The sequence below is a fragment of the Elephas maximus genome, chromosome 3 (genome assembly GCF_024166365.1).
Source record: "Elephas maximus indicus isolate mEleMax1 chromosome 3, mEleMax1 primary haplotype, whole genome shotgun sequence".
Taxonomy (NCBI): Eukaryota; Metazoa; Chordata; class Mammalia; order Proboscidea; family Elephantidae; genus Elephas; species Elephas maximus.
This window is the reverse complement of record NC_064821.1, coordinates 63,472,810-63,598,211: the sequence shown is the minus strand read 5'-3', so window position 1 is coordinate 63,598,211 and position 125,402 is coordinate 63,472,810. Positions and strand designations below refer to the sequence as shown.

At 41.8% G+C, this 125,402-nt stretch overlaps 1 protein-coding gene across 2 annotated transcripts; it reads left to right on the top strand.

The window, feature by feature from the left end:
* The first annotated feature begins 16,984 nt into the window (after positions 1 to 16,984).
* Positions 16,985 to 124,777, top strand: LUZP1 (leucine zipper protein 1). 2 transcript variants are annotated; one of them, XM_049878227.1, is made up of 4 exons: positions 16,985 to 17,067; positions 85,800 to 85,906; positions 113,597 to 116,763; positions 118,360 to 124,777. In XM_049878227.1, the coding sequence occupies exons 3-4, from the start codon at positions 113,716 to 113,718 to the stop codon at positions 118,513 to 118,515; spliced, it is 3,204 nt and encodes a 1,067-aa protein (XP_049734184.1). In that variant the 5' UTR covers positions 16,985 to 17,067; positions 85,800 to 85,906; positions 113,597 to 113,715; the 3' UTR covers positions 118,516 to 124,777. The 2 variants fall into 2 exon arrangements, with proteins under 2 accessions (XP_049734184.1, XP_049734185.1); XM_049878228.1 differs by lacking the exon at positions 85,800 to 85,906 and having other exon boundaries at positions 16,990 to 17,067.
* The last annotated feature ends 625 nt before the right edge of the window (positions 124,778 to 125,402 follow it).

Genomic DNA, 125,402 nt, shown 5'->3' with positions numbered 1-125,402 from the left:
TTGCTTCTCTGAGCCTCAGGTTCATCTGTAAAATGAGAATATGAATAGGACTCACTACTTGAGGCTGTTGGGAGAACTAGACAAGGTTATGCGGGCAGAGTTCAGCACAGTGCTGGGCACAGAGGAAGCCCCTAACACACAGAAACCTAAAGGGGACATTCTCAATCTCCCTCAAAGATAGAGCCCATTGCCTAGCAGAGTGGTCATTCTGGCTCCATGTCACCTCTCTAGGCCAAGGTGGCTTCATAAACAGGCCAGCCTGGGCTGCACACCACATTGAATTAGGCCAAGGGAATTCTAGCCAGAAGCAAATAAGTGATGTTTTGGTCAGCCTGGAGCCTAGGGAAAATGTGCCATTTCTGTTCCACTCTTTGAAACATTAAAAATTATTCTCTTTAACCCTCAGAAGTCCAAGGTGAGACTCCCATTTTATTTTGTTGGCTTCCTCCACAGTTTGTGGGGTGCTTGTATACTAAAGTCTTCCTATAATACTAAAATTAGCTATTGTAAAATGCTAAAATGAGAAGAAACAGCTATAAACATCCATTAATATTTGGAACATGGAATGTACAAAGTATGAATCAAGGAAAATTGGCAGTTGTCAAAAATGAAATGGAATGCTTGGAGATCAATATTCTAGGCATTAGTGAGCTGAAATGGACTGGTATTAGACATTTTAAATTAGACAGTCATGTGGTCTACTATACTGGGAATGACAAATAGAAGAACAGCGTCACATTCATTGTCAAAAAGAACATTTCAAGATCTATCCCAAAATATAATGCTGTCAGTGATAGGATAATATCCAAACACCTATGAGGAAGACCAGTTAACATGAGTATTATTCAAAATTACTGTCCAAAAATCTTCAAGAAATTGAAGACTTTCACCAACTTCTGCAGTCTGAAATTGATCAACACGCAATCAAGATGGATAATTACTGGTGATTGGAATTCAAAAGTTAGAAACAAAGGAGAAGAATCAGTGTTGGAAAACATGCCCTCGGTGATAGAAACAATGCTGGAAACGCATGATAGAATTTTGCAAGACCAGCAACTTCTTCATGCAAATACCTTTTTTCAACAACATAAATGGAGACTATACACATGGACATTGTTGGATGGAATACACAGGAATCAAAATGACTATATTTGTGGAAAGAGACAATGGAGAAGCTCAATATCATCAGTCAAAACAAGGCCAGGGCCGGCTCTGGAACAGACCATCAATTGCTCACATGCCTGTTCAAGTTGAAGCTGAAGGGAAAATTAGAACCAGTCCATGAGAGCCAAAGTACAACCTTGAGTATATCCCGCCTGAATTTAGAGATCATCTCAAGAATAGATTTGATGCATTAAACACTAATGACTGAAGACCATTCGAGGTGTGGGATGATATCAAGGACATCATACATGAAGAAAGCAAAAGGTCATTATAAAGACAGAAAAGAAAAAAAAAGTACCAAAATGATGTCAGAAGAAATTTGCTCTTGAACGTAGAGTAGCTAAAGTGAAATGAAGAACTGATGAAGTAAAAGAGCTGAATAGAAGATTTCAAAGTGTGGCTCAAGAAGACAAAAGTTAAGTATTATAATGAAACGTGCAAAGACCTGGAGCTAGGAAACCAAAAGGGGAGAACACACTCAGCATTTCTCAACTGAAAGAACTGAAGGAAAAGTTCAAGCCTGAAGTTGCAATATTGAAGAATTCTATAGGCAAAAAGTTGATCTATGCAGGAAGCATGAAAAGGAGATGGAAGGAATACACAGAGTCACTGTACCAAAAAGAATTGACGTTCAACCATTTCAGGAGGTAGCATATGATCAAGAACCGATGGTACTGAAGGAAGAAGTCCAAGCTGCACTGAAGGCATTGGCGAAAACAAGGCTCTAGGAATTGATGGAATATCAATAGAGACGTTTCGACAAACGAATGTGACACTAGAAATGTTCACTTGTCTGTGCCGAGAAATTTGGAAGACAGCTACCTGGCAAATCAGCTGGAAGAGATTCATATACGTGCCTATTCCAAAGAACTCAAAAACCCAGTGCCGTCGAGTTGATTCCAACTCATAGTGACCCCATACGATAGAGTAGAACTGCCCCATAGAGTTTCCAAGGAGCGCCTGGTGGATTTCAAACTGCTGGTGATCCAAAAGAATGCAGAAGATATCCAACAATATCATTAATATCACATGCAAGTAAAATTATGCTGAATATAATTAAAAAATGGTTGCAGCAGTAAATCAACAGGACTGCCAGAAATTAAGCCAGATTCAGAAGAGGACATGGAACAAGGGATATCATTGCTGTTGTCAGATAGATCTTGGCTGAAAGCAGAGAATACCAGAAAGATGGTTACCTGTGTTTTATCGACTATACAAAGTCATTAGACTGTGTGGATCATAACCAATTATGGATAACACTGTGAAGAATAGAAATTCCAGAACACTTAATTGTGCTCATGAGGAACCTGTACATAGACCAAGAGGCAGTATTTCTAACAGAAAAAAGGTGAGACTGGTTGGTTTAATATCAGGATAAGTGTGTATCAAGATTGTATCCTTTCACCATACCTATTCAATCTGTATGCTGAGCAAATAATCTGAGAAGCTGGACTATATGAAGAAAAACACAGCATCAGACTTGGAAGAAGACTCATTAACAACCTGAGATATGCAGATGGCACAACCTTCCTTGCTGAAAGCGAAGAAGACTTGAAGTACTTATTGATGATCAAAGACCACAGCCTTCAGTATGGATTACACCTAAACATAAAGAAAACAAAAATCCTCACAACTGGACCAATGAGCAACATCATGATAAATGGAGAAAAGATTGAGGTTGTCAAGGATTTCATTTTACTTGGATCCCCAATCAACATCTAAGGAAGCAGCAGTAAAGAAATCAAACAATATATTGCCTTGGGCAAATCTGCTGCTAAAGACCTTTTTCAAGCATTAAAAAGCAAAGATGTCATTTGAAGGATTAAGGTGTGCCTGACCCAACCCATAGTATTTTCAATGATAATGAATAAGGAAGACTGAAGAAGAATTGATGCCTTTGAATTACAGTATTGTTGAAGAATATTGACTATTCCATGGACTGCCAAAAGAACAAACAAATCTGTCTTGGAGGAAGCACAGCCAGAGCGCTCCTTAGGAGCAAGGATGGCAAGACTTTGTCTCATATACTCTGGATATGTGATCGGGAGGGACCAGCCCCTGGAGAAAGACATCATGCTTGGTAAAGTAGAGGGTCAGCAAAGAAGAGGAAGACTTTCAGCGAGATGGATTGACACAGTGGCTGCAATAATGGGCTCAAACATATAAATGATTATGAGGAGGGCACAGGACCAGGTAATGTTTCATTCTGTTGTACATAGGATCACTACGAGTTAGAACCAGTTCTATGGCCCTTAACAACAACAGTTGTGATATTGTGATAACTTAATCCTCCTCATGATTCTACGAGAGGGATTTTATTATAATATCACCTTCAGTTTTCAGAGAAGTTAAATAACTGCCTAAGCCTACATAACTAGTAAATGACTAGTAAGTGAACAACCACAGAGTCTAGCTTTGGAATCAGTGTATTTATCACACGTTTACTGCTTCCCGTATCATTTCCTATTTCCCACTTTGCTTTGACTCCAGGAAACTCAGAGCTATAGTGTGTTTTGTTGTTGTTCTAACACAGTTGTTTCCTTAGAAAACTTAGTCTATCATTTTTGCTATAATTAATTAATTTTTCATCTTTCATCCCTTCTTCCCCACTGACCTTTGGCCCAGTCTTTCATTAATTACTCTTTGATTCTTGCCCTTTACTCATCGATATCGAATGGACTTGTGGCTGCAAGGGAAACCATCTCAAAACCCTTTTTGGAATAGGTGGGACATCATACATCAATGAGATGAACAGAGTTTGTTTCTGACCTGCTGAGCCAGCTGGACACATTGGGTGGTAGATGGATGTCTTTTGAGCATCTTCTGTGTGACCAGCTCTGTGCTTCATCATGTGGAGGATATAACGATGACCCCAACTTGATCCTAGTCTTAGTTGGGGTAATACTAACTGCTGTGATAGCTAAATCCTGAAATCTCAACGGCTAAATACAATAGAAGTTTGTTCAATATGTGCCCCACTGAGCCAGATGACTGAGTGAGACCCAGACTGACTGAAGCTCTTCCATGTTCAACATGTGGCTTCCATAGTCACCCTGGTATTGGCATCCTTTTGGCAGTTGGCAGAGAAAACAGAGAGCTTTGAGAAAGCATGCATCTCTGCCCATGTACCATTGGTGAACCCCTACCTAATCACTAGGGGTGCTGGAAAATGTAGTCTGGGCTGCTTTTCTCTGAAATTACATATGGATGGCGAACATCTTTGTTGAACAGCTGATGTTGTTGCACTTCACAAGGAACTTAAAAATTATTGAAACACCTACCCCTATAAAATGACTAAGAATACCATGCAATAAGGAATATGGCCATGAGGGGAAGAAAATGGTCTTGCCTTATTTACAAGTAACCATTAGCAAAGGGGGTATTTACTTTTTGGATCAAACATATTTGTCCAACAGGGGAATGGGCTATTATGGGAGAGAGTTGACCATGATAGGGAGTATTGAAGCAGAGGCTGGATTTCACTTGGCTGAAGTTTCTAGAAGTCAGGCTAGATGGCTCCTACCAGTCCTGCTAACACTGAGCTCCTGTGCTAGGTTCCATAGTCATCACTGAGCACCTACTTTGTGCCAAGATCTGATTGGGGCTTTGGGGACCGATAAACAGATCCCGGCTCTCAGGTTCTTTAAGTGCAGTGGGGAAGCAGACATCAACTCGCTGAGAGGAAAGGTCTAGGCTCTGGAAATAGGAGACAGAGTTTAACTGCTAGCTCTGTTGCTTGTAGCTGTGTAATATTGGGGAAGTCACTTGGCTTCTCTGGTTCTGCTTCCTCATTTATACAATGGAGACAATAATTATCTTCATAGGTTAGGAGGACTCAGTGACGTATTTGGCATTTAACACAGTGCCTGGTATGTAGTAAACATTATTTTATTTTATTTTATTGTTGTTGTTGTTTAGTTGCCGTGGAGCTGATTCCGACTTGTGGCGACCCCATGTGTGCGCGGTAGAACTGCACTGCGTAGAATTTTCAAGGCGGTGACTTTTTGGAAACAGATGGCCAGGACTGTCTTCCCAGGTGCCTCTGGGTGGGTGCCAACAGCCAACCTTTGGGCCAGTAGCAGAGTGCTTAGCCATTTGTGCCTCCCAAGGACTCCTGTTATTTCATTAGTAGGAATACTTTCGTGATGACCTTGGGTCAGTCACTTCATTTCTGTGAGACTCAGTTTTCTCATCAGTAAGATGGACTTAAAATTTACCTCATGGGTTGGAATCCTGAACCTACCATTTCATTTCCCAACCCCCACATCAGATAAGGCAGTCGCATCATACCCGGTTGTAAAGACTAAAAAATTATGGACAGCAGTCAGTAACCTTCCCGGCACAGAAGAGGAACCTGAGTGAACAAGGACAGGACTGATTTCCTGGCTGTGCTCCCACGGAAGGAGGTTTGTGCTGGGTCCCATCCCCCGGCCGGTCCTGCTCAGGAAACGCGGAGAGAAAGCCAGGAACCAGGCCTGCCAGGCCCAGAGGCCCCTCAGCGCCTTCCCTCCCTCCCTGGCCCTCGACTGCAGGAAGCCGGCTGGCGGGAACGCCCTGCCTGGTGGGTGGGAAAGGCCGAGAGCACTGCTGGCTTCCCAGGCCCGCGGCTTCGCGGAGCTGTCACTGCGGCGAGCGCGCCGCCCTCCCCCTGCAGCCGCGCTCTTGGCGCAGTCGGGTCATTAGTGTTTCAGGAAAGTGCTGCAGCCGTGTTCGCAGAGGCCGGAGGGAGTCCTGCAGGCGTCAGCGCCCCAGCCGGCTCGGAGCCCACGCCGCTTGGGCGGGCTGCGGAGCGAGTGTCCAATGCTCCCTTTGGGGAGGTGAGACCGGCGCTAAGGCCTGGGGTGTGTGGGTGAGTGGTCCAAGGTCACAGAGCTAGTAAACAGAGGGCTGGGAATTTAACCCGCGGTCTGACTCTTAAGATTTGTGCCTTGAATCTCTCTGTGGTCCAGGCTCTTGAGTGGTCGGGTCTGTGAACCCCTTGAAATTGTAACATGTCGTATGTGTTACATTTTTCTTTCCTGTCTCAAAGGTGTCAGTGACCCAAAACTCAGTGAACCAAAACCATAACTGTCCAAAGCCTACGAGTTTTCTATGGGAACTCGGGCTTTATGAGGGCTTGCGGTTCCTCCACAGTCCATAGCATCTTGAGATGATCTCTATAGGGCCCCACTGTTACTCTGTAGGGACTTGGGATCTCTGCAGGATCCCAGGACCTTTCTACTGGATCTTGAGAATTGTTCTATAAGGCCCTGGGGTCTTTCTGGGGATTTGAGGTCTCCATGGGACCTTGGGGACCCAGGTGGTACAGTGGCTAAGAGCTCAGGCTGCTAACCAAAAGGTCAGCAGTTTGAATCCACCAGTCGCTCCTTGGAAACCCTACAAGGCAAGTTATACTCTGTCCTGTAGGGTCGCTATGAGTCAGAATTGACTAGACAGCAAAGGGTACTACGGGACTTTGATATCTCTTTCTGAGAATCCAACTATAAGGTCCTATGGTTCTCTATGGCATACATTCTAACTCAGGCCTCAGGATATCTATATACCCATAAACCCACTGCTGTCCAGTCGATTCCTACTTTTAATGACCCTGTAGGACAGAGGAAAACTGCCCCCACAGGGTTTCCAAGGCTGTCAATCTTTACTGAAACAGGCTGTATTATCTTTCTCCAGAGGAGTGGCTGGTGGGTTCGAAATGCCAGTCTCTGAGTTAGTGGCCAAGCCAGGACTCCTTCAGGGTGCCTATGAACCCCTGAAATTGTAGGCAAGATTTTGTGGATCCATTTGTATATGTGTCACTCTGGGAAGAGATTTCACGGATTTTGTCGGATTCTCAAAGGGGTCCATGATCCCCCCAAAGCTGGGAAAAACATTACTTTAGAACATCCACTGATGGACTAACCTTGTTCCCTTCTCCCCAATAAGGAAGAATAGGTGAAGAAGATAAAAATGCAGTGTGCTGTAGTAGGCAGAGCATGGACTTGGGAGTTAGGCATAACTGGGTTAAAATCCCAGCTTTTCAAAGGATATGAACAGGCATCTCACTAAAGAAGACACCGAGGCGGCTAACAGGTACATGAGGAAATGCTCACAATTATTAGCCGTGAGAGAAATGCAAATCAAAACTACAGTGAGATTCCACCTCGCTCCAGCAAGGCTGGCATTAATCCGAAAAACACAGAATAATAAATGTTGAAGAGGTTGTGGAGAGACTGGAACACTTATACACTGCTGGTGGGAATGTAAAATGGTACAACTACTTTGGAAATCGATTTGGCGCTTCTTTAAAAAGCTAGAAATAGAACTACCATACGATCCAGCAATCCCATTCCTTGGAATATATCCTAGAGAAATAAGAGCCTTTACATGAACAGATATATGCACATCCATGTTCAATGCAGCACTGTTTACAACAGCAAGAAGATGGAAGCAACCAACGTGCCCATCAAGGAATGAATGGATAAATAAATTATGGTATAGTCACACAATGAAATACTACACATCAATAAAGAACAATGGTGAATCCATGAAACATTTCATAACACAGAAGAATCTGGAAGTCATTATGCTGAGTGAAATTAGTCAGTTGCAAAAGGACAAACACTGTATGAGACCACTATTATAAGAAATCAAGAAATAGTTTAAACAAAGAAGAAAATATTCTTTGATGGCTACGAGAGTGGAGGGGAGGGAGGGAGAGGGGTTTTCACTAATTAGATAGAAGATAAAAACTATTTTAGGTGAAGGGAAAGACAACACACAATATAGGAGAGGTCAGCGCAACTGTACTAAACCAAAAGCAAAGAAGTTTCCTGAATAAACTGAACGCTTTGAAGGCTAGCGTAGCGGTAGCAGGGGTTTGGGGACCATGGTTTCCGGAGACATCTAAGTCAATTGGCATAATAAAATCTATTAAGAAAACATTCTGCATCCCACTTTGGAGAGTGGCATCTGGGGTCTTAAGCGCTAGCAAGCGGCCATCTAAGATACATCAAATGGTCTCAACCCACCTAGAGCAAAGGAGGATGAAGAACACTAAAAACACAAGGTAATTATGAGTGCAAGAGACAGAAAGGACCACATAAACCAGAGACTACATCAGCCTGAGAGCAGAAGAACTAGATGGTGCTTGACTACAACCGATGGCTGCCCTGACAGGGAACACAACAGAGAACCCCTGAGGGAGCAGGAGGGCACTGGGATGCAGACCTCAAATTCTTGTAAGAAAAGACCAGACTTAATGGGCTGACTGAGACTAGAAGGACCCTGGAGGTCATGGTCTCCAGACCTTCTGTTAGCCCAAGACTGGTGCCATTCCCAAAGCCAACTCTTCAGACAGGGATTGGACTGGACTATGGGATAGAAAATGATATTGGTGAGGTGAGTTTCTTGGATCAAGTAGACATATGAGACTATATGGGCAGCTCCTGTCTGGAAAAGAGATGAGAGGGCAGAGGGGATCAGAAGCTGGCCAAATGGACACGAAAATACAGAGTGGAGGGAAGGAGTGTGCTGTCTCATTAGAGGGAGAGCAACGAGGAGGAGTATATAGCAAGGTGTATATAAATTTTTATATGAGAGACTGACTTGATTTGTAAACTTTCTCTTAAAGCACAATAAAAATAAAAATAAAAAAAACCCCAGCTTTTCCACTTACCAGCTGTGTGACCTTGAGCAGGTTCCTTAACCTCTCCAAGCCTCAAGGCCACCTCCTCTAGGAAGCCTGCTCTGTATCCTGGATTCATTTAGGTTCTCCCCACCATCCCTAAGTCCTGTTAGCATCTGGACTGCTCGTTTGTAGCCCTTGCTGCAATTGTTATTAAGTAATTAATTGTGTTTAATATTTTCTCTTCTCTCCATTCCCCAGTCCCAAACTCTAAGAAGGTAGGACCTTGGCTGTCTTATAGCCCACACACCTAGTACAGTGCCTGGCACATATTAGACACTCAGCCATTTGTTGTGAAAACAAAAGAGTGAAGGAATAGAGGAATCTATGTCAGGCACTGCACTAGAGGCAGAAGGGATACAAGATGAATAAGCATTGTTTCATCCTGAGGACATCCCAGGCTAGTGGGGGAAATAAGATGTTTGTGCAAGGAAGGCTGCCCTAAGTGAGTTAAAAGAGGGTAAACATTAATGGGGAAGGTACCAAGAGATCTGAAGATGAGTGAGACTCAGTACTCAAAGAGATGATAGAACCACTTGCTTTTGTATTGTGTGCTATGTTGTTGTTGTTATTGGGTGCCGTTGAGTCAGTTCTGACTCATAGTGATCCCATGTGACAGAGTAGAACTGCCCCATAGGGTTTTCTAGGCTGTAATCTTTACGAAGCAGATTGCCAGGACTTTCTTCCATGGAGCCGCTGGATGAGTTCAAACTGCCAACCTCACCTAACCGAGCAGCTAACTGTTGTGCCACCTTATTATGTGGTACAGTCCTCTCGTATTTTATATGTCAGAGAGTACAATTTCTGAGTCTGTTAAAAGTAAAAGCAAAGAGTTTTATTGAGGAGAACGAAATTTGTGAATTGGGCAGCACCCTATTCAGATAGCAATGTGCACCATGGTACAGACAGTTGGGGGGCTTTTACAGAGCAAAACTACAAAATATCATATGACAGGGATTATGAACATATCTTTCTTAACATCAGAACATTTCTGAGAACACTCTGACCAAAATATTTTCCTGAGAATTAGACAACCACAGGGCTCATCAAATGCTTTTTAGAACTTTTGAAATAATCCTTTCTGAGAACAATAAATTGCAAAAGTTGCTTATGAGAATAGGCTAGGAGAACAAAATGGAATCTGGCCTACATCTTTGCCCAAGGCCCTACTCATGTCAGGCACCTTATGCTTTGGAAAAATGCTCTTCCACATCCCCCCCTTTTGGTCAAGAACCATTAGGAATTCTTTGATCACACTTTAGTGAACATTTTCTTCTGCATGGACTGAATTTTGTAGATGGCTGATTGTTATATGGAAGCTTTTTAAGATCCCAGACACTATTCATGGTAGTTGGGCACCATTCATTCTCCACCATGCCACAAACAAAATGCTCTGGTTCAGTGATCTTTCATATTAGGGAAATGTATTTAGAGTGAAAGCCACATTGAGAAGAACAACCAGACAGGCAGAGAGTCCTCGTGCTAAGGTGCAAGGTCACAATTCTCTGGGTAAATGTTTTTTTTTTTTCAAAGTACATAATTCATTGCAGAGTAAAGGGAGTAGTTGGTTGATTACAAATATTAGACATACATTTCATAAGACATCTGACAAGGCCTAGGATAAATATAACAGCAATTAACCTGATTAATCCAGTTTGCAGTATAGAACTTAGCACAAAAACCAATGCCATTGGGGAACCAAATGAAAAAAATGAAGATACCTAAAAGTGAAGAGTCAGGCTTAGGGGGAATAAGGAGCCATGTGGCCTTCTGGTGAATTTTCTTTAAATCTCATTCCACTTCTCCTAAAGTCTTTATCCAAGAACAAGAGGAGGTATTGGTAATGGCACAGATGCCTCCCTGTTGAGCCGTGATAAAGTCAAGAGCTATTCTATCGTCTAGCATTACCTAGCAAGAGACTCTTAAGATTTTTATTGAGCTGTAAGACTGTCTACAGCGTCATTTGCAATTTGTTCCATAGTAGTGGACAGGTTATGGATAGCCTTCTCTAATTGGTGAATACCATGGACTGATATAAAGGCCCAAAGAAAAGACCATTCCTTTCCAGATCTTTCAACTAGGGGGTTCAATTCAACTTCTCTCTTATATCTACCCAAAAAACAAAAATTTTTTGTTTGTTTGTTTGTGTTTTTTTGGGGGGGTATATCTCTGGTTAATATCTTTAGGTCATCTGTCCAACGCATACTTTCTCATTGTAAGAATGAATGTCCAAATGAACTCCTAAAAGACTCAAGTTGCATTGCCTTCTCATTCTCCAACCATTTAGGCAGGGCAATGCCCAAGGTTAAGTTTCATTATTTGGGTTTGGTCCTTCGATGGCAGGGTAATTTGATTCTCTACATAAAAACACATATCTATAAGGGGCAAATGTCATACCAGTTCCAGGATCACTCTCTGGAAGAGGAATGGTTTGATTTATTTGTTCAAGCCACTTGCTTGTGAGGGAGCTGTTGCAGATAGGTAACTGTCCCAACCTACGTTGGGCATAAAAGCGGTTTGATTGATTTTTCTTCAGGAAATCTATTGCTGTTGAGCTTGGTAGTTTTCCAAAATATCTAGGGAATCCAGTGCTTGAGACTGAGAAATTAGAATTAAGTCTACATTGTTGAATCAACCCCCTGAGGAATTTTTCTAAACCTTTCTGAGAAAGATTTAGCATTTTTGTGCAATCTATTTCATATTCCTGGACAAGACTTAAATTAAAACGTGGTACTTGAGGTTGAGTGGGCTGCCCAGGGGGATGCCATAATCTTACTTGCAGGGCTTGTTTAAAGGCAATATTAGAATTTACAGTAGCATTAGGTTGTCGTGTTGTTGTTAGGTGCCATTGAGTCAGTTCTGACTCATAGCGACCCTATGTACGAGAGAATGAAACACTGCCTGATCCTGCGCCATCATTACAATCATCGTTTCGCCTGAGCCCATTGTTGCAGCCACTGTGTCAGTCCGTCTCATTGAGGGTCTTCCTCTGTTTCGCTGAACTTCTACTTTACCAAGCGTGATGCCCTTCTCCAGAGACTGATCCCTCCTGATAACATGTCCAAAGTATGTGAGACGTAGTTTCGCCATTCTTGCTTCCAAGGAGCATTCTGGTTATACTTCTTCCAAGACAGACTTGTTCATTCTTTTGGCAGTCCATGGTATATTCAATATTTTTAACCAACACCCCAATTCAAAAGTGGCAGTTCTTTGGTCTTTCTTATTCATCATCCAGCTTCTGTGTGCATATGAAATGATTGAAAACACCATGGCTTGGGTCAGGGGCACCTTAGTCTTCAAGGTGACATCTTTGCTTCTTAACACTTTAAAGAGGTCTTTTGCAGCAGATTTGCCCAATGCAATGCATCATTTGATTTCTTGACTGCTGTAACCATGGGTGTTGATTGTGGATGTAAGTAAAATGAAATCCTTTTCTCCTTTTATCATGATGTTGCTTATTGGTCCAGTTGTGAGGATTTTTGTTTTCTTTATGTTGAGATATAATCCACACTGAAGGCTGTAGTCTTTGATCTTAATCAGTAAGTGCTTCGAGTCCTCTTCACTTTCGGCAAGCAAGGTTGTGTGATCTGCACAACACAGGTTGTTAATGAGTCTTCCTCCAATCCTGATGCCACGTTCTTTTTCATATAGTCCAGCTTCTTGGATTATTTGTCAGCATAAAGATTGAATAAAAATGGTGAAAGGATACAACCCTGATGTACACCTTTCATGACTTCAAACCATGCAGTATCTACTTGTTATGCCTGAACAACTCCCTCTTGATCTATATACTGTGTCTTCATGAGCTCAATTAGGTAGGAAACTGCAATTTAACAGGACGGGTTAATGGGTCTGAATTCTCATGCCCAGATTGAGGATGGAAATGACAGATCCAGCAATTAGTTAGGGTTCCAGCTCTGGCCACTGCCTGGGCTAAAGTGACAAACGCATTCTTTTTGCAAGTGTTGATGGGAATTAGGGAAAGCAACAAAAGAAAACTTAAGAAGAGCTCCATCATGGAGGAAAACCATCCAAAAAATAATATGACAAAGTAAACAGTAGAAAAACAACTACTATAAAACAAAATCCAGCAACGTCAATGTCTTGCGTACGTAATTACCAAGCAATATAACCAAGTTGGTATAATAAAGCAATTTCAAAGGTGATAAATATTAAGCAAAGTCCAACAGTTTCAGCAACTGGCATTACCAAGTAATGATACCAACTTGGTATAGTAAGGCAATCAATGTCAAAAGTCTGGTAAGCAGGAATGAGAGTCCAAAGATTTCGTTCCACACATACTTGCACTTGAAAAAATATGAAATATAAACAAAGCACTTAACTTGCATAAGATATCCTGGGGTACCCTTACTCCGCAGAGGTGGAGAAACTGTTGTTAAGAGTTCAGTGACTTGCCCAAGGCCACCCGGCTAATAATGGCTGCCTGAGTATATAGCTCATTCACTTCCAAATTCAGCCCATTTCCTCCAGGACTTCTTGTACAGGTCTTGATTTGGATTCCACTAGACTTGTCCTCTCTGAACCTTGGGTCCTCAGCTGCAAAATACCAATAATGACCCCTTATAGCCTATATGGAGCCTTGGTGGCACAGTGGTTAAGCATTTGGCTGCTAACCAAAAGGTTAACAGTTCAAATCCACCAGCCACTCCTTGGAAACCCTACAGAGCAGTTCTACTCTGTTCTGTAGTGTCACTGTGAGTCAAAATTGACTCAACAGCAACTTGACAGTGACATCCCTTGGTGGTACAAATGGTTTGCACTCAATTACTAACCTAAAGGTTGGTGGTTCGACCCAAACAACAGTGTCATGGAAGAAAGACCTGGTGATCTGCTTCCGTAAAGACTACAGCCAAGAAAATCTTATGGAGCAGTTCTACTCTGTAACACACGGCATTGCCTTCAGTCCAAATTGACTCTATGGCAAAGGTTTATAACTTATGTATTGTCTTCAAACTGATCAAGGTGAACCAACATCGGCTTGGTTGGCTTTCTTTTTATGTTTATCTTTACTGCTTTTTTTTTCTGATGACAAAGAAATACATGCTCCTTGTAAAAAATTTAAATTGCAGGAAGATATAATGAGTAAAAATGAAAGTGCAAGTCTAGGCGCAGTAGGCACAAGGTGCTGATATACTGTTATACTTTGGGAGGTGGGGGCAGGGCATGAGACAGGGAGCAAAAAATTCTTCCTGCTTAAAAATCTCTCCTATTGGTCTCAACACAGTTCCTGGACGTTCTGCTAGGTGTTTAGCCATGAAAGTTCAAGTGCAACCAAATAATGGGGTAGGGGGAGAAGGTGAGAATTGTTTGGGTGGGGGCTGTGCTTAGAATCCCAGGAGGAATGGGAGGAACCTGTGAACTTCCTATGGCAGTATGCATATTTAGCTCAGATGCCCACTATTGATATGCCTTGTAGCTATGTTTTCATCCCCTTTCCTCCCTCTTAGCATTTAGTAGTCCGTTTTGAAAGTTTCTACTACACACACACACACACACACACACACACACACACAGACAAAAGCAAAGCACAAAGAAAAAGGGCGAAAGTCCCTCTATTTAGATTTCTATATTCTCCACTTTTTTATGAATCTCCTTTTTTTTTTTTTTTTTTACTAAGCGTATGTAAGTCATAAACATGGGCTCCTACTACCCATTACATTCTGAAACTTACTCTTTTCACTTAACAATACCCAGTAGACAACTTTTCTTGCCTATTTATACCAATCTATCCCATTCCTTTTATTGACTGAGCTGCTTGAGGGCAGGACATTTAGCCCTACTTGCAGCCCATAGGCCAGCACATGGGAGGCCCTTACTGGGAGTACGTGTTGAAATGTCACAGCAGCTACCGTATCTTGGTATGAACTAGATGCCAGGCTCTGTGCTAAGCTCTTTCACACATTATTTTATTTAATCCTTACAGTCACTCTGTGAGGTAGGTTCTATGAGTACTCCCATTTTGCAGAGGATAAACTGAGGTTCAGAGACTTGAAAGCCCAAGGCCACACAGTTGGTTAGTGGTGGAGCTGGGATTTTAATCCTGATGGGTTGTGTGCCAAAGCATGTGTGGTGAATGAATGACTAAGTAGTTGATGGGGCCATGGGTCCTGGGGAGAAAGTTCTGTCTTTAGATGCTTCCCTGTATATACGTTTTTTGTATATACTGAGTTCTCATCAGCACATAGCAGGAACTCCCTAAAGGCCCTTTCCTTGCCTGCAGCAATCCTGTGGCCATGCCTACTTTTCATGGCAAGTGGCATTTTTTGAATCTTCTATTCTAAAAATAAGCCACACGTTGTTAGGGGCGCATGAGGACCAGCCCAGGCATTTCAGGACAACCATTTGCCTGTCCGCAGCGCAGGAAATTAATCAGAACCCCAAAGCCCTTCCCCTCTTCCCACAGGCCAGCGCTCTGGAAACGCCCAGTGCCTCACTGCAGCTCTTCTAGAGGACTGCAGACAGGCCAAGGGCAGTTTAACCCAGATCCATTTCTCTGTAAGGAAAGCGAGAGCAGAAAGGCACGAAGGAGAAACGGGTCAGCTCTTCTGCAAAGAACTTGCAGAGAGAGAGCTGTGCAGCTGTCCCCAACTTGGAGGGGTGCGGAGTGACAGGCACTCTGGGGCATCAAATGTGACTCTGCAGAATTCACCTGGGGCCTGGAGTCTCCAGTGCTGGTTCCTGTTCTAACGGCAATGTGTGGTAGGGCTGCTTGCTACAAGCCTCTTCCTCTCTCAGGATCCCCAAATCTCCCTCTGCAAAATGATTGGGTGAATTATTGCTGTGTACTCTGTCCTATAAGGTCGCTATGAGTCGGAATCCACTCGACCGCACTGGGTTTTCTGGGTAGTGTTCAGTGCTAGATATAGTACTGATGATAATAATACTAAGGAAAATAAGAATAACAACGACATCCTTTGTGGAACACTGTGCCTGGTGCTTTCCACACAGCATCTTATGTAATTTTAAAACAAACCCTATAAGGACCACATTATTACGCCCATTTTGCGGGTGAGGAGACTGAGGATCACAGAGAACTAGTAGGGGCCAGGAGAACCCCAGCTCCACAAAAATGTGTGAGTTTTGACCTCTAGGAAGTGCTAAGGAACAAACTGGGGCAGCGTGCGTGACTATGCCCTTAAAAGCGATACTGCCAATATTCAAAGGGGCATTCGGAGCAGGGAGTAGGCTTCTGGCTGGGGAAACCAGGAAGCTGCACACGGAGATGAGAAGCAAGGGAAGATCATGAGCAAAGGGGGAAATGTGGGAAAGCAGTGGGTGTGTTAGGGCAAGTTTGGCTAACCTTTACTCCGTGTGTGTGTGTGTGCGCGCATGGCCTGTGTATCTGGAAAAGTAGGAAGCGCTCAGACTGGACCAAGACTTTGGCCTTTATTCCTTCAAGAGATGTCTCAAGAGATGAGCTATGCTGCTGCAGTTGGAAAGCAAGCGCCGTCAGCGCATCTGTGTCCTGGCTTGTGAGTGCCGCTCCGTGCCAGTGAGCGCGTGGGAAGGCATCCGCCTGGGAGAGCGTGTCTCCTGCTGTGTCCTGTACCTTGCTGGGTGTGGCGCTTGGGCTCCCGTCAAAGGTTCCCCCCACTTCTCTGGACACTAGGTACCTTGCACATAGTAGGCCCACAGGAACTATGTCATAAAGCTATCGAAGGGATTTTTTTTTTTTCTTTTCCTTTCCTCTGTTGGACGGACTTCTGAGAACATCTAGTCATCACTCCTTCCCAGTTTAATGAAGGTATAAGTGGGGAATACAGATGGGAAGAGACTCCTCTAGGGTCACAACGAATTAATAGCTGTTCTGGGAACTGGAAGTCATGGCTCCTGAGTTCAAGCGGAGTTCCTTTTCCATAGGCTCAGGGCTAAGCACCTTTACATGAAGTACCTCACTGAAGCCTCATGACCCCCCTATCAGAGCACCCTTTCGAAAGCAGGGTGTCTTGCCTTCCGTTTCTGTTTCCCCTCGCGCCTAACACAGGCCCCGGTCACCTAGGCAATAAAAACTTCTCCCAGTCCAAGTAAGGGGGAGGAAGGCCGGAGGGGGCGGGGCGTTGTGGAAGCCCCGCCCCTCTAAGCAGGTCCCTCCCCCGGTCCCTGACGTTGCCCTGGCCCCGCCCCTCATTGTCAGTCCGGGGGAGCCGGAGGAGGCGCCGGCCGCCGGGAGCCCAGCGCGGAGCCCAGCGCGGAGCCCAGCGCGGCCCGGAGCTGCGGAGGTGAGGGGTCCGCGGGGAGGCTGCGGGAGCTGGTCGGGGGCGCGGCGCGGGCGGCCGGGGCGTGCGGCGGGAGAGGAGGGCGGCCAGAGGGGTCGGGGCGGCCGGGGGCTTCGGGGCAGAGCCGGGGGGCGACCCGGGGGGGAGCCGCGGCTGGGGGGTGGGATAAGAGTGTGAGCGGCTTTCTGGATGGAGATGGGGGCGAGCTGCTGAGGGGGAATCTTCGGGGCGAGACCTGGAGGTTTTTTCTGGAGTTGGAGGAAGAGAATCCGAGGGGGTTTTCTTTCGGAGGCGGAGGGAGGTTCGGAGGGGACTTCTCGGTGGGAGAGAAATGCTGGGGGCGCAGCTGGGGAGACGTTTTCAGGGGGCGAGGCTCCCAGAAGAGTTTCGAGGGTCGGGGCCGGCTGCGGGGGCGCGCGTGGGAAGCGGTGCGCTGGCGCGGGCCGGTGGGGGCGGGGAGCGGCGCGGCGCGGCCGGGTGGGGGGCCGGGGCGCCGGGGAGGGGGCTGCGCGGGGCCCGGCGGGCACCGGGGAGGAAGGAAGTGATCATACAGGAAGAGCCGGGAGCTCCCGAGGAGGAGGAGGAGGAGAGGAGGAGGAGGAGGAGGAGGAGTGGGGGGGAGGTCCGGGAGCGCGGCGGCCGGCGTGCGGGACGGGCTGTGGGGGCGCGGGGGCGCGGGCCGGGGAGGGGTCCCGCCGCGGGCGCAGCTGTCGGCGGCGCGGGCCGGTGTCCCGAGCGATGCCGCGCTCGAAGCCAGACCACTGGGCCGGGAAGGAATGCGAGGCATTCGCTTTGTTTAAGTTGCCAGTAGACAGTCCTGAGGACTAATTAATGGTGGAATCTGCAGGGGGACGCGGCCAGCCGGCCCGGGCCGCCCCCCGCGCGCCGCCGCGGCCAACTTTCCGCAGCGCGCCGCCCGCCTCCTGCGCACCCCGCCCCCGGCCGCCGGGAAGGGGGCCGTGGCTCCCCAAACGCTGGAGCCAAGTGAGGTTTCTGGGGCCCGTGGCCTCTGGCTGCCCAGGCGGCCTTCAGGGAGCCCGGCGTCCCGGCGTGGTCGGGTTGGGGGCTCGGAGCCCCGTGGAGAGCTCTCTGAGGTGCCTGCGGTTTCGGTTAATAACCTGGGAGGAGACTCTGCAAGCCGAGGAAGACCATCTCGCTGCTTTGGAGCATCTGTTTCTTCATCGCGTCAGCCCCTTTCCTAACACTGCAGTGCTTGTTGTGGCTTGTTTCGGAAATGCCGAGGCCAGTGCTCACACTTGAGGGTGGGAAGGGGGAGAGGATAGGCACCCCAAAAGAACCTGCAGTGTGATCTCCAGGAGACCAGAGACTGCTTGCAGATTCTCCCTCGCACCTTCACTGACTTGAATGACCTTGGGGAAGGGATTGTGCTTCTGAGCGCCTGGCGCCTTATCTGTCCTTTGAAGAGAAAATACTCCCTGGACCTCCCTGCCTTTTGGGAATATTTTGAGGGGTGGGGTTTGTTGGAGATACTTCTATACAAGTTGCTGCAGCTCTGGCCTAGAGAGCAGGACTTGTGTCAGAGCAGGGAGAGTTGAGGTCACCCACTAAGATTTTACTGCCTCAGATAGGGAGGGAGGGGTTTGGATGTTAGGAGGATATTTCTTTAAGGAGAACCCGGATAGTATGTTCTAGATTGCTTTCCATCACTTTGTGTGCAGGATTGTTGGCATTCGAGTGGTTAAATTGAATAACCTCCATAGAAAATTCTTCGCTTGTCAGAGATAATTATTTTGCTCAGAATTCCCCTTGGGGCAGATTAAGGTTTTGGTCGATTTACTCAGAAGAATTTTCAAGGTTTCTAAAATTAAATCACTTTTCTAAACATAGTAACTAAAGTTTAAAAAACTGGAAGTAGTGGGATAGAAGGGGAGGGGGCTGGAGTGTGGACAAAGCAAATACAGGTTCATTGTTGACCTTCGATTGGTAATCTAGTTTGTGAGTTTGCTTTCCTTGGTTATTAGGTGTTAGTCTTAAATAATTTAAGTTGAAGAAAGAGAGCTAATATTGTTGAGTTGCCTTCTGTGTGCCCAGTAATTGTGCTAGATGGTTTATTTCTCATATCATTGGCATCCCAGTTTTACAGACGAGCTAACCTGAGGTTCAGAAAGGCAAAGTGACTTTCCCAAGAAGAAGTGGAGCTGCAGTTCAAACCCGTCTCTGTTTCTAAGGTCCATGGTTATTTCCACTCTGCATACTGCCTTGGGAACCAGGAGACTTAGTTTCTAGTCTGTGACTCAGCCTCTGGGTTACTGTGGACCTTAGAAAAAGTCAGCTAAGTCTATTCTCCAGTAACATTGGCTTCTTTTCTTTGAGCGATGTTGTCAGTATGCTTCTGAGGTTTTCGAGTTTTTTAGTAGAAAGACAAACATGTAAGACTGTGGTAGGAGTATGTCTTATATGCACTATGTGCTTAGAAATTTTTTGCTTGTGATGGACTCATTTGTATTAGAATATAGAATTATCGGATTTCATAAGATGTCATTTAGGTAATGGGAGATGGTGGGCAGCTAATGGCCCTTCCACTGTAGAGGTCAACATTAAGATGATATTTATGATCAGAAACGGAATGATTTTTCATGTAACATGACTTTTTGGGACAGTGTTGGCTTATGAGTAAAGCACACTGCCGGTAAAACCCAAATAGTCCAAGTTGGAAGATTTGGTGTGAACTTTGACCCACATAACTATTTGCTGAATGAATGCATTCTTAAAAAAAAAAAAAAGGGCTTTATTGAGCTATAATTTACATACAATAAATTTCATCAGTTTTAAACATACAGTTTGATGAGGTTTGACAAATGTGTACAGTTGTGTAACACTGTCACCGCCTTTGTTCTTTTGAACTCTTGTGTTATCTCTTAGGAATCATGTAGCAGGGTAATCCCTGGGGATACGAGGTTTCTGTGCTCAGATTTGGAGTCCCTGGGTGGTGCAGATGGTTAACATGGTTGGCTCCTAACCATAGGGTTGGAGGTTCAAGTCTACTCAGAAGTCCATTGGAAGAAAGGGCTGGCAATCTACTTCTGAAAAATCAGTCATTGAAAACACTATGGAGCACAGTTTTACTTTGACACACATGGCACTGTCATGAGTCAGAATTGACTCAGGGGCACCTGGTTCTGCTCAGGTTCAGTCCTGGTTCAATCAGAGTGAAAGTCTGCGTGCCAACTTAGTAGGAACCAGGAGAGCTTAGGTGTTTAATGGTGAGGTGAGTGAGAAGAACAAGAGAGGTAGAGATGGGGACACTTGTCAGGTCAGGGGAAGGATGAATACATTTGGGAGGAACCCGATTTAGTTTCTTCTAGGACAGAAACACATTGTGACGGAAAAAAATTACCGAAAGTTTGATTAAGGAGTTGAATTTAATTTTTGTTTCCTTTTTTGAAATGGTAGCTCCTGAAATACAAAGCTTAACATCTTTGGCTATACCTAAGAAATACTTAACACTTTGTGGTGGTTCAAATAATGCTTAAGGGTGGGGGTGCTGTAAAGTGATTGACGGCCTTGCACTTGCACCTGTGAGAGAATATCCCCAGTGTTATCTCTAACTTAGCTGATATTCTACAAAGGAAAATACATTAGGCAGGAATTGCGACTTTCTGGGAAGATAAAAGATTATTTTTTTTTCTTCTCGTAATTTTTCAAGTTATGGAACCTGTCCAGATCTGCTTTAACTCGTACTAGAAAATGCATGAAACCTGTGCTACTTAGCTTCTAGAAACACCATTTCTACCACTTAGTCGTTCTTGTTCCTCTTTATCCACTCTATTTCTGTGTGTTGACTATCTTATAATTCCTTTCTCCCACCCATGAATTCATCTGAGAATGAAAACTCTGGTTACATCAGCCATCAACTCTCCAAATACCATTAAACCAAAACCAGAGTCACTGCTGTCAAGTTGATTCGGACTCATAGGGATCTTGAAGAACAGAGTAGAACTGCCCCATGGGATTTCCAGGGCTGTAAAACTGTATGGAAGCAGACTGCCACATCTTTCTCCACGGAGCCGCTGGTGCGTTTGAACCCCCTGATTTTTCGGTTAGCAGCTGAGTGCTTTTTAACCACTGTGGTACCAGGGCTCCTCTGGATACCATTAGAAAATAATAAATTAAAATGCACTCCAGATTACCAGCTCGACATTTTGGGTAGCTGTAGGGAGAAACCCTGGTGGCGTAGTGGTTAAGTGCTACGGCTGCGAACCAAAAGATCGGCAGTTTGAATCCGCCAGGCGCTCCTTGGAAACTCTATGGGGGCAGTTCTGCTCTGCCCTATAGGGTTGCTATGAGTCGGAATTGACTCGAGGCGCTGGGTTTTATAGGGAGAAAATAACAACCCAGTGAAATAGTTATCTTCATTTTATAGACAAGGGAGCTAAGCTCAGGGCAGTTATTGTCAGAGCTAGAGAAGGATAGAGCATTGATTTGAGCTCAGATGCGACTGATGCTAAAATCTGGGATCTTTCTATTATGTCACACTCTGGTGTATTGGGTGAGGGCAAGGCCAAGGAAAGAGCTTGACAGTACAATATTAAGATATAAGTCACAGCGTGACAAGCATTGCTAACCTTTCTAGGCATTGCCCTTTTCATCTGTCCGTTTATTAATTTCTGCAGGTACATCTTTACAGTCTTAGGAATTTATAGTTCATTCTTTATTGCATAATCCCTTCCCTAACCCAGCATTTATTCTTTATAAACATGGTACCTCGTAGTCACTAGCTGTCTGACTTACTCCTCCCCAATTTTATATTTGTATGAAGGCTTTCATCAGGTTAAACTGTTATCCTTTGTTCCCCTCTATTCTCATTTTATCTTTTATTAACTTCCATAATCTTCTCTCATTATCTTTTGTCGAAGAAGGAATATTTGTAATCAGCGTATTTGTTTTTAAACTTTACTCTTTAAAAAAAAAAAAAAATATATATATATAGGTAGAACGCATTTACGTTTATACACACTTCAAACCACCAGTAAACTCCAGTGACTAGAAATTTCCTTTTGAAGTGTGAGGAAAGAGTAATATTTTAAGAACGTACATTATGTTATCAAAAACTTGAATAAAACTGATAAAATTACTACAACTTTTTGTTGAAATATATAATACGTCTATGCAGAGAAGTGCACATATCATAAGAGTACAATTTGATGAATCTTTTCCAAAGTGAATACACCCATGTAACCAGCACTCAGATTAAGAAACAGCGTTACCGGTTACCTAGCTGTCCCCATTGTACTCCCCTCCAGTTCCTGCCTCCCCTCTTCTCCACAGGGTAATCTCCATCCTGCCTTCTAAAGCAGCAGATTAGTTTCGCCCATCTTTGAACTTTGTGCAGATGGAATTATAAAGTTTATATTCTTTTGGACCTGGCTTCTTTTACTCAGAGGATCCCTGGTGGAGCAGTAGTTAAGTGCTTGGCTGCTAACCAGAAGGTCCTCCGTTCAGACTCAGCCAGCTGCTCAGCAGGAGAACGATGTGGTAGTCTGCTTCCGTAAAGATTACAGCCTTGGGGACCCTATAGGGCAGCATTCAGTCCTGAGGGTTACTATGAGTCAGAACTGACTCAAGAGTAGCATTTTTTTTTTTTCCTTTTACTCAGCATTGTGTTTAAGAGTATGCAAAAACTTAATGATTTCCCTTTGGGGTTGGAATAAAATCCAAATTAAAACATTCTTACCACGGCCTATAGTCTTTTGTATAGCCTGGCTGCTGTCTACCTCTCCAGCTTCATCTTTTGCCAGTCTCATTACCCATTTATCCATGCTTCAATCACACTAGCATCTTTTTAAACTCAACAAGCTCTTTCCTACCTCAGGACCTTTGCACAGGTGGCCACATTTTTCTTTGAACACTTTCCCTGCTTTTCGCATGGCTGCCTCCTTCAAGCCTCAGTTTATGTGTATCAGAGATACTTTCTCTCATCATCTTGTCTTGCTAGGCCTTTCCTGTTATGTCCTGTTACTGGCTTCTGTTGCCTCCCTTCATAAAAAGGACCTATGAAAATTTGTAACGATATATCTGCTTGCATGATTATTGTTATCCATCTTCTTCACTAGACTGCACAAGAGAAAGAATCGTCTGTTTTGTTCACCAGCGTATACTCAGTACCTAAGACTGTGACTGACATGCAGTAGGTATTTAATAGATATATTTAATGGCCATATTCCCATTTCAGGACCTTTGTTCCCATGATATTTTGTCCTTTTCTTTTCTGTTGCATGCTGTTTAACTATTTAAATCATTTTCATTCTTCAAGACTCAGTTCAAGTTTTGAAGTCTCTCCTGACTATAATGGTAAATCTTTCTTCTCTAAGATTTTGGAGGATTTATTCCTGATGCCCCATCATCTTCTTGGTTAGCCACACTAGCTGTGTCCTCTCTACTTATTTGGATCAAAAGCTTCTTAGTTTCTCAGAGAAGTTGTAGCTTGTAATGCCAGTACCCATCATAGTCTTGGTTAATGACTAACTTGTATCTTAATTACCTAATTTGATGAGCAGCTTTTTGAATAGTAGCTAAACTTGTCTTAGCCAGTCCTCTCCTCAGTTCCTTTCACTGAGCTTGGCGCATAGTAGGTCCTCAGCAGGGTTTTTGTTGATCATAATGATGCTTGTGTATGACTTCTGCTTAGTGTTTAATCCAAAGTCTGAGCATGAACTGCTTGGGGTGAGAATAGTGTTGGGGTGTGAAAGTACAGGAGTCCCATCCTGGTGCCACAAAGCTGTCCACAGATATCCCTTTGGAACCTGCCACTGGCAAAAAAACTAGCTTTGCACAGTTCTCTCTTGGAAAGATGCTTAATCAGTGCTTGGTGGATGCTCTCAAATTGGAGTTACTAACTGAAACAAGATGCTAGGCAGCACCTCATTTGTGTTATTCTATTGAATAACATTTTATTTTGATATCAACCATGACGTTTTTAAACTAGTTAAATCTGTTTAAAGGCACCTTCTCTGATCTGCCAGTAAGCTCTCTTAATAGTTATTATAAGAATGTAAGTATACTGTATGTACTAACTTTAAGCCAGGTTAAATACAAATTTAGATTAGTGGTGACTGGGATGATTTAACTTAATACGCATTTCACAATTGAGTGACTAATGTCTTTTCTAAAGAGGTGTCTAAGTTAGAAGCAACTGGACAGCACACAACAACAACTATATTTTAAAAATGTGGTTACTTTTACCTTCCTGATGGAACTATATCCATGGAAGACTGCATGGTAATTTAGTAATTATTTTTATGGAAACTTTGAAGCAGAGGTACTTGTGAAGTTTATGAGAGACATTGGAGTAATTTTATTAACTTTCATAATCTTCTCTCATTGTTATCTTTTGTTTAAGAAGAAATATTTGAAATCAGCCTATTTATCCCAACTAGGTTAAAAAAAAAAAAAAGGTAGAACGTATTTACATTTATCCATACTTCAAACGACCAGTAAACTGCAAAAACTAGGAATTTCCATTTCAAATGTGTGCAGAGACAAATGATAAACTGTGGGGTATATATTATAAAAAGTAGTTTTCATAGTGGGTTGAGAAGTTGGTACATTTTCAAGCTAATCTCCTACACGTTATGCATTCATGTAGTAGAACTGCCCCGTAGGGTTTCGAAGGAGCAGCTGGTGGATTTGAACAACAGACCTTTTGGTCAAGAGCTGAGCTCTTAACCACTATGCCACCAGGGCTCCACATCCACAGTAGAATTGTTCATGATGTTGGCGGCGAGGCATCATGAGATCTTGGAGTACTTTTCTGAACCATTAAATTTTAGTCAAGTAAAGCTTGTGTTTAATATGATTTATTATATTCTGATTCTGTGACAGTTGGTGGAAACCCTGGTGGCATAGTGGTTAAGTGCTATGGCTGCTAATCCAAGGGCTGGCAGTTTGAATCCGTCAGGTGCTCCTTGGAAACTATGGGGCAGTTCTACTCTGTCCTATAGGGTCGCTATGAATCGGAATCGACTCGACGGCATTGGGTTTGGTTTGGTGACAGTTAGTTACCCATTTGTGGCATACTCTTATTCGTTGACCATTTTGGTTAAATAGCAATTTGTTTAAAGCTATAAAGTTCCAGTTCTGTAGCCTCAGGAAGCCTCAATTTCCCCATCTGTAAAATGATGAGGGTGATTGTTAGAATTAAATCATTTATCATACAAAGACAGTGCCTACTGCCTAGTACATAGTAAATATTAGCTATTATTTGTTTCGCTTTTGTATTTTTTTATATATAAAGAATAGAAGAAAAATTTCCTGTTTTTATACTATAGTACATATGATTTAGTCTAGAATCAGATAACATTCTTTGTAGTTGGCAGACTAGAAGAAACTCAAGAGTTTTTTACAGCTAAATTTTAACTTCACAAATTTCTGATGATGCTAAGCCACTTTCTCAGTGACTAATAAGATTTCCTTTATAACAAATCTGCTTTTCTAAAATGGCTCGTCCTTAGCCTAAACACTGATTATAGTTTTTAAAAGAGAGATGATTTTTAGATACTTTAGTTAGCCCTTTTCAGCATTTAAAGAGACCCTGCAACTGGGAATTGAGACTGTTGGTGAGATAATATGGGAATATTTCACACCATTAAATTTTTTGAAAATTAAAAAAAAATTAAATATTAAATCTGGTTATACACCTTGGGGATAGTGATATTAGTACAGTTAGCTACTTACTCTTCCTTATTCCAGGTACGGATCTCAAGTGATTACTACGACATTAGCTATAATAGCTGTGTGTCAGGCACGATCCTAAGCATTTTATGTACATTAATTCATTTACTCGCTCATTCAAGAAATATTTATTGCCTACCATGTGCCTGATACAGTCTCATTTAATCCTCATCACACCTGTGAGTTAGGTATGTTGTTTATTACTTTAGCTCCATTTTACAGATGAGGAACTGGGACACAGAGAAGCTAAGTATCTTGTCCGATGTCACAAAGCTGTGAAGGTCAGAGTTGGGGTTTTGTTCTAGAATACTGTCTTAGTCATCTAGTGCTGCTACAACAGAAATACCACAAGTGGGTGGCTTTAACAAAGAGAAATTTATTCTTTTACAGTCTAGAAAGCTAGAAGTCCAAATTCAGGGTGCCAACTCCAGGGGAAGCCTTTCTCTCTCTCTTAGCTCTGAGGGAAGGTCCTGGTCATCATTCTTCCCCGGTTGAGGAGCTTCTCAGAGCAGGGACCCTGGGTCCAAAGGATGTGCCAGTCTCCTGGCTTTGTTTTCTTGGCAGTATGAGATTCCCCTATCTCTCTGCTCCCTTCTCTCTTATATATCTCAAAAGAGACTGATTTAAGACACAACCTGATCTTGTAGATTGAGTCCTGCCTCATTAACATAACTACCTCTAATCCCACTTCATTAACATCATAGAGATAGGATTTATAACACATAGGAAAATCACATCAGATGACAAAATGGTAGACAGTCACAAAATACTGGGAATCATGGCCTAGCCAAGTTGACACATATTTTGGGGGATACTGTTCAATCCATGACAAATATCAGTTGCTGAAATCTTGGCGTGAATTACTTCTATGCCAAATTTTTATCTTTGGGAGGGGGCATTAAAATTTGAAGTCTCTGGTAAACAGGCTACAGTCAAGGTGATAGGAGCAGTATATATTAGGTTGGACAGGAGTCCCTTGGTGGTGGAAACAGTTAAGTGCTCACCCACTAACCAAAGGTTGGTGGTTCAAACCCACCCAAAGGCACCTTGGAAGACAGGCCTGCCGTTCTGCTTCTGAAAGGTCACAGCCTTGAAAACCCCATGGAGAAGCTCTGCTCTGCACACACGAAGTTCTCCATGAGTAGAAATGGTCTTCTTGGCACACAGTAGCAACAACGGATAAGATAAGCTGGAATCTTTTCCTTACTCCAAGCCCATCTTCTTAAAAAAAAAAAAAAAAATCCATAAGAGAACAAATAACTTTGAAGTTCCTTTTTTTTGGAGGATCCTGGCTAACCCCAAGCAGTATGCATCAAATATAAATTTTCAAGAGGAGTGGATATAGCCATGTTAAACACTGTTTGTTCAGAGGTACTGTAGAACCAAACGTTACGGAAGCATGATTATTTAATGCTTAGAGTAGATGCTTTCTGGTCTTTTCCCACAGTATCATTTTGCTGTGTCTATACAGATCCCATATTGATATTTCACATTTCCAGTTTTATTACTGTTTAGATTTATGATCATCTCTGAGGGGCAAAAAAAAAAAAAAATTTTTTTTTTTCCTGAGGGGCATCTGTAAGGAAATATGATTTCTTTTTAAACAAATAATCAGAAACTTTCCAAAATGGGAAGTTATGTATTTCTTTTAATAAAATTTCCAAACTGTGAAATATTTGGTAGCTCTTTTGTATTTGTCTTTAGGACATATTGCACATTCTTAATCCTGATAAATCTTTATTCTTTGAGGGTTAAATTTAACTTTTGGCGATAGGCAAGTCTGATGAATGAAGTGGGTGATCATTATTGTTTTTGTACGTAAATGAGATCTACTTCTAAAATGTGGAGCCTAAGAATTTTTTTTTTTTTTTGTGATGCTTGTCTCTGAGAATCCTGGAAAAGGAGTTTCAGAAAGTCTTTGAGCTTTGGCAGCATTGTTGCAAGACAGTATTGCTTCTCAAGATGACGCCCTTGAATAGCAGCAATCATTTTGGACCTCTGTAAACAAAATCGGAAACCCTGGTGGCGTAGTGGTTAAGAGCTACGGGTGCTAGCCAAAAGGTCAGCATTTCAAATCCACCAGGTGCTCCTTGGAAACGCTATGAAGCGGTTCTACTCTTAATAGGGTTGTTATGAGTCGGAATCGACTGGACGGCAGTGGGTTTTTTTTTGTGTGTGTGTGTGTAAACAAAATCTTCCTTGAATACCACCTTGTTTTACTTGTATTATGATGGAATTGGAATTCTGTCTAGTGAAAGCATTAGCTTGTATTAATGCCATTATAATTGTATTTATACTACCACTACTACCCACCCATTGCCGTCGAGTTGATTCTGACTCATAGCGAACCTATAGGACAGAGTAGAAGTGCCCCGTAGGGTTCCCAGGGAGTGACTCGTGGCTTTGAACTGCTGACCTTTTGGTTAGCAGCCAAATGCTTAACCACTGTACCACCTATTTATAGCCTTTAAAAAATTAAAGTCTTTTTGGTCTGAAACAGAAAGTTTTAAAAAAAGAAAAAAGGAACGTCTTTAGTCTGCTGACAGGCAAATCTGTATAGGAACAGGTTTGAATTTAATTATAATTGAGGGGTGAGATATATTTTCCTGACCCACTTACAGAGGCTTTATCTGTATAGGCTTTCTGCAGAGGCTGAAGAGTTCAGATAGAAAAATGGTGTCATCTTCCTCGATCTGACAGCATTTTCTGTTTCTAGACACACACAAATCTCTGGTTTGGTCCAATTTCAAGTTACCTGGAAAAGAAATGAAGTTAATTTTTGGCTCTTTTAACCCTGAAACAGCTTTATTCACAAATGCACTGCCTTCCTAATTACACTGAGGAGGGAGGCATTTATCTGATTTAGACCATCTTAGCGATTTGTATCTTAACACCAGTGAATGAGCAGCTCATTGAAGTTTCATAATTGAAAATTTTCTACGGATTCTTAGTCATTGAGGACTAATAACAAAACCTAAGATTTACTGACTTCTTTGTCAGCCACTTACTGTATATTTTTATTTAATCTCCTTCACAACAACCATTTGAGGTGGTTGTCCCCAAAATTATTATCCCATTTTATAGATGAAAAAACTGAGTCCTTAATAGTTGTGAGATCACTGCTGGAGGTCGGCATAGCTAGTGTGTGTGGCAAGCTAGGATTTGAGCCAGGAGTCTGACTCCTGAAGTTGTTCTTAACCAGAACACGTGCTGATTTTGTGAACGGTGTACTTAGAAGATCATTACTCCCTAAGTAAATGAGGTCAGCCTTGTTCCCTAGGACAGGAGAGTACCATTTAGGGATCTTGATGGACTTAAAGGTATATTAAATGTCTTTACAATGGAAGACTGTTACTAAGTATACAGCAGCTTTCTGAATATAGAAGGTACTTAGAAGTGTAGTTAGGTTGTTTGTGTAACAAAGTAATAGTCCCTGGTAGGTTTGAATCAGGAGCCTCAGTTTTTATGCTTTCTGTCGCAGCTGTACTGGAGGGCAGTATGAGGTATTCTAATACAATCTGATGAAATTAGGCGTTTTCTAAAATATTTTCTGTAGGATCTTGAGGCCTAATGATTGTCTTAGACTTCTGTTTTGAGACTAGATTCCCAGGCAACTTGAAAGAGACTATCGAGAACTTTATCATCATCTCATAGGGTCGCTATGAGTCAGAATCGACTTGACAGCAGTGGGTTATTGAGATCTTAAAGAAATATGATGAAAAAAGAAATGGGTGGCTAGTGAGGGAGTTTATGGAGCAGGGAGAAAGGTCACTGAGGGATGAAATATCAGATCATAACAAGAGGTGAGTGGAGTGGGATTGGAGCAGAGACAGGAGGAGGTAGGTGGCTGCTCATTAAGTAGGTGTAATCCACAAGGATGCATAGAATCTGCTCAGAGAAGTGAACAGGGTAACAAGGAGGACTTACTTCCAGTATGTATTTGGTCAGTTTCACATCAAATTGAAAAGCCAGGACTTCTGTTAACTTTATTTAGTTTGTAGTACTTGTTTTGTATTCAATCTAGGGCTAATTAATGTGGAGAAAATAAAAAGACAAAAGAAGTGCCATATATAGCCCTTGTTTTTAAGGAATTTTTAACTAATTGGAGAGGCAGTAACTACTTTTTGAAACAATGCCATGACAGCCTTGGACCATGTATAAATGCCAAATGTGAGGCATTGTTAGTTCATTGGTAAAACTCTCCCCTTCCATGCAGGAGACCTGGATTTGATTCCTGGAGAACGCTCGCGCAGCCACCACTCTTGTCAGTGAAGGTGTGCGTGTTGCCGTGATACTGAACAGGTTTTAGCAAAGCCTCCAGACTAAGATGGAGTAGGAAGAAAGGCCTGGTGATCTGCTTCTGAAAATCAGCCAGTGAAGACCCTGTAGATCACAGTGGCCCAATCCATAACCAATCACTGGGTTGGCATAGGACCCAGCCACATTTTTTCCCTTGTGCGTGGGGTCGCCACGAGTCAGGGGCTAAGCGGATGATAGTTAACAGTAACAACATAAATGCCAAAATGAGCGATGTAGACTGGTGGTTCCTGGGCTTGGGTTTTGTAAACCAGTAGCATTTCAAAAGGCGTTTTTATCTTCCAAGTAAGGACATGAAAATGAAAAACAGCCCTCTCATCTGATATAACCATTTTATAAGAGAAGGAACGTTTTAAAATAGATAAGAGAAAGGCATCATCTCAGATTCAACAAGTTTTTCATATTGAATAATGTAACCTCATGAAAAATTTACCTTAGTCTTCTTTGATGAAAATGCTGTCGGGATCATGGTAGAGTTACAATAGTCTGTGCCCTAGGAGGTCTTTTATGCTGCTAACTTATGTTGAAATGAGAGGTTATACTTTTTTGGGATTAGCTGGGCTGAAATTCAAGTTTGTGAGGGCTTCATAGAGGCAGTTAGACTAGAGTTTTACTGATGGATGGGTAGGACTGGAATAGGCAGATAGAAAGGGGATGGTTTTCCAGGGCAGGGAAGAGCAAGAGCAAGATTGGAATAAAATTATATTATTAAAATGGGTGGAGAATACTTGTCTGATCCAGTAAGAGAGTTTGGGTCATCAACAAGGAAGAGAATAGTTAAGTAGTGCTCAGTCAGACTATGGTACCCTTGAAAGTCATACTGAGGAATTTGGGCTTGATCTCGCCAATATTTGGGAGCCATTGAAGGGGTTATAAGTGGGAGGTTATAAGGGAGGTGTTACATAAATTACTGAAAAAGAGGCCAGTTAAGAATTTTTACAGAAATTCAGGTGTGAACACTATTGAGGAAGCCTGAATATACGGACTGGGAAAAAAAAGGAATTTATTGGAGAAAAGTTTTGAAGAAGGAGAAGATAGGACTGGATGCAGAGAAGGAAGGAAAGAAAACTTTGAGATTGGTAGAATTGTAATATCTGTAATATTAGTTAACTGAAGTTGAGGAAAAGGAGCCCTGGTAGTACAGTGGTAACTGAAAGGTTGGGAGTTCGATCCTGCCAGCCGCTCTGTGGGAAGAAGATGTAGCAATCTGCTTCCACAGAGATTTACAGCCTTGAAAACTCTATGGGGTTGCTATGAGTTGGAATCGACTTGATGGCAGTGGGTTCAGTTTTTTTTTGAGAGATGGGAAAGGGGTGAGATATAACCCCTATTTTTTGCCCTCAAATTCTCTGCTAAGATATTACTCCACATCCGTGTGCTTTTTAAACACTATTTGTTTGAGATATGTTGAGAGTCTCTGAAATTGTGCTGGGATTGAGCTGGAAGTTAAAAGATTCCCTTTATTTTAGAGGTACACATTTGGAAAAAAAAGTAGTACATTTCAAACAACCAAACATTGTATAAGTTCTTAATTATACAAATTATACTCTGATAAATAACATCATCGTTAGTTAAAATGACTGTCAAGTGGAGAGGAATTTTTGGAATGAGTTTGTTATTTAAGATTTTTCATTTAACGGAATTTGTCCAACGTTTATTAACAGCAGTATAGCAATAAACTGTGACTCATCAGCCTGGGGGGTTCACTTAATAATAATATTAGTTAAAATAGTCTTACATTTCTATGTCATTGTAACATGTTATAGTAGAATATCGTATTATCTACCTTTTCTTTAGCATCTACTGTGTACTTGACATGCATTAACTCTTTAATCTGTACAGCTACCTCATAAAGTCCCTGGATGGTAGAAATGGTTATTGTGCTTGGCTGCTAATCAAAAGGTTGGACGTTTAAGTCCACCCAGAGATGCCTGGGAAGAAAGGCCTAGCAATCTGGTCCCTCAGTTCTACCAATTTCAATCTTTTCTTCCCTTCCTTTCTTCCTTCTCTGCATCCACTGAAAACCCTGTGGAGCACAGTTCTACTCTGACACACTTGAGGTCGCCGTGAGTTGAAATTGACTCCACAACAACTGAGAAAATTATCCCTATTTTATAGACGAGGAAGTCGAACCTGATAGAGATTTAAGAAATGTCCCTGGGAGGCTGGTAGAGTTAGGATTCCAGATCACTGACCCCAAAGGTCATGTTCTATTACTGTCCTTAGATTAGAAGACTTAAGAGTAGGAATAATTAAAGAGTTAGGTCAGTTGAGGTAATTGATTAGGCAGTAATTCTAAGTAGTGAAGTGCTGTCGTATCTGTTTCGCGTGTTTAAGGGGTGCTTAAAAGAACGAGTGTCATTGTACTCCTGCTTCTAATCACATGACATTTACTTATCTTTTGGATTGTTGTTGTTAGGTGCCGTGGAGTTGTGTCAAGTTGGTTCTGACTCATAGTAGCCCTGTAATTTTCCTCATATTCTTTTATAGAACTCTTAACAAATACTTATTTAAAAACGAATGTCTGGTTCAAGAAAAGACAAAATTATCTGTTGGTACAGTTTAGCAAATGACTAGTCATCAAAAATGACATTAGAGGACATTTCAGGGTTCAGCTTTTGGGAAAGTGGATTTGAAAATCATTCCTCCTGAAAATGTAGGGCTGGCTAGTCCTGGGACCACTGTCAGTGATATCTATCCCTTTTTTTTATGTTCCTCATTCTTTTTTTCCCTCATCCTCCGCATTCATAAAATTCTTTAGCTTACCACTTCTTCGTCTCCCAATTGAGAATGACCTCAAAGTTCTATCTTCTGCCACCTCCTCGATGTTGTAAAGCTCTGCTCCACCCCTCTCCACCTCATTCCTGATGTCCCTTTACCAGCTGCTTTTGCCGGGTCCTGTAGAATTCGTGCCTAAATAGGAGCAAGTCCTAGGTTCTTAATGTTTGCTTTCAACATTTCCTCCACATCCTAGTCTGTAACTGAAAGCAAAACTTTTTCTCTAATGAAGTCCTGTTTTTTTTTTTTTTTTTTTTTGCTGTTTGAATAGCCTGCAACTCCTTGGACAAGTGAAGAAGATCAACAAGCATATTTCTAGTCCTTCACTGCCTCTCCTAGCCCATTGATTGTTTTGCCATTTTTGCCCAGCTTCTAATTTTTCAAAGTCCCTGCCATATACTCAGCCCTCATTCTCATTGCCTTTGTCTGGTGACTTTCAGGGTCTACCTGGATCTGTTTTCTTATCTGTCCATTCCCTGGTATCCTCTTTGTCTAGTACCTCACTCTTATCAATTATTATCTTTCTCTCTTGCATCTTCAGCTTCACTGTTGAGTCCTTCAGGCTACAAATATACTGAGGTCTCTTCTGTCCTAAAACAAATAAAATCCCTCTTCCTTGCTGTCTTCTTGAGTTACCGCTGTCTTTTTCCTTTTACTCTCAAATGTTTTGAAAAGGACACTCTGTATGCCGCTTCTTCTTTTACACTCATTCATTCCTTAGCACCTTTTCTGTCTTGTTTTGGTCCCGAGCACTTTACTGTAAATGCCATTTCAGAAGACACAAACTCAAAAAAACTAAACTCATTCCCGTTGAGTTGGTTCTGACTCATAGCGACCCTATAGGACAGAGTAGAACTGCCCATAAGGTTTTTAAGGAGTGTCTGGTGGGTTTGAACTGTGGACCTTTTGGTTAGCAGCCAAACACTTAACCACTGCACCACCAGGGCCCCTTCAGAACACCCAGTGTCCATGAATTCCGTCATTTTCATATGCTTTGTTTTCCCTTAGTCTCTGCGATACGTAAGCTGTTGGTTATCTTTCTCCTTCTTGAACCTCTTTTCTTTGACTAAGAGTTAATGTATGTGTTTGACCCCATAAGGCCAGCTTGGGTGGTTGTTGGACTCTGCTGTTCATCTTGTGGCCTGTACTGACTAGCAGAGAAGGGGCGGAGCATATTGGCACCGTGCATATTATAGTGCTTTGTACCCTGTGGACTTTTAAGTAAATAATTGATCTGACTTGTCAGTCTTCCTCACGAGCTCTTTCTCTGTCCTCTCCCTGCCTTGATCCTGCTGTGGCTTGTGTGTAAAATGGATTGCCCTCTTCTGGTCTTAACTCTGGTTAAATATGATAGTATGTATGTAGACAGTTTTGCCTCCTAGCTTTCTCAGAGTAGACTTTTGGAAAGAATAATGTGGATTCAGTCCTTTGGTACACTCTTTGAGGTTTGAAATTCTTCAAAAAATTTGAGAAAGTTTAACAAACATCAGGTAGTGGCCTAGTGGCCTTAATGAAGAATCTTCTATGGGCTGTCTGCTTTTATTCTTTTAGTGTGGTTTCATGGAAAGCAATTTCTGAAAAAACAGCAGACTCTGTCACAGCAAAAATAATCACCCTGAAAATCTCAGTATAATGGAGATTTCTAGCTCCACTTATTTTCAGGAATATTTTCTGTAGTAGCATTGCATTGTGACAGTTCCCTTGAATTTGTTACTAGGATTTTCACCTTTGCCAAGACAGTTTCAGAAAGTGGTAGCATGAGTAAGTATGGGTTAAAAACCAAAAAACCAAACCCATTACCATCGAGTTGATTCCGACTCATAGCAACCCTATAGGACAGAGTAGAACTGCCCCATAGAGTTTCCAAGGAGTGCCTGGCGGATTCGAACTGCTGACCCTTTGTTTGGCAGCCGTAGCACTTAACCACTACACCACCAGGGTTTCCTAAGTATGGGTTAGGCTAATACAAATCTAGTAGAGCAAATTTTTGAGGTGGCATGATTTTTTGAGAAGGATCAGTACTGAGTAATGCCATTTTTGTTTTTTTCTTTTTACTTTGCTACGTTAAATGATCTTTGAAGTTTTGCCGTCTGAAATTTTTTTTATTCTTAGAGATTTTAGTCATTCTCTATTGCCAGATGTTTATCACTGTCTTTGACAAGAAGTGGAATTATTTAGCCCAGAAAAATGATGGAAAGAGCTCTGTACTGAGCTTGGAGGCTCTGGTTCAGTCTTTGTTGTTAACTAGCCATAATGAACTTGAGCAAGTCATTTTATCCTCTGGGTTTCTCGTTGTCAAATGGGAAAGTGGAGTAAATAACCACCATATTAATTCAGACTGTTATGATAAAAATCCATATATGTGACTCTTAAAGTCAACGTACTAATATAATCAGAAATACGACAATTTGTATTGACATGAATTTGTAATGTGTCATTACATTAAGAAATACAATGTAGTTATAAATTCCAAATGGTAGAATAGATGCTTAGATCTATGCAGCAATGTTACATGGATTATGAATTTACTGTGAAATATTACCAAAGTGTGAAAACAATGAAATATGAAATCCAATATGTATGCCAATTTCAAAATTATAAGATAGCTTTGAGGCAAATTTATTTTTTATTTATACTTTTTTATTGTGCTTTAAGTGAAAGTTTGCTAATCAAGTCAGTCTCATATAAAAACTTACACACATCTTGATATGTTCTCCTAGCTGCTCTCCCCGTAGTAAGACAGCACAGTCTTCCTCTCTACCCTGTATTCCCCGTGTCCACTTAACCAGCTTCTGTCCCCCTGTACGCTCTCATCTCCCATCCAGACAGGAGCCGCCCACAGAGTCTCATGTGTCTACTTGAGCTGAGGAGCTCACTCCTCACCAGTATCATTTTCTATCCCATAGTCCAGTCCAGTCCCTGTCTGAAGAGTTGGCTTCGGGAATGATTCCAGTCCTGGGCTAACAGAGGGTCCAGGGACCATGACCTCCGGGGTCCCTCCAATCTCGGTCAGACCATTAAGTCTGGTCTTTTTTCTAGAATTTGAGATCTGCCTCCCACTGTTCTCCTGCTCCATCAGGGATTCACTGTTGTGTTCCCTTTCAGGGCAGTGAGGCAAATTCTTCTTCTTTTTTTTAGTATAGAAAATGAGTAAAATGGTGAAGAAGATTGCTATAATATTAATAGTGGTAGCTAATAACATTTGCTGAGCACTTACTATGTGCCAGTCAGTATTCTGAGATGAGTTTAAAATGCATTTAGTCCTTAAACAATTCTGTGTGGTAAGTATTATCCCTATTATATGTGAGGGCATTGAGACACCGTTAAGTAACTTGCCTATGCTGCTGTTAAGTGACAGATTGTGTGATCAAGGTCTGTGTGACTCCAGAGTCTCTCTTCCACGTAAGTTTATAATGTGTCAATCTCAGAACGCATAAAAGATGATAGTGTATGGTGGCTGGAACAAAGTAGAATTCAAATATTTGTTGAATGTTTGACTAGCCTGTTGTGTTTTTTCTTCTTTAAGCCATGTGCTGTAATATTTTCATTACACATTACGAGTATATGAGTTTAGTAACACTCAAATTGATTGACCCAGATGGCCTGGATTTGAATGCCAACTCTACCATACCAGATTTGTGTAAAGTTGGGCAGGTAACTCTGCTTCTCTAGACCTTAAGTTTACTCATCTGAAATGTGGGATGATAGTACCTACCGCATAGAGTTGTTTTGAGGAATAAATGGGTTAGTCCATGTAAAGGGCTTGGAATGGAACAAAGTAAGCACACAGTAAATGTTAGCTATTAACAGTGTATCATGCTTTTAACTTTTCCAAGTATTAATGTGTCCTTCAAATAACATTTCTGTGAGGCAGGTCTAGGTTTTACCATGTTAAGCCCCATCGTACAAATGCGAAAACCAAGACCCAAAGAGATGAAGGAGCTTGGCTAAGGACAGCAGAAGAAAATTAAATGGAATAAAATTTAAAAGAGTATTTAACTCCAGTCTGAAAGATAAAGAAATGGTTTGGGATTAATGTCTAAATAGTCATCTGTCTTGTATAAGAATAACGTGTGGTTTTTGGAATGCGAGGGAAGTTCATTCCTAGCTACTGATTTCTTCTTCTGGTCTTTCATTCTCTTCCGGCTGTTAGAGGGGTGGTGGGAAGGACGTTGCTGCGTCATTCCTGTGTCCTAGCCTAGCCACCTAGCAGGCTGAGAAACAATATCTGAACTGTTTTGGATTCACTGGGAACTGAGAAAACAGCTTACCTTTTCTATGTGGAAAAAAAGGTAAAACGAGTGGGAGACATGAGCTACCGGTATGATCTGTTTGCTGTCCTATGAGTTGTTTAATGAAATTAACTCTTAAACTGCTTCAACTGGACCTCAGTCTTTTATCCTGTATCAGTTTCCTGCAGTTGTTTTTAGAGGCGTTTTTAGGATCTAAGTGCGTCTAGATTTTTTTTTTTCCAAGCCTTATGCTGCCTGGTATCTCTGAGCTGTCAGCAGCTGATTTTGCTGCAGTACGTACTGCGTGATCTCTGCATTGCTGTAACCAGCTCTTGGTCGGACTTACCTTTCCGTCTATCCCTTTGATGAAAAGATTTCTTTACATCTCTCCCTCAGGCTAGTCTGCTGTAGCATTGGAGGCTCTTCGCTACCCCTTTGGAAAAACCTGAAGAGAAAGCATTTTTTGAGCAGTCACCTTTTGTTGCGATTTCTGTTGGCCTGGATTTTTCTGGCTGTAGCCTTCCCTTACATCTAATACATAGAAACAGAGTCTTCAGCAAATGTGTATTGTATCTGTCCATGCAAGGGGCTACTCTGCTAGTTACTGCAAATGCAGAGAGTATAAGAATTGAAGAAAATTTAATTCAACTTAATGATTGAGAAGATAGATCAAGCAGTATATCTTAGTGGAAAATGAGCCTTTTAATTAGGCAGACCTGGATTTAATCCCCAGTTCTACTTTTTAATACCAGTATGACCACATTTTATTTGTCTCTTCATCTGTTTTTGGGCATTTAGGTTGTTTCTACCTTTTCGCTATTGTGAATAGTGCTACGGTGAGCACTGGTGTACAAGTATCTGTTTGAGTCACTGCTTTTAAGTCTTTTGGGTATATACCTAAGAGTGGAATTCCTGGGTCACATGGTAGTTTTATGTTTAGTTTGTTGAGGAACCGTCAAACTGTTTTCCACAATGACTGTACCATGTTGCATTTCACCAGCAGTGGATAAGTGTTTCAATTTCCCCACATCCTTGCAGACATCTGTTATTTTCTGTTTTTGTTTTTTTAAAATCGTCTTAGCCATCCTGGTGGGAGTGAAATAGTATCTCATTTGACAGCTCTAAGGTCTTATATTGGTTAGCTATGATTTATGTACAGCTTTTCCATCGAACATGAGTAGTGTTACAGTGTCCCAAGCCATGTTTTCTCTGGGTACTTTGACTCCTGATGAAAATGAGGTATTCTGGTGCTCTGCCCATTTCTAACCACCTGTTTCTATGAATGTGGTTTATCCAAACCTTCAGTGGAATATGCAGCAACATTGGACTCGGAAGTCTCGAAAGCACTAGTGTTGGCAGATGAAATGATTTTAATAGGGGTGTAGCATATTCCTGAGAATTCCACAGTCCTTTCTATGCAATTCCAAAAACTAAAGAGCACTTAAAAATGAAAAAGATTATAGATCTTGTGGTAAAACCTGCCATGAATTAAAGCATAGCTTTTTTATTTATAATGTTTGCCTCACTTGGCGTGATTATTCATATATTTAACTACAGAATATTAATGTGTTTGCCAACTGGGTGCTGTCCCAGTCCCTATTATATTATCTCACTAAAATCTGAAAAATTCTGATTCCCAAAACACATATCCACAAAGAATTGTGGACATGTATTTGTTTTGTTGCAGTAGTTCCTTGTTACACGGATTCTTCTTCTTTTTTTTTTTTTTAATATTTTTTGTGTTTTTGGTGAAAGTTTACACAGGAAATTAGATTCTCGTTTAACAATTTCTGTACGTAATGTTCAGTGACGTTGGTTACATTCTTCACGGTATATCAGCATTCTCATTATTTCCATTTTGGTCTGTTTCCATTAATCTAGCTCCCCTCTCCCCCTTAGCCTTCTCATCTTTGGTCTAGGGTAAATATTAACCATTTGGCTTCATCTAGATGATTTTTTTTTGAAGAGCACAGTACTTGTGAATGATATTTATTTTATGGGCCATTCTAGCGTTTGGCTGAAAGGTGACCTCTGGGAGTGGTTTGAGTTCCAAGTTTAAATAGCATCTCAGGGTGATAGTCTTGGGGGTTCATCTAGTCTCTCCTGGTCTGGTAAGTCTGGCCTTTGTTTAGGAATTTGAGTTTTGTTCTACATTCTATCCGGGACCATCTGTTGAATCCATGGCTTCTTCTTGAAATAATCCCCAGGGGGCCAGGTTTTTATATTGGGCATTCATTAGTTAATAAAGTCTGACAGTTCATTTCCACTACTGTTTTTTGTTTTTTTTGAAGAACATTACTGTGCCATGTATTCATTAATATTGGAGGAGATATGTTCTCTTGCTTTGAAAAAGCAGTTTAGAAATCTTATGGTTTCAAAGGCCCCAAAACAGTTAAATAGGGAAAAGACAGTCTTTTTAACAAATGGTGCTGGCATAACTGGATATCCACCTGCAAAAAAATGAAACAAGACCCATACCTCACTCCATGCACAAAAACGAGCTCAAAATGGATCAAAGACCTAAATACAAAATCTAAAAAGATAAAGATCATGGAAAAAAAAATAGGGACAACGTTAGGAGCCCTAATACATGGCATAAACAGTATACAAAACATTATTGAGAATGCAGAAGAAAAAGTAGATAACCGTGAGCTCCTAAAAATCAAACACCTATGCTCATTCAAAGACTTCACCAAAAGAGTAAAAAGACTACCTACAGATTGGGAAAAAGTTTTTACCTATGACATTTCTGATCAGCGCCTGATCTCTAAAATCTACATGATACTGCAAAAACTCAATTACCGAAAGACAAATAACCCTATTAAAAAATGGGCAAAAGATATGAATAGACACTTCACTAAAGAAGACATTCAGGTAGCTAACAGATACGTGAGGAAATGTTCACGATCATTAGGCATTAGAGAAATGCAGATCAAAACAACAATGAGCTTTCATCTCGCTTCAACAAGGCTGGCATTAATCCAAAAAACACAAAATAATAAATGTTGGAGAGGTTGTGGAGAGATTGGAACACTTCTACACTGCTGGTGGGAATGTCAAATGGTACAACTACTTTGGAAATCAATTTGGCACTTCCTTAAAAAGCTAGAAATAGAACTACCATATGATCCAGCAATCCCACTCCTTGGAATACATCCTAGAGAAATAAAAGCCTTTACATGAACAGATATGTGGACACCCATGTTTACTGCAGCACTGTTCACAATAGCAAAAAGATGGAAGCAACCAAGGTGCCCATCAATGGATGAATGGGTAAATAAATTATGGTATATTCACACAATGGAATACTGTGCATCCATAAAGAACAGTGAGGAATCTGCGAAACATTTCATAACATGGAGGAACCTGGAAGGCATTATGCTGAGTGCAATTAGTCAGTTGCAAAACGACAAATATTGTATAAGACCACTATTATAAGAACTTGAAAAACAGTTTGAGAAGAAAAGATTCTTTTGTGGTTACAAGAACGGGGAGGGAGGGAGGGAGGGTGGGAGAGGGGTATTCACTAATTAGATAGTAGATAAGAACTACTTTAGGTGAAGAGGAAGACAACACACAATACAGGGGAGGTCAGCACAACTGGACTAAACCAAAAGCAAAGAAGTTTCCTGAGTAAACTGAATGCTTCAAAGGCCAGTGTAGCAGGGGCAGGGGTTTGGGGACCATGGTTTCAGGGGACATCTAAATCAATTGGCATAATAAAATCTATTAAGAAAGCATTCTGCACCCGCTTTGAAGAGTGGCGTCTGGGGTCTTAAACGCTAGCAAGCAGCCATCTAAGAAGCATCAATTGGTCTCAACCCATCTGGATCAAAGGAGAATGAAGAACACCAAAGACAAGGTAATTACGAGCCCAAGAGACAGAAAGGGCCGCATAAACCAGAGACTACATCATCCGGAGACCAGAAGAGCTAGATGGTGCCTGGCTACAACCAATGACTGCCCTGACAGGGAAAACAAGAGAGAATCTCTGAGGGAGCAGGGGAGCTAGTGGGATGCAGATCCCAAATTCTCGTGAAAAAAACAGACTTAATGGTCTGACTGAGACTAGAAGGACCCTGGTGGTCATGGCCCCCAGACCCTCTGTTGGCCCAGGACAGGAACCATTCCTGAAGCCAACTCTTCAGACATGGATGGGACTGGACAATGGGTTGGAGAGGGATGCTGGTGAGGAGTGAGCTTCTTGGATCAGGTGGACACTTGAGACTATGTTGGCATCTCCCACCTGGAGGGGAGATGAGAGGGTGGAGGGGGTTAGAAGCTGTTGAAATAGACACAAAAAGAGGGAGTGGAGGGAGAGAGTCTCATTAGGGGGATAGTAATTGTGAGTATGTAGCAAGGTGGTATATAGGTTTTTGTGTGAGAGACTGACTTGATTTGTAAACTTTCACTTAAACCACAATAAAAATTATATTAAAAAAAAAAATCTTATGGTTTCTTTTCTCCCATTCAGTTATTTTGGAAAATTTCAAACCTACCAAACAGTCAAAAGAATAGTATTACATATACCCTCGTATCTTTCACCAACATCAGTGGTTCTCAATAGGATGGCCATAGATCCCAGGGGTCCCTGAGACCCTTTAAGGGGATCCACAAGGTCAAGACTCCTTTTTTAAAAAATTTTTTTATTGTGCGTTAAGTAAAAGTTTACAAATCAAGTTAGTCTCTCACACAAAAACTTATATACCACCTTGCTACATACTCCCAATTGCTCTCCCCCTAATGAGCCAGCCCACTCCCTCCCCCACTCCGTCTTTTCGTGTCCATTTCGACAGCTTCTAACCTCCTCTACCCTCTCATCTCCCCTCCAGGGAGGAGATGCCAACATAGTCTCAAGTGTCCACCTGATCCAAGAAGCTCACTCCTCACCAGCATCTCTCTCCAACCCATTGTCCAGCCCAATCCATGTCTGAAGAGTTGGCATCGGGAATAGTTCCCGTCTTGGGGAATCGACTTGACAGCACTGGGTTTGGTTTTTTTTTTGGGGGGGGGGGCCCAACAGAAGATCTGGGGGCCATGACCACTGGGGTCCTTCTAGTCTCAGTCAGACCATTAAGTCTGGTCTTTTTACAAGAATTTGAGGTCTGCATCCCACTGCTCTCCTGCTCCATCAGGGATTCTCTCTTGTGTTCCCTGTCAGGGCAGTTATTGGTTGTAGCTGGGCACCATCTAGTTTTTCTGGTCTCAGGCTGATGTAGCCTCTGGTTTATGTGGCCCTTTCTGTCTCTTGGGCTCGTAATTACCTTGTGTCCTTGGTGTTCTTCATTCTCCTTTGATCCAGGTGGGTTGAGATCAATTGATGCATCTTAGATGGCTGCTTGTAGAATTTAAGACCCCAGAGGCCTCATTTCGAAGTAGGATGCAGAATGTTTTCATAATAGAATTATTTTGCCAATTGACTTAGAGGTCCCCTTAAGCCATAGTCCCCAAACCCCTGCCCTTGCTCCGCTGACCTTCGAAGAATTCAGTTTATCCCGGAAACTTCTTTGCTTTTGGTCCAGTCGAGTTGAGCTGACCTTCTGTGTATTGAGTATTGTCCTTCCCTTCACCTAAAGCAGTTCTTATCTACTAACTAATCAGTAAATAACCCTCTCCCACCCTCCCTCCCTCCCCACCTCGTAACCACAGAAGTATGTGTTCTTCTCAGTTTATACTATTTCTCAAGATCTTATAATAGTGGTCTTATACAATATTTGTCCTTTTGCCTCTGACTGATTTCACTCAGCATAATGCCTTCCAGGTTCCTCCATGTTATGAAATGTTTCACAGATTCGTCACTGTTCTTTATCGATGCGTAGTATTCCATTGTGTGAATATACCACAATTTATTTACCCATTCATCCGTAGATGGACACCTTGGTTGCTTCCAGCTTTTTGCTATTGTAAACGGAGCTGCAATAAACATGGGTGTGCATATATCTGTTTGTGTGAAGGTTCTTGTTTCTCTAGGGTATATTGCGAGGAGTGGGATTTCTGGGTTGTGTGGTAGTTCTATTTCTAACTGTTGAAGATAACGGCAGATAGATTTCCAAAGTGGTTGTACCATTTTACATTCCCACCAGCAGTGTATGAGAGTTCCAATCTCTCCGCAGCCTCTCCAACATTTATTTTGTGTTTTTTGGATTAATGCCAGCCTTGTTGGAGTGAGATGGAATCTCATCGTAGTTTTAATTTGCATTTCTCTAATGGCTAATGATCGAGAGCATTTTCTCATGTATCTGTTAGCTGCCTGAATATCTTCTTTAGTGAAGTGCGTGTTCATATCTTTTGCCCACTTCTTGATTGGGTTGTTTGTCTTTTTGTGGGTGAGTTTTGACAGAATAGTATAGATTTTAGAGATCAGGCACTGGTCGGAGATGTCATAGCTGAAAATTCTTTCCCAATTTGTAGGTGGTCTTTTTACTCTTTTGGTGAAGTCTTTGAATGAGCATAGGTGTTTGATTTTTAGGAGCTCCCAGTTATCGGGTTTCTCTTCGTCATTTTTGGTAATGTTTTGTATTCTGTTTATGCCTTGTATTAGGGCTCCTAACGTTGTCCCTGTTTTTTCTTCCATGATCTTTATTGTTTTAGTCTTTATGTTTAGGTCTTTGATCCACTTGGAGTTAGTTTTTGTGCATGGTGTGAGGTATGGGTCCAGTTTCATTTTTTCGCAAATGGATATCCAGTTATGCCAGCACCATTTGTTAAAAAGACTATCCTTTCCCCAATTAACTGGCACTGGGCCTTTGTCAAATATCAGCTGCTCATATGTGGATGGATTTTTTTTTTTTTATTAATTTTTATTAAGGTTCAAGTGAACATTTACCATTCCAATCAGTCTGTCACGTGTAGGTTTACATACATCTTACTCCCTTCTCCCACTTGCTCTCCCCCTATTGAGTCAGCCCTTTCAGTCTCTCGTTTCGTGCCAATTTTGCCATCTTCCCTCTCTCTCTATCTTCCCATCCCCCCTCCAGTCAAGAGTTGCCAACACACTCTCCAGTGTCCACCTGATTTAATTAGCTCACTCTTCATCAGCATCTCTCTCCCCCCCACTGACCAGTCCTTTTCATGCTTGATGATTTGTCTTCGGGGATGATTCCTGTCCTGTGCCATCAGAAGTTCTGGGGAGCATTGTCTCTGGGATTCCTCTAGTCGCAGACATACCATTAGGTATGGTCTTTTCATGAGAATTTGGGGACTGTATCCCATTGGTCTCCTGCTCCCTCAGGAGTTGTCTGTTGTGCTCCCTGTCAGGGCAGACATCGATTGTGGCCGGGCACCAACTAGTTCTTCTGGTCTCAGGATAATGTAGGTCTCTGGTTCATGTGGCTCTTTCTGTCTCTTGGGTTCTTAGTTGTCGTGTGACCTTGGTGTTCTTCCTTTGCCTTTGCTCCAGGTGGGTTGAGACCAGTTGATGTATCTTAGATGACCGCTTGTTGGCATTTAGGACCCCAGGCGCCACAATTCAAAGTGGGATGCAGAATGTTTTCATAATAGAATTATTTTGCCCATTGACTTAGAAGTCCCCTCAAACCAAGTTCCCCAGACCCCAGCCCCTGCTCCGCTGACCTTTGAAGCTTTCATTTTATCCCGGAAACCTCTTTGCTTTTAGTCCAGTCCAATTAGGCTGACCTTCCTTGTATCGGAAGGTCACCCAAAGCAGTTCTTATCTACAGATTGATCAATAAAAAACCCTCTCCCTCCCTCCCTCTCTCCCCCCTTTGTAACCACAAAAGTATGTGTTCTTCTCCGTTTTTTCTATTTTTCAAGATCTTATAGTAGTGGTCTTATACAATATTTGTCCTTTTGCAACTGACTCATTTCGCTCAGCATAATGCCTTCCAGATTCCTCCATGTTATGAAATGTTTCAGAGATTTGTCACTGTTCTTTATCGATGCGTAGTATTCCATTGTGTGAATATACCACAATTTATTTACCCATTCATCCGTTGACGGACATCTTGGTTGCTTCCAGCTTTTTGCTATTGTTAACAGAGCTGCAATAAACACGGGTGTGCATATATCTGTTTGTGTGAAGGCTCTTGTATCTCTAGGGTATATTCCGAGGAGTGGGATTTCTGGGTTGTATGGTAGTTCTATTTCTAACTGTTTAAGATAACGCCAGATGGATTTCCAAAGTGGTTGTACCATTTTACAATCCCACCAGCAGTGTATGAGAGTTCCAATCTCTCCGCAGCCTCTCCAACATTTATTATTTTGTGTCTTTTGGATTAATGCCAGTCTAGTTGGTGTGAGATGGAATCTCATCATAGTTTTAATTTGCATTTCTCTAATGGCTAATGATCGAGAGCATTTTCTCATGTATCTGTTGGCTGCCTGAATATCTTCTTTAGTGAAATGTGTGTTCATTGTGGGTGGATTTATATCTGGGTTCTCAATTCTGTTTCATTGGTCTATGTGCCTGTTGTTGTACCAGTACCAGGCTGTTCTGCCTACTGTGGCTGTATAATATGTTCTAAAATCAGGTAGAGTGAGGCCTCCCACTTTCTTCTTCTTTTTCAGTAATGCTTTACTTACCCGGGGCTTCTTTCCCTTCCATATGAAGTTGGTGATTTGTTTCTCCATCACATTAAAAAATGTCATTGGAATTTGGATCGGTAGTGCGTTGTATGTATAGATGGCTTTTGGTAGAATAGACATTTTTAGTATGTTAAGTCTTCTATCCATGACTAAGGTACGGTTTTCCACTTATGTAGGTCCTTTTTAGTTTCTTGTACTAGTACTTTGTAGTTTTCTTTGTATAGGTCTTTTACATCTTTGGTAAGATTTATTCCTAAGTATTTTATCTTCTTGGGGGCTACTGTAAATGGTATTGATTTGGTGATTTCCTCTTCGATGTTCTTTTTATTGATGTAGAGGAATCCAAGTGATTTTTGTATGTTTATCTTATAACCTGAGACTCTGCCAAACTCTTCTATTAGTTTCAGTAGTTTTCTGGAGGATTCCTTAGGGTTTTCTGTGTAAAAGATCATGTCATCTTCAAATAGAGATAATTTTACTTCCTCCTTGCCAATCCGGATGCCCTTTATTTCTTTGTCTAGCCTAATTGCTGTGGCTAGGACCTCTAGCACGATGTTGAATAAGAGCAGTGATAAAGGGCATCCTTGTCTGGTTCCCGTTCTCAAGGGAAATGCTTTCAGGTTCTCTGCATTTAGAGTGATATTGGCTGTTGGCTTTGCATAGATGCCCTTTATTATGTTGAGGAATTTTCTTTCAATTCCTATTTTGCTAAGAGTTTTTATCATGAATGGGTGTTAGACTTTGTCAAATGCCTTTTCTGCATCTATTGATAAGATCATGTGGTTTTTGTCTTATTTATATGGTGGATTACATTAATGGTTTTTCTAATATTAAACCAGCCTTGCATACCTGGTATAAATCCCACTTGGTCGTGGTGGATTATTTTTTTGATATGTTGTTGAATTCTATTGGCTAGAATTTTGTTGAGGATTTTTGCATCTTTGTTCATGAGGGATATAGGTCTGTAATTTTCTTTTTTTGTGGTGTCTTTACCTGGTTTTGGTATCAGGGAGATGGTGGCTTCATAGAATGAGTTGGGTAGTATTCCGTCATTTTCTACGCTTTGAAATACCTTCAGTAGTAGTGGGGTTAACTCTTCTCTGAAAGTTTGGTAGAACTCTGCAGTGAAGCCGTCCGGGCCAGGGCTTTTTTTTGTTGGGAGTTTTTTTGATTACCGTTTCAATCTCTTTTTTGTTATGGGTCTATTTAGTTGTTCTACTTCTGAATGTGTTATTTTAGGTAGGTAGTGTTTTTCTAGGAATTCATCCATTTCTTCTAGGTTTGCAAATGTGTTGGAGTATAATTTTTCGTAATAATCTGATACGATTCTTTTAATTTCAGTTGGGTCTGTTGTGATGTGGCCCTTCTCGTTTCTTATTCAGGTTATTTGTTTCCTTTCCTGTATTTCTTTAGTCAGCCTGGCCAGTGGTTTATCAATTTTGTTAATTTTTTCAGAGAAGCAGCTTTTGGCTTTGTTAATTCTTTCAATTGTTTTTCTGTTCTCTAATTCATTTAGTTCAGCTCTAATTTTTATTATTTGTTTTCTTCTGGTGCCTGATGGATTCTTTTGTTGCTCACTTTCTATTTGTTCAAGTTGTAGGGACAGTTCTCTGATTTTGGCTCTTTCTTCTTTATGTATGTGTGCATTTATCGATATAAATTGACCTCTGAGCACTGCTTTTGCTGTTTCCCAGAGGTTTTGATAGGAAGTTTCCATTCTCGTTTTATTCTATGAATTTCTTTATTCCCTCCTTAATGTCTTCTATAACCCAGTCTTTTTTGAGCAGGGTATTGTTCAGTTTCCAAGTATTTGAGTTCTTTTCCCTAATTTTTCTGTTATTGATTTCCACTTTTATGGCCTTGTGGTCTGAGAAGATGCTTTGTCATATTTCGATGTTTTGGATTCTGCAAAGGTTTGTTTTATGACCTAGTATGTGGTCTCTTCTAGAGAATGTTCCAAGTGTGCTAGAAAAAAAAGTATACTTTGTAGCTGTTGGGTGGAGTGTTCTGTATAAGTCTATGAGGTCAAGTTGGTTGATTGTAGCAATTAGGTCTTCCGGGTCTCTATTGAGCTTCTTACTGGAAGTCCTGTCCTTCTCTGAAAGTGGTGTGTTGAAGTCTCCTACTATAAATATGGAGGTGTCTATCTCACTTTTCAGTTCTGTTAAAATTTGTTTTATGTATCTTGCAGCCCTGTCATTGGGCGCATAAATATTTAATATGGTTATATCTTCCTGGTCCATTGTCCCTTTAATCATTATGTTGTGTCCTTCTTTATCCTTTGTGGTGGATTTAACTTTAAAGTCTATTTTGTCAGAAATTAATATTGCTACTCCTGCTCTTTTTTGCTTGATATATTTTTTTCCATCCTTTGAGTTTTCATTTGCTTGTGTCTCTAAGTCTAAGGTGTGTCTCTTGTAGGCAGCATATAGACGGATCGTGTTTCTTTATCCAGCCTGAGACTGTCTCTTTATTGGTGCATTTAGTCCATTTACATTCAGCGTAATTATAGATACGTATATGTTTAGTGCTGTCATTTTGATGCCTTTTTGTGTGTGTTGTTGACAATTTCATTTTTCCACTTACTTTTTGTGCTGAGACTTTTTCATTGTAAATTGTGTGTTCCTCATTTTCATAGTAGTTGAATTTATATTTGCTGAGTGGTTATGTTTTTCTTGGTTTTTATTTTGAGTTATGGAGTTGTTATACCTCTTTGTGGTTACCTTAATATTTACCCCTATTTTTCTAAGTAAAAACCTAACTTGTATTATCCTATATCGCCTTGTTTCCCTCTCCATATGGCAGTTCTGTGCCTCCTGTATTTAGTCCCTCTTTTTGATTATTGTGATCTTTTACATATTGACTTTAATGATTCCCTGTTTTGAGCATTTTTTTCTTTTTAAAATTTATCTTTATTTGTTTTTGTGATTTCCCTATTTGAGTTGATATCAGGATGTTCTGTTCTGTGACCTTGTGTTGTGCTGTTATCTGATATTATTGATTTTCTGACCAAACAATTTCCTTTAGTATTTCTTGTAGCTTTGGTTTGGTTTTTGCAAATTCTCTAAGCTTGTGTTTATCTGTAAATGTTTTAATTTCACCTTCATATTTGAGAGAGAGTTTTGCTGGATATATGATCCTCGGCTGGCAGTTTTTCTCCTTCAGTGCTCTATATATGTCATCTCATTGCCTTCTTGACTGCATTGTTTCTGCTGAGTAGTCTGAACTTATTGATTCTCCTTTGTAGGAGACCTTTCTTTTATCCCTGGCTGCTTTAAAAATTTTCTCTTTATCTTTGGTTTTGGCAAGTTTGATGATAATCTGTCTTGGTGCTTTTCTTTTTGGATCAGTCTTATATGGGGTTCGATGAGCATCTTGGATAGATATCCTTTCGTCTTTCATGATGTCAGGGAAGTTTTCTGCCAACAGATCTTCAACTATTCTCTCTGTATTTGCTGTTATCCCTCCCTGTTCTGGGACTCCAATTACACGCAAGTTATTCTTCTTGATAGAGTCCCACATGATTCTTAGGGTTTCTTCATTTTTTAAAATTCTTTTATCTGATTTTTTCTCAGCTGTATTAGTGTCAACTCTCAGGGTAAATATTTTTGTAAAATATATTACACAGAGGATGGTGTGCACTTCCCTTCATGTCATATTGAGAGGCACGTAATGTCCTATTATTGTTGATGCTATTTGACCTCTGTATTGCAAAGGTATCTACTTCCCTTTGTAAGTATCTAAGTAGTTCACGGTGTGGATGTCCTGCTCTCCAACAGCCTTTCACCAATTGGTTTTAGCATCCATGATGATCCCTCGTCTGAATCAATTATTACACTGGTAGTTGTGGTTATGTATAGCTTTTAACGTCTGCTAAAATAACAACATCAACCATAACCAAATTATGTTTTCAAAATACTTGTGAACTTAAAGAGCACTGTTCATATATAGGAAACCCTGATGACGTAGTGGTTAAGAGCTACCACTGCTAACCAAAAGGTCGGCAGTTTGAATCCACCAGACGCTCCTTGGAAACTCTGTGGGGCAGTTCTACCTTTGTCCTATAGGATAGCTGTGAGTCAGAATTGACTCGATGGCGATAGGTATCAGTTCATATATATGTTTATTATGTTTATCTCCCTTGGAGCGTGGGGCTGAAAGATTCGTGCTGCATGCAGTCTTCCAAAATGTGGCTGCTTAAGAAGGGACTTGACCTAGTCTGGACTGGAAGTTGCTTTGGGTAGTTTTTCCTGTTTCTCACCTTTTTTTTTTTTTTCAATATTTCTTGTGTTGGAGTGGTTTAATTTCTGAGCCTTGTGTACACTCTGGATTAGTCTTTGTCTGATAATATGTTAAAACTTGTATTGAAAATCAGCCCAGTAGTTACAGCTTAGAAAAATGAACTATTAATCCTCTTCAGAGAAACATTCTTCCCCATCAACTTATGAAAATTTTCAAACATACAGAAAAGCTGACAGAATAGTCTAGTACTCATACTTCTTACCTGGATTCAACAATTGTTAACATTTTGTGTTATTGTACTTATATAAATATAACTACATAAATTTTTTCTAAACTGTTTGCTGAGTTACAGGCCTCATGACACATCACCTGTAAATACTGAAGTATGCATCCCCTTAGAATAAGGACAGTTTCTTCATAATCAGTATACTATTATCATACCTAAGAAAATTATCTCTAATGTCACCTAACATCAGTTCATATTCATATGTATACAGTTTTCTCAGGGATGTTTTTTGTAGATGATTTTTGAGAAACTGTTTTGAAGAACAGTAATAGACAAGAGATTGGCATATAATTGGATAGTGAAGAGCTCTGTGTGGTCTCTGATATCAAAAATAACAACTATATGTGTATGGTGCCCTGCAGGCAGCTACAAGTGTCGCATTTCATTGGTCAATAAAATGAGGTCACCAGACTGGGAATGGGCAGAGTGGCTTTAACTTATTATCAAGTATTAGACCTTTCACAGTTTCAGTAATGAGCATGATAAATTTAATGAAACCTAGCCTGATTCATAGTAGGTACTTAATGAGTATTTGTTGAATTAATTTAAGATATAGTTGGAGGGATATGCCAAAAAAGGAAAAATTATATTTCTGTCCTTGTTAACTGAGCATTTGCTGGGCGATTGCAGGGTACTTGCTTTGTTGTGCTGTGGGAGATAAAGAAATGGAAAACAGTGCTCATGCCCTTGAGGAAAATAACAGTACTAGCTGAGAAGAAACACACTCATTCATTCTTCTAGTTAATATTTATTGGCTGCCTTCTGTATGCCAGTTAGTGTTCTAGGCACTGGGATACAGTGGTGAGCAAAGGTTGACAACGGTTGCCTTCATGGAGCTTATATTCTAGTTGAGAGAGACAAGCAGTACACTTATCAACAGAATGCTATCAACTAGAGATGGAGGAAAATAAAATGGGAGGAAGTAATGGGAGGAAGGGAGTGCAGCTTCAGTCAGGGTTGTCAGGGAAGGCTTCTCTGAGGAAGTGACATTTGAAATGTGACTTGAATTATGAGGAGGTATAGCAGCCATGGAAAGATCTGAGGGCAGGCAGAGGAAGCCACAAGTACAAGAATCCTAAGGTGGGGATGAGCTGGGCCTATTGGAGGACCCAAGGAGGCCAGTGTATGTGGAGCAGAGAGCAAGAGAGATCAGGGAGAGTAGTAGAAGATCATAGTAGGAGAGGAAGGCAATGACCAAATCGTACAGGGTATTTATTTTAAGTAATGGGAAGCCACTGAGGAGTACAATTTTACTCGATAAAATAACTGAAGTATTCAGGCCATTGATAAGGGCTTGATTTTAAGAAACTCTTAAATTGGGGGATACTGAGGATACCCCTCCCTCCCTCTTTTGCTTTTTCCTTAAACAAACCTTTACTGAATAATGATAATGTTCATAACATTGTACTGAGTATTGGTAGGAATACAGAGAAGTGAAAAGTCTGCACATTCAAAGAATTTTACATTGTAGTTGGAAGCATAAACACACACAAAAATGTCTATGACTTTACTATATACGAGAACAATGCATCTGTCATAGCAGTATATATGGATATGTCAAATCGCAGTAGATGCTCAAGAAGGGAAGAGTTAATGAGCAGTTGGTGTAGAAGAGTTCCCTTGAATAGAATCGATGAGATAGAGAAGGGTATTCTGGCAGGGGAAATGTCTGGGCAAAGATATATGAAGAAATATGTCTTAAAGGAATAATGAGTAGATCAGCCTGTCAGTTGTAAGGAAGACCCTCAACGAGATGGATTCACACAGTAGCTGCAACAATGAGTTCATATATTGCAGTAATTTTGAGGATGGTGCAGAACCAGACAGTGTTTTGTTCTGTTGTACACAGGGTCGCTATGAGTTGGAACTGACTTGATGGCACCTAACCGTAACATTCTCTTCAGGGAGGAAAAAGATAATGGCAAGCGTGCCAAGGCCTTGAGTGACAGACTGAGGAATTTAGTGGTTGTAGTTCAGAATCTGTAGTTGTAGCGGGTCATCTCATAAATCTAATTTGTGTGCTAAGTCACTTATATTCTGAATCAGTTTATTCAACTAATATTTGTTTATTGCCCACTATGTGCACTTGTATTCTTTGAAATTCTAACAACCCTGATCATTTGCAGATGTAAACTTGAATTGTGATTCTGGTACATGATTTATTTATAGATACAAAAACAGATGCAGGAAGTGAATGAACCAGGAAAAAAACATTTTAAGTGATCTTATTTCCTTAGTAAAGTTTGCTGGGGTGGGATTTGTGACATTAGTAGGAGCTGAGGAGTTAGAACGTTTTGTTGTTGAGGGATGTGTTGGGGGCAACAACTAACAACAACAACGTGCTAATGTTAAAATGTGTTTCAAGATTCCTACTCTAATTGTCATCTTTATAATCTAGACTTTGACAGAGCAACGGGCGGTTCATGTTTGAGGGCTGAAAATAAGCGAATGGCAGCCTAATGATGAGCTTTTTTTATCTTGATCATTATTTAAAATACAACCCCCCCTCCCACAACCCTGATTGCTCCTGAACACACACATACGCCCACCTACCCAAACCTCACTCAGCTAGCTTTTCAAAGATTTTGTCATTCATACCAATCTCATCTCAGCAATGTCATTGATAGAAGTACTTTGTAACATTAATTAGGACCAGTCTTTAGTCTTTTATTTAAGATTATTGACAGCTTTTATTCTGCTCATTTTCTTTAAGAATCATAGCTTTTATAGCTAGAATAAATCATCTGGACCATTTTTTATCACCCCATTTTACAGATTTAACAACTAATGTTCCAAGTGAATAAGTGCCTTAGCATGAAAGGAAGGAATTATTGTCCAGATATAGAGGAGCCCAGAGTTCTCTTTCCTTCCCCTGCAAATAAATTTTGGTGAGGTCATTGTTAATAATCATTCTCAAACCAAAACAATTTATTGATGTTTATGTCCTAGTTTTTTGCCATCAAGAGACCTACTAGTACAGTTGGAGAAATAGGATTTAGATATAAAAAGAATAATGTGTAATAGCAAGTAAGCCACCACCTTGCTTTCTTAAGGATAAACTACTTGCTTCAGACACAATGAGATTTTTAATAATGCTGGCCCTGGTGGCCCAGTGGTTAAGCACTCAGCTGCTAACTGAACGGTTGACAGTTCGAACCTACCAGCTGCTCCATGGGAGAAAAATGTGGCAGTCTCCTTCTGTAAAGATTATGGCCTTGGAAACCCTATGGGGCAGTAATACTCTGTCCTGTAATAGGCTTGCTATGAGTCGTAATCAACTAGATGGCAATGGTTTTTTTTTTTTTTTTTTTTTAGTTTTTAGGTTAAGAGCCTTAGATCAGGCTTTTATTATGTCTTCAAGGTTCAGGATTACATTAATAATTATTTTTGTATAATACTTTATAATTTTGAATTATTTTACAGGCATTATCACAACTGAACCTTAGAGGACCATTGTTAGATGGTAGGCAAGTACATTTATCCCTGTTTTATAGTTGAAACTTACGGTTAATAACTTAAACCTAGATTTTACTTTAAGTTCAGCTATTAATGCACTAAAAAACACTGCCTCTTATGATTTCACTTGTTTTTGATCCAAATTCCCATAGTAATGAATTATATTATGGTGGGTTCCATTGTAGAATAAACTCACTATTTTTTTTTTTTTAACTGAAACAACTCTTTTTCCTTTCTATTTTATTATAAAAGGGAGTTGAACTTGATTTCTTGCTTTTAAAACACTTTTTAAATTTGGAACTGGAGAATTTGATCCTAGAACAGCTTCTAGAATTTGAATTAAAATCTCCTGTTTAACTCTCACGTATTCAGCAAACATTTATCTTCTGTGTGCCTGGTTCATGTAATTCAAGTGTTACATGAAAAAAAAGCAAGAATTTAAAGTCAGGTAGACTTGAGTTCAAATCCCAGACCTGTTACTTACTTATTAGTCACAAATTAACCTCTTTGAGTTTCAGTTTCCTAAGTTATAAACTGGAGATAATACCTATTTTGTGGGATTGTTTTGAGGATTAGGGTAATGTATATAAAGCACTTAGTGTACTGTGTGCTTTATACAACATCACTGCCCATAGGTGAATGAATAGACAAATACATGGTGGGAGTTAGCTGAATCTTGACAGGAATTAAATTGGCTGACTTAATGCAGAGTAGAGGGATGTGTTTTTAGCTGCCAACACGTTGTATCCTGCGTTTGTTGAAACTTGTAGCTCTTACATTGATGTTTGCCAACATTGCATTTGACTTCTCACATAGTAGAAGCCAAGCCATTCTTAGGGAGTTAAGTCACTTAGAAACATCTGTAGGCTAGACCTTTAAACCTCTGTTGCAGTTCAGTTGGGGAAAAAAAATCTCATGTTACCATAGAGTGGTGAAAGTCAGGTGGCAGAGTACCTCTCTGGGTTGGTCCTTGTATTCAGTTTCCTGAATGATATAGCCATTAAAAGGAAGAATTGCCATCCAGGGTAAAAAGTCCAGTTGACAGTGAGTGTGGTGGTAATTTGAACAGGATGAAAGATCAAGAACTTGCTTTGTTTTGTGACATGGTGCTTAATTCACTTATAAACGTTTATTGAGCACCCACTATATTTCAGACAGCCCTGCTGGTGCAGTGGTTAAGAGCTACTACAGCTGCTAACCAAAAGGTTGGCAGTTTGAGTCCACCAGCCACTCCTTGGAAAACCTATGCGACAGTTCTATTCTGTTCTGTAGGGCTGCTGTGAGTTGAAATCGACTCGATGGCAATGGGTTTGGTTTTTTTGCTTTGTTTTTTTATTCTGGGTGCTAGGAATACAGTGGTGAGAAGCTTGCTTACAAACAGAGCTTCCATGCTACTGAAGGAGAGTATGTTGTTAGGTGCCATAGAAAACCAAAAGGGAACAACATACTCGGCATTACTGAGGCTGAGAGAACTGAAGAAAAAATTCAAGCCCTGAGTTGCAATAATGAAGGATTCTATGGGCAAAATGCTGAATGATGCAGGAAGCATCAAAGGAAGACAGAAGGAATACACAGAGTCACTGTACCAAAAAGAATTGATTGGCATTCAGCCATTTCAGGAGGTAGCATGTGATCAAGAACTGATAGTATTGAAGGAAGAAGGCCAAACTGCACTGAAGGCAGTGGCGAAAAACAGGGCTCCAGGAATTAATCTGAGAAGCTGGACTCTGTGAAGAAGTATGCGGCATCAGAATGCAGGAAGGCTCATTAACAACCTACGATATGCAGATGACACAACCTTGCTTGCTGAAAGTGAAGAGGACTTCATGCACTTACTGATGAAGGTCAAAGACTGTAGCCCTCAGTATGGATTACACTTCAACATAAAGAGAGCAAAACTCTTCACAACTGGACCAATAAGCAACATCATTATAAACAAAGAAAAGATTGAAGTTGTCAAGGATTTAATTTTACTTGGATCCACAATCAGTGCCTATGGAAGCAGCAGTCAAGAAATCAAACTATGTATTGCATTGGGCAAATCTGCTGCAAAAGACCTCTTTAAAGTGTTAAAAAGCAAAGATATCACTTTGAGGACTAAGGTGTACCTGACCCAAGCCATGGTATTTTCAATTGCTTCATATGCATGCGAGGGCTGGACAATGATTAAGGAAGACAGAAGAAGAACTGATGCCTTTGAATTGTGTTATTGGTGAAGAATACGGAATATACCCTGGAGTGCAAGAAGAACGAACAAACCTGTCTTGGAGAAGTACAGCCAGAATGCTCCTTAGAAGTGAGAATGGCAAGACTTCGTCTCACATACTTTGGACATGTTATCAGGAGGGATCAGTCCCTGGGGAAGGACATCATGCTTGGTAAAGTAGAGGGTCAGTGAAAAAGAGAAAGACCCTCAACGAGATGGATTGATACAGTGGCTGCAATGATGGGCTCAAACATAGCAATAATTGTGAGGATGAGACAGGACTGGTCAGTGTTTCATTCTGCTGTACATAGGGTTGCTGTGAGTTTGGAACCAACTCAGTGGCAGCTGACGACAAGCTGTTGACTCGATTGTGATTTATAGTCACCCTGTGTGACAGAGTAGAACTGCTCGGTGGGGTTTTCTAGGCACTGGTCTTTATGGCTCCCCATGTGTCTGTCAGTTTATTTTACTGTGGGGGCTCATGTGTTCCTGTGATGCTGGAAGCTATGCCACTGGTATTCAAATACCAACAGGGTCACCCATGGTGGACAGGTTTCAGCTGAGCTGCCAGACTAAGACAAACTAGGAAGAAGGACCCAGCAGCCTACTTATGAAAAGAATTTGCCAGTGAAAACCTTAACGAATAGTAACGGAATATTGTCTGATACAGTGCCGGCAGATGAGCCCCTCAGGTTGGAATGCACTCAAAAGGCGACTGGGGAGGAGCTGCCTCCTCAAAATAGAGCCCAGCTTAATGACGTGGATGGAGCCAAGCTTTCAGGACCTTCATTTGCTGATGTGGCACGACTCAAAATGAGAAGAAACAGCTGCAAACATCCATTAATAGTTGGAACCTGGGATGTATGAAGTGTGAATCTAGGAAAATTGGAAATCGTCAGAAATGAAATGGAACTTATAAAGATCAACATCCTAGGTATTAGTGAGCTGAAATGGACTTGTATTGTTCATTTTGAATTGGACAGTCATATGATCTACCATGCCAGAAATGACAGCTTTAAGAGGAATGGCGTTGCATTTATCTTCAAAAAGAGCATTTTAAGATCTATCCTGAAGTATAGTGCTGTCAGTGATAGGATGATATCCATATACCTTACAAGGAAGACCAGAAATCCTGGTGGCGTAGTGGTTAAGTGCTACGGCTTGCTAACCATAGGGTCGGCAGTTTGAATCCACCAGGTGTTCCTTGGAAACTCGATGGGCAGTTCTACTCTGTCCTATAGGGTCGCTGTGAGTCAGAATCAACTCAACGGCAGTGGGTTTGGTTTTGGTTACAAGGAAGACGAGTTAATACAACTATTATTCAAATTTACTCACCAGCCATTAAGGCCAAAGATGAAGAAATTAAATATTTTTACCAATTTCTGCAGTTTGAAATTGATTGAACATGCAATCAGGATGCACTGATAGTTACTGGTGATTGAAATGCCAAAGTTGGAAACAAAGCAGAAGACTTGGTGGTTGGAAGATATGGCCTTGGTGACAGAAATGATGCCAGAAATCGTGTGATTGAATTTTGCAAGACCAGTGACTTTTTCATTGCAAATATCTTTTTTCACCAACATAAATGGCAACAGTACATGTGGACCTTACCAGGTGGAATACACAGGAATCAAATCAAGTACATCTATGGAAAGAGATGATGAAAAAGCTCATTATCATCAGTCAGAACAAGGCCGGGGCCAACTGCAAACCAGACTATCAATTCCTCATATGCAAGTTCAAGTTGATACTGAGGAAAGTTAGAACAAGTCGGCGAGAGCCAAAGTATGACCTTGAGTATCCCCACCATATCCCACCTGAATTTAGAGACCATCTCAAGAATAGATTTGATGCACTGAACACTAATGATCAAAGACCAGACCAGTTATAGAATGACAAGGACATCATACATGAAGAAAGCAAGAGGTGATTAAAAAGACAGGAGAGAAAGAAAAGACCTAAAGGGATGTCAGAAGAGATTCTGAAACTCACTCTTGAATGTTGAGTAGCTAAAGCAAAAGAAAGAAATGATGAAGTAAAAGAGTTGAACAGAAGATTTCAAAGAGCAGCTTGAGAAGACAAAGTATTATAATGACATGTGCAAAGACCTGGAGATAGAAAACCAAAAGGGGAGAACACGCTCGTCATTTCTCAAGCTGAAAGAACTTAAGAAAAAATTCAAGGCTCAAGTTGCAATACTGAAGGATTCTACGGGGAAAATATTAAATGACGCAGGAAGCATCAAAAAAAGATGCAGGGAATACACAGAGTCACTCTATCAAAAAGAAGTGATCGATATTCAGCCATTTCAAGAGGTAGTGTATGAGCAGGAACTGATGGTACTGAAGGAAGAAGTCCAAGCTGCACTGAAGGCATTGGTGAAAAACAAGGCTCCAGGAAATGATGGAATATCAATTGAGATGTTTCAACATACGGATGCAGTGCTGGAAGTGCTCACTTGTCTATGCCAAGAAATTTGGAAGACAGCTACCTGACCAACTGACTGGAAGAGATACATATTTATGCCTATTACCAAGAAAGGTGATCCAACCAGATGTGGAAATTATCAAACAATATCATTAATATCGCATGCAAGCAAAATTTTGCTAACGATCATTCGAAAGCGACTGCAGCAGTATATCTACAGGCAACTGCCAGAAATTCAAGCCAGATTTAGAAGAGGATATGGAACCAGGGATATCATTGCTGATGTCAGAAGGATCCTGGCTGAAAGCAGAGAATACCAGAAAGATGTTTACCTGTGTTTTATTGACTATGCTAAGATGTTCGACTGTGTGGATCAAAACAAATTATGGATAACGTTGTGGAGAATGGGAATTCTCGAACACTTAATTGTACTCATGAGGAATCTGTACGTGGATCAAGAGGCAGTCATTCGAACAGAACAAGGGGATACTGCATGGTTTAAAGTCAGGAAAGGTGTGTGTCAGGGTTGTATCCTTTCACTATACCAATTCAATCTGTATGCTGAGCAAATAATCCGAGAAACTGGACTATATGAAGAAGAATGGGGCATCAAAATTGGAGGAAGACTCATTAACAACCTGCATTATACAGATGACACAACCTTGCTTGCTTGCTTGCTGAAAGTGAAGAGGACTTGAAGCAGTTACTGATGAAGATCAAAGACCACAGCCTTCAGTATGGATTACACCCAACATAAAGAAAACAAAAATCGTCAGAACTGGACCAGTAAGCAACATCATGAAAAATGGAGAAAAGATTAAATGTGTCAAGGATTTCATTTTACTTGGATTCACAGTCAACAGCCATGGAAGCAGCAGTCAAGAAATCAAAAGACACCTTGCATTGGGCAAATGTGTTACAAAAGACCTCTTTAAAGTGTTGAAAAGCAAAGATGTCACCTTGAGGACTAAGGTGTGCCTGACCCAAGCCATTCACACATTCAGTTGCCTCATATGCAGGTGAAAGCTGGACAATGAATAAAGAACACAGAAGAAGAATTGATGCTTTTGAACTGCGGTGTTGGAGAATAATATTGAATATACCTTGGTCTGCCAAAAGAAGGAACAAATCTGTTTTGGAAGAAGTACAACCAGAATGCTCCTTAGAAGCAAGGATGGTAACACTATGTCTTACGTACTTTGGACATGTTATCAGGAGGGATCAGTCTCTGGAGGAGGACATCGTGCTTGGTAGAGGGTCGGGGATAAGAGGAAGACCCTGAAGAAGATGGATTGACGCAGTTGCCAATGGGCTCAAGCATAGCAACAATTGCGAGGATGGTGCAGGACTGGGCAGTGTTTCGTTTTGTTGTACATATGAGTCAGAACTGACTTGATGGCACCTAACAACGACACAACTATCTCTATGGTGCAGTGGTTAAGTGATATGGCAGCCACTAGCTGCACCTTGGAAACCCAGTGGGGGCAGTTCTGCTCTGTCCTCTAGGGTTGCTTTGCGTTGGAATTGACTTGATGGCAATGCCTTTAATCTTTATTGCAGCAGATCGTTATGTCTTCTCCTCTGTAGAGCTGCTAGATGGGTTTGCATTACCAGCCTTTTGGTTATCAGGCAAACACTTAATCATTGCCCCTCCAGGGCTCCTTTTTGGGGGAAAGTTTAGATAAATATACTGTAGGGTCACTGTGAGTCAGAATGGACAGCAGTGGGTTTTTTTTTTTTTAATAATTTTTATTGAGCTTTAAGTGAACGTTTACAAATCAAGTCAGTCTGTCACATATAAGCTTATATACACCTTACTCCACACTCCCACTTACTCTCCCCCTAATGAGTCAGCCCTTCCAGTCTCTCCTTTCATGACAATTTTGTGGGTTTGGTTTTTTATGGATAAGATAAATAAAAAATATAAGAATGTCAAGTAATGCTAAATACCATGAATAAGAAATGAAAACTGGAGAAGAAAGAGCAAGTTCGAGAAGGGGTGCTGTTTTAGATAGGGTGATACAGAAGACTTTTCGGAGGAGGCAACAAACGGAAAGAACCCAGAATGAAGCCAGTGATTTACCCTGAAAGAGCCAAAACCCTTTAGAAGGGCCTTTGGTAAAGAATAAAGGTAGCACTGACTGCAGAGTTGCTTTAGGAGGTGGAAGGAGGGCTACCTTATTAAATGGAAATAAGCTTAATTAAAAGTGTCTCCTGAAGGCGGGGTTCAGTAGTATTGAAAATTGGCCTGTGTGCCATTTATATAGGTTGTGGTTAGGTGTCATTGAGTTGGTTCCAATTGATAGGACCCTGTGTACAAAGACTAGAACACTGCCTAGTCCTGCACCGTCTCCATGATCCAGCCTGAGGGGCTCAGCTCCCAGCACTGTATCAGACAGTGTTCCGCTGCTCTTCATAAGGTTTTCACTGGCCAGTTGTTTTTAGAAGTAGACAGCCAGGCCTTTCTTCCTAGTCTGTCTTAGTCTGGAAGCTCCACTGACACCTATCCGCCATGGGTGACCCTGCAGGTGTTTGAAATACCAGTGGCATAGCTTCCAGCATCACAGCAGCACACAACACACCATAGTGTGACAAACTGACAGATGTGTGGTGGTTATGTAGGTTACCACTCTGTGAAATGTGCGTTTATATATCCAGGAGACGGGACTTTTTTCACCTTCACGGTATTTTTTTTTTTTTTTTTTAATAATTTTTGTTGTGCTTTAAGTGAAGGTTTACAAATCAAGTCAGCCTCTCACATATGAACTTATATACACCTTACTAAATACTTCCATTTACTCTCCCACTAATGAGTCAGCCGGCTCCCTCCTTCCAGTCTCTCCTTTCGGGACAATTTTGCCAGTTTCTAACCCTCTCTACCCTCCTATCTCCCCTCCAGACAGGAGATGCCAACACAGTCTCAAGTGTCCACCTGATACAAGTAGCTCACTCTTCATCAGCATCTCTCTCCTACCCATTGTCCAGTCCTTTCCATGTCTGATGAGTTGTCTTCGGGAATGGTTCCTGTCCTGGGCCAACAGAAGATTTAGGGACCATGACTGCTGGGATTCTTCTAGTCTCAGTCAGACCATTAAGTCTGGTCTTTTTATGAGAATTTGGGGTCTGCATCCCACTGTTCTCCTGCTCCCTCAGGGGTTCTCTGTTGTGCTCCCTGTCAGGGCAGTCATCGGTTGTGGCCGGGCACCATCTAGTTCTTCTTGTCTCAGGATGATGTAAGTCTCTGGTTCATGTGGCCCTTTCTGTCTCTTGGGCTCGTAATTATCTTGTGTCCTTGGTGTTCTTCATTCTCCTTTGATCCAGGCCCCTCACAGTATTTTTAAAAGTATGATCTTTGGGCCATGTGCATCAGAATGCAAATGCAAATCTATGGGCCTTACAGTGGATCCAGCTAATCAGAATATTTGAGGATAGTATTGGGAATCTTCTGTTCTATCAAGCACCCAGATAATTTCATATCCTTACTAAATCCTTACCCCAGGCTTAGTGAGTAGGTAGGCAAGTACTTGGTTAATTAAGATTCATTATTTTTGTTATTTATATTGGGGCTTGCATTTCCTTTTGCATTGATTTAATTCTTTTAATCCATTGATCTAATCTTCTACATACTGTGTCCCTATATTAAGATGTGCTGACAAGACAGCCGAAGATGAAGCCCTTGTCCTCTTTCCTCACCTTTATTTTGTGTTTTCACCACCAGCCACATCCCTGGGAAGGAACGGCCTCAGAAAGGAGATTTATGTGTTTTAAAAGAAAGCTTGCTTATATTCAACACTTTCTGGTTTTTGGTTAATTGAAAATTTTAATTATTTACCTGTGATTATGGTTTTATGTTTTTCATAGATCCTTAAATCTATAACATGCAAAACACTTAATGAAAGAGAAAACAGAAGAGGAGGCTATTGAGAAAGTATCTAATGTATTTAGTAGTAGACACTCGGTGTTCAGTTTGATTTCAAGGGAGCGGATGGAAACAATCAGCAATGGCAAATTTAAACCATCTGTTGATGGTCAAAGTAGATCCTTAAAGGCATCACAGCCAATGTCCCAGTGGGTACGCCGTTGAAGAAAATATGCACTGTTTCACCCATCTTTAATTTTAGTGGTACCACTGATAGGCATTGCCAGGTTGTGGGAAGACTATTGCTAGGAAGCCTGTCTGCCAGGGCCATCTCCACCAGGCCTATGGACAAGCTTAAGATTTTTATACTTGCCTTTTGGGTACTGTCATGACTACTGTTCTCCTTGAGCAGGGACTTCCTTGGAAAGAGCTTGGGCCTTTAATAACCGAAGGGTCCTTAGAAGGTACCTAGGCCATACATTTCATATTTCTGCTGAAGAAACCAAGATTCAGAGAAGTGAAATTATTTTTCCCAAGGCCTAGGTACTAGATACTAGACTGTAAAGTCTGGTAATGTGGTTTTCTTCAGTGGAGGCTGGGGTTTTTGAGTCATCTTTTAAAAATTCTCCCCCACCCCCAGTGTTATCTTTTTGCTTAAAGGTTTTCATAATCTTTCCATCCCAGTAGCGGCTTGTTTTGACTTTGCCTGTCCAGAGATTGGGAGGCCCCATTAGGGTGTGAGTTGTAATTTATATCTTGCTTTTTAGTAAAAATTATATACTACTTAAGAAAAAAGCTCTTGAAATTAAGAGACATGGAGGAGCAGTAAGTTGTCCTGAGTCACACCACAAAGCATGGTACCACCTATTTACTTCCTTTTGCCCTCCTTTTTCTTAGCTCTTTGGCTCCCATAAACTCAATCTCGTGAAGAGGTATGGTGTGGTAATAAACCTGTTGCTGTCGAGTCGATTCCGACTCATAGTGACTCTAACAGGACAGAGTAGAACTGCCCCATAGAGTTTCCAAGGAGTGTCTGGTAGATTTGAACTGCTGTCCTTTTGGTTAGCAGCCATAGCACTTAAACACTACGCCACCAGGGTTTCTGGTGTGGTAATAAGAGGCCTGAATTAGGAGTGTGGACACATGGATTCTTAGATCCAACTTTGCCCCAAGCTGCCATATTCTGTCTTTGGGCTTCTCCTCCCCTGTCTTTAAAATGAAAGGCTGGACTGGATGATTGATCCTCAAGGAACTTTTCAGCTCTGATATCCTTTGGCTTTGGGAAGGTTCTGATGCTGTTAGATGAAGGACTGCAGCTCACAGTTTGCTTTGGCAAGCAGCATGATCCTGCACTGGAAGTTTACCACAGTGCACCTTGGGTGGTCTCAGGCTAAGCTCTTGCCAGGAGGACTGTTTCTTTGAGTGTGGATTTTATAGATAAGCCAGTTTTGGTTTTTCTTTAAAGAGATGCTAAAAAGTTAGAGAGAGGGACCTGAAACTTGGGTGTGTGGGAAGTACATTAACGTATATCCTAAGTGACTGTTGTCGAATAGCAAATGCTCTGTTGGGACTATATAGGGTGGCACAGTGTTGTGGCATTCTCCAGATGCTGTTGCAAAGAACAAGGGCTATAAGGAAGTTCAAAGTCCACAGTCAGTGTCTGCCTTTGGAAAAGGACTGCTGGCTTACCCCAGGCCGGTAGAGCTGCTGAGAGCAGGGCTTTCTAGCTCTATCTGAACTCCTACTTCCTAGTGACGTGATTTAAAGGCTTTGGGAGAGTCTCTGTCTCGACTGGAGAATCTGAAATTTAAGTTGCCTTGTTTGGCTTAAATTATGGGAGTTTTTTTTTCCCTTTGAAAATGTTACTTCAGCTTCAGGAAAGCCTAATGATTCTTGTAGGGTACTCAGAGCACTTTGGATATGAGTCTGCCCTGCGAGCAGGCTTGATGGGGAGGGGGTTGTAGGCTGTGTTCTGAGGTGATGAAGTACAGTCTGGCTTTGAACTGGAAACCATCCTCCCTTATACTTTATTCTTCTAGGTGGGTGGGGCTCCCTCCATTCCTGCCTGAATGAAAAGCATTTAGCTGACTCCCTGATCATGCCCTGTCTTGCCCTTTGCTTTTTCTTTGCTATTCAAGCCTTTGCTATACAGCTCAGTGCATCTTCTAGTTGGAGCTGTACACAAGGCAGGAGCCACAAAAACTCTGTACATGTTTATTGGAAAAGAAACTTTAAAAGCTTGAGTTAGGAAAGGAGTTTAAGTCTCTTACTGTGTGTTTACAGGGTTAGGGTGAGGACTGGGAAAGCTGGGGGAGGTGGGGGGACTTGGATCCGATAAGATACTTTAGATTAGATGAAGGATTTGAGGAAATGGAACTTTGGGCTGCTGACAGGGCAGAAATACTTTTGGAATGCTCCTGTTTTGATAAATGGGTTATTTTTAGTTTGCAGAAAAAGAGTAGTTTCATCAGCGTAGTGGAATCTTGCAGTCGTGTTTGTAACCTAAACTAATCGGCTTAGGCTGTGCCAGAAAAGTGTCAGGTGGCGTGTTCATTTCCTCCTGATGTTTAGCACTGCCTGACTTAACTCCTGCAGTCCTGTGGCTGAGCCTCCTTAGGGCAGTGGGAGTGGGGAGGAGTGAGGGGTCGGGGAGCTCCTCAGGGTTGGGATGCTGGCGGTGAGAGAACCTGTATGCAGTGCCTCTTGCCCTAGTGCCTGCACCTGGGCTGTAAATGTAACCTCTGCTCGACGTGTAACCTGGTGGGTAAATCCAGTGTTCCCTTCTGGGCCCTAAGCATGACTTCAGGTGGAACTGCCCTAGAACCTGATTTCCTGTTTTTCCAATTAACATGACATTCTCTACTCATCTCTTTTGGTTCTTGACCTAAATATTTTACTCTGCCTTAAATGATTTTTAAGCTCTCAGTTATCATTCATCTAGCACACCATTATTGAGCGCCCACTACGTGTGCCTGGCTCCACTGTAGGTGTTGTGTCTTTTGGTATTCTTAGAGACTCTAGATTTTGTTATTCCTTTGAGAAATGACTTGTTAATTACTTAAAATTTTAATTTTTAAATTTGGTTTATGCCTGTTTATATAAATTAATAAGTCAGTATAACTTGTTTTGTGTTCCAATTTTGATTTGGGTACTACATAGTCATTGTACAGGAAGAGATATACATTAACTGGAAGATGTGATCTTTGACCTTGAAGAATTTAGAATGGGTGTGGAGAAAGCAAAAGGCAGGATAAATTATTGAAGAAGATATAAAAACAACTACAAACTAAATCAACTGAGCATAATTACCTACCTAAGTGCTGAGGGGCTGTTATGTCAGGCGTATGGAGGTATAAAAGAGTAGGAAGAGAGCCGGTAATTACTGTGTAGTACGGACAGTAAATATAACAAACTAGAAATTGGCATCGGGTTTATCTCCGGTACATTCTGGGTACCAAGCTTCATGCTAAGTGCTGTGGGAATGTAAAAATCAGCAAGACAACCTCTACCTTCTGCTCCTTCCTTAGGAGATGCTATAAGATAAACCTATAATGCAGGGTAGACTATGGAAATGCTCAAGGAGAGATGGACAAAGTGCTTTGGGAGTGGAGCATAGAGTGGAGAGACTTAGGATGTTAGAACCAAAAGGGCCCTTAGAGATCATCAGGTCTAGAGGCCGTTACTATTTTGGGAACACAGAGCCATTTGGTCAGAGAAGTTCAAGGAACTTCTAACATAAGGGAATCAAACAAAATTAAAAAGATTATATATATATATATATATTTTTTAAATGTCAACAAGAGGAGGACTTGAGTTGGAAATAGGTAGGCTTGGCTCATAAAACAGAATAATCCAAAACTAAGAACTTTCTAAGTAAAACCTAAACTGGCCAAAGGTAAACTCTGTAACTACTTTGTGTACCTATAATATAACAATAACCATATTTTATAGTGTACAAAGTACTTTCACATATGTTCTTTCATTTGATCCTCATCTTGTAGTCAGGAGATATTGTTTATATTTTATAAATGAGGAAACTTTGACTCAAGAGAGTTACAATAATTTTACAAGGATCACAAAACTAGGAAGTAAGGGAGAGACAAGACTAGGACTCAGGATTCCACTGCCCTTTGTATTAGTGTGTGTGTGTGTGTGTGTGTGTGTGTGTATTCAGTACTGAAGACATTGAGTTGAGACTTGTTGGCAAGCATGACTTGTTAAAAGAGATAAAGAGTCACAGCTACAAGAAGGAACTGGGAGTGAGGGGTGGGGAAGGTGCAGAGAACCTGACTTTTTCCTCTGACTTGGATATCCTTCCTGCCCACCCTTTCTGATGCCGCTTTGTTACACTCCTGGCCCCACCAGCCCACGTCTGTTAACACTTCTATAAAACTATTTCTGCTGGAACAGGGAAAGTTCATTTCTCAAGGTTCCTTTCTCAAGGACTTCTTAGAATGCTAGGCAGAGGGAAAGAGAAGCTGAATCAAAAAGTTCAGGGGATGTAAAGCTTAATCAGAATGGTGGTGAGTAGAAAATCGAATTAACATTTGTAGAACACATTTTATGCCAGACCTTTTGTGCTTCGGTACTTTATGTATATTTTCATACTCCTTAGAACAGTCCCATAATCCTTAGAACAGCCCCAAGAAGTGTAGATACTATAATCTCTATACATTGGTGAAGAAACGGAGGTTGTGAAGTTTAATCACCTAAACTGTGTGGGACTCAGTTATAGTTGGAACCCAGATCCCCTGACTTCAAAGACCATATGTGCCCTTTCTTTTATAGCGTATTGGCTGGCAGCGGGTAGGGTGGAGAAGGGAGTATGGAATTAAGACAAAGGAAAGTTCTTTGGAGGACATAAACCCGGGGCGGTGGGGGAGTGGGGAGGGAACAACTCTTGCTGGGGGGTAGAAATAACAATGACCCCCCAAAATGTGCCATGAAATTAAAATGGTGGCAGAAAACCTTTCAAACTCAGACTGTCTAGTATGTACAGCCAAATGCGCTTTTCCTGACAGCACCAAGGGAAAGTGTATAAAAAAAGAAGTGTATAGGAAGACATTTTTATCTTCTACTGTAATAAGGGAGTTGAGATGTATATATAAACGAAAAGCTTCTAGACTGATATTCTGGGTGTTTAGGAATTGGTCCAAGGGAAGTAACATTCTAAGTTGAGTGTGAGGGTAAAGGTTTGAAACCTTTGGGTTTCAAACTGCTATGACTCAAGCTTGTACATATGGCAGTACTAGGGTAGTGCCCTCATTAAACAACAACAGAACCCCTCCTCAAGCCTGTATCCCCTTCACTTTCAAACAGCCCGACTTCTGAAAAAGCTGCCTGTATTCATTGCCTAATTCTTCTACCTATTCTATTCTGGCTTCTGCCCCTGTCATTTCACTGTGGCACCTCAATGAAGCTGAATAAAACAGACATTTTCTCAGCAGCATATGACAATCCTTCCTTCCAGAAATACTCTGTTCTTCTCGCTCCAATAACATAACACTGCCCTATTCTTCCTCCTACGTCTCTGTTGTTTTTGCAGGCTCATCCTTCATTCTATAGCTATTAAATGTTCTACTTTCCCAAGCCCTTCTCTCTCCTCATAGTAGACGCTGTACCTGATGTGATCTCATTGGTTTTAGTAACCACACCTCTGTGCACATGACTCATAAATTTGTGTCTCCATCCCAGATTACTCTTCTTGGCTATAGACTTCATCTATATATTGCCAGGCGGGCACTGTTCTGTAACAATGAGCTACACAGGAAGTGTGTGTGGGGTGGCGGTGGTGGTGGTGGTAATGAGATAAGCAGCAAATATCAGGTAGTTTAAGTTGCTAAGGTGAGCATAAACCAGAGTGATATGTTAGACTCTGAGAGCTACTTTATGTTGACTAGTTACAAAGAATGGGAATTCCAGAACACTTAATTGTGCTCATGTAGAACTTGTACATAGGCCAAGAGGCGGTCATTCAAACAGAACAAGGGGTACTGCATGGTTTAAAATCAGGAAAGGTGTACATCAGGTTTGTATCTCTTCACCATACTTATTCAGCCTATGTGCTGAGCAAATAATCTGAGAAGCTGAACTATATGAAGAAGAGCACAGCATCAGGATTAGAGGAAGACTCATTAGCAAGCAACCTGCAATATGCAGATGAGATAACCTTGCTTGCTGAAAGTGAAGAGGAGTTGAAGCACTTATTGACGAAGATCAAAGACTACAGCCTTCAGTATGGATGTCATGGATTGAATTATGTCCCCCCCAAAATATGTGTCAACTTGGTTAGGCCATGATTCCCAGTATTGCGTGATTGTCCACCATTTTGTGGTTGTCATTTTATGTTAAAGAGGATTAGCGTGGGATTTTAACACGCTTACTAAGGTCACATCCCTGATCAATGTAAAGGGAGTTTCCCTAGGTTGTGTGGCCTGCATCACCTTTTTTTTTTTCTTTAATGATTTTTATTGAGCTTTAAGTGAGTGTTTACAAATGAAGTCAGTCTGTCACATATAAGCTTATATACACCTTACTCCATACTCCCACTACTCTCCCCCTAATGAGTCAGCCCTTCCAGTCTCTCCTTTCATGACAATTTTGCCAGTTTCTAACCCTCTCTACCCTCCTATCTCCCCTCTAGACAAGAGATGTCAACAAGTGTCCACCTGATACAAGTAGCTCACTCTTCATCAGCATCTCTCTCCAACCCGTTGTCCAGTCCCTTCCAGGTCTGATGAGTTGTCTTCGGGAATGGTTCCTGTCCTGGGCCAACAGAAGGTTTGGGGATCGTGACCGCCAGGATTCCTCTAGTCTCAGTCAGACCATTAAGTCTGGTCTTTTTATGAGAATTTGGGGTCTGCATCCCACTATTCTCCTGCTCCCTCAGGGGTTCTCTGTTGTGCTCCCTGTCAGGGCAGTCATCAGTTGTAGCCGGGCACCATCTAGTTCTTCTTGTCTCAGGATGATGTAAGTCTCTGGTTCATGTGGCTCTTTCTGTCTCTTGGGCTCATAGTTATCGTGTGACCTTGGTGTTCTTCATTCTCCTTTGCTCCAGGTGGGTTGAGACCAATTGATGCATCTTAGATGGCCGCTTGTTAGCATTTAAGACCCCAGATGCCACATTTCAAAGTGGGACCTGCATCACCTTTTATCTTACAAGAGATGACAGGAAAGGGAAGCGAGCAGAATGGGGGGACCTCATATCACCAAGAAAGCAGTGCTGGGAACAGAGTGCGTCCTTTGGACCTGGGGTCCCTGCACAGAGAAGCTCCTAGTCCAAGGGAAGATTGATGCAAAAGACCTCTTTCAAGTGTTAAAAAGCAAAGATGTCACCTTGAGGACTAAGGTGTGCCTGACCCAAGAGATGGTATTTCCAGTAGCCTTATATGCATTTTTTTTATATGCATGCAAAAGCTGGACAATGAATAAAGAAGACCAAAGGATTATTGATGCCTTTGAATTATGGTGTTGGTGAATAGTATTGAATATACCATTGACTGCCAGAAGAATGAACAAATCTGTCTTTGGAGAAGTACAGCCGGAATGCTGCTTAGAAGCAAGGCTGGCAAGAGTTCGCCTCACATAGGCTGGACATGTTATCAGGAGGGACCAGTCCCTGGAGGAGGATATCATGCTTGGTAGAGCAGAGGGTCAGCGAAAAAAAGGAAGACCCTCCAGGAGATGGATTGACATAGTGGCCGTAGCAGTGGGCTCTAGCACAGCAACATTTGTGAGGCTGATGCAGAACCAGCCAGTGTTTCGTTCTGTTGTATGGATTGCTGTGAGTCAGAACTCACTGGACGGCACCTAACAATAGTCAAGGCTTTCCCGAGGAGGTATTGCTGAGAAGAGGAGCAGAGAAGGTAGGACTGCTGTAGCTGGAGGGGAGGTAGGAGATCAAGGGAGAGTTAATGGTTTCAGTTTTTTTGTTCATTTTTTTTGAGATAGGAAATTCTAGAATCTTGCTTCTCAAATGTGATCAGTGGATCAGTCTGGGAACTTGTACAATCTTAGGCCCCAACTCAGACCTGCCGAATCAGAACCTTCGTTTTAATGAGATCGTCAGCTGATTTGTGTGTGCATTTAGGATTGAGAAGCACTGTCCTAGAGGAATGCGCCTCCAACCTGTGAAGCAGGACCAATGACCTTTTCTTCTAATCTGTTAAGAACCTACATGTGGTACTCCTGTTTATGACTCATGCGTAGCTCACCCCACACGTGACTTACTGTGTGAGCCCCACACCCTTACTGGTCTAGATCCTGTGGGAGAAGGGTCCCCTGATCGTGTGCATGGGTGTCGCAGCAATGTCAGTTGCTGCTGCTGTTGATAGTTGCTGTAGAATTAGCTCCAACTTGTGCCAACCCCGCGTACAACAGAATGAGATGTTACCGGGGTTCTGTGCCATCTTCAACTTGCTGTTACTTTCAATTTCTATACTTAGTAACAGTTCTGAGCCAGTGTTGGTTCGTGGCGTGCACTTTGAGTAGCACTGTTCTAGAGCATGTTTGTATGCCATTGGGCACAAGCCTGTGAAGAGCAGACAGTGGTGATGTAAGAGAGAAAGAGAGGGAATAATTGCATATGAAAATGAGAGAATGGGATCCAGCAAATGAGAGAAGCCAGCAAAAGCGAATGAGAAGGATAGATATGACGGGTTGTTATTTACATACCAACAAGGGCTCTCTATTCTAACGGTAGGGCAAACAAATGCTGTCATGTTGTTAGATTCAGAGGTAGGAAGATAGGTCTGAGTGTTGCTTCTTAGTGACATGGTCATCAGCAGGTGAGGGCCGGTGGTTTATTGAGAGAGAAAAAGGTTCGAAAGTCATTTTGGAGAGTGAGGGAAAGTAAACCTACTAGGGGAATGTAGCAGGATTGCTGGCATCATCGAGGGACTTGTTTAGGATTTGTGGTGATAAAATGATAGGTCAGTGTGGTTGTGTTTTCTCTAGCAACAATTAGCTGCTTTGGTGTAGGCCTGGAGAGACTGTTAGTTTGGTTTAACCAGGATTGAAGTTTTGCTAGTTGAGTATGAAGAAGGTGGGGATGATGGGGCCGGGGGTGGGCGGCAAGTGAATTAAGATGAATTGTGGGGGAGGTGAAAACATAAAGGGAGGGGCGTTTAATTCAGTCAAATTACTTCTGTCCTTGTTTGTAAGATGGGGATTATAGTATCTCTCATAAACCAGCCAAAAACCGGTTGCTGTCAAGTTGATTCTGACTCATAGCGACCCTATAGGACAGAGTAGAACTGCCCCGTAGAGTTTCCAAGGAGCACCTGGTGGAGTTGAACTGCCCACCTTTTGGTTAGCAGCCGTAGCACTTAACCAGTACGCCACCAGGGTTTCTGGTATCGCTCATAGAGTTGTTTTAAGGATTAAATTAGTTCATATAAAGTGCTTGGAGTGGTGCCTGGTATGTAGTAAATGCCTAGTATGTCCCCAGTATTGTTATTATTACCACCATTTCTCCTGGATCACAGAACTATCCTCTGATTTCTTGGCATCCATTCTCACCTCCTCCTAGCTGTTGTCCACACTGAAGACAAAGTGATCTTTTTGAAATGTACACATCTTACCCCTGTTTCTTACGTGACTTTCCCTAGCTGTTACGATAAAGACCCAAATCCTTAATTTGGCCACAAGGGCCTACGGACATGTTATGACTCTCTAGACTTTTCCAGCCCCATCTCACCTCATGCTTCTGCTCGTTCTCCATTCTTTGGGCACAGCAATCTACTTTTAGTTCCTCAAGCTTACCATGTTCCCTCTTCTATTTGGAACGTTCTCATCACTAGCAGGAGCCTTCCTAGACCTCTCTGAGTGGGTCAGTTTATAATAATTGAATTTTGTATATATATATTTTTATATTTAATAGTGTGATTCTTTAATTGATGTTTTGGTTATACTGTAAGTACTCAGTTACAGTATAGTTGATTTTCATTCTTTGAATGTTTCTGTTGTACGTAGGGTTGCTATGAGTCGGAACCGACTTGATGGCGCCTAACAACAACAACAACAACTATAAGTGCCGTGAGGACAGAGAAGATATACCTGTTTCTGCTTGCTGTTTATTTCCGCAGTGCTTATCTTAAAGTTTGATACACGCCAGAAGCAATCAGTCAATATTTGAATGAATAAGTGAATGAATGAATTAGAATGGATTGATGTTTTTCTGTTGTACTATACTGTAAGTTATTCAGTTACAATATAGTACAACAGAAAAACATCAATTAAAGAATCATAGTATGAAAACAAAAATTATTTTAGGTGAAGGGAAGGGCAGCACACAACACAGGGATAGTCAGTACAACTGGACTAAACCAAAAGCAAAGAAGTTTCCCGAATACAACCAAACACTTTGAAGGCCAGAGGAGCAGGGACGGGGGTCTGGGAACTATGGTTTCAGGGCACATCTAGGTCAATTGGCATAACAAAATATATTAAGAAAAAGTTCTGCATCCCACTTCGGTGAGAGGTGTCTGAGGTCTTAAACGCTAGAAAGCAGCCATCTAAGATGCATCAGTTGGAACACCAAAGACACAGGTAAATATGAGCCCAAGAGACAGAAAGGGCTATGTAAACCAGAGACTCCGTCAGCCTGAGACTGGAAAAATTAGATGGTGCCCGGCTCCCACCGATTGCTGCCCTGACAGGGAACACAACAGAGAATCCCTGATGAAGCAGGAGAACAGTGGGACGCAGATCTCAAATTCTTGTAAAAAGACCCTCCAGTCTGACTGAGACTAGAGGGACCCTGATGGTCATGGTCCCCAGACCCTTTGTTAGCCCAAGATTGGAACCATTCCCAAAGCTAACTCTTCAGACAGGGGTTGGACAGGACTGTAAGATAGAAAATGATACTGGTGAGGAGTGAGCTTCTTGGCTCAAGTAGACACTTGAGACTATGTGGGCAACTCCTGTCTGGGGGTGAGATGAGAAGGAAGAGGGGCACAGGAGCTGGTTGAACGGACATGGGGAAGACAGGGTGGAAAGGAGGGAATATGCTGTCTCATTAGGAATAAAGCAGGTAGGAGTACATAACAAGGTGTGTGTAACTTTTTGTGTGAGGGACTGACTTGATTTGTAAACTTTCGCCTAAAGCACAGTAAATAAGTAAATTAGAAAAAAAAATCACTTCGACCTTAAAAAAAGAGAAGAGAATCATAGTATTAAATGTAAGTTATACGAAATTCAGTTAATATAAATTGACCCACTCAGAAAGGTCTAGGAAGGGTCTATTAGTGAAGAGAATGTTGCATTTGAATTACGGTGTTAGCGAAGAATATTGAATTTACCGTGGACTGCCAGAAGAACGAACAAATCTGTCTTGGGAGAAGTACAGCCAGGATGTTTTTTTAGAAGTGAGGATGGTGAGACATCATCTCATATACTTTGGACGTGTTATCAGGAGGGACCAGTTCCTGGAAAAGGACACCATGCTCGATAAAATAGAGGGTCAGCGAAAAAGAGGAAGACCCTCAAAGAGATGGATTGACATCATAACAATTGTGAAGATGGCGCAGGACCAGGCAATGTTTTGTTCTGTTGTGCGTAGAGTCACTACGACAGCACCTAACAATGACATACTGTAAGTGCCACGAAGACAGGGAACATACCTGTTTCTGTTCACTGTTTTTTCTTTGGTGTTTATCTCAGAGTTTGAGACAGCGTAGATAATTAATATTTGATTGAGTAAATTAATGAATAAAAGAGTGAACAAACTACCCATCAACCTCATGTGGGTTGATGATGTTTGGGCCGTGCTTAGGACTGGCTTTCTTGAGGGTAAGATCTGAAAATACCTTAGGGAGGTGATACTGTATACTAGAGGGGAAAAAGCAAAATTTGGAAGAGAAATACTTGGATGAGAATCTACTTTACCACTTATCAGCTATGTGATTTCAAGCCTCTGTTTCTTTCTCATCTATAAAATGAACATGATTGCATATACCTGATAGGGTTAGTATGCAGAATAAATAAGTTAATAAAGGCTCTTCTGGTTCCTTTCTCGTTAGGGTAATTGCTATGACTTGCTGGTTAACTACAATTGCCATTATCGCCTATAATCCTGTGGTCCCTTAATATCCTAATCATAGACTCCTAGAGGTTAAAGGGACCCAGCCTGTTCTTCTGATCCAGCCAACTTTCTTAGAGTTGAATAACCAGCAATTTTGGACCTGTGGTTCTGTCGCCAAACCTTGTAACTGTGGGCTAATTGCAAGGAAGCCTAGGCTGAATTATAGGCTACTTGTTAGAAAAGGAGACAGCAGAGCTAGGTGGTGGTACCTGAGGGCTTGCTTTCAAATATATAAACTAATCACAAGCCAGTCTTAACAATTGTTTATTAGTTAGTGCTTCCAAAGTGCTTGAAAGTTCTTAAGTCTTTTCTTTCCAATTCCAATCTTGTTTAAACTCCTGCTGCTTTGGTAGGTGAAAAAGAACTTGAAGGTCAGAGATTGCTGGATTCTAGTTCTTCCTAATAGACCTGTTTGTGCAGTGGTTAAGCACTTGGCTGCTAACTGAAATCCTCGTAGCAGCTCCTTGGGAGAAAAGACCTGGCAGTCTTCTCCCTTAAAGATTATAGCCTCGGCAGCCCTATGGGGGCAGGTCTACTCTGTCGTATGGGGTCACTGTGAGTTGGAATCGACTCAATGGCACAGATAACAACAACAGTTCTTCCTATAAGTGTCACAAGTCTCTTAGTCTCTGCTTGTCTGTCATATGAGGGATAAGAATATCTGCCTTCTTGTCCCAGGGGTTACACAGATTAACAAAGTTACCCTGGGGAGTGAGCTTCTTGTATCAGGTAGACACTTGAGACTGTGTTGGCATCTCCTCCCTGGAGGGGAGATGAGAGCGTAGAGGGGGTTAGAAGCTGGCAAAATGGACACGAAAAGAAAGAGTGGAGGGAGAGAGCGGGCTGTCTCATTAGGGGGAGAGCAAATGGGAGTATGTAGCAAGGTGGTATATAAGTTTTTGTGTGAGAGACTGACTTGATTTGTAAACTTTCACTTAAAGGACAATAAAAAAAAAAAAAAAGTTATCCGGGGAGAATTAGAAGCACTTTCAGATGAAAGACTATCTTTGCAGCCTTCCATTGTAGATCGATGTGAAATCTCTAGTGTTAATATAAATTAAGAATTAGTGATGAGACTTTTTTAATTAACATATTCTTTCAAAGAATTGAATAATCGTGTAGCATTAAGGTAGTCTCATGAATCAAATTAATTGGCATGTCTCAACTTCTGTCTTTTGGTGACTATTTATTATTCATAGCTTCTTCAAGGGAGATGGAGACAACACAGATAAGGATGTCATATACGTTGTTATTAGAAAGGATCTTAGATATCATTGTCTGTCCTTTTCGCTTGATCAATGAAACCGAGGCCCAGATTGTCTAAAAGACTCATCCAAGGTCAGACAATGTGTTAGTGGCATAACTAGGGCTGCCTCCTAGGCTTCCTGACTCCCAGTTTAAGGCGCCTTACACTGAGATGGCACATGTACTTTTTCTCAGTTTCCCAGTTTAGTCAGTAAAGATCATTTGCTCGGGATTCTCTTCCCTTGTTATGAGGAGAATATGAGGAAGAGGGGGATGAGAAGAAGGCAGGGCTTATAGAAATTGACGTGGCCTCTGGAGCTTATGTTTTTGTCTTCACTTTTACCTAGAGTGTCGCGGACTCCAACAGGAACTGACTGGAGTGTAGGAAGCTGGTCAGTGGTAGCATTTAGGTTAGCTGCTCTCACAACTTAGCTATTAGAAAGCTGCTGGTACACTCTTCAGTCTCAGATCTACTGATTGTTCCCACCCCATCCCGCCATTAGCCCGTCTACCAGGTTGGCTTTTTGTGAAAAGACTGCCTTGGGCAGAAAGACCATTAAAGTCCTTACTCATTCTTGCTCAGTGATTGGGGGAAAAATGACTGTCTTATTGCTTCTTAATACAGTGGGGCACTAGATATGACTCCTGGGTCTTTGGATATTCTGGTTATCTCAGATTTTGCTTACATCTGGAAAACCTGAAGAGGTTAGTTAGTAGATGAGTGGCCTGGTCAACAAAATTGCAGGTAATGGTTTCTCTAACACTGTGATCCCATGTCATCCTGTTTCTCTCTGATACTGGTTTCCCTGAAAACAGAAAGTAATCAGTGTGCACTTGGGTGAAGGGCCTGAGGGGGTAGTTTATCTAGAGATTGCAGATGGCCCAGAGTTATTTCAGTGGAGATAATTTTTATTGATTGATCCTCAAGTTTCGTTGACTGTTCCCTCTGTCGTCTCCATTCTGTTCTTTGGCTCATTCAGTGAAATTTTATTTCAGGTATTGTATTGCTCTTCTAAAATTGCCATTTGATTCTTTTTTTTTTTCTGTTTCTTTGCTGACGTTTACTATTTTTTCATTCATTGTAAGCATATTGTGCTTTATCTTACTGAGCTTAATTATAAGCCCTTGTCTGGTAATTCCAACATCTGGATCATCTTGGAGTTGCCACTGGCCGATTGTCTTCTTCCCGTGCAAATTAAAATTAAGTTCTTTGTATAATTTGGGATAGTATCCTGAACACTGTCAGTGTTATATTGTGGAGACTCTGGATTCTGTTGATGTTCATGTTTTGTTGTTGTTGTTAGGTGCCGTCGAGTTAGTTCCGACTCATAGCAACCCTGTGTACAACAGAACGAAAAACTGCCCAGTCTTGCCATCCTCACACTTGTTGTTATGCTTCAGCTCGTTATTGCAGCCACTGTGTCAATCCATGCTCTTGAGGGTTTTCCTGTTTTTCGCTGACCCTCTGCTTTACCAAGCAGATGTCCTTCTCCAGGGACTGATCCCTCCTGATAGATAACATGTCCAAAGTATGTGAGACGTAGTCTCGCCATCCTTGCTTCCAAGGAGCATTCTGTTTGTACTTCTTGCAAGACAGATTTGTTCCTTCTTTTGGCAGTCCATGGTATATTCAGTATTCTTTGCTAGCACCGTAATTCAAAGGCATCAATTCTTCTTCTTGTCTTCCTTATTCATCGTCCAACTTTTGCATGCATATGAGGCGATTGAAAATACCATGGCTTTGGTCAGGTGCACCTTAGTCGTCAAAGTGACATCTCTGCATTTCAACACTTTAAAGAGGTCCTTTGCAGCACATTTGCCCAATGGCAGTGCATCTTTTGATTTCTTGACTGCTACTTGCATCCGTGTTGATCATGGATCCAAGTAAATGAAATCCTTGACAACTTTAATCTTTTCTCCTCTTATCATGATATTGCTCATTGGTCCAGTTGTGAGGATTTTTTTTTGTGTGTGTGTTGAGGTTTAATCCATACTGAAGGCTGTGGTCTCTGATCTTCATCAGTACGTGCTTCAAGTCCTCTTCACTTTCAGCAAGCAAAGTTGTATCATCTGTATAACGCAGGTTGTTAATGAGTCTTCCTCCAATCTTGATGCCTGTTCTTCTTCATATAGTCCAGCTTCTCGGATTATTTGCCCAGCATACAGATTGAATTGGTATGGTGAAAGGATACAACCCTGACGCACACCTTTCCTGACTTTAAACCATGCAGTATCCCCTTGTTCTGTTCAAACAACTGTCGATGTATGTACAGGCTCCTCATGAGCACAATTAAGTGTTCTGGAATTCCCATTCTTCGCAGTGTTATCCATAGTTTGTTATGATCCACACAGTCGAATGTCTTTGCATGGTCAGTAAAACACAGGTAAACATCTTTCTGGTATTCTCTGCTTTCAGCCAGAATCCGTCTGACATCAGCAATGATATCCCTGGTTCTACTTCTACTTCTGAATCTGGCTTGAATTTCTGGCAGTTCCCTGTTGATATGCTGGTACAGCCACTTTTGAATGATCTTCAGCAAAATTTTACTTGTGGGGTGATATTAATGATATTGTTTGATAATTTCCGCATTTGGTTGGATCACCTTTCTTGGGATAAATATGGCATAAATATGGATCTCTTCCAGTTGGTTGGCCAGGTAGCTGTCTTCCAAATTTGTTGGCATAGATGAGCGAGCACTTCCAGTGGTGCATCCGTTTGTTGAAACATCTCAGTTGATATTCTGTCAATTCCTAGAACTGTGTTTTTCGCCAATGCCTTCAGTGCAGCTTAGACTTCTTCCTTCCTCCGTTACCATCAGTTCCTGATCATATGCTACCTCCCGAAATGGTTGAACATCGACCAATTCTTTTTGGTACAGTGACTCTGTGTGTTCCTTCCATCTTCTTTTGATGCTTCCTGTGTCATTTACTGTTTTCCTCGTAGAATCCTTCTCTACTGCAATTCAAGGATTGAATTTTTTCTTCAGTTCTCTCAGCTTCAGAAGTGCCAAGCATGTTTTTCCCTTTCGGTTTTCTATCTCCAGGTCTTTGCACATGTCATTATAATACTTTACTTTGTCTTCTCGAGCCACCGTTTGAAATCTGCTGTTCGGTTCTTTCATCATTTCTTTCTTTTGCTTTAGCTACTCAGCGTTCAAGAGCAAGTTTCAGAGTCTCTTCCGGCATCCATTTTGATCTTTTCTTTCTTTCCTGTCTTTTTAATGACCGCTTGCTTTCTTCATGTATGATGTCCTTCCACACCTCGTCTGGTATTCGGTCAATGGCGTTCAATGCATCAAATCTATTCTTGAGATGGACTCTAGATTCAGGTGGGATATACTCAAGGTCGAGGTTTGGCTCTCATGGACTTATTCTAATTTTCTTCAATTTCAACTTGAACTTGCATATGAGCAATTGATGGTCTCTGTTCAGCAGTCGGCTCCTGGCCTTTTTCTGACTGATGATATTGAGCTTTTCCATTGTCTCTTGCCACAGATATAGTCAGTTTGATTTCTGTGTACTCCATCTGGTGAGGTCTACGTGTATAGTCGCCTTTTATGTTGGTGGAAAAAGGTATTTGCAATGAAGAAGTCGTTGGTGTGGCAGAATTCTGACACACAATCTCCGACATTGTTTCTTTGTTTTTAGATGGTTTTTTTAAAAATAATTTTTATTGTGCTTTAAGTGAAAGTTTACAAATCAAGTCAGTCTCTCACACAAAAACCCATATATACCTTGCTACACACTCCCAGTTACTCTCCCCCTAATGAGACAGCCCGCTCTCTCCCTCCACTCTGTCTTTTCGTGTCCATTCCACCAGCTTCTAACCCCCTCCACCCTTTCATCACCCCTCCAGGCAGGAGATGCCAACATAGTCTCAAGTGTCCACCTGATCCAAGAAGCTCACTCCTCACCAGCATACCTCTCCAACCCATTGTCCCGTCCAATCCATGGTCGACATTGTTTCTATCACCAAAGCCATATTTTCCAACAATCCTTGTTTGTTTCCAGCTTTCACATTCCAATCACCAGTAATTATCAGTGCATCCTGATTGCATGTTCGATCAATTTCAGGCTGCAGAACTTGGTAAAAATCTTCAATTTCTTCATCTTTGGCCTTAATGACTGGTGAGTAAATTTGAATAGTAGTTGTATTAACTGGTCTTTCTTGTAGGTGTATGGATATTATCCTGTCACTGAAAGCGCCACGTTTCAGGATAGATCTTGAAATGTTCTCTTTGATGATGAACGCAACACCATTTGTCTTCCAAGTTGTCATTCCTGGCGTAGTAGTCCATATGATTGTCCAATTCAGAATGGCCAATGCCAGTCCATTTCAGCTTATTAATGCTGAAATAATTATACTGTATTATAATTATATATAATATATCTCAGCAGGCAGTAAACTCAGTTAGACTCAAACTGCAAACTTTGTCTCACCTGCAGTGGGTGGCAGTTTAAATCTCAGTTCAGTTCTTTTGTCATTAGCTGAGGCCTTTGGATTCTGTCCTTTACATGCATGGTTCAGGGGTTAGCTAGAGCCTTGGGGAGAGTTTACACGTAGAACTAGGGACATTCCTCCTCTGACTCTCTTCTCTCTTAGTTACCATAATCTGTGGCTGCTCTGAGCTCTGTTTTCTGGTTTCTCAGGACAGAAAGCATAGATTTTATTTTTTATTCAACTTGGGCTAAACCGCCCTCAGGTCACAGCGCCAAAAATGGGGAATTCACCCCATGCCAGTCCCTTCTTCCACTTTTCAACTTCTCCCCCAAATCCCCCAACCTTGTTCTGTTCAGGTGTTTTTTGTATTTTATCCAGTTATTGTTATCTGTGGGAGGGTCATACTGGAAGCAGAGTTATCCCAGTACCAAGCGTTTTGGGAACAAAAGCCACATCTACAGAAGAGAGGTTTTATCCTCAGCAATCAAATGAGGAAATACTGATGCATTTCCTCAATACAGTTTGTTGTTTTCTTCTCAGGGTGGATTTGACCATGTTTCCATTAACTTCTTTGTAGCCTTGAGCAACTCCCATATCTCTGGGATCCACTTTCTCCTCTGGAAAATGAGGAAGTTGGACTCTTGATGATCTGTATGGGACCTTTCATTTCTGTTTCTAGATGGATAGACACACACACGCCACCACCAAATAACAACAACAACAAGCACCGGAAGAGAGGCCTGAGGAAGTGATGTGACCATGAGAGTGGACAGCTCTCTGAATGGATAGCACAGAAGAGTTTGAAAGCGCTTACAGCCATCCTCATGTTTCTAGGGGACTAGTAACCAGCTTCAGTGTTGTTGAGTCTAGCTTATGGTGACCCTGTGTGTGTCAGAGTAGAACTATGCTCCATAGGATTTTCAATGGCTGATTTTTTTAGACACAGATCACTAGGCTTTTCTTCCAGGCATCTTTGGGTGGACTTGACCCTTCAACCTTTTGGCTACCAGCCGAGCACATTAACATTTGCACTACTCGGGGGCTCCCTTTCTAGAGACAGAGGGCCAGTACTCTGAGGATGCAAAAGTAAACGGCACTAATAAGCAAATAAATCACTTGGCTGCTTGCTTCTACCTCTTAGAAATAAGGAGGGAATGTAGGCGGTTGAAAACAAACCAGGATCATCTGGAGTTCCTGTTTGTTTGGTTTTGGCAGTGTGTTCCATCCTGTTTTGAAGAGAAAAGCCCCCTGGGCCTTAGTAACATGTCAGCACGTTTGACAGTAGGTGGTGACTGCTGGAGCAGTACTTTTCAGCTTAGTGGAGATGGACTGGATTTATGTGATCATTTCTTGAAGTTCAGAATAGTGGCTGCTCCAGAATTTTTATGTAGGAAAGGTCTAGGCTATGCAGAAGAAGGTGTGTGTGTGTGTGCTGGGAGGGTGGGTAGAGAGGGGGGAAGAGACAGGTAGTGGGTGGAGGCAGGAAAGAGGGTCAACTATTGCCTGTTATTCTGCCTCTTAATTCTAGCCTTCTAGCTCTCTAGGAAGCTAGAGGCACAAGGATGGATTTTTTATATATGTGTATATACCATATGTGTGTGTGTATGTGTGTTTTGGGGTTGTTGGTGGAAGTGTGGAAATCGGATTCAAAGGGACCAGTAGCTTCAGAAGGACTCACAAGGTGGTGTTCAGGGATGTGGATGGGCAGTTTGTGAGGAAATGAGAATAATCTGAGTTGTTGTTGTTAGATGCTGTCGAGTCAGTTGCAACTAATAGCGAAGCTATGTACAAAAGAATGAAGTGCTGCCTGGTCCTGTACCATCCTCACAATCGTTGTTATGTTTGAGCCCGTTGTTGCAGCACTGTGTCAATCCGTGTCATCGAGTGTCTTCCTTTTTTTCGCTGATCCTCTACTTTACCAAGCATGATGTCCTTCTCTGGTCCCTCCTGATAACGTGTCCACAGTTCGTGAGAGGAAGTCTCTCCATCCTGTCTTCTAAGGAGCGTTCTGGCTCTACTTCTTCCAAGACAGACTTGTTCGTTCCTTTGGCAGTCCATGGTATATTCAGTATTCTTCGCCAACACCATAATTCAAAGGCATCAATTCTTCTTCAGTCTTTCTTACTCATTATCCAGCTTTCACATGCATATGAAGTGATTGAAAATACCGTGCATTGGGTAAGGGGCACCTTAGTCTTCAAAGTGACATTTTTGCTTTTTAACACCCTGAAGAGGTGTTAAATATGTCGTTTGATTCTTGATTGCTACTTCCATGGGCATTGATTGTGGATCCAAGTAAAATGAAACCCTTGACATCTTCAGTCTTTTCTCTGTTTATCATAATGTTGTTTATTCGTCCATTTGTGAAGAGTTTCATTTTCTTTATGTTAAGGTGTAATCCATACTGAAGGCTGTCATCTTTGATCGTCATCAATAAGTGCTTCAAGTCCTCTTCACTTTCAGCAAGCAAGGTTGTGTCATCTGCATATCACAGATTGTTAATGTGTCTTCCTCTAATCCCGCTGCCACGTTCTTCATCATATAATCCAGCTTCTTGGGTTATTTGTTTATCATACAGATTGAATAAGTATGGTGAAAGGATACAACCCTGACACACATCTTTCCTGATTTTAAACCACACAGTATCCCCTTGTTCTGTTCGAATGACTGCCCCTTGGTCTGTTACAGGTTTCACGTGAGCCACAATTAAGTGTTCTGGAATTTCCATTCTTTACAGTGCTACCCGTAATTTGTCATAATCCACACAGTCGAATGCCTTTGCATAGTCAACAAAACACAGGTAAACATCTTTCTGGTATTCTCAGCTTCTAGCCAAGAGCCACCTGACATCAGCAATGATATCCTCTTCTGAATCCTGCTTGAATTTCTGGCAGTTCCCTGTTGATGTTCTGCTGCACCCATTTTTGAATTATCTTCAACAGAAGTTTACTTGCATTTGATATTAATGATTATTTTCAATAATTTTTATGTTGTGTTAGATCACCTTTCTTTGGAGTGGGCACAAATGTCTCTTGTAGTAGGTTGGCCAACGTAACTGTCTTCCAAATTTCTTGGCACAGACAAGTGATCACTTTCACTGTCGCATCCATTTGTTGAAACATCTCAACTGGTGTTCTGTCAATTCCTGGAGCCTTGTTTTTCACCAATGCCTTCAACGCAGGTTGGACTTCTTCCTTCAGTACCATTGGTTCTTCTTAATCATATGCTACCTTCTGCAGTGGTTGAACGTCTTTTTGGTACAATAACTGTGTATTCTTTCCATCTTCCTGTGTTGTCTGGTATTTGGTCCATAGAATGCTTCAGTATGGCAACTTGAGACTTGAATATTTTCTTCAGTTCTTTCAGCTTAAGAAATGCTGAGTGCGTTCTTCCCTCTTGGTTTTCTAACTCCAGGTCTTTGCTTATTTCATTATAATATTTTATTCTGTCTTCTCGAACTACCCTTTGAAATCTTCTGTTCAGCTCTTTTACTTCCTCATTTCCTCCCTTCACTTTAGCTACTCTACATTCAAGAGGAAGTTTCAGGGTCTCTTTTGACATCCATTTTGGCCTTTTCTTTCTTTTTAATGACCTTTTGCTTTCTTCATGTATGATGTATGATGTCCTTGCACAGGTCGTCTGGTCTTCTGTCATTAATAGTCAGTGCATCAGGTCTGTTCTTGAGACAGTCTCTAAATACAGGTGGGATGTACTTAGGGCTTACATGGACTTCTTTTAATTTTCTTCAGCTTCAACTTGGACTTGCAGACGAGCAGTTGATGTTCTGTTTCACAGTTAGCCCCTGGTCTTGCTCTGATTGATAATACTGAGCTCCTTCATTGTCTCTTTCCACAGATGTAGTCGATTTGATTCCTGTATATTCCGTCTGGTGAGGTCCATGTGTATAGTCACCATTTATGTTGTTGAAACAAAGCATTTCCAATGAAGATGTCTCTAGTCTTGGAGAATTCTGTCGTATGATCTCCGGAATCGTTTGTATCACCAAGGCCATATTTTCTAGCTACTGACTGATCTTCCTTTGTTTCCAACTTTTGCATTCCAATCACCAGTAATTATCAGTGCATCTTGATTGTATGTTTGATCAATTTCAGACTGCAGAAATTGGTAGAGTTTCTTCATCTTTGGGCTTAGTGATTGGTGTGTAAGCTTACATATGGTTGTATTAACTGGTCTTCCTTGTAGACATACGGGTATTATCCTATCACTGAAAGCATCGTATTTCAGAATAGATCTTGAAATGTTCTTTTTGACAATGAATGTGACGCTGTTCCTCTTCATTTTGTCATTCCTGGCATAGCAGACCATATGATTGTCTGATTCAAAATCACCAATACCAGTGTGTGTCAGCTCAGTCGTGCCTAGGATATTGATCTTTATGCATTCCATTTCTTTTTTGATAATTCCAGTTTTCCTAGATTTGTACTTTGTACAGTCCGCGTTCTGATTATTAATGGATGTTTGCAGCTGTTTCTTTTTATTTTGAGTCGTGCCTCATCAGCAAATGAAGGTCCCAAAAGCTTTACTTCATCTACTAAGGTGGACTCTACTTTGAGGAGGCAGCTCTTCCCCAGTCGTATTTTGAGTGCCTTCCAACCTGAGGGGCTCATCTTCTGGGACTATATCAGACAGTGTTCTGCTGCTATGTATAAGGTTTTCTCTTGGCCAATTTTTTTTTTTTTAGTAAATTCCTAGTCCTTTTTCCTGGTCTCTCTCAGTCTAGAAGCTCCACTGAAACTTGTCCACCATGAGTGACCCTTCTGGTATTTGAAATACCAGTGGCATAGCTGCCAGCATCACAGAAACACGCACGTCACTACAGTACAACAAACTAACAGACGAGTGGCAGCAAACGAGCTTAGGTAACGGCTATCATAAGGAGCCTGAAAGAGCTTGGCTGCTCACTGAAAGGTCAGTGGTTTAATAATTTGAGTATAAGATTATATATAAAAGCTTTAGGTTTACCGTAGCTTAGAAGCCACCTTTCCATTTTTATTTACGACAAGGATTTACAGGAAGTTTGACTCAGATCTTCCACCTTCAATAACCCTTCTTGAGGGCCTTTCTTAACTTTAAATGTAAGGTCCAATGGGTTAGTAGGTTCTTCTGTTCTCTTGTAGAAAGGGTACTTATCAAAAAACCAGGAGGGTAAATTTGGAGACAGAAAGCTCTATTTTTCGTTCTAATTGATATTGGGTAGTTCAGGGACCTTTTGAGATCCAGCTCTAGAAGGCAACCAAATGATTCACCATGGATTACGGGGCTTTTGTAGTGAGACAGCCTAGGGTTTAAATCCTGACTGAAGCTGTAAGACCTTGGCTAAGTCACTTTACTTCTTGAAATTTAGACTCTTTATCTGTAAGATGGGGGTAACATCATGTTATTGTTTTATATAAAACATAAAACGTAGTGCCTGGGGTGTGGTAGATACTCCACCAATTTTTATTTTTTCCTTACCCATCTTCCAAGAGCATTTTGTTTTTAGTAGAATCCTGGCTTTACCCCTAACTAATTGTGTGACTCACGTTTTCCGAGCTTGAGTTTCCTTCCTTAAAACAAGAGCATTTAACTAGTCGATTTCCGAGATGCTTCTCAGCTGTAAGATGTCACATAGATTTTTAGACCGTTGGGGAATACTGTGTATGGCTGTCCATTTAAAGAAAGGCAATGTATTCTACCTTGCGACCATATCATCTGATAGAGAATGGGAAGTCTCTTGGGAACTAAAGTCTTTCTTCTCCTCCCTGAGAAAGACCTAGCCAACTTCCTTCAGAATCTGGATCTGGACTCAGATTCTCCCTTCCCTTCTTTCTGACACTGCATTGTATGTGAAAGTCTTTGGGACAGATCTTTAGGTGCGCACAGTCTTGGTGTGATTCATGCTTTTGCTATCTCTTCCTATTCTATCTAGGTCAAGAGGCAGCTGCCATTGAAAAGATAGTGGCTGACTGATTCCAAGATAGCAGGCATCAAGGGAGCAGCCCGAAGTATTGACGGAAAGCTTAAGTTACCTAAATGGTAAGTGTGTTGCACAGTGAAACCTGTGCACACTGATAGAACTGGGTGGTTTCTGAAGCCTCTCCAGTGCTTCTACCGCTTAAAGGGAAGGGAGGAAAATCAATATTTGTTGATGGCCTATTATGAGCTAAATGCTATGCCAAATACATGTTTTTGTTGTTTAATCAACTAACCAACCCAACGAGGGTAAAATCCCTTGCATGAATCCTTAAGAAGTAGGCTTAGCTATCATTTATTAAATACTTACTATATGCCAGGCACAGTCCTGTCTGACTTACATTCTCTCTCTTAATGCTTACACCAACCCTGTGAGGTAAGTGCTGTTATTACCACAAGGGAATGGGCTTAGAGAAGTTAAATAACTTCTCCAAATTCACACAGGTAGTAAATGGTAGAAGTAGATTCTAATACCATGAATTAACCTTTAAAAAGCAAAGTAAAATAAATAAAAAAAGCTTTGACAATTAGCTCTTTTTCCCTAGCCGTCCCTGGATTTTGTTTGGCATTATTTTATTGGTTGTTGTTGCCCGTGACAGTGGAGAGCACTAATGAAATAGAAGAAACAGAAGTGAGACCTCAAATAGCAAGTAGCTAAGGGACCTAGAGGGTTTAGTCACCAGTGGGTAATAGGGAAGGGCTTTCTGGGAAAGTAGAGCAACTCAGAGATTGAGGCATTTGGCAGCCACTCTGGGAAAGGGGTCCTAGTCATAGGAGAGACTGGACATAGGAAGGGAATCCTAGCAAGACTTCTTGCCGATCTGCTTCCCTGTCCCCTCTTTAGGAAATAGACATAGTTAGGGATAGTACGGAACTCTTCTTGAAGGAGTGAGAAACTTCAAGGCAAATTCTTACCCTGTTGTTAATTGGTTCAGGATTCTTGTTCTGTTCCTTTCCCTAGAGTATTTTTCCTACTTCAGGAAATTAGATTATGAAGTTAACTTCTCGTTGAGTAGAGTGGCAGCTAAAGCAAAAAACCAAACCCATTTCCATCAAGTTGATTCTAACTCATAGCAACCCTACAGGACAGAGTAGAACTGCCCCATAGGGTTTCCAAGGAGTGCCTGGTGGATTCAAACTGCCAACCTTTTGGTTGGCAGCTGTAGCTTTTAACCACTATGCCACCAGGAGTGGAAGCCAGTATTAATTTACTCGTTGATCTTTCTGATGGTACTCTAGTCTCCTTTTATTGGCGCGCCAATGTTTTTCAGTATAGTTGGTGAAATTTGGGAGAAAATAATCATTTTTATCAACAAAACTTATTACATATACCTGTCACAGATACGGTAATTTGCTATATACTGGAGCTTATGTTCTGATGATAAAAATTAACCTCTTACTATGTGCTTAGCTCAATTCTTGATATTAAAGCAAAGTTCTTGCCTTCAAGGATTATATTCCAATAAGTAGACACAGATAAAAATAAATGAATAACTCGATATAAACAAACAACTAAATGGATAAATAACACCCAGCAGGTGATAAGTGGAGCCCTGGTGGCATAATGGTTAAGAGCTCAGCTGCTAACCAAAAGATTGGCAGTTTGAATCCTCCAGTCACTGTTTGGAAACTCTATGGGGCTGTTCTGCTCTGTCCTATAGGATCGCTGTGGGTTGGAATCAACTCGAGAGCAACAGGTTTGGTTTTTTTTTTGGTTAGGTAATAAGTGCTAAGGAGGAATAAAATAGTGTAGGGTGATAGAAAGTGATGGGACGCAGGGGTAGGGGTGTCAGGGGAGTGCTACCTTATATAAGATGATCAGGGAAGGCCTTTCTGATGAGGTGATATTTTAAGTCAAGAGCTGAAAGAAATGAGGAATTCAGCCAGGGAGATAATCTGGGAGAAAAGCATTCCTGGCAGAGGAACCAAAAACCAAACCTGTTGCTGTCCAGCCAATTCTGACTCATAGCAGTAGGCATTAGAGCCCTGAGGTATGTGTGTGACTTGTTATATCCTAGGACCCACAAGGAGGCCATTGTGGTTGGAGGGGAGGGAGTAGGGAAAGAGCAGGAGGTGATAAGGAGGGACAAGTAATGGGACTTGATCATGCAGAGCCTAGAGGCCTTTGGAGTGCATTTTCTTCTATGTGAGGTAGGAAGCCACTGGAAAGTTTTGAACAGAGTGACATGATCTGAATTACATTTCTCATTTATGTTTTAAAAGGCTTACTCTGGTTGCCATGGGAAAATAGACTGTGGAGGGTGAGGAAAGGTGAGCAATGGCGGAAGCAGGGAGACCATTTAGGAAGCTTTTGCAGTAATCAGTAGTCCAGGGAAGGGATGATCTTTGCTTGGAGTCGGGTGGTAGGGCATAGCCAGAAAGTAATAGATTCTGGACATATTTTGAAGGCAGAATAAACTCTAATTCTCCCTGTAGAGCTATTTGCTTTATCTGGAGTTACTTCTAGGTCTTTGGGCTTGAAGGCATCCCTGGAAACTTGACGGTGATCCCTGGTAAAATGCTAAAACTGATCGAACAAAGGATGAGAACGTAGTGACTCCTAGAAGTTCATTATAGAAATATTAGAAAACAAAGACAAGCAAAAAACAAAGAAAAAAAAAATCACACCATCCAGAGATAATTACCAGGTAGCACCTTGATATATATCAGGACAGGTCATTTTTGATAAGGTTCCTAGGCTGTAGGGTCAGGAATATGCTACAAAGGTAATGTGTTTTAAGTGCTAAAATTAGTTATTTAAGATTTTCTTGTGTGACCCCAAGACAAAATTTGAGGTGGGCTTTAGAGCTGATTGGAAAATTGCACGCAGGTAGTGTGAAACCAATTAATGGATTAATGTTTATCTAGAGAGGACATTTTTAGTGGCATTCTACGGGACTCGTTCTTGCTTACATTTTGCTAACAATTTGAACATAAGTGTGAATGAAGACATAGAAAAGATGTGCCTATCAGGTTTATGGAGCCCTGGTGGCACAGTAGTTAAGAGCTTAGCTGTTAACCAAACCCTACGGGGTAGTTCTACTTTGTCCTGTAGGGCCGCTGTGAGATGGAACCAACTCAACAGCAGTGGGTTTGGTTTTTGTTTTTATCAGGTTTATAAATAGTGAATGTTTGCAAGCTGGAAGGAATGGAGAATATTTGGACAATAGATTGAAGCTAACAATTTGGAATGCAAAAAAAAAACCAAACAGTAGTTTTAAGTGAAAACTTACATGGTACTTACTGTGAACCAGGTACTATTCTAAGCATTTCACGTATTAGCTCATTTGTACTTATATAACCCTATTAAGTCGGTGAGGCCACACAGCTAGCAGGTGGCAAGGTCAGGATTTGAACTTAGGGTCTCTATCTTCAGAGTCTGTAATCTTTAATCACTAGTATATTGCGTGCAAAAGAAATAAGCGTTAAGCCCTATATTTAGAGTTTCAAAATTAATTAGATTTAATAGCTGTTAATTAAAAAAAAAACTGTATGAATCTCCAGACTCATAATGTGGATGCCAGAGTAGCTCATGCAGTCTTGGACGTCATTATGCAACCTGAATAGACTGGGTCGTCTTTCAGATCTACCCCTACTCTCTACCCCGTTGCCACTGTCTTAGTCCAGACCTGTGTCCTCTCTCTTGCCTTGACTATTACAGAAGCATCCTAGTTTCTCCTGTCGAAATGGTCTTTCAGAAATGCAGTTCTGATTGTGTTATTCCTTTGCTTTTATCTTTTTGTCCGAACAGAGGTTGCACATTCGCTTCCCGTGCCTGCTTGCAGCATTTCAGTACGTGTTTTGGAGGGTCTGCACAGTGATGTTATTTTTCCTTTTTTTAATTTGAATTAGTTGGCTACATTTAAGAGACTCCATATAAAAGTAGGGCATATTCTCCCCAGTTAGCCATAGTTCCTACCAGGCCCATGTCATTCATTTATGTTACTGGTCTGATACATTTGGTATTTGAGTTTGCAACCTTTGGCATCAAGGCTAAGTATCATTCCGAGAATGTAGCACTCTGATCTGAAAACGATCGCCCAGATGTACAGAATATACGACTATTACCTTCATGAGAAGCCCCGGTGGCTCAGTGATTAACCGCTTGGCTGCTAACTGAAAGGTCGGCAGTTGGAACCCACCAGCTACAGGGGAAAGATGTGGCAGTCTGCTTCTGTAAAGGGTACAGCCTTAGAAACCCTATGGGGCAGTTCTACTCTGTCCTGTAGGGTCACTATGAGTTGGAATTGACTTGACAGCAATGGGTATTACCTTTATTTATTCACCAAACATTTATAAGGTTCTCACCTTCCCCAAGCACTCTATTTAGTGTCCGGGATGTAAAAATGAAGATGACACAACCCCTACTGTCAGAGCGCAGATCCCAGTAGAGGAAGATAAGTATATAAACAAGTCAGTATTATGGGTGCTATGTTAGAAATATCTGCAGAGTTTAGAGAGGTGCATTTCTGTTGGGGGGAGGGGATTCTGATGCATTGAAAGATGTTTATCATCAGAATGGGGCAGGAGAGGCTTAGAAGAAGAAAGGGGAGAAGGAGGCATTTCAAAATTGTTGTTTTCTCAAATATTACCACCTCATCCCCTTCACTTGCTGTGAGATTTCAAGGTCCTCTGTGATTTGGACCCTGTCTACCCCTCCAGCCTTATCAGTTACTTCCTCTGACCTACCTCTTATAACATCTCTTGCATCAGCCATGCTGAATTAAAGTTCCCTGAATAGTTTTTTTTTTTTTTTTAATACACCTTGGTTTGTTTGCCCCTCACTCCCTGCCTCTGTCTCTTCCACTTATGCAATAAACAATTATTTTATACCATTTTATGTACCAGGGAAACCCTGGTGGCATAGTGGTTAAGAGCTTGGCTGCTAACCAAAAGGTCAGCAGTTCAGATCTACCAGATGCTCCTTGGAAACCCTATGGAGCAGTTCTGCTCTGTCCTGTAGGGTTGCTATGAGTCAGAATTGACTCATTGGCAGTGGGTTTGGTTTTGGGTTTTTGGTTTTATGTACCAGATACTGTTGAAGGTGCTGGGGATACAGCAGTAAAGAACAACTACAAACACGCAAGAAAACATGTTTCTGACCTTATGGCTCTTACATTCTAGTAGAAAGAGGTAGACAGTAGACAAATTCACAGATAATCAGGTAGTTAAATATGCTAAGAAGAAATATAAATAAGGTCTCTTAGGAGTCCTTGGTCATATAAATAGTTAATGTGCTTGGCTGCTAACTGAAGGGTTGGAAGTTCGAGACCACCCAGAGGTGCCTTGGAAGGAAAGTCTGATGACCTGCTTCCAAAAAATCAGCTGTTGAAAGTCCGATGTAACATAAGCCTACCCTGACACACATGGGGTCTCTGTGAGTCAGAATTGACTCTGCGGTAACTAGTTTATCTTACCTTAAAAGCCGACCTCTTGGTCAGCAGCCTTAGAGCTATCCAAAGAAGGGATGAGTTGCCTTGGGAGGAAATGAGATTCCTTCCTGTCATTAGAAGTGTTGGAATAGGAGCTGAATGACTACTTGCTGGATGACTTGCATTGAGTGGGAGGTTAGATCATATGCTCTCTAAATCCTTTCCAACCTGGAGAATCACTATATGCTAATTAGGCTGCTAACCCCCTGAGGATTGGTTATGTCAAATACGTGAATTGTGATTCTGGAAAAAAAATCAAATAATTAAATAGAAACACTTGAGAAGTGATGAGATTTGGAGTGGCTCTCTGCATCTCCTCACCTTTCTGGATAAAGGTCTCAGCTTAGGGTTTTAAAACAGGTAACTAGAAATGGTCAGGAGGAAGCTGCTTAAAAATAGCTCTCCCATTTTCCTTTAGATCAAGGATTGGAGAACTATGGCCTGCAGCCCACTGCCTGTTTTTTGAAGTCAGGTTTAATTGAAACACAGCCATGCCTGTTCCCTTACATACTGTGTGTGGCTGCTTTGTGATACAATGGCAGAATTAAGTAGTTGGGACAGAGACCTAGGTCCTACAAAACCTAAAATATTTACTATCAAACCTAATTGTATATTTGTATATATACTGTCAGACTTTAAAGAAATGAGATGACTATGGGGAACTGGAAGTGTTGGGGGGAAGGGGAAAGCTGGCTTCATTATGTTCCATTTCAGACTTTCCTGGTCCACCAGGACAGGAAGAAGAGCTAGGCTCAGAAATGCTGGCTGGGGCCACTTAGAACTGGGTTCAAGAAATCTGGCAGAAAGAAGCCCTGAATGAGAGAGACAGTTGGTGCTGTATCTTTCTAGTACAAATTGGAACTGAGCTAGACTGTGGTGCAGGCGTAGATGGCATTAAGGATGAGACTGTCCTCTGTATTTTCCTGTGATTTTCTGAGGCTTAATATAAACAATTTTCTTGCCATACCCCACCCTCTGACACAATTAATCACTACTTTTTCTTTCTTCTGAGCTTCCAGTGTGTATGTTGTTGTTATTAGTTGCATCCAGTCGATTCTGATACATGGTGACCCCATGTGTTACAGAGTAGAACTGCTCTGTAGGATTTTCTTGGCTATAACCATGGAAGCCAGGCCTTTTCTTCTGAAGGTACAGCTGGGGGGTTCAAACCGCCAACCTTTAGGTTAGCAGTCGAACTCAAGCTGTGCCACCCAAGGACCTTCCAGTGCGTATATATCAGATGGTAAAATGTGCTAAGAAAAAATGCAGGGTAAGAGGACAGAGAGTGAAAGGATAGGTGATATTTTGTGTAAGATAGTCAGGGGTAAAAAAAAACAAAACACCAAACCCATTGCGGTCAAGTCGATTCCAAATCATAGCAACCCTGTAGGACAGAGTAGAACTGCCCCATACAGTTTCCAAGGAGTGCTTGGTTGATTCAAACTGTCGACCTTTTGGTTAGCAGCTGTAGCTCTTAACCACTACACCACCAGGGTTTCTAACTTCTTTATCATTGTTTTGTGATTAGTCATACCTGTCTGATCCCTTAAAGGCAAGAAGAGCCAGGTCCTAATTACCCTCTTGCTAGCACCTAGCAAAATGCTAGGTGCACATATTCCATACATACTGACTAACTGAATTTTACCTGGATAAATATACTAACAAGAACGGGGGTGGTTGGGAGGCACTGGAATGAGAGGTGCTCACCCCTTCCCTTTGTGGATGGTTTTGAGAGTAGCAAAACATTCCTTTGGCCCATGCTTAGGGCCAAAAGATCAAAGATAAGTGACATCCTAACCCCATTTTCTATCCATTTCCTTGTTTTTTATGGGTAGAAGGGATGATCTTAGCCAGTTGCTATTTCTACGAGAATTCTGCCTGGTGAAAACAGTGTTTTTGTTGGCTTTATTGCATAGTGTTGCCATGAGATAGGTTGAGTTGATAATCTTTTATTTTTTCAGGGGAGGAAACTTGAGGCATAGAGAAAATCAATGACTTGGCCAAACAGTGTAGAATTCTTGAAAGAATAAAACTTTGGAACCAGACTTGGGCTTACCATCTGGCTAGCCCTCTTGCTAGCTGTGTGACCTTGGACAAGTTTGAAGGGGTAGCATTCCCCACCCCATAAGGTTATTGTGAAGGTTGAATAGAATAATAGTAAAAGATGCTGTTTATTGTGACTTCTTTGTAAGGCATTCTGCTAACACTTTACATGCTTGGGATTACCATATTGTCTTTGTATGGATGAAAAGAGAAGTAAATTGTTCAAGGACATATAAAGTAAATGGTGGATCTGGGTTTCATGGAGAAAGCATGCATATAAAGTACTTACTGTATTGCCTGGAGCATAGTAGTGCTCCATTGTGGTTGTACTTTATTCGTTCCCCTTACACCTTTTTGTCCTTATTGGTCTGTGTATACTTACAGTGCTCACAACTCCTCACTTTGTAGGAATGCTTGAGTTTGTAGGGAGGCAATTTTGCACAATAGGAAGAACCTTGGATAGAGAGTCAGGAGACCAAAGTCCTTGGCTTTGCGAATTGCTGGAGAAGTCACAGTATTTACTTCTGAATCTCAGTAGAAAATTGGGCCACATTGGTGGTTTATTTGAGATAAAAGCTGTAGAACTCTTTCTTCGAAATAATCTTATGGGGGAAACGCAATATAGTAAGTTAAAATCAGAGTTGCTTTGGTCAGTTAAGAGGGAAAAGGAGCTTGGAGCTCTGCCTGCTCAAACCTTCTCTCTTGCTTTCTTTCCTTTTAGATGATCCCTGAGGGGATCTGGTAAGTCCACTTTAAAAACCAGTCAACTAAATGATCTTTTAGCTACCTTTTGACTCCCAAATTCCTTTCTAAGGAGTGGAAGAAGACTCAGAAATATTTGCAGCTTCTCCACCACTTGGTCCAATAACTAGAGCTAGAGAGCCTGTGAGAGTGTGGTCCCATTTCTCTGGCATAGACCTGTAAGCCAAAAGGGGCATTGCTCAATGTCCAGAGTAAAACTCATTGTGATTGAGACACTGTACAAGCAGCGTGGGGCTGAGGTAGAATTATTCAGAGCATTACCACAAGGACCTGATATTCTGTGCTGACTACATCCACTTTGCCAACTGTTTTCTCCTTTGTTATCCATGAGTAGGTTGGGTTGTAGACATAATTTTTAATTTTTTCTCTTAATGGTCAGTGCCAAAGGGCTGACCAGCCATTTAATTACTAGGAGGTTTATTCAGCCATTCATTCATCAAATTTTGAGCATTTATTATGTGCTAGGCTCCCTGCAAAGTCCCTGGGTGGAACACAAGGTTTGAGCTACTACTGCTAACCGGAAGGTTGGTGATTTGAACTCACCCAGTAGTGCCACAGAAGAAAGGCCTGGCAATCTGCTTCCATAAAGATTATAGCCAAGAAAATCTTATGGAGCAGTTCTACTCTTTCACACGTCGGGTGGCCATGAGTAGGAATCTGCTTGAGGGCAATGGGTTAGACTCTCAGCAGGGTACCGAGAATAGAGTGGTGGATATGAACACAAGTTGGGGAGACATAATGAGTACATAAAACTTCAATGCAGTGTGATAAGTGCTGTGATGGGATAAATACAGCAGACTGAAAATAAGACACAGAGGCCCTGATCTGGCCTAGCATTCAAGAAGGAGCCATTCCAGGAGCTTCCAGGAGGAGGCGTTGTTTAAGGTAGACCTGAAGAAATGAGAAGGAATTACCATTTTTTACACAAATAACATGCATGTTATACATTTCTTGCCAACCGCACAACCCTCTTGCACACTATTTTCTTAGGCATGCTGTGCGTGTTATATGTGGGTGTGTTATTTACATGGGCACATTATTTGTGAAACATGGCAGTACTAATGAAGCTAGCAAAGACCTGGAGGTAAGGGAGAGTGCAGAGGGAGACCGCCAGAGTGTTGAGCTGCTGATGAGGTAGGCAGGGCCAGATCATGAAGGGCTTTTTCTGCCCTCTTGGGGAGTTTGGACTTTATCCTGGGAGCGACAAGGAGCCTTTAAGGAATTTTGAGTAGTAATGTGTAATACCTGCTTTCTGTTTATATTTCCGGTACGTATTTGCCGCATATTTCCTGGGTTTAGCTGTTTCATTCCTTGGGCTGTACTAGCTGGTTCACATCACTCAGACTCTTGAACAGAACGTAAGCCAGATGAATTGAAAAAGCAGTAGAATTCCTGGACTCTACTAATTCAGAATTATGATAATTACTACATGAGTTTAATATTTCCCTCTTTTGAAAAAGGGATTTGTTTATGAAAACCGTAGTATGGACTAGTATAACTAAGAGTTGTTGAGGGGAATGTTAGTTTGATGACACGCTGGGTTTTTTGAACAGCTTTACTGATAATAGTGACACTATGTATTATAAAGTTCATCTGTTCAAAGTGTACAATTTAATGGTTTTTAGCATATTTATGGGGATAAGCTGTTTTAAAGCACCGTGTAGACACATCATATATCATGGCTTTTAAATAACCACTACGCCAATGCAGATCCTTTATAGCTATTCATTTAAAACTGGTTTACAGCCTACTTAATTCAGTCTCCTTCCCTCAACAAGGTTTTTACTGTACCACCAGGCAAAAGGCCAAAAACAAGAGTGCGTCTGTGGTACTCAAAGTAGAAAAAGTGGATGAGAATAAGGCAAAAGGTTTCTCTTATAAAACTATATAAACACAGAGTTTTTGTCCCCCACCCCATTTTAGAGTGTGAGGAAGTGTGTTGATTTGGGAAAGAAGGAGAAGGGGTGGTCAAAAGAAGCAAAGATGAGATGGGGAGAAATAGTCGGGGGCGGTGGGGGGGAGGGCAAGATCGGAGAAGCTGAGGGAGGTGTTTTCAGTACCTCCAAGGCCTAGCTGTGTTTTAAGAGATGAGCATGGTCTCCATCTTGTGGCTGTAAGATTATATTGCAGCTAGTGAAAGGGCTCCTGGGGCTGGAGAAAATCAGCTTTTGGCATGTCTTCAAATCCTACTTTCAGTTGTTTCTCTTTTGACCTGGGCTTTCTCATGGGCTTGGTGTTGGAGTCGGTTCTGTCCTCTCAAACGGTTCTGTTCTTGGGGCCCAGAGTGTTTCCCCTCCCTCCTTTCGCCTGCTTTATCAGACTATATCTTCCAGTAGCCTTCTTCTTGCTGTCATCCACTGGCCCATTGACCCCTGCCTGTTATTTCTCAGCAGCTTTAGCTTCTGGTTTAAGGCTACTCTTTCCAACGTTATTCCTGTTAGTTTGTGGCGCTTTCATTGTACATGTTGATGATCCTCGTAATGTCTTTCTCTCTCATTTATTTCTTTCCTCCAATGATCTTGTATCTGGGGAGGTAGTGACTGGGAGGAGGCTGCAGGGCTGTTAGAAATGTTCTGTGGATGGTGGATTCCTGAAGGCTGCATGTATAAAAATTCATCTATTATATAACTTAAAATTTGTGTATTTTACTATAAGTTATACCTCAATAACAAAAAGTAAACAGGATGACCTAAGAACAAAAAGAGGATCGATGTGACTACCATGCTCTAGTATTAAGAGTTAATAATGAGTTAGAAGGGTGTTGCAGTAATTGAGGCAAAAGACTGTTATGGCCTGGACCAGTGGGAAGTGTCAGATTCTGGCTGCTTAAAGGTAGAACCATAAGATTTGCTCTTGGATTGCATATGAGGTATGAGACAAAGAAAGGAGTCAAGGATGACCCCAAGGTTTTTGGTCTGGATGTGTGGAAGGGTGGAGTTGTCATCAGTTCAAATGGAGTTGACCTCAGGTAGAGGAGGTTTGAGAAGGAAGATCAGGAGTTAAGTTTGGGATGTGTTATGTATGAGATGTGTATTAGTCACCCAAATGGAGACATTAAAGAGGCCATTGAATATACGAGTTTAAAGTTCAGGAGAAAGATGTGGGCTGAAGATATAAGTCTATGAGTCAACAGAAAGATGGATGGTGTGTTTACAAAGCCATGAGCCGGATGAGATTGCCAAGGAACTGAGTGAATATACAGAAAACAAGAAGTCTGTGGCCAGTATTTACTGGTGAAGAGATGGAGAGTAACCAGCAAAGGAGACAAAGAAGGTGCAGTCAGTGAGGTAGAAGGAGAACTGAGAGAGCAGTATCCGTAATATCATGGAAGCCAAGCAGAGGTGTTTCAAGGAAGATGGAGAAATCAGTTGTGTCAAATGAAGCTGATGGTTCAAGGAAGATAACGACTGAGAACAGACCATTAAACTTAACCACGTGGAAGTCACTTCACAAAAGCAGTTTTGGCGAAGTGATGGAAATGAAAGCTTTACTAGGTTAAGAGAAAATGAGATGAATTGGAAGCCTCAAATATCAGGTGATTTTTTTAATTCTGAAAAGTGGAGCAAATAAATAGGTAGCCCACAGAAGAAGTGATATCAAAAGTTTCATCACTGTGGATTAGCTTTGTCTGTTTTTCAGTGTCATATAAATGAAATCATATGCTCTAGGTTGATCCTTTTAAAACTTAATTCAGAGTGTATCATTCCTCTGCTCAAAACCTTTCAGTGGTCTCCGTTTCTCAGAGAAAAAAACCAACATCCATACAGTGGCCTGCTAGGTGTCCTTTTTGTTCTCCCCCATCACTTCTTTGACTCCATCTCTTGCTACTCTTTTTTTTGTTGTTCACTTAGCTCCAGCCACACTGGCCCTCTTGCTTGAATACACTAAGCATGCTCCGTTTTTAGAGCATTTACTCAGGCTCTTCTCTCTGCCAGTAACAGTTTCCTCCAGACATTCCTTCATTGCTTCCTTCAAGTCTCTACTTAGGTGCCACCTTCTCAGTGAGACCTACCCTAATCACCTTATTTAAAAATCAGGACTCCCTCCTCTCAGCATCCCCACTCAGCTCCTTCTTACATCCAGTATACTTTTCTGATTTATTACGTTTATTGTCTGTGTATATTAGAAAGTAAGCTCTACAAAAGTAGGGATTTTTTGATGTTTGTTTACTGATGAATCCCAAGCACTTAGAACAGTGCCTGTGCATAGTCAGTGCTCAAAAATATTTGTTGATGAATGGAATAAATGCAGAGGGAAGGTGGAACCAATCCTACCTAGTGCAAGGCCTGTGGCACCAATGAAAAGTAAATGAAGTTAGGTGTTAGGAGTCCCATGCAGAAAAAAACTTTGGGTATGGTTCCTAATGCTTATCACAGCTCAGTTTCTAGTTATCTATTGCTGTGTAACAAAACGCTCAGAATCTAGTGACTTAAGTGATTATTTCATTTGCTTACCGATCTGCAATTTAGGGAGGACTCCTTTTTGCTCCATGTGGTGTCAGCTAGGGCTGCTTAAAGTCTGGAGGTGACTCAGTAGCTGCAAGCTCGAATCATATATGAAGACTCATTCACTCACATGGTCTGGTTGTTGATGCTGGCTATTGGCTGGGACCTCACTTAGCTCAGGCTGTCGGCCAGACCACCTTCACATGGCCTCTCTCTGTGACTGCTTGGCTTCACACAGCATGGTGCTTAGGTTTCAAGAGCAAGTGTCCCAGTTTTTATGACTTAGCCTCAGAAGTCATATAGCATCACTTCTGCCATATTGTATTGATCCAGGCAGTCATAAAGGTCCATCCAGGTTCAAAAGGAAGGATCCTACCACTCAATAGGAAGAACTCCAGTGTTACCTTGTAAGAAGAGCATGTGGGGTGGAAATTGTGGTGGCAGCCATCTTTGGAAAATTATATCTGCCACACTCAGTTTCCTCATATGTACAAAGATGATAAAAATCCCTGTTCATAATAGAAAATTTCAACAAAGTATCAGGATATAAGATAAACATACAAAAATCAGTTGGATTCCTCTACACCAACAAAGAGAACTTCGAACAGGAAATCACCAAATCAATACCATTTACAGTAGCCCCCAAGAAGATAAAATATGTGGGAATAAATCTAACCAGAGATGTAAAAGACCTATACAAAGAAAACCACAGGACACTACTGCAAGAAACCAAAAGAGACCTACAGAAGTAGAAAAATACACCTTGCTCTTGGAAAGGAAGACTCAGCACTGTAAAAGTGTCTATTCTACCCAAAGCGATCTACAGATACAATGTAATCCCGATCCAAATTCCAATGGCATTTTTTAATAAGATGCGGAAACAGATCACCAACTTCATATGGAAAGGGAAGAGGCCCTGGATAAGTAAAGCATTACTGAAGAAGAAGAACAAAGTGGGAGGCCTCACACTACCTGATATTAGAACCTATTATACCACCACGGTAGTCCAAACAGCCTGGTACTGGTAGTCAGAACAGCCTGGTACTGGTACAACAACAGATACATAGACCAATGGAGTGGAATTGAGAGTTCAGACATAAATTCATCCTCCTCTGAGCAGCCGATATTTGACAAAGGCCCAAAGTTCATTAATTGAGGAAAAGACAGTCTCTTTAACAAATGGTGCTGGCATAACTGGATATCCATCTGCAAAAAAAAAAAAAAAAAAAACAAGACCCATACCTCACACTATGCACAAAAACTAACTCAATATGGATCAAAGACCTAAATATAAAATCTAAAACGATAAAGATCATGGAAGAAAAAATAAGGACAATACTAGGAGCCCTAATACATGGCATAAACAGAATACAGAACATTACTAGCAATTTGCAAACACCAGAAGAGAAACTAGACAACTGGGAGCTCCTAAAAAATCAAACACTTACGCTTATCAAAAGACTTCATCAAAAGAATAAAAGGACTACCTACAGACCGGGGAAAAAAATTTTGGCTACGACAAATGTGATCAGCGCCTAATCTCTGAAATCTATGAGGTACTGCAAAACCTCAACAACAAAAAGACAAATAACCCAGTTAAAAAATGGGCAAAGGATATGAACAGGTAGTTCACCAAAGGAGACATTTCAGGTGGCTAACAGATACGTGAGGAAATGCTCATGATCATTAGTTATTAGAGAAATGCAAATCAAAACTACGGTGAGATACCATACCACCCCAACAAGACTAGCATTAATCCAAAACCAAAATAATAAATGTTGGAGAGGTTGTAGAGAGATTGGAACACTTATACACTGCTGGTGGGAATGTCAAATGGTACAGTCACTTTGGAAATCGATTTGGCGCTTCCTTAAAAGGCTAGAAATAGAAGTACCATAAGATCCAGCAATCCCATTCCTTGGAATACATCCTAGAGAAATAAGAGCCCTCACACAAATAGATATATGCACACCCGTGTTCACTGCAGCGCTGTTCACAATAGCAAAAAGATGGAAACAACCTAGATGCCCATCAACGGATGAATGGATAAACAAATTATGGTATGTTTACACAATGGAACATTACGCATCGATAAAGAACAATGATGAATTCTCAAAACATCTCATAACGTGGATGAATCTGGGAGGCATTATGCTGAGTGAAATTAGTCGCAAAAGGACAGATATTGTATGAGACCGCTATTATAAGAATTCAAGAAAAGGTTTAAACACAGAAGAAAACATTCTTTGATGATTACAAGGGTGCGGAGGGAGGAAGAGGAGTATTTACTAACTAGTGGGTAGATATGAATTATCTTAGGTGAAGGGAAGGATAACACACAATACAGGGGAAGTCAACACAACTGGACTAAACCAAAAGTTAAGAAGTTTCCTGAATACAACCAAACACTTGGAGGGACAGAGTAGCAGGGGCAGGGGTCTGGGACCATGGTTTCAGAGGACATCTAGGTCAACTGGCATAACAAAATTCATTAAGAAAATATTCAGCATCCCACTTTGGTGAGTGGCATCTGGTGTCTTAAAAGCTAGCGAGCGGCATCAGCTGGTCCCAACCCACGTGGAGCAAAGTAGAATGAAGAACACCAAAGACACAAAGCAAATATGAGCCCAAGAGACAGAAAGGGCCGCGTAAATGAGAGACTCCATCAGCCTGAGACGAGAAGAACTAGATGGTGCCCGACTACTGCCAGTAACTGCCCTGACAGGCAACAGAACAGAGAGTCCTTGATGGAGCAGGAGAAAAGTGGGGCGCAGAACTCAAATTCACGTAAAAAGACCAGACTTAATGGTCTGACTGAGACTGGAGGGACCCCGGAAGACATGCTTCCGGACTCACTGTTAGCCCAGAACTGAATCCATTCCTGAAGCCAACCCTTCAAAGATTAGACTGGACTATAAGACATAAAATGATACTAGTGAAGAGAGTGCTTCTTAGCTCAAGTAGATACCTGAGACTAAATGGGCAGCTCCTGTCTGAGGTAAAATGAGAAGACAAAAAGGGACAGAAGCTTGTTGAATAGACACAGGAAATCCAGGGTGGAAGGGAGGAGTGTGCTGTCACATTATAGGGAGAGCAACTAGGGTCACATAACAATATGTGTATAAATTTTTGTATGAGAAACTAACTTGAACTGTAACTTTTCACTTAAAGCACACACACAAACACAAAAATCCCTGTTCAGCCTACTTGGCAGAGAATATCAGAAGAGGTGACAAGATAGAGAAAGAGGATTGGATTTACTGTAAATGTTATTGTTTATAAGGAGCCCTGGTGGCACCGTGGTTAAAGCGATCGACTGCTAACCAAAAGGTCGGCGGTTCAAAATCACCAGCAGCTTTGCAGGAGAAAGATGTGGCAGTCTACTTCCTTAGGGATTTATAGCCTTGGAAACCCTGTGGGATCACTGTGAGTCAGAATCAACTCGACGGCAGTGGGTTGTTTTTTTGTTTTATTATTGTTCATAATTTAAAAACAGCCCGGTTAATGTTTGCTTTTGTTAGTTAGGTAAAGAATTAATTTTCTTACAGGCTCTGATAACTCATTCATCCTCTGTTGTTGTGTTTCAAGTCAATTCCGACACACAGTGATCCACGTGATGAGGTAGAACTGCCCCACGTGGTTTTGTTTTCTTGGCTGTAATCTTTATGGAAGCAGATCACCAGGTCTTTCTCCCAGTGGTGGTCGGGTGGGTTCAAACTGCCAACCTTTTGGTCAGCAGCCAAGTGCTTAACCATTTGTGCCACTGAGACTCCATTCATTCTCTACTCACTGAAATTTAAACTGACAAAAATGTATTATGTATTTCTTTCTGTGTTTTAAATACTGTATAATAAATTTTAAAAGGAAAAATGACTATGACTTACCACTACTACTGCCCACTACCACTGAGCTGATTTTGACTCATATCGACCGTATAGGACAGAGTAGAGCTGTCCCATGGGTTTCCAAGGCTGTAAATCTTTACAGAAGCAGATTGCCACATCTTTCTCCCATGGGGCTGGTGGATTCGAACTGCTGACTTTCGGGTATCAGCCAGGCTCTTAACCACTGCACCAGCAGGGCTCCTTGACTATAATTTAGGCCGTCATTAATCAGAATTGCATTCCAGAATTCTTTTGTTGGGTCATATATTCCGCAAAAAAATGTTTCCTTTATTAGGTTAAAAAGAGATTGAGACCCTGACTTCCCAGTCTGCTCTGCTAACCCCAGATGCTGATTTGTATCCATAGTCTTGTTTCATTTGAAACCTGAAGCTCAGAAGAGATGGTTGGACTCATATTTGGGAATTGCCCAGATTTGGAGTTTATCAGCATTTAGGTGGTAATTGAAACAATTGATGTCAATGTGGTCACCCATCAAGAACTGAACCTTGAGGATTTTTCAGCTATTATAAGGCATGGATAGGAGGGAAAAACCAAGAAGAATCATTGGGAGATTATATGAAATTATGTGTATAAAGTGCCCACCATGCTGTTAAGTATCATTGTTACGAGTTTACAGATCAGTATTTTGAGACCCAGAGAGGTAAAGTAACTTGCCCAAATCCACAGCTAAGCTGTGACTTGAGCTTACGTGCATCTACTCAAGCCTAGGCTCTTGACCTGTGTGCTGTGCTTTTCTCCCAATGTCATTGTTGCTGGACACAAGACTGGGTTGGTCTTCCATCAGTATGAACTGGAAGCAGAGTTCTGATTGTTTCTGTCGAGTTGGCTACATCGTCTCCCTCTGCCTCTGTATTTCCTTTCAGAAACCTAGTTATTTGGAATCTAGTATACCCCTTTTAACAGAAACTTTGCACAACGGCTGCTTCCTCCTTTCATTAGTAGCCAAGCTCCAGAGTAGGCTATTCTCACTCACTTTCCTTTTTCCTTTTGAACTCTCTTGGAAGATTTTAATCTTCTCCTACCCCATTCAACTGTTAATACTAGGGAGAGGACTCTGAAGTCTGAGGCTTCCATTCTGACCTCTCATCTGAACTCCAGACTTTGATTTCACTGCCTTTTGGCTATTTCTAATGTATAATTGTCATCTAAAATGCCGCACAGCACCCCTGCTTTTAATAATAAGAATACTATTTATTTAGTGCCTGTTTTACTCATGGTAATTAACATACATTGTCTAGTTTAATCCATCCAACAACCTTACGAGATAGGTAAGAAGCGCAGAAGTTAAGTAACTTACCCAGAATTTTCCAGTTATTAGAAGAGTTGGTCTCATATTGCATTGCCTCTCATCCCATAGTCTAACCTATTCTTAACCTGTCTTCATCCTTTATTTGGATATTGGAAGAAAAATCTAGTGGTCATCTGTCATCTGCAAGATCCCTGATGGCTGGTCGTTCAGCCTCTACTTACTTAAAAACCCTCCTGACATAGGAAGTTATTACCTCATAAGGCTCCCCTTAAAAAAAACAAAACAAAACTATTAAATCAAATATTTACTCCATATAATTTTTACTCTTTGAGTCCTGGGGCTGTTCTCTAGTACCTGAAAACCTACCTCATCTTCCTTTCCACAGTAGCCTTCCAGAGTTTTACTGTCAAATTAATTGTCATCTTCATCTTTTGGCTTTTCATTTACTTCGCAGATGTGGCAAGACTTGTCAGTCTTGAGATATTGTTAGTTACTGTTCTTTTTGTTATCACACTGGTCCTCGTAGCAACCGCTAATTCAGGTAGGGGTTACTGCCTCTTTTTTACAGATGAGAAACAGACTCAGAGGTGGCTTGAGTCACGTTGCTGGGATTCTGGTTTTCTGGATTCGCTTAAATGATGTGAAGGAATACTATTCCTCAAATTTAAATTTAAGGAAAAAAAAACATGAAAAGAGTTTCTTTCACTCCTGTCTTAGAGGAAGAATCATCAATCTGGTGAGGTCGTCTTGTTTATCAGCCTTTTGCTTTTCTGTAAGACTCTACCATATATAATTGATTGGCACTTCTTAGATTGTTACCCCACTTCTTATCCTATATCATGTGAAACTGATGACTCTTTCTTCTTGAATTTCCCAGGAACTTACTGGTTATGGTTCATTCAAAACATTAATAGAACTTTGTTTTTTAGAAAGATTTTATAGAAAAATTCAGCAGGTAGTACAGAATTCCCATATGTCCCCTTTCCCCTCGTACATTAACCTCTTCCATTAGTGTGGTTACGATTGATGACCAACATTGACTTATTATTATTAACTAAAGTCTGTAGTTTACATTAGGGTTCGTTCCTTGTGTTTTTCAATTCTATGGGTTTTGACAGATGCGTAATGCCATGTAGTCACCATTTTCATACAGAATAGTTTCACTGCCTTAAAAAGCAAAGCTATCGCTTTGATGAATAAGGTGTGCCTGACCCAAACCATGGTCTTTTCAGTTGCCTCATACGCATGTGAAAGCCGGACAATGAAAAAGGAAGACAGAAAGGAATCACAATGAAAAAGGAAGACAGAAAGGAATCGATGCATTCAAAATTGTGGCGTTGGTGAAGAATATGGACTGTACTGTGGTCTGCCAAAAGAGTGAACAAATCAGTCTTAGAAGAAATACAATCAGAAAGCTCCTTAGAAGTAAGGATAGTAAGATGTTGATGGCTTATAGCATGTAAAGATGTAATTTGTATGCAATAATAGCACAAAGGAGGGGAGAAGGATCACAGCTACATGAGAACAAAGTTTTTTATATGGTTAAAAACTCAGTTGGTATTAATTCAAACTAGATTGTTCTAAGTTAATATTCATTGTCATCTCCAGGGCAAAAAAAAAAAAAAAAAAACATAAAAGAAACAAGGAGATTAAAATTAAGTACACTAGAAAATTTCTATTTAACACAAAAGGTAGTAATGGAAGAGTTGTTGTTGTTGTTAGTTAGTAGACTCTGACTCATGGTGACCTTAGTGTAACAGAATGAAATGCTGCCCAGTCCTCTGCCATCTCCCTGATCTTTGAGGCTATTGTGTTAATCCATCTCATTGAGGGTTTTCCTCATTTTTGCTGACCCTCTACCAAACATGATGTCTTTTTCTAGCAATAGGTCTTTCCCAAGGATGTAGGAATAAAGGAACAAAAAAGACATAGGACATATAGAACACAAATAACAAAATGGCAGGCATAAATCCTACCTTTTCACTAAGAGCACTAAATGTAAATGGTCAACTCATCAAGAAGATTTAATAATCATAAATATATATGCACCCAACACCAGAGCACCTAAATATATAAAGCAAACACTGATAGAATTGAAGGGAGAAATAGACAGCACTACAGTAATAGTTGGAGACTTCAGTATACAACTTTCAGTATTGGACAGGACATCTAGAAGGAAGATCAGCAAGGAAACAGAGGACCTGAGTGACACTATAAACCAATTAGACTTAACAGCCATATACAGAACACTTCACCCAACAACAGCAAAATATACATTCTACTCCAGTGCATATGGATTATTCCATATGTTAGGTCATAAAGGATAGACCACATGATAGGTCACAAAAAAAGTCTTCATAAATTTAAAAAGATTGAAATCATTCAAGTATTATCTCTGACTACAGTGGAGTGTAACTAGAAATCAATAATTATAGGAAAAAAATGAAAACACTGGTAAATACACAAACATATGGAAATTAAACACGCTATTAAACCACAACTGGGTCAAGGAAGAAAAAAAAGAAAAATGACAGGTTACTTGAGTCAAATGAAAATCAAAGAACAATACACCAAAACTTAAGGGATGCAGCAAAGGCAGTACTCAGAGGGAAACGTATAGCAATAAATGCCTAGATGAATAAAAAAGAAAATCCTGAAATCAACAGCCTAACTCTACAACTTGAGGAAGTAGAAAAAGAAGAGCAAACTAAGCCTAAACCTACCAGAAGAAAGGAAAAAACAAGGTCAGAGCAAAAATAAATGAAATAAAAAACAATAAAACCAACAAAACCAGAAGTTGATTTTTTGAAAAGATCAATAAAGTTGACAAACCTTTAGTTAGACTGACAAAGAATAAAAGAGAAAAGATGCAAATAACCAAAAGAAATGATAGAGGAGACATTACAACTGATCCAATAGAAGAAAAGAGAATTACGGCAGAATATTAGGAACAACTTACAGTAACAAACTGTATAACCTAGATGAAATGGACAAATTCCTAGAAGCCCACAACCTACGGAAACTGACTCAAGAGGAAATAGAAAATCTCAACAGACCTATAACAAGTGAAGAGATCAAATCAGTGATCAGAAACCTCCCAAACAAAAAAAAAGGAAAAAGACCTAGACCAGATGGCTTTACTAGGGAATTCTACAAATCATTTACAGAAGACATGACACCAATCCTGTTCAGATGTAAATGGACTAAACATTTCAGTCAAAAGGCAGAGATTGTCAAAAGAGTTGGATAAAACATGATCCAACTCTATGTTCTCTACAAGAGAGACACTTCTAGATTCAAAGGCACAAATAGGTTCAAAGTAAATGTAAAAAGATGATATACTACGCAAACAGTACTGAAAAGAGAGTTGAGTATAGTAATATCAGACAAAATAGACTTTAAGACAAAAATTGTTACTAGAGACAAAGAAGGACTTTTTTTTATGATATGACTCAATCCATCAAGAAGATACAAAAACTATACATATATAGGTACCTAATAACAGAGCCCAAACAGAGTCCAAAATATATGAAGCAAAAAACTGACAAAATTGAAGGGAATTGTTAAGAGACAATTCAACAATAATAGTTGGAGGTTTAATAGCCTGCTTTCGTGGATAGAATAATTAGGCAGAATATCAGCAAGGAAATAGAAGACTTGAATATCACTACAAGTCAACTAAACCTAACGAACATCTATTAGAACATTTCATCCAACAACAGCAGAATATACATTCTTCTTAAGTGCACATGGAACATTCTCTGAGGTTAACCATATGTTGGACTATAAAACAAAGCCTCAATAAAATTAAAAGGATTGAAATGATACAAAGTATATTCTCTGCTATAATGGAATGAAATAAAAAAATCATTAACAGAAAAATATTTGGGAAATTTCACAAATATGTGGAAATTAAACCACATACTCCTAAATAACCAATTGTTTAAAGACGATATCACAAAGGAAGCTAGGTTGGGCTTAGTGGCATTTATTTATGTGCATTACGGTTATTTCTGCAAATAGCTAATTTATCGCTAGCTGTTTGAGTCTAGAAATGGTTTCCAGGAATCTACTACTGCCCATTGTGTTGACTCACCCAATATTATAAGACAAAAGTGCAGAGCCAGGAATCTTATATGATGTTGACTTTTGTGTGTGTGTGTGTGTGTGTGTGATACCTGGCACCATAGGTATGTATTAGTAGTGAAGAAACAGGTTTGAAATGTATGGAGCCAGAAACTAGTTTATATAATGTTTGTCCGATCATTATACATGCTTATACAAGGGAATTTAGATTTCATTGACACTTATTTAAAACAAATGTTCTCTCCTGTCAGGCATATTCATTCTTTTTTTAGTGGGAATGCAAAGAAATAGAATTCCTAGTTAGAGAGCACCAATTTGTAGCAGTACTACAACCAGTAAATATTCCTGTGTGGAGTCACTTGTGTTATTGTTGTTTTGCATCTCAGCATGGATCGTATCCTAGCTTCTCTCTCACATCTTGTCCTGACAAAGTCTGGCAGTTCCAGGTGAAACTACATGTAAATCATACCAAAAGCAAATAATACATCAGGAGGAAGAGATACATTTTAACAGAAGTAGTAAATAGGCTCTTGCATTGTTTATCTTTTTTTTTTTTTTTAAGGCCTAAACTTGTGTATATTGTATTATACAAATAATGACACTTTCCTATATAACCAAACTACAACCATCAAAATAAGAAAATTGTTGTTGTTAGGTGCTCTTGAGTCGCTTCCGACTCATAGCGACCCTATGCACGACAGAACGAAACACTGCCTGGTCCCGAGCCATCCTTACAATCATTATTATGCTTGAGCTCATTGTTGCAGCCACTGTGTCAATCCACCTCGTTGAGGGTCTTCCTCTTTTCTGCTGACCCTGTACTCTGCCAAGCATGGTGTCCTTCTCCAGGGACTGATCCCTCCGGACAACATGTCCAAAGTATGTAAGACGCAGTCTCACCATCCTTGCTTCTAAGGAGCATTCTGGTTGTACTTCTTCTAAGACAGATTTGTTCATTCTTTTGGCAGTCCATGGTGTATTCACTATTCTTCACCAACACCACAATTCAAAGGTGTCAACTCTTCTTCAGTCTTCCTTATTCACTGTCCAGCTTTCACATGCATATGATGCGATTGAAAATACCATGGCTTGGGTCAGGCGCACCGTAGTCTTCAAGGTGACATCTTCGCTCTTCAACACTTTAAAGAGGTCCTTTGCAACAGACTTACCCAATGCAGTCCATCTGTTGATTTCTTGACTGCTGCTTCCATGGCTGTTGATTGTGGATCCAAGTAAAATGAAATCCTTGACAACTTTAATCTTTTCTCCATTTATCATGACGTTGCTCATTGGTCCAGTTGTGAGGATTTTTGTTTTCTTTATGTTGAGTGTAATCCATACTGAAGGCTGTGGTCTTTTATCTTCATTAGTAAGTGCTTCAAGTCCTCTTCACTTACAGCAAGTAAGGTTGTGTCATCTGGTTGTATCAAGGTTGTTAATGAGTCTTCCTCCAATCCTCATGCCCCATTTCTTCTTCATATGGTCCAGCTTCTCGGATTTGAATAGATTTGATGCATTGAACACTAGTGACCGAAGACCAGACGAGTTGTGGAATGACATCAAGGACATCATACATGAAGAAAGCAAGAGGTCATTGAAAAGACAGGAAAGAAAGAAAAGACCAAGATGGATGTCAGAGGAGACTTTGAAACCTGCCTCGAACGTCGAGCAGCTAAAGCAAAAGGAAGAATTGACGAAGTAAAAGAACTGAACAGATTTCAAAGGGCGTCTCGAGAAGACAAAGTATTATAATGATGTGCAAAGAGATGGAGATGGAAAACCAAAAGACAAGAACACGCTCGGCGTTTCTCAAGCTGAAAGAACTGAAATAAAAATTCAAGCCTCAAGTTGCTGTACTGAGGGATTCTGTGGGGAAAATATTAAATGACGCAGGAAGGCATCAAAAGAAGATGGAAGGAATATACAGCGTCATTATACCAAAAAGAATTAGTTGATGTTCAACCATTTCAAAAGGTGGCATATGATCAGGAACCAATGGTACTGAAGGAAGAAGTCCAAGCTGCTCTGAAGGCATTGGTTAATAACAGGGCTCCAGGAATTGATGGAATATCAATTGAGATGTTTCAACAAACAGGTGCAGTGCTGGATGGAGGTACTCACTTGTGTATGCCAACAAATATGGAAGACAGCTTCCTGGCCAACTGACTGGAAGCGATCCATATTTATGCCTATTCCCAAGAAAGGTGATCCATCTGAATGTGGAAATTATAGAACAATATCATTAATATCACACGCAGGCAAAATTTTGCTGAAGATCATTCAAAAATGGCTGCAGCAGTATATCAACAGGGAACTGCCAGAAATTCAGGCCAGTTTCAGAAGAGGACGGGGAACCAGGGATATCACTGCTGATGTCAGATGGATCCTGGCTGAAAGCAGAGAATACCGGAAGGATGTTTACCTGTGTTATATTGACTGTGCAAAGGCATTCGACTGTGTGGATCATAACAAATTATGGATAACATTGCGAAGAATGGGAATTCCAGAACACTTAATTGTTCTCATGAGGAACCTTTACATAGATCAAGAGGCAGTTGTTTTGACAGAACAAGGGGATACTGATTGGTTTAAAGTCAGGAAAGGTGTGCATCAGGGCTGTATTCTTTCACCATACCTATTCAATGTGTATACTGAGCAAATGATATGAGAAGCTGGAAAAGAAAATTATAATATTGATATATTACTGCTGTCTAATCCTCAGACCCTCTTCAAGTTTTCTCACTGTGAAGCTATAAAATACAATTATAATTACAAATTGTTATTTAGAATTATCTTCCTGTTGAAATGATTCTTTAATCATAATGGAGTGCTATTCTTTGTTGGTAATAATGCTTTTTTTCCTTAAAACTTTTTTTTTTCCTGAAAATAGTTATGCGCACTCACTTTCTGTTAGTATCTGCCTGTTATCTTTTTCTATTCTTTCATTTATTTTGCATCTCAAGTATGTATTTTTAAAGCAGCATATAGGTAGCTTTTCTTTTTGCTTTTATCTAATCTTAGAATTTTTGTGTTTTAACCGACAAGTTTAGTCCATTTACATTTATTGTGATTACTTATATTTGCATAAATTTAATCAACTCTCTTATTCTGTGCTTTTTTTTTTTACTTCTTCCCAACTTCTAGATTAAACAAGCATTAATTTTTTTTTCCTTTTCTCTCTATTGATTTGAAAGCTATACATTATTTTGAAATTTTCTTAATGATTATCTTTAAATGTTTGATATGTGTTCTCACAGTGTCTAAAGTTAATTATAAATATCTCTATCCTCTTCCCAAACAATACAATGTGTTTAGAAGTCTGGAATTGTGATTTTCTCTTAATGACATACATATTATTTTTGTCCAGTGTTTTAGTTACACTGTGATTTTATTTTAATGCCCTGCTGCCATACAGATTCAAATTAATTTTTGTTATTGTGTAAATTGAGTCAATATTTGAATCAATTTCTATGCTTACCATTTCTTCTTGCATCTCATGTCTTTCTTATGGGATCAGTTTTTGTCTTTTGAAGTACCACATGCTCCTAAATACATCCTTCAGTAAAAAAAATTCTTTTAGTGAGGGTCTATTAGTAATAAATATTCAGGGTTTTTTTTTTTTTTTCTGATTGTATCTCTAATATTACTTTCATAGTTTAGCTGGTTTAGCATAGTTTAGTGCTACGGGTGCTAAGCAAAGGGTCGGCAGTTCGAATCCGCCAGGTGCTCCTTGGAAACTCTATGGGGCAGTTCTACTCTGTGGGTATATATTTCTAGGTTTACAGTTAACTTTCTTTTAGAACTTTAAAGATATTACTGTGTCTTTCGTCTTCTACTTGACATCTACTTAAAAGTTGCTGAGAAGCTAGTTCAGTTCTTTCTTCACAGGACATTTGTCTTTTTTTTCCCCTTCTGTTGCTTTGGTAAGATTTTCTCTCTGTGGTGGTCTTCTGTATCCTTATGTGTCTAGGTGCAGATCTAATTTTTATCCTGCTTTGGACTTTGCTTCTTGAGCAGAGTTTCCATATCTCTCATCAGCTCTAGAAATTTTTTAGCCGGTGTCTGTTCAAAATTGTCTCTCCTTTATTCTCTCTATTCTTTTTGGACTGCCTCATAGGTTTCCTCATTTTGGACCACTTTATCTTATTCCTCCTATTAGCCTCTTGTTTTTTCCTCATCTTTTAAACTCTGTGCTGCCTTTTGTAACTTTTTAAAAAATGTCTTCTTGACTACTCCATTTGCATCTGATGTGCTGTTTCTTTCCATTTCTGGCTGTTCTATTTGGTTAATTTTTAAATATTCTCATCTTGTTCCTGTTGCTTGTTTCTGACTCCTCCTTTTATGACTTTAAACACTGGAATGTATTTATTTTATTGTCTCTAGTCACTATCTTTAACTTTGGTTCTTATTGGTGCAGTCTTGCTTTGCTCAGTCACAGTAAAAGACTGATCCTTATGTGTTATGTAATTTGGAATTGTGAACATCAGGTCCAGCAGGGCGTTATGTGTGGGAGTCCTGTGTGACCTCAGTGGAGAGATGTCCCTCCAGAGTATGTTTTGCCTCTGTGTCAGGTTTCCTAGGGATATTATCAGGGTGTGATATCATTTTATATGCTAGTTTCTCAGTGAGGACAGCTTGATCCCAGAAGAGTCATGTAGTTTAAATTTGAACTATGAACTCAAGTGAGGGCAGACCCAAGATTATAAAATCTCAAGGGATACTCCTTCCTTTCCCCCATAAAAGAACCCAGGTCCTATTACTTTCCTATGTCAGTGAGTTGGGTTTTTTTTCCCACTAGTTGGCCCTTTCCCTGAAGCTGCAATGGTCCTAGCTTTAGATTGGGGAGGAGGTCTCATTTCCAATTCCCCACCTCTATGGTTTTTCCCCTTTTGTTAAATTATTGAAGAATACGTATATGAGTCCATTCTTCTATTTAAGAAATTACATGCAAAACAAAACTAAAATCCACTTTGCCTTTCCCCTTTTCTTTCCCCTGGAGTAACCTATGCTGTGTTTGGTGTATACCCCAAAGAAATGGTGTCCAAAGAAACAGACCATTCTTCCGTTACGAATCATAGTTTACAGCATTTGTGAGGAAGTGGCAGAATGGACCTGTATGTCTGGAGCATTTCTGTTACGATGCCAAAGGGTAGATTTCATAGAAGCTGCCTGCTGGCTGCTCAGAGCATCTAAGTCGTACCTGAGTTCCGCTTTTAAATATCCCCACACTTTTGGAAGAGGAGAAATGTTGAAAACAGTCATGGGAAAATTGTTTTAGTACGCTGTGAAGTTTACCGTTTATATAGCAAGACTGAAGGATTAATTTATATCGCTTTTAGGTTACTCATTGTTATAACTTTTTCCTTTATAATAATCTTAGGATTGATTAGCGCTTCACCATTTATCAAGAACTTTCCTTGCATTATCTTAGAGCAACATTGAGGAGAGATATGGTAGGCATCATTATCCCCATTTTACAACTAAGTAAAACTGAGGCTCATTTTATTTTGTTAGTGACTGGTAGAAAGGTTAATGACTCCCCTGAGGTTATAAGGTGACATGGCAAAAGTTTTCTTATGTCCTGCCATGAGAAATGAGGCAAGGGTTTTTTTTTTGCCATGCTGTCCCTGGTGGCATTCTTCATTAGTGTGAAACTAGGTATCAGCTCAGTATTGACCAAAAAGTACCAGTGTTTTCTTGCAAGATTATTCAAAGTTATTCTTTCAACCATTTTCAGCCCCTGCTGTGTTCTAGGCACAGGGATTACAAATGGGAGCTGAAGTGCAGGCTTCAGATTTGGGGAGTGACAGCTTTCTGCTTTCTTTCTGTAGACTGATAATGATCTCCAGCTGCCGAAGAAGGTTGTGGATGCCAAGAGAAAGGTAACCATCTCCCATCCCCTTGAGTGGAATTGGATGCCTCTAGGAGCCCATACTGGCTGGCAGTAGACATGGCTGAATTTACAAGCTACAAGGAAACGGCCTCCAGCCGCCTCCTGCGGTTTAAGTTACAGAGTCTAAGCCGGCGCCTTGATGAGTTGGAGGAAGCCACAAAAAACCTTCAGAAAGCAGAAGATGAGCTCCTGGATCTCCAGGACAAAGTGATTCAGGCAGAAGGCAGCAACTCCAGCATGCTGGCTGAGATCGAAGTGCTGCGTCAGCGGGTGCTGAGAATTGAGGGCAAAGATGAAGAAATTAAGAGAGCAGAGGATCTGTGCCAGCTGATGAAGGAGAAACTTGAAGAGGAGGAAAACCTCACCCGGGAGCTGAAATCTGAGATTGAGCGGCTTCAGAAACGAATGGCAGAACTGGAGAAGCTAGAGGAGGCCTTCAGCAGGAGTAAGAATGACTGCACCCAGCTTTGTTTGAGCCTGAATGAGGAGAGAAACCTGACCAAGAAAATCTCCTCAGAGCTGGAAATGCTCAGGGTCAAAGTGAAAGAACTGGAATCTTCCGAGGACCGCCTGGATAAAACTGAGCAGAGCTTAGTGTCAGAGTTAGAAAAGCTGAAATCATTAACTCTGAGCTTCGTAAGTGAGAGAAAATACTTGAGTGAAAAGGAGAAAGAAAACGAGAAATTAATAAAGGAGCTCACTCAGAAACTGGAGCAGAACAAAAAAATGAACCGAGATCATACAAGGAATGCTTCTAATGACCTACGGATTGAGGATGGTATCTCTTCCACGCTGCCGTCCAAGGAATCAAGAAGGAAGGGCAGTCTGGACTATCTGAAGCAGGGAGAGAATGAAACAAGAAACAAATCAGAAAATGAAAAAAACCGAAATCAGGAAGACAACAAAGTCAAAGACCTTAACCAAGAGATTGAGAAACTTAAAACACAGATCAAACATTTTGAATCTTTGGAAGAAGAGCTTAAGAAAATGAGGGCCAAAAATAATGACCTTCAGGATAATTACCTAAGTGAACAAAATAAAAACAAACTCTTAGCCAGCCAGCTGGAGGAGATAAAGCTACAAATCAAGAAACAGAAAGAGTTAGAAAATGGAGAAGTAGAAGGGATAGATGCTTTTCTATCCAGCAGAGGCAGGCATGAGAGGACTAAGCTTCGAGGCCATGGAGGTGAGGCATCTGTGTCCAAGCACCCATCCCGGGAACTGTCCCCTCAGCATAAGCGGGAAAGGCACCGCAATAGGGAGTTTGCTTTCAATAATGAAAACTACTCTCTGAGCAGCAGGCAGATGTCCTCTCCCAGTTTCACCACCAGGAGGGCAGCCAAAACTTCCAACATGGGGGCAGGTACGGACAATGGGACTCAGGAGACAAAAAGAACTGATGACCGATCTGCACCTGGGTCCTCTCAGAGTGAAGGGAAAAAGTCCAGGGAGCAGCCATCGGTGCTGAGCCGCTACCCCCCAGCTGCCCAGGAGCACAATAAAGTTTGGAAGGGAGCTCCCAAGCCGGGCACTGAGAGTGGATTGAAGGGAAAAGTAGAGAAGACAACAAGAACATTTAGTGATACCACCCATGGATCTGTTCCCAGTGACACAGTGGGTAGAGCTGATAAGGCTTCTGACACCTCTGAGGCCCTCTTTGGCAAGAGGGGGCAGGTGCCTGGCAGTGCAAGTCAGATAATACAGGCTGCAGACTCTGGTAGTTCTAAGGCCACTGGAGCATTGGCCTCAACGCGAAGATCCTCCTCAGAAGGGCTCTCCAAGGGCAAAAAGTCTGCCAGTGGCCAGGAGGTTGATCCCAGTTCCCCAAACTCCAAGGCTCCTGTTTTATCGAAGTATCCTTATAGCTCCAGAAGTCAAGAAAACATCCTTCAGGGCTTTTCAACCCCAGGTAAAGAAGGAATTGACCAACCCGTAGCAGTTGTGTTGGAAGATAGCAGTCATCATGAAGCCCTGAGGTGTCGAGTGATCAAAGCCAGTGGCAGAGAGAAACCAGACTCAGATGATGACTTGGATCTAGCATCTCTTGTTACCGCCAAGTTGGTAAACACAACCATCACTCCAGAGCCAGAGCCCAAACAACAGCCCAACTCTAGAGAAAAGGCCAAACCCCGAGGGGGTCTTAGAACCTCTCTGTTTGAGAACGATAAAGATGCTGGAACAGAAAGTGAATATGTGAAACCTGCCAGAGCCTCCCCCAGTGCTGTGGAGCCCCCAGATGCCAATGGTGCTGGGGTAAAGAGCCAAAGGCCCTTCAGTCCCAGAGAGGCCTTGCGGTCCAGAGCCGTTATCAAACCCGTCATCATTGATAAGGATGTGAAAAAAATCATGGGAGGGTCTGGAACCGAGGCTGCTCTGGAGAAACAGAAATCCACCTCCAAACAGGGGCCAAACATAGTGACCAGCAGCATTACTATCTACCCGTCTGACAGCAGCAGCCCTAGAGCCACCCCAGGTGAGGCCTTGAGGGAGAGGCACACGTCCACCAGCAACATCCAGGTTGGGCCACCGGAGCTCATGTCAGTCAGCAACCATCTTGGCTCCCCCTTTGAGCTCTCCATTCACAAACACGACATCACCCTGCAGCTCACAGAGACCGAAAGAATGGGAGAAGGGCCCCTGAAGAGCAGGCCAGAAACAGTGGTGTCTCGGAGCAGCATCATCATCAAGCCATCGGATCCTGTGGAGAGGAACAGCCACACACACCCCGCGGAGACAATCAGGTGGAAAAGCCATAACGCCCCTTCAGAAGGGGCCTCCGCAGATGCCAGACATGTTACTGTGCGGAACGCTTGGAAGACTAGGCGAGACTTGAACTCTTTAGATGACCCCCCAACTCGAAGAGGTAAAAATGTGGATTCGATCAATGCCTACACCCAGAGGTCTTCCACAGACTTCTCAGAACTTGAACAGCCCCGGTCGTATCTTTCTGAGCAGGGCATTCGGAGGGGAGGAAATTCAGGGGATGGCCCTGAGCTGTCCTCCAGAAGGACCCAGAGTAGCCTCACCGTGTCTGAGGTACTCACACGTCGGAATCAGGCAGGAGACACTGTCACAGCGGCAGTCTGGAACCACTCGGTGGCCATGGTGAGTCCCGTTTCTGACCCTTTCTCCCCATCCCCTTTCTGCTGCTCTCCCTTCCCCTCTCCTTCCACTTTCTCCTTGCTTCCCTCTGCTCTGGCCTGTGTGACCCAGGATTGGGAAACTGTGGAACCGGAAACATTTGGTAGAACTAGGTAGCTCAGAGAACTTGAAAATCAGGTGGGTTGGGCCTGACTAGAAGAAGGTATTTGGCAGAGAGCAGCATGACTTGCCATTTGTCTCCCCCATTCTGCCCCAATATATGAAGGCCACACCAAAGGAGTAAGGGCCTCTGTCCTCTTGGTTTGCCACTGTAGCCAAAGGAGCACAGAGCAGCACCTGGAAGAGGAAGCATAGGGACCATCTATAGCTGATGGGCAGCTTTGAGTGAAAGTAGGAAGTCTGGTGCGCTTTGTGTAGGGTTCAGAGGTGGGAGCCAGGTGGACAGGTTCTTGGCTGCCTCAGTTTAGAGCAGATCTCTGCAGGCTGCTGGCACAGGGGATGAGGAGAACAAGGGCTTACTCTGGGCGTGCTTGAGAAGCTTTAGTCCTGAGGGCCACTTTCTCTCACCCCAGACAGCTAGCTGTCTGGCCCGTTATAGCACCAGTCTCAGGGCAGGGCTGTCAGTACAGCTCATCACAGGATAAATCTGCCTTAGCTTGAGGGCCAGAGTGTCAGAGAGCATCTGAAGGAGAATCCTTGGGGTGTGGTGTCTCTTAGACAGGGAGCCTGTGATGATAAGAGACATCTTGGACCTAGACACACTGCTCCCTTCTTTAAAAAGGTGACTGTGTGTGAATTTGAAGAGTTGTTTAAGCTTACACTATGCTTAACACTTGACATCCCCACCCATCATCTCATTCGGTCCTCTCAGCAGCCCTGTGGGCAGGTGTTATCCCCATTTCTCAGATATAGAAACTGAGGTCAGAGATACCAAGTGTCAAGATAACCCAGTTGAAGTACTGGAAGAGCTAGGATTTGAATCCAAGACTCCTGTCTTTAAACCCCATGCTCTTTCTACCCTGCCCGCCTGTCCTTCTCATACTTGTGTTATTTCTCAATCTACCTTTGCTTGGAAGGACCAAGGAGAAATTAAAAAGGTAGAATTCTAGGGGAAGGGGAGTGGGGAGAAAGATGGGCACTTAGGCTCCTGCAGCTTTGGACATCTGAAACAGATACAGGGTGAGGTGCAGGCATGGGATAAGAAAGGGAGGGTCTGTGAGCTTCTTGGTAGTTTCTAGGCGGAGCAGAAAAAGAGCTGTCTAGCTTCCGTGTCAGCACACTCCCCTGCCCCTGCCAAGGAAACGGCTCTCACACACAGAAGCATGCCGCCTGCCTGTACAGAACTCAGGGAAGAGAGGGCAGCCACCCGACTCGCCCACCCCAGGCCCTGACGTCTGTACGGCACCCGTTCATCTGTGAGCCTCCCAGCCTCCCCTCATTTCCAGGGAACTTTTAAATTGGCCTGTGTTCAGGTGAGAGCATATCTTTGCAGTTATGCTCTGGTCTGTTTGGGCAGTGTACCATTGGGGTGGGGGCAGGAGTGTCTTGTTCCTCACCATACTGTCCTCCACAGCTCATTGTTGTCATTTATTGGCACAGGAGGACAGTGAAGACTGCACACTCAGTGTCTACAAGCGACTGCACAACTCCCTGGAACGGTCTGAATTGCCTGCAAAGCAGGGGCTGCCAGAGCCTGGGCGGGTATGGGCTGAGGACCGGTTACGGCCACCCAGGCCCTGCGCTGAGGAAAACTGAGCCAGCTGGGTGAGGTCTGCTGTCTCTCCTCTGCTCCTGCTTCTCACTCTTACACCTTCCTGCCCCATGAAGAATCCAAGGCCAGTTACCCAGGCTAGATGCAAGGCCTTGGCTGGGAGACTGTGGCAGAGAGCCAGCCCGTGGCACAGGCCGTTTCTGCCAGTTGGCCGGAGAGAATCAGAGACTACAGCTGGACAAAGCCACCCAGGCCAGCCTCTTCCCGATGCATGAGTCTTCGCTCCTCGTTCCACTCCCCCTGGTAGTATGGACCACTCCAGCCCCCAGATGGGGAAAAGAGAGAAATTCTTTGTATCCGCCACACAACAGCAGCTGAGAGCTCTTCTCTGCTCCCTGGTTTGTTTCTGCCTCGAAGGGCAACTGTTTTCTGTGTAGTTAATGTTCTATTTCTCAGCCTCTTCACAGCGTCCCGTTCACTCCTGGTTTGCCGTAAGGGCCTAAGTGTCCACTACCTACCAGCCATAAGCCCCGTTTGGGGCTTCCATTGCTTTCCCCCTTAGAGTTCTTTCCCTTAGACTTTTAAAGCAGAGAGGTCTGTGCTGCCTCTAAGGGATCTGGGACTATCCTTGAGAGTTAAGTTCCTCTGGCCTGGCCCCCTGGCTGAGCACTGTTCCTTGGGGGGCAGAGCATGTGGGTTCCCACTGGAATTACATCCATCTCTCCACCCCGGCCCTCTCTGCTCACTTTCCAAAGGCACCCAGACATGCACAAGCCCGGTGCATCCCTCCCCCTGGGCACCAATATTGCTGCTGGCATTGCCTGCTGTCTCCTGTGGCTGGAGACTTCAGGCCAAGTTCATCGTTTCCACCTTGGAATATCCCCAGACTAAGCTGGGCCTCACCGAACACTCTGCCTTCTAGGAAGTTCCCAGCAAGGGGAAAAGCAGGAAGAAGCAATTTCCCTTTAGTCCCTCTGCAAGGAAGAGGTCCATGGACTATGAGAACGCTCCCTCCTGTTCCTCCTCCTTTATCCCCCCAAGAGGAGGTATTGCACTTTACCAAGCTGATGCATTCCTACAGAAGTGGACCCATGGTCTCTCCAAGTTGGCTCAGGATGACAGCTGCATTGGAGGCAAGCTGATATGTTCCCACTGAGGGCCCCAGGTCTGCACGATGCAATATGCAGCAAACCTTTCCAAAAGCCATGTGAATAAAACTTGATTTTGTTTCCTTATTATACCAGTCACACGGAGAAGTTAAAAAGAACCATCTATTCTTGGCTGCTTTTTCTGTAGCATTTTCTCAGTTCAAAGAAGGATCCCCCTTCAAAGGCTGCCTTCATGAAGCAGGCACTGTTGCCTTCATAGTGGAAGAAAAGAGCATTAGATTAGGAGTCAGGAAGCCTGGGTTTTCTTTGTGGCTTTTTGGTTTTTGCTACTTTCTTGCCATGTGACCTTGGGCAAGTCATTGTCCTCTTGGGGGGGTCTCAGTTTCCCCATCTATAAAATGAGTTCTTTGAAATGGATGATGTCTAAGGGCACTCTGAGATGGCTTGTTTTCCACTGTCCCGTGTGGAATAATTCTTGCTTTTGGAAGGTGTCTCCCCTCCAACCCCTTCCATCGTTTTTCTGGGCCTTACTCTTTCCAGTTGTCCCAGGTTTTAATCCCATGGGGATGAGCTCAGAGAAGCTCCCTTGGCCTCAGTTTCCCAGTCTGTGAAATGAAGGGGTTAGCGTAGATGGCCTCTGAGGCGCTCTGTGACACTAACTTTGCCCAATGCCATGCAGTGCTTCTTGGCCCTTAGGCCAGGGTGCTTTCCATAACACAGGCTGTGTATCCCCTGTTCCTGTGCCTCCTCTATGACAGGCTGTGTGTCTCCGGTTCCTGTGCCTGCCCTATGACAGGCTGTGTCTCTGGTTCCTGTGCCTCCCCTGACAGGCTGTGTCCCCGGTTCCTGTGCCTCCCCTGTGAGTTGCCTGGCAAGCGGTCGGCCTCTTGTCATCTCTGCCTCCAGTCAGTGTGGGCCCAGCACCCAACCAGCCTTCATTTGCATTAGCTTGTGCAATCCCATAGGAGGCATGAGCAGTACCTGCCTGCCTTCAGGGAACAGGAATGCCTTGCTCATACTTCCCTTTGAGATTTGCTGATCTAAGGGCATCGTCATGTGCTTGCCTTTCCTCTCCACATCCCTGCCTCAAATGCTCAACTTAAGATGCTGTTTTCAAGATCTTTTCCTGCTGCTTCTGACCTGGGTCACTGGCCAGAAACTAACAGGCTCAGGGTTGCAGCCTCCTTGCCATTCTCCTTCACTGGTTGGCAACCCTGAGGGTCCAGTGGAAACTGACCTCTGTGGTGGTCAGCTGAGGATACAGGAATCCAAGTGTTTGGCTCTTCTTTGGTGGTGGAAATGGAAGGGCGCCAAGCCATGCCCCAAAAGATCTCACCAATAATTACCGTCTTTGGGCCTTGGAGCCCTGGATTCTGGTGCTGTAGCTCCTGGTGCCAAAGTCTGGATCTTTCCTCGTTTCAGTAGCACCAATGTCTGCCACTGCCCACAGTGCTCTGTGGAAGAGAGACAGCTGTGGTACCCTCCTGCTGGGGCTGCCATCTTGAAATCTGAGTGCAATAGAGTTTGATTGTAACCATTACTTCAGGATAAGTATTTGTTTCCTTAATCTGCACACTTTCTAGAACCGCTGTAAAATAGATTTTATTTTTAAATGTTCTCAGCATTGCAGAAAATACCATTTGTAACAGCAAGTGAAGGCTGGAGGCTTAGTTCCTCTGGGCTTCACATGGCTGGCTGGCCAGGCTGGCTCTCAGATTCCAAAGTTAGAAGGCACATGTCTGAAAAGCAACCAAGGTGTGACTGTTTGGACCCAGGCCTCACCATCAGGGGCCCTGGAGGAAACCTCCAAATAGAGAGACCTGGTAGATGAATAGTTGTCTTAATCAAGCCAAATATGTCTGCTGTTACAGCCAACAAACCCACTTTGATGACAAGTCTCTTGCAGCCTGACTCTGAATTCACAGACAGGTGTGCGGTCGTGGGAAGGCTTCTGGTGAGTTGGGGAACCTAGCGTTACAGAGCTGCTGGGTTGGTGGACATGGAGTTGGCTGAATGCTGGGAGCTGGTCTCTTCCACCTGCTGCTGCCTGTCTCTCTCCACTCTGATACTGAAAACAACCAGAGAAAGCTGCAGGGGTGATGGACAAAGAAGCTGTGGCTGTTTTTGTTTGAGTGGTGATGAAACAGCTATCGTGTGGGTTAAAGGGCTTTGCAGTGAGGCCAAGAACCACCAACTTTGGCTGCAGGCAAGCTTGCACATAAATCATCCCCTCCCATGGGGTGTGGGGCCTATATTGGTCTTGGACTTGTCGTCCTGGGGCAGTTTTAGTTCTTTATATTTAATGCATCAGTGCCAAGTGCTACCATTTCCCAGTAAAGGACTAGGGACCCAGAGGCTGGGTTCCCGGCTGCCTTTGCTGGGGTGGGTTTTTTTGTTACCCCGACAGGACTGCTTTCGAAGAGCTGCTTTTAGGAATTATCCTTTGAACACCCCAGGGTGGGGAACAGGGTTCTCCTCAGAGCCTCACAACCAAGATCATAGGAAAGGGGCCCTTATTTTCCTGCTGCTTCACAGCTCAGAACATGTATTGAATGGAATGTATTTTTAAGAGAATAAAGTCTATTTTTTTGTATTTTAAAGATTGGGAGGGCTAGGGAGGTAGCCCTCAAACTGTTATTGCATTATCGGCCCCTTTGCTGGGGCATCAGTCTCTCTCTGTCCACACCTACTTGCTCAGGCAGGTGCTCGGTCTCACCCCTGCCCCCTTGGAGTCCAGGTGCAGCAGCTTCTCCTCCATTCCTGCTCCAAGCATGGGACCAAGGAGGCCAGAGCCTGGCCCTGGAAACCGGGGCAAAGCCAGGAGCAGTGACTCAGGGCTCCTTGGGTGCATGTGTAGAGTTGAAGCTGCCTGTCTGCATGTATCCTCTGGCGCTCCTGCCTCTGTTGGCTCTGCAGCACAATGTGTAACCAATAAAAAGCTCTCGAGTTTCCACGTGCTCTGTGTGTGAGTCAGTGCTGCCACGTGTGTCGACACCCTCTCTGTGTCTAGCTGCTTCCTGTGCGTGGGTGCAGCTGGTGCATTTTACTGTATTTTAAATACCTCGCCAGTGACTGATGCTGCAGGACTGGACGTGTGGCTGAGGCTTGGCAGAGGGCATGCCTAGACCCACGTAGCTGAACTAGGAATTAGACTTGACCACATTTTATTTTCTGGCTTGTTTGTTGTCACAAAAACCAAGATCATCTCTCAAGCTGCCTATGTCACGTATTTAAAAAACAGTCTCTTAAAAGCACCTACCATTGGATCAGACACCCAAATCACCCTGAGGTCACAAAGTTAATGGCAGAGCTGGATTCAAATAGAGGTCATGCTTCGAAGTCCATACACTTTTCCCGCCACGGCCACTTCCGCCTTTACATCAGTCACACCATTGCTCAGTCCCGGTATACGGGTCCTCTCCACTGTTGCCATGCAGCCCAAGGCTAGGGGCAACCCCTCTTATCTTCCAGTAACACCACGAACATAAATGGCCCTTAAATCCTGTTGTTGGTTGCCTTTGAGTCGATTCTTACACCAACTCCATGTGTGCAGAGCAGAACTGCTCCATAGGAGCCCTGGTGGTGGAGTGGTTAAGAGTTCACCTGCTAAACCAAAAGGCTGGCAGTTCGAATCCACCAGCCACTCCTTGGAAACCCTTTGAGGCACTTCTACTCTCTTCTGTCGGGTCACTATGAGTCAGAACCAACTTGATGGCAGTGTGTTTGGTTTTTTTTTTTGTTCCGGTTTTCAAGGCTGCGACCTTTCGGAAGCAGATCACCAGGCCAGTCTCCTGAGGTGCCTCTGGATGGATTTGAACCAACCTTTCCACTAGTCAAGTGTTTAGCCGTTGGTGCCACCCGGGAACTCCTTTCAATCCTACAGAGAATAAAAGCCTCGTTTTGAAGAATTACACCAAGAATTGAACACGAGTAAAATCTGAGTTCCAGAAGCCTCTCCATAAGTAGCTACACTGCATGCATTTAGAGTAATGCACTTTATGGTTGGGGCCTGTGGGAAGGAACAGGTATTGCTCCCTCTTGTTCAAGGAAAAAATTTCCATCCGAATGTATGAAGAACTCAAAGATGGATGAGCACTGATGGAGTAATTTTAGGTGGGGCATTTTGCCTCAGGTACTTGCATAAGTGTGGAGAACACTCAAGCATAGAACACCTAGTGGAGACTGGGTTGGAACCCTGGATCTTTTCCCACAAACTGCACTAAATATCAAAGAATCAATGGTTTTTTCTAGATCATATAGGAAATGTGATCATTCTCTTGATTCACATCTAGATTGGCCTACCAAAGTCGCTTGCTATAAAAGTGAATGAATACAGTCTCTACAATGGCTCAGGGACCCTGGTGGCACAGTAAGTGCTATGCTGCTAACTGAAGGGTTGGCGGTTCAAGCCCACCAGCAGCTCTGTGGGAGAAAGATGTGGCAGTCTGCTGCTGTAAAGACTACAGCCTTGGAAACCCTACGGGGCAGTTCTGTCCTGTAGGGTTGCTGTAAGTTGGAATCAACTTGATGGCACACAACAACTATGGGTCTTCTACACAGAACAAATGGCTTTTGACTCTGGAAGGTTTTTGAGAATTGTTTGTACACAAGCATTAACTGTTTGCAGCTTTGGGGCTCACTCTCTCTTCCCTGGCCTGACATCCCGCATAGAAACAGAGCTGACTGTGATGCTGAGGGAACCTGGGCAGCGAGTTCACTGGCAGCTAGGGTGACATGTGCCAGCTTGCTCCAGACTGTTCACACCTGTTGTTGTATCTTAATAGAACCCCCTTTCTCTCTCAAAAGTGTCCTGGTTTAGAGATGTGGCCAAACCATGCACAAGAGGGCCCTCCAACAATTTAAATCTACTTTGCATGTTTCCTTCAACATTCTTGGCTTATCAGATTCTTTTTACAGAATCCAGTGACAGACTTAAAAAAGCCATATAGGGTGCTTCTGGGATGCTCTGAGGAGCCCTAGAACTGCCTCAGGAGGGGGTGGAGGGATGACCCGCACACTGGAACCAAAGTTCTGTCTTCCTTATGTTAAGATTTGGAGTAAGAGTGGAAGAAAGGGATTAAAAAAGTATTTCCTTGCTAAAAAGTTTAAAAACTGTACTTGTTCATCATTTTCCTTAAACAGAGAGAACAAAGATCCATCCGAGATCTTGAGCTGGTGTCAGAGCCCAGGCCTAGCTCTCCATGTAGACTTCTCCATGTCTTTGCAAAAATCTTTGGGGGCGGGGGGGCAGGGGGAGAAGATATGCACAGGGAATGGTTTTAAAAACAAAGTTTAAAAGTAGTAAATAGTTCCTGACTTTGTTTCCCTACCAATACAGGGGTTACTTGCTAGAGTGATTAACTGGCTTATTGGCCAGTGGTTTTTCAATGAAGGTGGGCCAGAAGTCCCATGTCATCCTAACAGCTGGAAGCCTGAGCTACTTCCTAACTCCTTTGTTGCCTTCAGGCCACTCAGTACTGAGGATCAGTGTACCAGGAAAGCCACTGTCTTAGACAGCCAGGGGATTTGCCACAAAGCTACAGGTTCCTCTTCTGCTTGAGCCAAAGAATGCTGGCACTCAACACCTAATAGCCTTGTGAGCTAGGGTATTTAGATCAGGGCACCCAGGTTTGGGTAACAGAAACTTGAATAAATGCCGCTTTGGGGCCTTTGGTTGCAGTTTCTCAATAAGAGTAGAAAGTCTTACTTTTGTGCCTTGACATATTGAGGGTAAGAGGGCCGAAGTCTATGACTCCAACACCTACCTAGACTGAAGAGAACCAGTTGTGCATTACTTGCCCCCCAGGTCTCTGACAATGGGA

Coding starts and splice junctions, on each gene's coding strand:
- LUZP1 (XM_049878227.1), top strand. CDS start 113,716: ATGGCTGAATTTACAAGCTACAAGGAAACGGCCTCCAGCCGCCTCCTG. Junction 116,764..118,359: donor GGAACCACTCGGTGGCCATG/GTGAGTCCCGTT, acceptor TTATTGGCACAG/GAGGACAGTGAAGACTGCAC.